Genomic DNA, 141,916 nt, shown 5'->3' on the forward strand with positions numbered 1-141,916 from the left:
AACTGGTGTATTACAACCTGACTTGTTCTGAATGGGTCTCTGAGTGTGTGGTCAAAGAAAAAAACTAGTGCACTAGTGGTTGGTGGCTGTGGCAAAAAGTCAGGTCAGGAGGAAAACCAACCTACAGCGTCATTTTATGTTACATTAGTTGGCTACTTATCTATAATTTCTTCTTCTGAAGTGACCTAGATGGCGAATATTGATCTAACGTGACATAAAAGTCACATTGATTCTGATATGACATGTTGCAAAAAAACAGACCTGAATCTGATTTGGACCACATATGAAAGTGGCCCAAATCAGAAATGAAAAGATCAGTGCTGTTCACACAGTCATAAAAAAATCTGTCACATATTAAGAAAATCAAATTTGGGTCACTTTGGCCTGCAGTCTGAATGCGACCATAGTGTTATTTTTATCCCGCTCTTATTAAAGATGTATTTCCTTTCTCATTATATGTGCAGAAAATAGGGTTAGGGGGGAGAAAGACCAACAGTGGTCTCACCAAAAATAGCATAAACTCAATCAGTCAAACAATGAAAAATGACAAACAGTGAAGCACAATAAGACAAGAAGAACATGTGAGACTTGCTGGAAGCACAGAGAGAAAACACATTAAAAATACTGCAGAAAATATAAAACACACAGAAACCAACTGGATTCAACACTGGACAAACAACTCATAACTACTAGAACTAGAAGCATGTTTATTGGTTTACATCCCTTGTTTAATTAAATATTTAACTAATTACTGAATATAATAACTCCTCACAGTGTGATGCCTCATGATATATATCAATAAGATTAAAATTATAGCAGGAAAAAGTCACAAAATGGACAGTCAGTATAGGACTAGAATAAGTCAATTTTGTATTATTATTATTTTTAATATTCAAATATTTAGAGCAGGTAAGGTTATTAGCTAGATAATATGAGTTATTCTCCCCCAGTCCCAGTCAAGATAGTTTTACATTCGTTTGTATATGTAGATGACTCTCTTGCAGGACGAACAGCGATGCTCTACATCTTGACAGGAATCAATGCAGAACGGGATACAGCAGCAAAGAAAACACCTGTAGGATAAAACAAAGTGGATGGTAACTTTCTAGTTTTGTTCCTGAAGTAATAATAGTTTGTAAAACAACATTTTTTTGTTTCAGATTTTTAGTTTAAAATGATAGAAACTAGATGTGCAGCACGTTTCTAGCTAAAAGGTTGTTTTACCCAAAGAGGGCGAGTCCACCGCAGATGGCCCATGTCATCAGGCCGGCTGTGTGCTGTGTCTGGGTGATCACTGTCTGCTGGCAGTGGGGACACACAGTTTGTCCTGGGACGTCATGTAGTGCAGGTGATACTACTAGGTGAGCCACTGTGGAAGAAAAAACACACACACACATAAATTAAAGGTGTCCAGAGATGTTGGAAGTCATCCATCTTGTTTATATATATTCATATATCATAAAGAATATATGCTTTCATAGCCTATTGATGTGATCAACCTAGTGATGTGATTGTCAGAAATGACAAATAAAAGAAGAGAGGGTTTGGGGCACCCTGGTAGCTCACCTGTAGAGCTAGTGCCCCATGTACCAAGGCTAAGTCCTTGCTGCATGGGTTTGACTCTGACCTGTGGCCCTTTGCTGCATGTCATCTCTACAGCTGTCACTATAGGCAATAAAAGCCTCCAAAAATAGGGGGGTTCTGTGGATATGATCAGTGCAACTGAACTAAATACTCTTTTAATATGCCTTTAATGGAAGTGAAAGTATTTTTGCCAACTTGTGCCTCCTGCTTACCAACACGGCCACATAGTGTCTGTGCAGTACTAGATTTGAGTTACCATGCACACACATAACACCTCATTTGGGTCAGTGCAGGCAAAACACATAGTAATAGACTAGTTGTAACAAAGGTATAAATAGCAAATTAAACTAAGTAAAAGGCTAAAAAAAAAAAAAACAGTTCTGAGAAGGTTCAGTGCACCAACTGCAGGTACCTATTTTTCTCTTTTCACCAATTTTTGTTTGGCCCCATGTTCTATTTCAGACAGAAACATATTTATTTTTAAAGTTATTTTTTTGGCCTTTTCATGCCTTTATTATTAGATAGGTACAGCCAAAGATTCAGATTCCTTCAGAACTGGTCTTTCATTGGTAAGATGCAAATATTTGTACCTTCAAGGGATTAGGATTTTCCTTTTTATGATTATCACTTTTGATTTAGCACTTTTTATTAAAGGATTTCATTGATATGGGCATGTGTGACAACTTAAAGTGAGTGAAGTTATATACTTTCCACTTGGCTGTCATTACCAGATTTGAGGACAAAACATATCAACTGCACTGACTCAACAAGACCAGCAGAGGCTGCCAACAGTACATCAACTATAATCTGATATGGAGAGTCAATTTCTGTCTGTTTATAGTGCCTGTCAGGAAATTTAAGCCACTGAGGCATCTAAACTTAAAGTGTGTTGTTGTTTTTATTGAGTAGTGTGAAAGTCAGACAGACAGTAATGCAAACAATACCTAAAAATGTAAATCAATGTGAATTTGCCTGCAGTGCATTTGAGCTGTATTAGTGTGACATATATTTTTTATATGTGTAGTCCATGTGAAGAAGTAATATACCTGTGATAGAAACCCTGTAAACTCAAAGTGTGACTGTATTCCAGAAGAACAAACAGAGAACAATAGCTTTTTGTTATGCACAGAGGCCACAAATGGGCTATTCTTCAGATCACTTTGGTGGGAGACTGAAGACTTCAACCACTGACTTTGTGACACATTCACAAACTGGAACACAGTACCATCCATTTCACATATGTGTTTACAGTTTTATGTACTCTATGTGTGGGGTCTAAACGTGTATACAAATGGTACAACAATGCGCGTATCTCTGTTGTGTTTTACGCAGGAAAGCATTATTCTGGGACACGTGCATTGCCTTACCTTGTGTGACAGGTGCAGCAGGGGCCTGAGCAAAAGGAGCACCTGGCAGATGAAACACACAGTTTACCAAAGAAGGAAAGGACAAAACTGATATTTCCTTAATTCATCTGTCATAACATAAACGTATTTGCAAAAAATAAATGCAAGAGCATTATAATACTACTTTATTTTTGAAAGGGACCTATAATGCTTTTCCTCTGACATAAATGTAATGTCACAATGTCAGATGTGGATATAAAACGAAACCAAAGTGTCAAATAAAGAGGTAAAAGTATTTAAAAGTAATCCCTGGGAGCAATAAGCACAGAATTCAGACTGCCCTGCAGTGTTTCCAACCTCTTCTTCTTCTTTATGGGATGAGCTGACGCCGTAAGGTTCAAGTTTTTGTATGCAAAAGTGATTTACATATGTTGTGGTTTACGGTTATGTCCAGAGTTTACTGGTGGATATACTAGCCTAACTTGTTGCTGTTAGCTAAACCACTAGCATGAGGCACTGGTCATTACAGTGGTCCATTCATTTGCATGCCAGTATAAGATAAATACGGATGTTTTTGAAAAGGGAATTTGCAAGCTACACTAGTGTAGCCTAAGTCTTTGAATACAGAGCTGTACATGAACATAATAGGTTCCCTTTTTTGTGGATAATTTATGTTATGTGTTTGTATATGGTTATGTTTCTTACATGCCTACCCAAAGCATAATTTAAGAACAAAGGCCTATGTGTTATTTCTTTCACTGAAAAGGTGTGAAATACTGTTGTTAGGCCTCAAAACCCTGGTCAAGGTCACAATGACTAATGACGTCTCCAAAGTAACAGTATCATCTTTTAACCCGGGCAGATACAGACCTCCCTGGTATCCAGCAGGTGGAGGTCCTGCAGGGAAGCCCGGCTGAGGGTACATCCCTGGCTGGGGGTACATGCCTGGCTGAGGGTACATCCCTGGCTGAGGCCCTGGACCCCCGTAGTTCATAGGTGGCCCAGGATATGGTGGAGCTGATTCCTGTGGTGGGTATCCTTTTTCCATTTTCAGAAATCTTAACTGAGAAATGTGTAGGCTATTATTTATCTTTTAATTTCAATCAACTAGTTTTCAAGTTATCACATATGGGTTTACACTTATAAAAATAGATTTGACCTTTACTGGAGTGACACAATCTAATATGTTGTGAATAGGGATGAGCTTCAAAGGCCCTCCAACATCCCCCTTGAAAGCATGATGGCCATTCATCCATCCGTTAGCTTTACAGTGTTTGATGTATTATATATAAATGATTGACTGGTTTTGTTTCCCGTATATTATTTTCATTTCCCCAGTGTAATGTTCCCAATGGTATTGCTGCCACAACAAAGAGTGAACACTTTTTTCTACTATTCTTCAATGAATATTACCTAAAAGTGTTTTAAGAAATTAAGTATCAGATTAGACTGGTTTACTGAGCTTTATTGATTTCATTTATAAACAGTAACAGGCAGAAGTGAAGAATTGTAAAGTTTCACTGTTGATGCCAACAACTTTCACACATTTAGTTTTTACACTCTAACCACACGTTTCACATCCTCTTTGCAGTCCACACATGTGTGAGCATTCATTAGCTATTGCCACATTAATATCACTTAAAAACAATGCTGATAGCAGTGGCTCAGTCTGACCATAAAACAATAAAGCTCCAACGTGGAGGATTCAGTGGCATCGAAACTGCAGATTGCAACCAACTGAATACAGTTCTGCCTTCCAAGCACGTGGGAGAAATACTGCACTAATTTTGTCTGTTTGCTGTTTGGTGCTCGGCAGCTAGAGTACAGGGAGCAAAAATATAACCAAAAACAATGCAATGAGAACAGTGAGAGGGAACCAGCACAGTAAAGTTTCCCACAGCAAACAATGAGCTGAAACTCACTATGAAGCTCGAGGCGATTCAGGTTTCAGATCAAGGTGTGTTCATCACTACGAGCAACAGCTTTCAACTGGATTCACATTTGATACATTGTTATTATAAAAACCTTTATTTTAAAGGCACTTTAAGTAAAAGTAACACTGTAAAAATACTAATACATTCCTAAATTAAATATGCTATGATGATATTTTTTTTTGATTGAATTGTCAAAAAAGTTGTCAGTGGAGCAAAACATACAACATTTGCCACTGAAATGTAGATAAGTATAAAGTAGCAAGTAAATTGCAAGTACCTTAAAACCAAAAGAAGGGTCAAACTGTAGTATTACCACAGTAGCTGCCGGAAGTAGTGAAGGGCAGTTACCGTAAGGGTCGTTAGTTTAAAGGGAAAGGCACTGAGCAACTCAGCGGCGGTTTAGTAGCACTTTGCTTTGATAATGTTGCCCCACACCCTTCCTGATTCCTTACAGCCTCCTTTACTGATGCAATCAATACGTTACTGCAGCTGTGTCACACTTAGTTGGTCATGCAATACATCAGCATCAGCGGACTCGTGCTGTATTTTGCTAAAACAGAAGAATGTAGTGCCACAATGTATGCTGGCCAGTCTGTTGCTCATGAACGTTTTTTGGGACCTATCATAAATCCATCCTAAATCGATTAGAGAGACATGAGCCACATACACCGATGAGGCACTTAAATCCACCACAGTATTGCACTCAGTATTCAGTATTGCACTTGTGCCTCGCCCTGTTTTGTGTGAACATAGTGACTGGCTAAGGAATGGACATTAGAATACGCAGTTCTATGTTCACATTCTTCATTTTTTTTGCATCTGGTCTATACAGTAATGGAATAATAATACCAGCTAAATTAGGTTTATCAACATTAACACTGAAATTTAACACTGAAAACTGATAACTTTACCACAATAACAACAGCAGCTGATCATTATATAACTACAGATGTGTAAAAGAAGATTTACTTACTTGTGACTGTCCATCCAAAAAAGAGAGACAGTTAGGCACCCTCTTTCTGAGCTGATTGGTCCTGAGCGAGGCTGGAAGAAACACAGTAAAAACCAAGTTCAAACGGAAGAAAGATTGTGAGGTCGGAACAGGGCAGGATTAAAAACAACTAAAAAAATGCAAAGCCATAAAGGTAGTATTATTCTGTAGCCTTCTTCCTTTATATCGACATAGTGGAAATGCTGTGCAGTTGTACAAGTTGGGGGAGTGCCCCTCCCCTTTCTCCTCCCATTTTTCTGGCCTGGGTCTGAAGCTTTTTTTATACAGAAAATAAACAGGATAGGCCTACTATTACAGAGTTTGTTCAAATGATAACCAGTATGATAGAGTCACAAATACAGAGCTCAACAAAAAGAGAGGGAGAGTGACGTGGGTTTTCTAAGAACAAAGTGCTCTTTGTCGACTTAACATAATGCCTATCATTACATCCTTTCAGTCCGCAGTCCGGACAAATTCTTTTCTCTTTTTTTTTTGACATTTAAGAATGCATACATGTTTAAAGTAAGTAATTACTGTTACTCAGACCAAACTTTGTGTATAAGTGGGGTTTTCGCTTTCCATTCTCTCTGTTTGTCGACTCCCCCTCTGGTTTCCTGTGCATTCTCTCAGTGTGACTCACTTAATGGGAAACATGTGAGGTTTGTGTTTGAAAAAAAAGAAAACCTCAATGCTTTCCACAACAACTTTAGATAACGTCATATTTTAGCTTCTTTTAAAAGGAGAAGAGTGAGATCTGTATATATATCAAGCTGTGTTGTGTCCACGTCATAACCCACTCTGTTATGATGTTTCCTGATTATTACATTAGTACATTAGCTGTCACCATGTTCTACTTCTATACATACAAGAGAAACATTTATGATAAAATGACATTGCAATAGGTCCAATTAAAGGTTAAGTCCACCTGTCTTTGTAACTCATTAAAGAATCATTCACCCATGATGTGTTACAGCTGTATTAATTTGTGAGTTTTTTCACAAATCATTCAGGCCACTATTAATATAAAAAGATATATCAAAAAAATACAAGTGTATTCCTGTCTGTGTTTGTTGTTTGTCTTACTTCTTTATAATTGACCTTTTATTGTCCTCCTCTACTTGTCTTCACTTGTTTTGTGGTGTGATTTGCAAATCTAGACAGGAAAGATTATTTATAAATGTCTGTACACATTTCACAAACATGAGAACATTCCCGATCAGCCAAAATAAGTTAAATCACCTGTGTGAGTGAACAGCAGAACCTATAAATGTGACCTTTCAAACATTTTAGGAAGTTGTAGTGTTTCACTGCACACACTGTAGTATTTGTTATGCAAATTACATAATTCGGAAATTACAAAAGTACATAACTTTCCAGTAAATCTTTTTTAATTGCTTCCCTTAGCACATTCATGATCTTGCAAAACAGTCAAATTCACGTGAAGATAAATGGCTTCAAGCAAATAGTATTGGAATGAGGAAAACATTCAGACAAATAACAATTCTGTAAAAATAATTATGAATGGTACTGCTCTGCCCAAGCAAGATTCTCTGGAGCTCATTATTTCTCACTATGTCTTGCTCTCTGGTGTGTTTTAAGGATACACACTGTTTCACAATGTGTGTCTGTGCAATCTTGCTTATCCAGACATTCTCTCCCCCACACTAAGTGAATGTGAATGAGCTGAACACATGACTTTGACACATGAAGGCCTGATGACTCTTCAGGATGCGGCGGAGGATACACAGAGGCCACAGGATAATCACAAGAACATTACCCATTGCATCTGGAATTCACTGCATTACAGCTACACTGATAAGGTGGACACTGGAAGTTACTGCTTGGCCTTCAAATCCAAAGATTGTCTATTTTGTTTGCCACTAGAGGTCAGTATAGTTGCAGCATTTCCTTCCTTCCTAGGCAGGGAGAGCAGGATGTGGGGTCAGTTTACATGTTAAGGACCCTTCAGCAGGAAAAATACCAGAACACACACAGAGCGACTCTCACTATGCCAGCCAAGAATTGCCTGACATGAAGAAACCATATTTTCTTCTGAATCTTTCAATGACACATTTTTTGTGAATGCCTGATTATTGATGTATTTGATGCAGTTTTTATACTAAAAGATCTCCTTAAAAAGCTTAAAGATCCCTTTCCAGACATGAATTAAGACATATATACAAATAGTCTGCTTCAAACAATAATGTGTGTCTGATATGTTCTTTCCATAAAAAAGTATAATTTCCACATTGAAGTCCCTAAAAGAAGCATCTACTCCTTCAACCTCATTAAAAATCTTTGAATATTTTCTTGTGATAATCCTGTGACCTCTGTGTATCCTCCGCCACCTGAAGAGTCATCAGGCCTCAAGCAAGATGTTTCCTACTTCACTGGAAAGGCTATTCAGTTTCAGTTTATGTGAACTGGTGGCTTTAAGTTTCTATGTTCACCACTAGACTTTCAAACTGTTACGCTTGTAGGCCCCGCCCCTTAAAATCATGTTTTCAGTGTGCTCACTTTCATCAGATGAATGTGAAGACATCCATCTAGTGTTAAACTCTGCCCATACATCATTCTGCACAGTGAAAATCAAAAATCCAACTGTAGGAACAAGAAAAAAAACATATTTAGGAGTGGAGGGGGACTTTAAGTTTCAGTGTGCAACACTCTCTTATACCAATCAATAGTACACTGCTCTACACTAGGGTGTGTTTGCACTAAGCAGAACCAGTTTAAAAGTACAGGTAATTACTTTTAAACTGGTTCTGCTTAGTTTGAAACAATGTCTTCAAATGTATCCATATTAGTGCGCTAATGACCACAGTCATATTGAAATGCAAGTTTTGATAATGCTTTGGAAATGTAAAATACAATTTAATCAATTTAATCAATGTGCAATATATGACTTTTGCAGTGGTCATATAAGATTTACTCCAATTTTACTATTATCTTAGTGGTGGTAATCAGGAAGTCAAAAGTAAGAAAGAAAGAATCAGTGTTGCAGAACACAGTGGGATAAACTAACATTTCAGGATCAGAGGTCAGTGCTGGTGTGTCATTGTCTCCAGTGATCCACAGCTCCATCCCCATGTTGCCAGTCTTCATGGATCAATTGCTTTGACACTTATTTCATGCTCTGAAGTTTCAGGACAAAAACCTCTTATTTCAAGTTTAGACTTGCATCCTGGTATATTCTCAACCTTATCTCAGGATAAAATATCTAATTCTTTGGTTTAGACTTTTGTTGCATGAGAGACAGACAGAGAGAAAGAGGTGCAGGACAAGATTACAAATGCGTGTGTATATGTAAAGGTCTGCAGATTCACAGTTCACAATGTAGTAGTAGTATGAATTTTGGAATAAAACGTATGAATTACTGTTCTTATACTGTATTTGTGCAATGTTGCACAGGTATGATGACTTTTCTGATGATTCATGATAAAAGGTCAGCTTCCCAGATGTTGTAGGTTGTATGTGTATCAACAGCACCTGTCTGACTACATTTCCTTGTTACTGCCATCTTACCACTTGTCACTGATATAGTATATTATTTTATTCTGAAGGAACAGCCTCATCCTTAGTTTCCAGTTACTTTCTGTGTATTTTATTTTGAAAAAGTTGGTGCATAGCCTTGCCTCTGTGTGTGTGTGTGTGTGTGTGTGTGTGTGTGTGTGTGTGTGTGTGTGTGTGTGTGTGTGTGTGTGTTGGTTGTTAGTTGGTTGGACCTCTTGTCATCCAGGACCAAAAGTTTAAGTTTGTTTGATTCACATGAGTTACATGTGTACACCAGCACAAATCTTCCTATTTGTTTTAATGTACAAATAATGTCTTTAGAGGAAAATGTGTGGGAACGAGAGCAAGTTGAACCTCTCACAATCAAGCCACACGTTTTGATGTATTTTTTGTGTATGTGCAAAGCTACGGGAGTAGATACACGCTTAAAAAAAACATACAGAAGAAGAAAAAGATGAAATAAGTATGGAGATGAACAAGCAGTGTTTTTTGCACATTCAGGCACACTGAATTATTATTTTTTTGTCTTTTTTGCCATTAATGGACAGACACAGCTGAAGAGACACAGGAAACTGGGAGAATAAAATATAATAGAATAAACTTTATTGTCCCTGAGGGGAAATTTGTCTTGGGCAGAGTGCTGCAGTTTGTTGCTTCACAGAAACAAGCATACCTCAACAACAGAAACACATCTAAAAAACATAAAAAGTCAACATAAAAACATCTTAAAACATGGAAGACACTACATTTTTACACAATGTGGCAGCTTAAATTGGAATCAAAACATGGGTCGCTGCAGTAAGGACCTGGTTCACATACACACTACTCTTTCTACCTGGACATCTTTGTTATTCTCACTTAGACAGACAACAAGAAAATGTGAGAATTGCAGCACGCCTAGACCTGCTGCTACTTTCACAACTGGGACGCCCACTGATACAGGAAGCCCTGCTTCAGTCGAATCCCAGACTTTACTGACATACTATCACATGTATTGTTGTTATCACATGTATTGTTATTATCAAATGTATTCCGCCCTCGTCTCAAAACTTCATCTGTAACTGTTGTTTTATGTGGGATATGTATTCAAGAACGGACACACCCAAAAAGAGAGATTTCCTTAGCTACCCTCTCTCTTTCTCTTCAGTGAGCTAAAACCCCTAATCTTTTAATAACAAGTTAAATAATGTGTTTCTTTTCACAGTGTACCTTCCATATGTGTGTTGGTTAAATAACTGGTGTTGTGAGTGTGATAGAAAGGTTGGTAATGACTACAAAGAAGGGACAAAGAAGGTACAGAGGCAGGGAGGAGGGCCGAAAAAATATATGTCATGTTAGCCTTAGTTCTGCTAAAATAAACTGTCAGGTTAATGATTAATGTAAAATAATCTCACCTACAGCTGGCATACTCTTTTTAGGGTAGGCCTATATGAAGGTTGGAGGGGAAGCTGCAGCGAGAGGAAGTGGTTTTTTTTACTTCCAAAAGTGTTACGCTGAGCTGCTGCAGCCAGAGACATAGGTGGTGAGTACAGATTTACTAAAATGCTCTTCATTTCTTTGCATGTATTATTAATTAACTCATGTAGCAGTGTTTGAACCAACTTCAGTCATGGGTTTGCTTTAAATGCATGTTTATTATCCCTTTAACAATGTCGCAGAGGTAGTTATTCCAGGCATATATTTATTTAATGTTTTGCAAAAATGTATATATCTTTTATAAATCTGGGCCCCCTGCCCCTCGAACATCCTATGCACAGTAGCAGTATTTTTTTTTTCTAAATGAAAAATCTGCAGGCTCAAGGTAAAAGGTTGCAAAATGTTTTAAACAACAGCCAGTTTGAATGATGCTGACTATGATTTCACAGTCATTTGCTTATAAGATTCACATCTGTCGACAGAGCAACAACTGAGGTTTTAACGTCAGCCTCTTCATGGGGAGCAAGACAGCAGGGAAAATAGTGTCATACCGATCGCCAGAAGTTGCCAAGTCTAAAGTGCTCCTTGAGCCTTTTAACTTCCCAACTTTTACCCTTAAGTCCTGATTGGATATTTGACTTGCTCCAGTTTTATTTTTATAGATCCATCAAAGTGTGTGGGGGGAAAGTCCACTGCATATTAACAGTACTGCTGTATTACACCACTCTCATTTTAAACATAAAAAGTTCTGTTAATTATGTGAGTAGCCAAACATTTTGCAAACACTGTTAAAAGAGTAGTATAGGATCCAACAAGAACACACTGAAACATGGGCGAGAGGCAATATAATATGCATGTGGGTGTTTCAGTGTGTGTGTATGTGTGTGTGTGTGTGTGTGTGTATGTATGTGTATAAGAGAGAGAGATCACTTCAAGATTTTTTCTGAACAGCTCCTCATCCAGTTGTGCAACCACAACAACTCAATATACAACAGGTACAGAGCCTGTGTGCATTACTGCTGGTATGTGTAAAAACAATATAAACGTAAAATAGCTGTGATCTTTTGAGTGAGTCATGTTTCAGTTGGGAACTCACAATGTGCCATCTCTTCACTGATGGAATAAATTGAATTAATTTGACAGCTAATCTATACTTCTATGGAACCAGTGTCCTTGAAACAAAGGAACATGTGATAAAGCATCATCAACTGATTTTATGCTGCACACAGCATGAGGTACTACATTGTTGGAGTAAGTCTGAGGTCTGAGAACAAGAACTCCATTGCCAGCGACAACAGGCTTAACTGTAATCTCTCTGCATATGACAAATAAATAACTTGTACTAATTAATTTTTGCAATACTTTGTTCTATGTCTTGCAATGGAATCTCACTGTTTTCTGGTTTGAAATCACGATCAGAATTTGTTGTGCAATACTTTTTTCATAGTTTCAGTTTCAGTAAAAACTCCAAAGGCCAGGTTCTGTCTTGAATCTTTATTGGGAGTGTCTTTGGATTGTTGCATAGCTGTACAACCAACAACAACAACTGGTTTAACCAAACACAGCCTCCAAGAAAACTCCTGTGGATCATAACATTAAGCACAAACACACTTTAAGAATTGCCCATGACTGCTTTGCTGCCCTCTGGTGACCTTTCAGTTACAGATTGAGAGTTTCTTAAAATCCCAATTGATTTGGGGAGGCTTTTTTCATTGTGGGAACATTTTGACCTTGTTGTTTGACCCATATGATTGTGCCTCTGTAGCGCTGTTACAGCTGTGGGAACTTTGTGACCCTCAATGATTTGGTGACAGCTACTTAATTGTGGGAATATTGTGACCTTACATGACCAGTGATAGCTCTTGTACATACATCTGTCCTTGATTATGATTTCTAAATCATCATCCGATCAGAGGAAAATAAGTTTTAGACAGAAATCTGCCCACCATCTTAAAAAGTTAAATCTGAGTTTAAAGGTCCAGTGTGTAACATTTAGGAAGATCTATTAGCAGAAAAAGAATATTATATTCATTGATATGGTTTTCATAATCACCTGAAAATAATAAAAGTTGTGTTTTCGCTATCTGTTTTTATCTATAGACGCCGCAGGTCGCCTTTCATGGAGGCCATCATGTTGAACCACCATGTTTCTTCAGTAGCCCAGAAGGACAAACCTAACACTGGCTCTAGATAGGGCCATTTGAATTTTTCACGTATTTTGTGGCCACCCCACCCCCAGGGGTGCAAATAGGGCTTTAGTCAAGTTTATTACTGAAAAACCTTGGCTTTTGATCAAGTCTTATCGACTTGCAGTGAGGTTTCTTGAGACCAAAACCTGTATGGGTCAGGATCAGGTCTCAGTTTCATGGCTCTGATATTATATGTGATATTCATTGCTACTGTGTGTGTGTGTGTGTGTGTGTGTGTGTGTGTGTGTGTGTGTGTGTGTGTGTGTATTATTGAAGGAATGCAGCAATCACTTAATAACAACAATGTAAGTAACTTATCTTTCTCAGTGTGGTTACTGTGCAATGTCTATAAAGCCTCTTTTATCAGTATGATAAGAAATTATCTTAAATATTGTGTTTGCTATTATTTTAAATTTAACAAAAAGGCCTATTAACAAGGCAAGCTGTGTTTGTGCTGTGTTTGTTCACAGTCATTTAGTCACAAAAGCGTCCTGTATTTAGACTAAACAAGTTGATATACAGATACAGTGAGTATTGTAGTGTACAGTGAGTACATAATGGAGAAAAAATTAAACAGCCATAGTCCAGTCACGTTTGGCACAAAAGCGTAGAATACTTGAGTCTTTCAATATCTTTGTCAGCAATTATATTGTAGGACATTTAATCTACATGTTAACATTATATACCCACACTCTGAGATTAGAACCTAATTCAGAATTCCCTTCACGCATTAATTTCACATTTAGAAGTTCAATAGCTCATTCAAAGTTAGACAAGTGGACATTTTTTGTTGACTTCAGAACAGTTGGCAATAGACTGGTTTTAATTTGGAACAGTAATTTATAGCCATCAGTAGATTAGTCCATGTCTTAAAGGTTTTAATGTTAAAACAAAACCTAAATCTTAGCTCTTGTTTCTGTCTCTTTTCTTGCGTCTCACACCTACATTCTCCAGTGAAAGACAAATATTTGCTACCGTACTATGAAGCTCAATTCCTTATACGCCTCTGGTAACACATTTACAGATCTGAACTATTGATGGGCAGGAATGCCAATAAGTTAGCAAACATAATGGATGAGCAATAGAGTGAAGTGAGAGGCCTGACTCCTGTGTCATAAGGTGCAGTTTGTGATAACGAACTCATCACACCCTTGCGCATTGAATATTTGGCCATTGGCCAATCGAGGGAGAAGGTCTGATAGGGCAGAAGCAAGGGAGCGGCCAGAAGGTCCACATTCACCTGACTCTCTGTGTCTGTCATAGACATTCAGGCAGTACTTACGGCATGAGGGACTAGGACTGCCAAAAGCCAAAGAGCTATTGAAAGAAAATACAAAAAAAAACATTAAATCAAAAAGGATAGAGGAGACAAGCTGGCGAAGCGGTGAGAGATTGTCAAATTAAATATCTATCAATATCTGTCTAGACCCACAGTGAACCGACTGCAGGATTACAATCATCATGGTAACACTGGACTTCAGGACACTGACGGTGCCGGTGGGTATTGTGCGGATACTGGAGATGATCTTAACCTGCATTACCTTCAGCCTGGTGGCATCAGTCGGCCGCGGTATTGACTCCTTCTGGACGTGGTGCATGTTCACATGGTGCTTCTGCTTCTGCGTCACCTTCCTCATACTCCTCCTGGAATTCACCAGCCTCAGCTCTAAGTTGCCCATCTCCTGGGATGACTTCACTACCGCTTTTGCCATGTTGGCTACCCTAATGGTGGGTACTTTTTTTATTTTGTTATTTGTCTTTGCCCACAGATATTTCCAGAATCAACTTGTCACAGGTACATTTGTGATTAGCTACTGTTTCTGATTATTACTATCGTTGGGAATATTAAATTCTATATTATAAATGCATTTATGAGTATTTGAGCTTTGATAAAAAATAAGGATTTTTGAGAGAATACATTACACAATGTCATTTTAGTCCCAATTGAATTTACAAACCTAAACAGAGGGGTACCAAAGGTATCCAAATCCACATTACCTCTACAATTTGATGAATAAACTTAAACAGTCCCATATTGGGGCTTTAATTATGGGGGACTTTCATAAAGCCACAGCTGTAACTCCCCAAAACAGTTACTGATTTCACTTGTTTGACTGACTTTGAAATTAGACTTCTGTAAATACTATTTGGTGCTAAAAGATTAGTACAATATGGTTCTGAAATGTTCTCATAAGCCACGCTTGGTTCAACTGTGAGTACTGCACAAGAAAAAACAAACAAGAATATCTCAAAGAAAGCATAATTTCACACTTAATTTTGACCTATCTCTCATACAGATACTGGCAGCGTCCATCATCTATCCCATCTTCTTCGCTTGCTCTAACTGCGGCAAACAAATTGGTGCTACTGTTACTTCCTGTCTGGCCTTCATCCTGTACGCTGTTGAGGTTGGGCTAACCCGGGCTAAACCCGGTGAGCTTAGTGGATTTCTGTCCACAGTCTCAGGCCTCCTCAAGGTTCTGGAGGCCTTTGTGGCCTGCATCATCTTCATCTGCTTGGAGCCCACTCAGTACACTAGGTTTGCAGGGCTCCAGTGGTGTGTCGCTGTCTACTCCATTTGCTTTATTTTTGCCCTCGTTGTCATAATTTTTACCATCTGCCGCCTTCTGTCTCTCTTCCCTGCACCATTTGATAAAATCCTGATAGCCTGCAACGTGTTAGCAGTGTTGATGTACATCACAGCTGTGGTCATCTGGCCGTTGTACAGCTTCAAGAACAACCCAAGGCCGAGCTGGTGTGCGGCCGGGGGTCGGCTCGGGGCTGTTTGTCCATGGAATAAATTAGTGGTTATCTCTTTCATGACATGTTTTAACCTTGTTGCTTACATTGTAGATACGTTTTATTCTTTTAGACTGGTGTTCTTCGTCAGCAGAACATAGGTTGCAGATATGCCTCATATTTCAGCCGTTGCCAATCTTTGAAGTCCGCTGTAACTCAAAGGCTGGACATGAGCAGGATAATTGTATGTACTAAAGCATCCCCAGTACAACTTGTTAAATATGTTTTATTTCAATGTTGGTGGTGACCCAACACTCTTTCCAAACACTGTTTGTCCGAATAAGGGTAACTTTTATTTGTCATGATGACGCACAAATTGGTTTTAACTTCAGGGAAATGTAATCTCTAAAATAATTTCTCCTCTTTCCTTTTTTCTTCCTCCATGATTTTAATCTGATCTTTATTAATTATCTCATATTGTTACAGCATTGATGTGATTGTGTTAGTCTCAGTTGCAAACTCATTTAGTGCATATTCTTTTCAGCATGTGAAATATAAATAAACTGTGTTAAAAGGTCTGTGGTTCTTCTTTCATCCCCATGGGTGTCACTATTATTTGGTTGTTTTAAGTAACAAATAACACTCATGAATTAATGAATAAATCATAAATGAATACCCTGTTTAATGGTTAAATAGGTACAGTGGGGCCCACCCTGTCCTTCACAAAGGATGTTTGCAAAGGTGTGTCGAAGTGTGCATAGGTATAGCTATAGATTCCAAAACTCCACTCCCATATTTCTATAATGAGCAATGAGAGACGGTGGGGGGGGAACTTGTGCACGTTGAAGCTATTCATTGACTAGATGCTTTGACTGAAAATAATCAGCAACTGTTTTAATAATTAATAATTTCAGTAATTTTCGAGTTAAAAAAAAGGCTTTTATTCATCATTTATCACTGTCAATTAAATATCTTTGTTTTTGGGACTTTTGGTCCAATAAATTTGACATTTGAAGACATCATCTTGGGCTCTTGGAATTACTGATTTGACATTTCAAAGAGTACAAAACTAAACGATTAATCAAAAAATATCAGCAGATTCATCTATAATGAAAACAACTGTTAGTTGGACATGGCAAGTAACATTGGCCCCAATTATAATTATTATTTAAATCAGGACAGACAAGTGAATGAATGTTAATTATAACACACGATATTTGATGATTAAATCTAGACAGAAAGTCTTTGCCACTTAGACTCTCAGATTTCTGCCCTGGGCAACAAAAAGATACATTCCCCACATGGAGTCCAGACACTGGCTATGGTGGCTTATGACTCTGCTGAGGCTGACTGGCTGATAAAAAAATGAAGCTGATGAATCTGCAAAGACTGGGCGATGGTGGGGAAGTGACAGGGTGCATATAACAGCAGCATGAATGAGCTGAAGGCAGGAAGAGATTTATATTTAAAAAGACAGCAGCAAGATGCCAAGCTTAAAATGCAGGTGTGTCACTGCGCTTATTGGATAGAAGCTGAAGAAAACAGCTGATATAGAAAGCAAGGAAATTATGGGTGAGCATGCGTGAGAGGAGTGAACGCAGGATAGAAAAAGAAATTAACTACAGGCCTATATGCAAAAGTATAGTGTTCCTGACTGAACATTCACTATAGCTTCAGTTAAACACTGTCACAAAATGCATTCACTCCTCTGTGTTGCCACACTTAATGATGAGACGAAACAATATAGAGGAGAGGTGCTTCACATGTTTGTATGTTTAGCCTTTATCTTACAGTATAACTAAAGCAAGTGAGTAATTGGTCAGGTTTAAAGCCTGTTTTTTCTTCTTCTTTCTCTATCAGCGACAGCCATGAGAAATCTTGAGAGTTAGATAACCTTTGGCCAGTCCAGGAATTACTGCTCTCTGGTCAAAATGGAGACTCAGGACTTGGTGATGATCTTGTAAACACTCATAAAGAGAAAGTGAGAGAGAAAAAGAAGGAAAGAAAGAGAAAAGAGGAGAGACAGGAATAAAATCACATCTATTTTAGTGCTTGTCATTGATGATTAGTTGCTCTTTGGTGCAAAAAGGCTGTTTCATATAGGCAACATAAATTGTGCTTTTGGTTGCAGGCAATGTTAACACTGATGTAAGGAAATATGATCACAACACTAAAGTAAATACACTAAAGCGTCATACTGCAGTTTCTGTTTTGTTTTGTGTGAAGGCAGATTTTAAAAAGAAGCTCTATTAAAAATATAAATCCTCAACATTCAACCTTTTTAGCACCTGATATATCATTTTGATTCCACAAAATCCATAAAAACAGCTAACCCAGCTTCAAGCTCTTGTTATACCAAATAAATAACGACAGGATAAGAGTAATTTTCCTTAGAATGTGACCTACACCCCATCATTGTGTTGGAGATTAGCTTCTGAACAAGGCTTGTGCTGAGGACCAGAGTCCAGTGTGTGTGTTGTGAGGTGATCATGATAACACCCAGCCAGTATCCAATCCGTGGAGTGAAAGAGGGGCCATAAAGTGCGCAGATAAGCCCTGGATGCTCGGTTTGAATATATACACCACCACACTCATTTCAAATACCACACCTGCACGGGCTCTGGCCTACATGGATTTCTTCAACTGGATCTTTGCTGCACTGCAGGACTGACTTTTGAAACAAAAACATACTCATCCTGTCCAACCATGGTCCATGTGGAGTTGCGGTCGGTCACCCAGCCTGTGGGCATCATGCGAATAATGGCGGCCATCCTCACTTGTATGTGTTTTAGCCTGGTGGCATCAGTGGGATATGTGTCATCTCCCTATTGGGCATGGTGCATGTTCACCTGGTGCTTCTGCTTCTTCTTCACCTTCCTCATTGTCGTCCTGGAGTTCACCACTGTCAATACAAAATTACCTTTCGCCTGGGAAGATTTCACCACTGCCTTCGCTATGCTGGCGACCCTCATGTGCTTTGCCGCCTCCATCATCTACCCCACCTTTTTCACCTGCGCGACCTGCCACCGTCAAATAGGTGCCTCTGTGGTGTCCTGGGTGTGTCTCGGGGTGTATGTAGGAGAAGTGGTCTTAACTCGCCTTCTTCCGAGTGGGGAGAACATTGGGTTCCTCTCCACATTGCCCGGCATAATGAAGATGCTGGAGACGTTCCTCGCCTGTCTGATTTTCACGTCCCTGGAGAAAAGCCAGTTCGGCTCCCCAGAACTGCAGTGGTGCGTGGCCGTGTACTCCTTGTGCTTCATCTTTTCCATCGTGATAATCCTTCTCACCCTTGGAAAGCTGACTTCTTATTTTCCATTTTCTTTTGAGAAGCTAGTGATTGTCTATAACATTTTGGCAGCAGTGGTGTATATGACAGCTATGGTGATCTGGCCACTGTATAGTTTCCGCACCAAGAGACCCAGTAACTGCGGTTCCCTATGTCCCTGGGATAAACTGGTGGTGGTCACATTCATGACGATCTTAAACTGTATTGTTTACACCCTGGACACTGTCTACTCTATACGTCTTGTGTTCTGTGTCAGTAACCAGTGAAAATGTGCCTGGGGTTTGAATTAATGATAACAAAAAACTTGGGACAGGGTTTTATACTGTGCCAGAGTTAGAAAGATGTATTATTGTTGTTGCTTTATATATATATATTCTGCTTATTCTGCTGTTGCTCTCAAAGATGAGTGATAACAATAATGAAATGTTGGCTGCCCAATATATGGAAAATAAACAGACTTAGTTAATGATTCAAACTGTAGTTTCACTGTCATAAAAAATAGCGTGGGAGAACTTTGGATCCTGAGACACAAAGGTTAATTAAACAGTGCAGGTAATAATACTGAGCTCTTACATTAGTTTATTACACTGGGTTACAGTCAAATTATGCCGCCTGTAAATTTACATGTGTTTTCACATTCATGTTCGTTATCTCTATATTTGTGGGTTTGCTGAGAAAAAGAACACGTTGACACTTTTGGAAATGTTCTTGTTCAACTTCTTGATTAGTCATAACTCTTGAGAGTTAGACAACTGATGCCGAATATGATACTGATTGAAAATGTCAGGAAATTATCTTCCTGGTCAATAACAGCCCTGCCCTGTAAAACCACAACATGTTGCTTTCCTTAAGGCATGAAAAACACTGTCTAATGCTTATTGTGATAAATTAATTTCCTAGTGTACTGTAGGGCATTGACCACAGATAAATGTAAACTGAGTGTAGGACATGCACACTGACAGGCAAACAGAACAGCCAATGAAAGATGAGATTGGGTGGAAGAAAAGGAACAAGACAACAGGAAGATTGATGAGACAAAGATGGGGGAGAGAGACAGCGAGATATTTGCAGACTTTGGAAGGTTGTGTGGGAAAAGTGGAAAAGAAAATCCTTTAATCAGCAGGCAGCTGCAACATATGGAGCTGGATTTGTTGAAAGGTGTTATCTTTCTTTTTTCTAATTTAGCTTCTTTTCTTCCTCAGCAATGTGGTGGGCAGGGGTTGAAAGATAGAAAGTTTGACGTCAATTAAGTCTTTTCTTTTTTTAACCAATTGGAAACGTCACCGAAATCTCTCTTGTAATCCTACAGCTATTGTGCTACCTAGCACACCAATCTGTGTGAGTGAACTTGGGTCAAATGGAGCAAGTGAAGCATAGAGTTTTTGCTTTTCTTCTCATGTCAGTCTGTCAGAAAGACGGGGCACATTTAGGTCAATAGTCTATATGTCAGGCACAGCCGCAAATGGCAGAAGGGTCTGCTTTGATTTGGATTACACAGGGGACAAAAATGCATTAAACAGTAGACACATTGAACTTCAGGTGAGAAATTCTACAAAAACTAAACCATTTAGTTTTATGTTAAACTTACAGCAACAATTTGAAAAGCGAAATTGTTTTTATTGTTTTGTTTTTTTCCTTTTGCATACAGTACACTATATATGCACACTTTACAAACACATTTTTTTTTTGCATGCATGCATGCATGCATAGTTCCTTAATTCATTAATATTAACTATTAAAAACTAGTGTAACCATTGGCTCATCTTCTGAACGCATAAAGTTTAGAAAGGATCTCTGAGACTAACAATAGGAAGTTGTGTCTGTGGAAAGAGGTACTTTATGGTTAATCAGATCAATGACATTCCTCCAACCTCCTGTCTCTCTGTTATCTGAATGAAGACTAATGCACGCAGTGGGAACACAGGTTGACAGTGACAATCAGTAACTAGTATCAGTAGAGAAATGAAACTAAGTGAAATGAAATTAAGTGTAGTTTAAACTGAATACATAGTGGTTATTAATGTAAAGCAATCATTCCAGAACTTTTATTGGTAACATTGTCCTCTTATTTAGCCTTTATAAGCAGTAAATGGTTTATAACACACTATAATGTAGTTGTACAGCTATAAGGACATTTTAACTATCTATGATTATACAGTATTTGTCAACAATTATAAATTAATTAAAACCTACATTATTACATAACAGTTTTACTATATTGTCATTCATCTGCTTCTACAGCAGCCTCCACTTTTTGGTGGCCATGACGACTTACAGCTGCTTAATATTATAATATGTTATAAACCATTTATTAAATATCTAAATACTGCTTATTAATGCTAAAGTAAAGTCTTGCTCTTTAATTTTCTTTGCCAGACGTAAGACTAAATTATGAGTGTAGTAGTGTGTGTGTGTCTGCAGCTAATCTTGCAAACTACTGAACCAATCAGCCTCCTATATCTTGTGCATATTAATGAGTGTTTTCTGAAGGACCTCTTGTGATTGCAGTGATTAACATGTTTGAAAAACCTTGGAAATAACTATCTTTTGTATTGACTGCTATGTTTTATACCAACTGCTGACTCCTTACTCCTCTTATTTGGCCAGTAGAGGCCGCAAGTGATCAGCTGCTGGGCTAAAAGGCTAGTCTGTTGCAGGCCACATTTTGGCTTCGGCTCACAAACTGACTGAACTAAATATTTGGTCTCATCTTGAACCAGAGCTTTATTTTAATACTTGTTTAATTTTGAACCAATTTTCACGAAATTTGTTTTGTTATAAACATTAGAAATTGAACATGATACTGGTTACTAGTCAGAATTAAATGCAGTTACTGAGGGCGCATCAAATAAGGTCTATGCCAAAACATTAACCTTCTGAACAGTCACAACTTCTATTACAATACTATTACAGTATTCTATGCATGTTGAAGAAGACTATACCATACAAACACACATAAAACTTTGCATATAAGAAACTAAACTATACTATATACAAAAAACTTAAAGGTCCAGTGTGTAACATTTAGGAGCATCTATTAGCAGAAATTGAATAAAATATTCCTAGGTAGTGTATAATCACATGAAAATAAAAACCATTGTGTTTATGTTACCTTAGAATAAGCCGTTAGAAGAAACCTGAATAAATTACTCAACTTAAGTTATCAGCAACAAACATAACACATTGTTTAACATCAGGTCGATTTTCTTAACCTAAATGCTCCCTATTACCAAACAGCCTTTGACTCATTTCAAAAGTCACCTCAGGTTCTGGTATTTAAAAAAAAAAAAAAAAAAAAAAAAGCATTTCATCCTCATCCTCTAAAAATAATGCGGATGCCCTTTGGGACAATCACTGACTAGATGCATCACCCCTCAAGTTCTTGCAAAATTGGGCTGGTGTTGTCTTAATTATGGTCTTAAATCTGACCTTCAGTTATAACAACCCACTAGGCTTATAAGTGTGGGTCTGAATGCAAACCTAATTTTATTTTATATTAAGTTAATTGTGTTAATTAATATTGTAAAAGTAGCTGCAAGATGCAGAGTGAGGCAGTAAGATGTTTTTCCTTTTTTTAAAGATTTATATTAAAAGTTGTCTAAATTATTATTTACAAGTGTGCAACTTCAATTATGCTATATTATACCATATATAATACTACATGTAATTATATATGTATGTGTATGTGGGAAATCTCTAACAGAAACACCCCAGTTTAATGACATACATGGCCCTGAAATCTGAGCAGTCTTTCAACATCCTTGACTCGCCGCATGCTGTGATCCACTGAGGTGGACAACAGATAAGTAAGCGCAACAGTGTATGAGTCATTCGGACACACACCTACTCTTGGTTTCCTTTTTTGGAGTCATTATCTCCTATTAAACTTCTCCTCTGATAAGTGGCATTTGATTCAACTGTGCAGCAATAGGAGGAGGACCTGAAAATGAATCACCACAATTTAGGCATTACTCCAAGATTGTCAGGCTTTCAGTCACACAATAACTCATCTAACATTTTACAGGCAGAATGGTGGCCAGACATAAAAGTGTTTGGAAGTATTTTGAGTGTCCATTTCAGACCCTATTCTTATGTTGTGTTTTTTTATGTTTTTTTGTTGTTGTTTTTTTTGGGGGGGGGCAGTACTCAATAATTGAATGCGGGTACTCAAATGTGGAAATTACTTAAAATGCCCCTCCCTAGTGAACACACTTGTAGTTATTTTATTTGACTATTCTCTCTCCTCTAGTGAATGTGTAATTTCCATAATTATTCAAGAAAAAACGTAATCACCTACAAGTTCTCTTTTAAAATAACAATTCTTTCAAGTAGTCATATATGTGAAAACTTTAGATCACGGATGGGGTTAACCATTAAAAGTGTGGCTATGTCCCAGCTCTGTGTGAATACGTTTGTACAATTTCAGATTTGAGTTAAGGGTTTCCTGCTCTGACAGCAGACCCACATAAATGTCAAACCAGCTTCATGCAACTGAATAGTCTAGGCCCTTATCATGTCAAACCACCAACAATCAAATCAAGCTAACCCAATTATCCATGTACAAAGAACATGACCAAGCTGGTGGATCTAATAATGCTAATAATGTCTGTGTGTGGGGTGGGGTGGAGGGGTGGGGGGTGTGTGTGTGTGTGTGTGGGGGGGGGTGAGCAATGTTAAGATTTGTTACTGCCAATTCTTGTGTGCAGAAACACAGACACAAGAATCTGGTTCTGTACTGTTTTGTTTGGGGTTTTTTTTTTTAACATTACATGGTCTGGTTGTTTTAGAAAACATCCATTCAAGCTAAGCAGTGTTTTTCATGATAGCTGTAAACCTCATGTAACCAATTAGATATGACATAACACAGTGGGCCAAATGGTAGTCATCTCATTTAAGAACAAATCATTCCAAGTAAATCATCTTAAACCTCAACTCACTTTTGCTTTATGAAGTGTTAATGCTTGGGGACGTCATCAACGTATCCTATTAAAGTGTTGGAATGTCTTGTACTAAAAAACACATTTCCAATGGCAATACTTGGCTGATTGATACTGATAATGAGTCAAAACCATTTGTATATAACTAAATATAACCTAGGTTTGAGTATACGTATATGTGTGATATTCACACTGTATTTTAGTTTCCACCTGAACCTGACCAGTGTCAGAGCTCCAATTATTCACTGTCAGTTGAGTTGTTTCATTTTCTCTGTCGTTTTACTGCAAAGAAGACTTTTCACAAAGTCATCTATCCCTCCATAATCCCATTACAATAATCATTTCTATTTTCTTGGAGAAAAAAAAGGACAGTCAGTATGTTTTTGTTTTTTTCTCCAGCTCTGGGGACAATTGTTTGTCTTTTAATATAATAGTGCTATTATACTCTCTCGTACACTCACCTGACTTCTGGAGGGGTTATTTGAGCTCCCTTGATCTGGGACAGAACAGACAGACAGGGTGTTAAATACAGGCTGACACTGTCACTTCTGTAAAAGCCAAACGTTGCCTAAATGCTTATAGCATGTCTTTTTTTAGAAACCCCTTCCCTTATCCACGCAGGACCTATTTTAAAGAATATTGTCCTGACAAGTTATAATTATGATTGTCAAATCGTTTTACTTTGATAATAAAATATAGCCTTTTGGTCTTTCATAATTAACTCCTCTATTTTTTACCTCAGGGCAGAGTACAATTGGGCTTTGTTAGCAGGAATATTAAGTAATACAGTTTATTAGCATAATGAAAAAACTATGTGAACTTAAATGCCTTCAAGTTGTGGAATTCAGCAAATATTTGTATAGCCATTAAAAGAATGGCTTTGATGTTTGTGTGATGCTCAGTTTGGATTTATTTTAATAGTCTCCACATTAGGGGACATGTTTCTAGGAGAATATTTAATCCATACTGTCTTTAAGTTTTTCTTCAAACTGCTCTATCAATTTAATTTATCATGTTGGATTTAATAAGTGAAATCAGAAGGAAAACAACATCAGTACTGCTTTGCGTTCACAATTATTGACCTGGAAATTAGGGCCTAATTAGTAAACTACCATTGGCTGGAACTAAATACACCGTCAGTGTTCATATATTAAAGTATTTACCTTCAGTCTGCAGTCAATGCAAGAAACAGGCCATAAGCTGACAGAGACCGCTCCTGTTATTACAGAAACATTCCTATAAAACTGAGGAATGTATTTTCTCCAAAGCTTCACAACTATAAATTAAAACCTCACCAAAGCCTCTAATAAATCCCAGATAGTTTAATGGGTGCAACTAAAGAGATTGTAATTTATCTGCTTTGCTTAATCTTAGCTTGGACTAAACTTTTTGCAATATATTTTAGCATATGTGTATGTGGATTTTGTGAAAATCAAACTGTAAAAAACACTAAAAGAACTTGGGTAACAAAACGTTGCTCTATTGCTTTATTTTTCCACATTTGAGCTGATGGACTTTCTCTTTCAACAGCCCCACATGTATTTTTGAATTCATTTTAAAGAGCTGAAAAATCCTGTCAAATCATCATCACACAAAAGTTCCTCAGTCTTCCACACATGATTAACGGGGCTCAGTCATAGCACAAGCTAGCCTACGTGACGATACCACAAAAGGAGTATCCATGATTAAGTTACCACTTTATCACCACCAGCGATGTATCAGTGACCACAAATAATAACAGGTAGCCAGTAGCGACAGGAATAACTGTGTATACGGTATATTATAGCCTTCAGACACATAGAGAAAGATTTGAAATCAAATTGCGTCTCCAATGTATTAACCCTTTCTATTATTCCATTCAGATTCTAATTTCAAAAGCTATTTAACTGGGAATACTTACAGCTTCTCTTTAAATTCAAACTGTATCATTATTAGTGTTCAAGTCATTAATAACACTCTTATTTTGACACATTTTAATTAACAATTGGAGCAGAAAGTAAACATCATTAAGTAAATAAGTTGTTAGTTGGCTCCATTGAGACAGCTATTTCCCTGCCCATTAGAAATAAATAAAAATGCCTTAAAGGATATTATATGGATGTACCATGATACAAACTCGTCAAGGCTTTCAAAGCTGACTCACTCATGGGCGCTGTATGTCAACAAGGTTGTCAGCCATCTCACTTCAAATACTGTAGATTGTAGTAGAAGAAGTATTTCATCTTCTGACCTTAACACACAGCGCCAGCCGCAGAGTCGCCAGTTTGGACATCAACTCATTTCTTTATGTCATTTTTTCTTCTTTCTCTCTTTCTTTCTCCTCCAATCAACCCTCCCCTGCACACACAGACACACACCTTTCTGTCTCCTCTTGGAGATCAGAGCTGGAGTATGCATGTGAGCAATGTTAAGATTTGTTACTGCCAATTCTTGTGTGCAGAAACACAGACACAAGAATCTGGTTCTGTACTGTTTTGTTTGGGGTTTTTTTTTTTAACATTACATGGTCTGGTTGTTTTAGAAAACATCCATTCAAGCTAAGCAGTGTTTTTCATGATAGCTGTAAACCTCATGTAACCAATTAGATATGACATAACACAGTGGGCCAAATGGTAGTCATCTCACAGACACACACCTTTCTGTCTCCTCTTGGAGATCAGAGCTGGAGTATTGATTCGGCTTGCTTGAGAGCTCCTGTTGGCCAAAAATACCACACACATAAGTCACACTGTTACCTTTAGAGAGTTCTCCGATCGATTCCTGCATGCTTTTTGTCATCAGCCAGACGAAGTCAGCGACTGACACCACTCCGATATTATCGCAGTGCACATGCCCGCAGGAAGCTTGATAGTAAGGCAGGAGGTGCATGCAAACTGCTCAGAGACAGAGTGACTCATCTGAGCAAGAGAAAGACACCAAGCTCGGAGAAAGAAAAGGACAAAAAGCTGCCGGATTCTCTGACACAGGCCTGAAGTGAACTGAAAGTTTAAAAAAAAACGCTGACAATGTGAAATTAATGCAAAGAAGACAATTTATTTTCCAAATTTTACAATAAAAGGAACGAACCAAGATACAAAGCACTGGGCATGTACTACAGCATTCTTCATGTAGAACAACGGTACATGTGTATTGGTGCTCACTTGAGCAATACAAGTCTCACAGAGTAGAGCAGGACACATTAGCTTATAAGGGGGCAATTTACTGCTCCGTTTATCAGAATTCCCCTCAGATTCAACTGTAAATAGGATATACAGGAATACACACATTTCCGAGTACACACTATTTCCCAGCTTACAGCTAAAAACTGCAGATCTTTTAAAACCACACATCTCCCACAATCCTTTCGGTTAAGGATGTTTGTGCTCCTACAGCAGATGATTACCCAACCACAGCAATATTTGCTGTTTCACATCACTGATGACTTGTGCATACCCGGCCTGAGGTGAACATAGTGGACCAGTTTATTCTTTGGGTTAGTTTGGATGAAACTAATTTATGCGAGGAAATTCGATCACTGCGGCAAATGTTATAAGAATGTAAGCACACTAACAGAATATGAAAGAAGAATAGCATGAGCTGCTGTATCAGCTGTATCTGGCTTTTTAAAAAGGGAACATGGAGTAAATGTAACCGTACTGTCTACACTGCGGATACTGAACATAATACTGACATTTCTAATATTTTGTCTGCCCCACTCAATAAGATAAGACTAACAGCAGGATTTATTGCAGGACTGTTGCATCAGTTTTAGCCAAGTCGACGTAAAATAGTATTCCAAGACTTTTTGTTGACATAGCCGTTGTAACCTTGAAAATGAGAACAGACGTGGAGACTGGAAAAAACACAGTGTAAATGAGCCATATCATGGCATCCTGACTGCCACTGCACACCACTGTCCCCTCAGGGTAAACCTTTACACACAGCTGTGGTGACAGTGTTTACTTATATACTCACCAGTCTCATAAATCTTGCTGTCTGGTCTGCTTGGGACCAGTCAAACAAGGACCGTAAAGAATAAGACGTCATCAACTTCCCATTGTCCTATGTTAACCTCCTTTGATGCTGTAGACTAGTGGAAAATGCAGGGATGGAGTACATACTGTAAACATGCACACACACACAGCCTGGCAGCCTGTTGTTAACTGACCTGGATGACAAGAACATGAAGTTAATGGCCTAAAAGTAGGCAGCTTTCCCAAACAATTACCATCAAATCTCTCCTCCAGTGTCCAATCTCATCCTTCCCTCCACCGTTTTCCATCGCAGCCTAATTTCTCTTTCTCCGTCTCAGGTGCCTCTGGCCACCATCAAGGTGATTTATTCCCCATGCAGGCTGGATCTGGGCATTGCTCCATCCCTCTCTGTGTCTCTCTCTTTGTCTCACACACATAGTAATAAGAAAGTTAGTATCACTTTATCAGTGACTGGATGTTCTAGTTATAAAAGCCCTGCACTGCACAGGAAAAGAAAAGAAAAGAAAAGAAAAGAAAAGAAAAGAAAAGAAAAAGAGGGATACATATAAGCTTTCACACCAACAACTTGTTTTGGCTGTGAGGTGTTTATAACCACCAATGGGTGGGACTTAAACACCCGAAGGCGGGGTGACGTTTTCCACATAAATACTTGTGCATCGAGGCAGAACATGACCCTGTGAGCGACTCCTCATCAGCTTAGGAACGGATTTCCTTCAGAACAGAAAATCCTGGGAAGCCAAGGATGATGTTGGTTTTTGCGGCTCTGACTTTGGCAAGCTGAGCGTGCTGGCATGAAGAAAATGCCACAAGATGAAAAGTCAAGTGTGAGGTGGTTCCTCTTTCAAGTAGCGAGGGAGAAGAGCGAGAGAGTTGACCTGAGAGAAAGTGCACGTTTCCAAAATCGCATGAATACGGCAGCGCGTCACGCCACTGGACAGTGGAGAGGATAAAGCGCACGGGAGCGCACAGGTAGGTCGACTCCCATCTGCTCATCACATTTACAAGTGTGTTTATGAAATTAAATTACAATTCTTGTTGTTTTTTAAGAAAGCTATTGCCGTGAAATATACTTTTAAATGTCATTTATTTCTCAACAAAAAAAAATGGAAGAATGTTATTAGCCTTAAAGTTTTATATATTAAACTCAATGAGAGTCAATGAGCCATGCGTGTGAACGCCTCAAATGTCTCTCGTGACTGTGGGCTATAGCTATTATAGTTTGTTTGGTGGACAAAAATGTCAAGCCCCATGCAGCCTGAAGGGGACAGGGGCTTCAAGTGTTTATGTTCTCAACAACATGCTGCGGGCTGCGCGTCACTCCCGTGTTTAGGAGCGCGGTTCAGTGAATCTTCACGTCAGACCATTATTTGTGCAACACATTTTCACAGCCTCGGGTTGCAACGTCTGACAACTGACGGTTATTAGATTATTATTATGTTAGGTCACCCACAAGGCACAAGTTGAGGACATATAGGTAACTACCGGCCACTCTCAGGGTGGCAGTATTCATAAGGATGAGAGGTGGCCATCATCTCGTTTCAGGCAATAAATAAATATATTGTATTATATATTTATGTGTATTATTATTATTATTATTATTATTATTATTATTATTACGTGCTGTATGGGTTCACAGTGCAGCATGCAAATAGTGACCTATTAATAATGCTTCAATCAAACAATTTTACATAAAATAAAAAATGTCCTTATTAAGACAAAACGTCTTAAAATTTGCTCACATTCTCCAAACACAACAACGAAAACTGGAGTTAAACATTTTTTCATCTTTAGCTAAAATTTGCTGTCATCATAAGGTGAATTACTGCCTAAATACAGAAGAGGAAAGTCACACAGCAGATGTCCATACTGTCAATAATGTCATCCTGCCTCCTGTTGGACCTCAGTGAAACAATTGTGGTTCAGTTTCCAGCTCAACATGCATATCTATGGGGAAACTAAGTATGCATTATCGTTAAACTTCAAAATTGATATGTATTTGTTCACTGGAGGGATCTCAAAAAACTATTTTACAAAATCTATATCTTTTGCTTTATATGTTTGTCCCTCTTGAGCAATGACACTGCTGATATTATCCATATGGGCTCTTTGCCACTTGGCTGCAGGATTTAGTTTCTGTCTGTCCCCCCATTACAGACATCTAATCTAACGACAGTGACAGTATTGAGACCTACTTAACTAATCTTCTTCTAAAGTGCGACCTTCCATTAAAAGAAATGGCATGTTGGCCACATGCCCAGAAAATTCGGTGGAAAGTTTCTCTGCTCGCCTGGTAAATATGGGCATCTTGCCCAGTGAGCCTGTATGGTGCAAAAGGTAGACATAACAGGATTTTTTGGGAAAGGTTATGGGTTGTTGTTAGGTATGCCATAAAATAAAATTTGTGTCTGTCTTTTCTCTTATGAGCTATTTCCTACTGTAATCCAAATGGACACCAGCACTCCCTCCTTCAACATGGATGACTGCAGTTGGTCGATATCCCAGAATGTCAGCATGTCTTCCTCGCCGTACCCCCACAAATCCAATATCTCAGATGTGGCTGCGCTTCCCTTCAATGTGATCACCGCAGTCGTATACACCACTGTCTTCGTTGTGGGTCTTCTGGGTAACATGCTGGTCATCTACGTGGTGGTTCGCTACTCCAAGATGAAGACAGTAACCAACATGTACATCCTCAATTTAGCCTTGGCGGATGAACTCTACATCCTGGGAATTCCCTTCCTGGGCACTAACAGTGTGCTTTCCTACTGGCCATTTGGGAATTTCTTCTGCAAGGTGTGCATGACTGCTGACGCCATGAGCCAGTTCGCCTCCACCTTTTGCCTGACGGTGATGAGCATCGACCGCTACCTGGCAGTGGTTCATCCTATTCGCAGTGCCAAATGGCGGAAACCACGGGTGGCCAAGGTTTCCAATGCCATGGTGTGGATTGTGTCCTTTCTGGTTGTGCTGCCTGTCACGATCTACTCAAATGTACAAGAGGAGTTCAACACCTGCAACATAACCTGGCCTGAGACCCGGGAATTGTGGTCCATTGCCTTCATCCTTTACACATCCATCCTGGGCTTCTTTGCTCCTCTGGTGGTCATTTGCCTCTGCTACCTGCTCATCGTCATCAAGGTAATGTCCTCTGGCTTTTACTGTTCTCTAACAAAAAAAAGCATTTTCATGTGAGGTTATGCCCTCAGAAGCACATAAAACCTTTAAAATCAACCATCTCTCTTTCAGGTAAGGTCAGCAGGTGTGCGCGCAGGCCGGACTAGGCGGCGTAAGTCGGAGCGCAAGGTGACGCGCATGGTGATTATCGTGGTGTTGGTGTTTGTGATCTGTTGGCTGCCCTTCTTCACCACCAACATTGTCAACCTGATTCACATCATCCCTGAGAACAAAACCAACGTCTACTTCTTCTTGGTCATCCTCACCTATGTCAACTCCTGTGCCAACCCAGTCCTCTACGGCTTCCTCTCTGACAAGTTCAATCAGAGCTTCCAGAAGGTGCTCTGCTTCCACAAACCAAATGGTGTTTCCACTACAAACCAGAAGCGAGGTCAACAGAAGGGAAACCACAATCCTATTTTAACACCCAGAAATCACAGACAGAATGGCAATGTGGTGAGCATTCAGGTATCGCAACTGAATTCCTGTGATCCATGTGATTTCTGAAATAAAAATCTTTATTTCCACATTTGCAGCAGGTATACTCAGCCTGTTTCAAATTTCAGCTTCTGATGCATTGAATTTTAAGTTACATAGGCCCAATTTCTGGTCCAAGCCAGTCCAAAAGCCAAAGGGCAATATCAAGAGGTGAGAACTAGAGGGGCGTATGTAACATTTCGAGTGAAAATTAGTTATATATATTAATTAAAAACCAAAAGGCCTAACACTGAACACCCTGAACTATTTGGGCTAAAAAGGCTTAAGTGTACTTAAAAGGTAGGCAAATATTTTTTTCAATAAAGGTCAAAACATTAAGTTCATTAAGTATATTGTAACCCACATGTTTATGAAGTTTTAATATTAAACCTTTGATTTTAATAAACAAAGTCAGGACAAAGTATGTAAGTATGTTAAGGCTCTTCTGTAAAGTTGGTTAAATATCACTTATGTCCCTCTGCTTCTCACCCTTCAATATTTTAATTATGTTAAAACAAAGGGAAACATGATTATTCTGGTTTGAATAGTAACTCAAATATATAATTGTAATCGTATAATTTGAACTTATTCTTAGTAACATAGTTCATAATTATATTTATACACAAACCGAATCTGCTGTGTACGTATGCCCCAGCAGCCCCCACTTTCAGGGTCCTCAGTGTGTTGTCTCCCTAATGTCTTCCTTTATTTACTCCTGGACCTTGTAATAATTCATATAACCCGTCTTTGTTGCTGATCCTCCCTCTCTGACTGGGACATTTGTGGAGAAGGGCTGGAGGAGCAAAATAGTGAAAGAAGACTACATACGGCATCGTTTGTTCTTCATGCGTTTCTACTGTAACCAGGTTGGCTGCATTGTAGGTTTCAAAGCATTTGTTTATGTAATAATGTAAGATCTGTTAAAGCAATAGTTTGACATTTTTGGAAATCCACTTAGCAAATCTGGCACAGAAGTACATGAGAAGATTGATACCACTCTTGTATCTGTCCGTTAAAAAGGCTGTAAGGCTGCAGCCATAGCTTAGCTTAGCATAAAGACTGGAAACAGGGGAAAACACATAGCCTGGTTCTGTTCAAAGGTAACAAAAGCTCACTAATTTCTAAATGACAGACTGGTAATAGCCTTATAATTAGACACAATGCAAGTTCTAATCAGATGTGTTGATTATTTATTATTCATTATTCATTATTCAAGTCATTTTTTAGTATTTTACATCAAAATCCCTCCTTTTCCTAAAAAAAACATAAAAATATGTTTGATTACTTATCTCGAACTTGGGACTGGTAACATAAATTATATCCAATCACATACCTCACATTAAAGATGCTTCTTCTTCCATTTTACTTAATAAGCTTTTTAATTAGCAGACATGTGAGTGGTAGCAGTGTTCTCATCTAACCCACTAGAAAGCAAATACGTTTATTTCCCAAAAAGTGGAACTGATCCTTTAAGAAGAGAAACTCAGAGCAATAGAGCAATGGAATTAGTTCTGTGGAAATGTACATTTACCATGTGAGCCATTATAGTACAGGTAATTTCACCCTCAGTGATGTTTTTCACCATGCCTTTATTGGGTATCAGGTTTATATTCAAAAACTCAGCCATTGTTCTTTCCTTAATTTACAGTATTTAATTTGTACTTCTATAGCTACAGTGAGCGCAGTTCTGTTTGACTTTCATGACAATTATTTTTCTTTCTGCTTGTTAGTCTTTATAGGCTTCTTGTGACATTTTGACTTTGATGTTACGAAGCTGTGAAAAATGCCTTGAAATAGCACAGCCAGGCATTGTCCTCTAGTGGATTTATGTCTTCTCTCTCACATTTCTGAAACAACATCTACTGGAGTGGATGCCACGCATGGTGACTTAAAGGAGCATATCATTTATCCGAAACCATATCATATCTTTAATCAGCATTTAGTTGCCGGATTAAGAGCTCTGACATTTGATGCCGACATTATTTGGAAGTTGCTGGACAACTGTAGCATCTCTCCATAGTTGAAACTTGAGCTGTTGACAGTGTTTATGGTGAGGTCTTTGAAAAACTGCCCAGTAAGACGGACCTGTGGAACCATGGAGACCTTACAGGAGAGAAGGGATTACTTTGTGTTAGAAACACTGTGAATTTTAAGATAATTGGTCATTTTAAATATGGAGTCTTGAGTTCTGTGACATTCCAACCCCATATATTTATATATACAACACAAATACTAACTTAGTGATTCTGTTTAAGAAGCCATCGTGAATATTAATAAACAACCGAGTCTGCTTTGCATGGTCTCCCTGCATTAACACTACACAGTACAATGTAGGGCGGCTGCATGAAACAAAGCGTGCATATGGTGTGCATTTATCCTATTAAGAGATGTTTATTGTCGCTGTGATCGATATTATGGCAGGTTCATGTTTCAGACTGAAGCACTTTATTGTTATTTCCAGTTGAACACAGAAAAGTGGCAGCTTTACACTTAAATGTTAATGTCTCTCCACATGAACCAATTTAGCTTCATTTTTTGATTTTTGTAAATGAAGTTAAAGTAGTTTTATTGCAAAAGCAGAGTGAACAAGAAGAAGTGTCTTTCTTTTTCTCAAGGCAGAAAACAGATTTGGATGTATTTTGATGTACGACTTCAGAACAATGGCTTGCCACAGAATAAAATATTTACATATAAATCTGGAAAACTGTTGTCAGCAAAATGAAGGGGACGATTCAAAGTGTCTTTGTGGGCTGACTTTTTATTTGTTGTTAATGGTGGTGGGGTTTTTTTGTTTTGGGTTTTTTTTTCCCCAGATTAATGATCTAGCAACCCTTTTACTGTTACTTTAATAAATGCAACTATGTCAAAACACAGTGTGGAGTGCAAATTGTTTTAAGGTTAGACAATGTTATATGCACGTTGAAAGAATTATTGGTCACTTTAATATTTACATCATATATCTCCATACTGCCAAACTTTATACTGTCTGGGCCTTCAGATTCAGTAGACAGTATACAAGGTATGAAAATCTTACAGCTGAATGAGTAATTAGACAAAGGAGTACAAAACCAGAGGTACCATATGTGTCTTTAACAACTTCCATCATCTTCTCCCCCTGAAGATTTTTTTTACTGCTGTTTTCTCTCTTTTCTTCTGTTAGTTAAACTTTGTTTTCCTTAATTTTTCTATATACTGTACTTTCTTTCTTAGCCCTTATTGCATATCTGTTTACTGACAACCTGTTTTTGTGGCTGTGTGTGGGGGTAGAAACACTGTGCCTCTGTGCCTTCTGCAGCTTGGGGTTACCCTGGGTGTTTACGGTCATGCTGCTTTTGTTCCATCAACCTCAATGTCAAGCAAAAGAACCAGTATTATTATCAAACAGAGAAAAGAGCACATTAAACTAGAACTGTTTTTGGACTCTCGAGTTATTCTGAGAAAAGGATTAGCCATGAAAGGATAACATTTTTCTAAGGAAAGGAAATAACACTTTAATGTTTTGTTACTGAATGAAATGTAGTACATGCACACACATACACGTTCTACATGTTTCCAAGTTGGCTGCCTTTGTGACTTAGTAAGAAATTGGCCTAATTAACCAACAACCCCCAGAGGAGTTTTTATATCCAGGCAGCAAAAGCATTAATTTGTCCCCCCATTAGTTTGTAATATAATAAATAATTCCACCACAGCACAAATCTGCAATAAATTCTATACTGTACATGCCTGTAGAAACTGTTTGGAGACAACACAGTGGACATATTTTGTCTCACATAATCCCAGAAGAGTGAGTGACTCCAGTTATTTCCTTAATGGGGCTCCTAGACAAACTGCTATGGCAATACAGTTTATAGCTTGATGGATTTAAATGGATTGAACATCTTTGAATGACAACTAAAGACCTGGGACCGAGGGTGAATGCAGTTCTCATGAAAAACCCTTTTTCATTTTATTACTAGTCCTGTCCAAGAACAACTGAAGCCTCCAGATACACTGTAATGTTTTGTTTGTGCATTTTTCAGTGCAACCTGCAAAAGCATTGACTGTATTGTAGCCAGTACAACCCGACATACTGCACTGTCCACGCAGCCCCCCACTCAACGCATAATCAGAAAATCAGTGTCTTCAATCTCCAATCTCTTGTGTGACCTCACATTTCTTCCCCATTTTTTTGTAATGCAGTTAATATTAACCCATTATGTACCTATAATTAACTTTGTAACTGAAGCTGGTGAGGTAATTACTGCACAAACCACATCTGCTTTCCACAATACTCTGCCTTATCAGCAGCCTTTTTACTTGTCTTATTGAATATCTGACCAGACAGGTTGCACACACACACACACACACACACACACACGCACACACACACACACACACACACACACACACACACACACTCATTTGCTGTATTTATCATTAAACACCACAAGATTCCAAAGAAATCATTAAAAATATGATGTATGATGCAGCGCTGACGAGGTTTATTCTCGTGAAAACAAGAGTGTTGAAAGTTCTGGTAGTTAAGGTAGCTAAGCTATCTATTGTGTAAATAGGTAATGGACTTTTTATTACATCTTTTTTATCTCTACTGTGAAACTAGCACATAAATTATCTTCAAAGAGTGCACACAGTGAATAAACAAACCTAACACTCAGGCAGGACAAGGATTATGTTTGCAAAATATTCTCAATTCCTCATTAAATTGCTTTACTTCACCAGATATCTCACAATCATGAGTGTTGATTTAATTGTTATTGGCAGCTTTTATAAGTTGTTAATGTAAACACAGTGCCATGCTAGTGCTTTGGGCTCTATCTGACTTCCAGGAAATCAATCTGAATCATTTGAAGTGGAAAATCATGTTGAGCGTGGGATACGTCTTATCATCAATGTTCTAGTGCTTCTGGGAAGACAAATAAATCGGACACCAGCAAACTGACCACACCCGGCTTTATGGACACACAAGATGTGTCTGTTGACTCTGGGAAGTCATCGAGAGGAGGAGGAGGGTGAGTATTCTGCATCATTAAACTATATGTCAGTCTGTGAAGTGACAATAAAGAGGGAATTGAAGCATTTTTTTTGGCAGAGGTGAAAGAAAAGTTAAGTCGTGAATTTTAAAAGTTGTTTTACTATATTCGTAAGAGTATACTGTAGCGTCCGTCAGGACGTGTTGAAAAGATGACGAAGTGTTATTCAGCAAACCAACATTTATTGCTGGAACAGTACAAGTTACTGTCGGCCGTAACCACACCAAAACAACCAAAACATAAAGTTAGCCGTAACTCTCTAACTGTGTCCTTCGCGCTCATCTCAGGTTCCCTCACACACACACGCACGCGCACTCGCACAGGCCTCATCCCCGTCACACTCGCACCCCGCCCCCCTACCTACTCATTTAATCCCAAACATGTCATTAACTCACATAACATTTGACATTATAACAGAACATTACTGCAGGGTCGCTACACTGTCCCTCACCCCGAGGGATCACATGAAAAGTCTCTGAGGTGGCCCGAGGGCCTTCTCTGTCTCTGAGGCCGCTTTGGAGTGAACACAAGCGGCTGCGCCTGCAGTCTCGAAACAACCTGTTGAGTTTAGGGGTGGGGGAGGATGTGTGGAGTCAGTAGGGGAAACAGTCAGTGAATCTGGGGGTTTGGTTGTCTGGTTTCTCTGGGAATGTGCAGAGGGTCCAGGGCGCTGATGTAGCCGTGCATCGCCTCTGTATGGGGCCAACCTGTCCCTGTGGAGGGCCACCCGTCTCCCCTTAGGTGGCAGCTGGACCCTATACACCACCTCACCCAGCTTCTCCAATACCTCACAGGGGCCCACCCAGTGACAGTCCAATTTAGGGCACCGGCCCTTCTTTCTCCTTGGACTATGCACCCACACCAAGTCCCCCCCCCTCTGGCCCTCAAGTCATAGTTTCTTTTCTGCCTCATGCCAGCTTTCTGCAGCTGGTTGCGGGCAAAGGCGTGAGCTGACTCCATTTGGTCCTGGAGCCTCCTGGCGTATTCCGGTCCAGGTGGAACCGCCGGTGTGTCTGGGGGTCTGCCAAAAGCCATTGCTGATGGCATCCGCAGCTCTCGCCCCAACATGAACAGGGCAGGTGTGCATGAGGTGGAATCCTGCACAGCCGACCTGTAGGCCAATAGGACGAGATGTTCTGCAGTAAGGATGGCAAGTTGTTTCGCCAGGGTTCTGCTGAACCGTTCGACCAGTCCATCACTCTGAGGATGTAAAGGTGTAGTTCGAGTCTTTTGCATGGCCAGACGGTCACACATAGCAGAGAACACACCTGACTCAACGTTTCTTCCCTTGTCTCTGTGTGTGACCTTGGCCTCCCCAAACCTGGCAAACCCCAGTAGAAACTTTGCCGGGGTCGACGAAGGGTTTTTGAGACCCCGAAGTGTCCTGCTCCCATAGCGCCGTTCAGCTTTGTTGAAAGTTTTACTGAAGTATGCCACCACCTTCTCCCCCTCAGGCCCCACCTGGCTCAACACCGCCCCCATCCCCACATCGCTGGCGTCTGTGTCCAGGACGAATGGCAGGTTGTGGTCTGGGGGGGTGAGGATGGGAGACTCTGTCAAGGCCTTCTTCAAAGAGCTGAAGGCCTGCTTGCACTCAGGAGTCCAGGTAAAATCACAGTCTTTCTGCTGCAGGCGGAACAGAGGTGCAGCTATACAAGAGAAGCCGGGCACCAACCGCCTGTAGTAGGACGCCTGTCCAATGAAGCTCTTCAGCTCTCGCAGGCTGGTGGGGGCCAGCCAGTTCTTTTTCCTCCAACGTGCTGATGCCCTCTCCCCCAACTCTGTGTCCCAGAAACTCCAGCTCTTTCCTCATGAAGCAGCACTTGTCAGGGTGGAGCATGAGACCTGGGTAGTTTGGGGTAAATAGTGTTAACAACTCTGATATTCAGCTTCTGATAAATTACATGTACAAATCAGTGTTTCAAACACTCACTGTTTTCTAATCCAACAACGCTAAGTTTTCATTAGGTTTAGGCACAAATTGTATTTTTGGACCAGAAATAGAGCAGGTCAGGGTTGTACTGTTGTCACTTTAGGAGCATAACCCACATATTTGAAATGTTTCCTCACCCCCTGCCAATACCTTACTGTACCCTGCATATTTGGTGGCATATCCTAACTGTGTAATATGTAATATAATAATTACTGGACAGGTTCTGCAGAATATCAGTGTTGACAGGAATGTGTTGACCATATGTACCATTTACAGGTACAAAAATAGTATTTTTTTTTCCTTCTTTCATCTGAAATGCCCAATTTTTTACTCCCTTGTTCCCCACAGGCTTGTTTTCTTCCGCTCTAAAGTACAAGGTACACAAAGTTGCAACGATGTTCTTCTCAAATCCGGTGCTGTCTTGTGAGTGTCAGGTGTTCTATGACACTGTTTTGATGACATGTAATGTACAGTATGTTCCAGGTTTACAGTGATTCAAAAGTTCATTTTTTGTCCCCTAAAAACATCCGACTCTTAAGTCTGAATTCAAAAGTGGAAAATGAGATGATGCTGTTATTATCACTTGATCATTTTATTTTAAAATAAAAAGCTGTTAATTATTTGCAGTTGTCCCAAGTAATATACAGCTGCATCAATGAAGGTGCAACACTTTCACTTTTCATTAAACATTTACTAATGTTTGGTAAAACGTTGCTAATTTCTGTGATAAACAGTTAATGTTATTTCCCCTCCCACAGGCTGTGGCGATCCTCACCCTACTTCCTCAAACACCCTGACGCTCTGAGAAATGTGTATAATAAGTGGACAAAAGCTGAAGCAAAGTTAATTATTGTGAAAGTTGGTGCAGAAGCTTCAGATTCTTCCAGGAATGTTTTTTTATTGAATGTTAAAAACAGATCAAGGACAAATAATAGAACAAAATGTGTGCGTGCATGCCTGCCTGCCTGCCTGCCTGCATGCGTGCTTGCGTGTGTGTATGTTTGCACGTTGATACAGGGAACATTTTGTACAGACAATCATTAGGAGTCATCCTCTGAGGACCATCAGAGGATGAAATGTCGTAACATCTGGCAAATGGATTGCCAAGAGATTTGGTGCAGACATTCAAGTAATAAGTGCTTTTATTGCATTTTATATAAATCTTTAGGACGGTCCTCTCTATAGCAGAGGAGAGTTTGTTAGGTAAAGTGTCTACTTATATCTCATAATACCAGCAACTATAGGGTTACATCTACTAATCAGATTCTTTTGAATAAACTCAGGGTGCACTCAAAGCTTGCGAAACTGCTTTCTCCTTTTATGCACCCTCGGCGTGGAATGAGCTGCAAAATACCATTACCTCAGAAGCAATCCTGTCTTTGAATACCTTTAAAGGTCTTTTACTAACTTTCCCTGAAGGAAACATGTTGCTGTTTTATATAATCCTTGACTAGTTGTCAGGTGTTTGCTGGTATGGCCTGTATGCCTCTTTTATTTTACTATTTCCCTTGTGTTGCTTTTATGTTTTATGTGTTTTAACATTGAAATTGTTTTATATGTGAAACTGGTTGCGCTGCCATCTTGACCAGGACTAACTGAATGATAAGATCTTGTATCTCAATGGGACCTTCCTGACTAAATAAAAGATAAAATAAACAAAAATGTCCCCCTCAGGATGAATTACAAATTATGGTGACAGTCTGACTTTTCTTCTTGTGCTACCATCAGTTTGTCCAGGACTTTGAACTATGACCACATTCCTGCAAAATATCAGCCTCTACATACTTTATGTTTAGAGCTAATTAGCAAATGTAAGCATGCTAACATGCTAAGTTAAGCTGGTGAACATGGTAAACATTGAACCTGTTTAGCATGCCAATGTTAACATTTAGCTTAAAGCACCACTGTATAACTGCATGACTGTATGCTTTTGTTTTGGGGTTTTGGGGGATTATTGTTTTGTTTTTTTTGTTTGTTTTTTGTTTGTTTTTTGTTTTAAGTTGCTAAAGAATGAAAAAGTTTAATAAAAACAAATCTTAATCACACACTTCTGCCTTGAAATCCTCAAGTGCATCCCAACAAACAAATTCACTTAGATGCAGTATTGACAAAGTGATTACAGGAAAGGTATAGAGGATACTAGAATATAGTGCAGTATAGGCACAGAATTTTAATTTAATTTAATATTTAATTTTCTGAGTTCAAATGAAAGTCAAGAACACTTTCCAATGTGTTTCAGTCTCACGGAGAGGAGCAAAGAGCATTGAGGGGATCAGAAGGAAGAGGCAAAGGAGTGTGCCCTGTGTGGCTAATTACAACTGAATGCTGTGCCCTTCTCCACCCCACAGCGCCTTCTCCTCCCTCTGCCTCTGTCTGTTTCAATAATGTATAAGCGATAGTTACTTCAGTAAACCAAAGCCAAGATATATACATGCTGCCACTCAGTATGTCATAACATATAAGATGCCCGGTGATTCTTTGTCATTCAACATCACCTGACCACTCGCTCTGTTCCCATAGCTATTTTTGAAGGTCATTTTAAGATGCCATCTCAAAAACACTGCATGGTTCTACAAGCTAAACTGGGACTGCTAGAGTAAACCAGTGATGATGATGGTTTTAGGACCATTAACTGTCATTCTCCATATTTGTTCACATAGCATGATGCATGCTGGAGACACAGTGGCCTTTTTCTTTGCACAGGTTTCTGTCTAAGCTACGCCCATTTGATATTTTGGTGACTCTCTGTAAATACACTGGACTGGGGAGAGAGGCACAGTGGGGGGGGGGGGGCATCAGTGTGTCAGTAGCAATTAAACCCGGTCAGAAGCATGTGGCAGAAAGCGTGTTTTTGCTTTTACTAAATGATGCACATATAACATAGATTAAAAGCAGTTTGTGGATAATCCATTGGACCGTTTAACTTGAATCTTTTATAAGTTGTATTGTAGAACATTTTTCTGGCTGAATGAATAAACTTCATTGGGGAACAGCTAAATTGAGAGATAGTGAGATATAAAAACTCTGGAGCTTACACATAATATAGGCTGTAGTGTGCGTGTCCTGTGTGTTGGTTGACTCATGGTGCCATTAAGGAGAAGCGGTGACAAAGACTAAACTTGGACTTTTCCCCAGGGATTAACCCCTGATTGCAGCCACTGTCTTATTCCATATCAACAAAGGGCAACTGAGCCAAATACCTAGCTGGTGCTGTTACACAAGCCTTACAATGTGTGTGTAATAAACAACATTGAACATTGAAACTCAAAACAATTAGTTTACAGTCAGTTATCAAAATTGTTGCCAGCTCTTCTGCTGGTGGTTCATTTCGGGACAAATAACCATCCACTGGGCATGTCACATTTTCGGGATGTATTGACACCAATCTCAAAATAAAGTAAACCACCAAGCAGGAACAATAACAACATAACACCCTGTTGCCTTCATTGTCTCACTGTTGAAATTGAATTTACTGAAGTCACCAATGAAATGGATGATCCTTCCTCTCCTGATTGACTGGAAGTTGATGCATTAAATGGAACAGTCATCAAGATTAGCCCATTGCAGCAAGTGGGCGTACGGTGGGAGGATAGGGGGAATAAATAGTGAGCAAGCCAATTCTCCAGAGCACACAGACACTGATTTGCTTGAGTGTGTGTCCCCAGAGAAGCTGATAGAGGAAATGTTGCTCTGAGCCAATGGAGTCACCACTGTGGACAGGGAGATCTGTAGGATAGTACACTGGTAGTAAAGTGAAATTGGCTGTTTGGTTTTCATTGCATTAACGCTGTGATCTTTTATCAGATGTGAACAGAGGTTTACATGTTACAAATTTACCTCACAACATATGATGCTCAACAACAAATTACATTTATTACATTATGATAAAGCTGAAATAATTCTGTAAACATTGAGTTGTAAGTTAAAATACAAATAAGTGACAAACTGAAGCGCTCTGTATTCATTAAGGTAGGATATTTGTGTTAATGTCAGTAATATCTGTATTAATTATATATACTCTAACAACCAATAGCACACCATGTCAAACATTACAATAAAATACTACACGTGTGCCTTTGTCCACCCTCATTTACTTATACTTAAATATGAATTACAATATTATTTTGAAAGGTTTGATCGGAGGCCAAACCTTTTCAAAATAAGACTGCCTTGGATTTAGCAGAGTGGACAGTTGACCTGAGAGTACACGGGCGGCGAGTGTTCGCCGCCCTCCAGTGGTCAGAGTGAGAAACTACACTGTATTTATATAGCTGTTGATGTCATCGTTGGCAATATCAATACATACAACTCATTATTGATTATGACGAACAACAACACCAGTAATCATTTTAATTGAATTTAAGTTGTTTCAGTTGAACAGGTTTTTTGAAGATGTTCATACAAGTGATGCATCCAAAATAAAAAGCTCTCTGGACCAGGACTAATTAACCTTGTAACCCGATTTAAGATTCAAATAATACTTTAATTTTGAAAAATACATTTTGGTTTGGTAGAGAAGATGTATGGACAATTTACATTATGGCATTTCTTTTAGGCCAATATTAGAGTACTATATTTGTTTTTACTTTGAAATACTCTAGTCTCGCTAGTTTGCCCACAAACCACTTAATGCCACCCAGGGGCAGTATTGTACCATTTTAAACCCTCTGGCTCTGTCCTGAATATTTCAGTTTCCCTACAGACACAAACAGGTAGCCGGACTAGAGAGAGGTGGTGCTATTGCGCACAAGGCGCTAACCCTTACGCAAACTACAATATAACTGCATGCATATTCTTCTCTGCCAGTTGTTATGCATAAATGTGGAGGGAGAGGTGAGCGCCGGGGATCTTTTCGACTTTAACACGTCTGCAGTATCTTTAATGATGCTCTGCTGAAGTCTGTGCGCGCTGCGACGGATCAATTTTTGGAGTCGCCAGCAGTGCGCTTCAGCTTGACACAAGATACACGATCTGGAGGACTGGTCGCACCGTTTTCTTAAAGTTTGCTGGCTTTTTTTTTTTTTTTTTTTTACAGTGGGACTTCTTCTTTTTCTTGTGCATTTGGAGCTATTTACATTGTGTTTGGGGTTTTCTCTAATATGGAGGAGAGCATTCGTATCGGGCAGATGTGTTTTCGCTCGGTGGAAGTTTAACCCCGCGCCCCCACTTCTCCCAAACTCTCATCTCTGTATTTTAATTACTATACTTGAACTGAACACTGCAGGACGTTTAAAACGACAGTAGGAAATGACCAGCGAGCGGAAACCACGGCTTTGTCTCATGGCAAAAGCGGAGAACGGGTATGGATTTCACTTGCATGGCGAGAAAGGGAAGAGCGGACAATTCATCCGCAAAGTGGAGCCCGGCTCCCCTGCAGAAGCCGCAGGGTTGCGCGCCGGGGACCGTGTGGTTGCAGTCAATGGGGTTAACGTGGAGAAAGAGACACACCACCAGGCAAGTAAATGTGCATATACATGTTTTTGGTTTGTTTATTATGGAGCACTGGTTGCCTGTGCAGTGGTAATATCAACAGGTCACTCTGGTTGGTGCCTGCATCCTGACACAGTGGGACGGTTTCAGTAACAATTAGGCCATCCGGGCATCCACACCAGCCTCCTCCTGCTGTGCGAGGTATTGCTGTGGGACTCTGGAAACTTTTTGTTCCCGTACTTTTTTTTACCCCTAACATGTTTGCCCACATGAGTCCAGTTGTCACTTCTTTTTATTTAAAGCCTCTCTTTGCCATAGTTGCACGTTTCAATCACATCTTCCATTTCATGTGACTTACCTGCACAGTCCCTTTGTGTGGGAAGACGGTATGCACTGACAAAGGGCTTAAGGCTGAGAAGAGGTTAGGTGACACTGGTGATGTCACATGTTATAGCCTATAAATGCCTAAAACTGTCTAAGATATAAAGCAGGGACTGAAATTACACCATTGACTAACTTTCTCTACCTCTGTTTGCATGTGGTCTTGTTTCACTCTCTGTGTTGGCTGGCGGTCAGATAGAGACAGCAGGCTCAGATAATCATTTTCCCAAGCTCAAAGGAACATCAGCACAAACAACCTCTGTATGCGTGTGAGATTCCTCTGTAACCTTGTTGCAGAGGAGATAAAAACAAACCTGTTGATTGTTGTGTTTGAAGCTCTGAGAACAATTCTGTCGCCCTTCTAGTGCTTTTAATTCTGGTTTACACAAATAATGGTGGGGCATCATTTTCCTGCTCAGCTCTCAGCTTGTGTTATCATAAAGATGTTTGCCTACATCTTAATTGTTAGTGACCCCCTATGGAAAACGCTCTTCCCTGCCCATTATGTGTGGAGATGTTTCTACAGAATTATTTGTGTGTAAATGAATGATGTGAGAGCATGCTGTGGACTTCTGATTATTTTACCGATTAATTGATTAAAAACGCTACCCCAGATCTTGCACCCATCGTTTCATCACGTCTTGTTTTGTCCGACAGTAAGAACCAAAGATATGCAGTTTTTTTTAGACATTTTAAGACAAGGAGAAGCAACTAACTTCCACATTTTAGAGGCTGGAACCGTCAAGTGTTTTGCATATTTGCTTAAAAACTGACTGAAATGATTAATTGCCATCTTGCAGTCACATACAGTCTGATATTTTGGTCATTGTTGGCACCGCACATCCACATGTTGGAGAAAAGTGTGAATGTGTTAAATACTTTGGAAAAATGTTTTAGCACTGACTGTATGCTCCTAAAGAGACTGGTTAACCAGATAATGTTCTTTTTAATGTGATCGGACTATTCTTTTATAGATATACGTTTTATATCTGAAATCTGTAGTTATATCTGTATCTGTTATGGTTCTCTGCAGCTAAGTTGTGGCATTAATTGGTTGTGTTGTTATGTTCTTCCATTGCCTTTTCAAAGGAAATGTCCAGTAAATATCAACCACGTGTTATGCCGTCATATCCCATCCCTCAGGTAGTACAGCGGATCAAATCCATGGAGAATGAGACCAGGTTGCTGGTGGTGGACCATGAGACACATGAAAGTCTGCGCAGCCTGCGCCTCACAGCCACAGAGGAGATGGCCGTCTTCAGTGCCGGTCCTCCTTCCTCCTCCTCTCCACCAGCCTCCCCTTCTCCTCCCCCGTCCTCGGTCCCATCCTCCCCCAGCAAGAAGCGGGAGAATGGCTCGGTGTCGAAGCAGCCAGTTACGCTGAGCAGCCAGGTACAGAAGCCCACCAGGAGGTCACCGTCAAAGGCTGCGAAGAAGGTAAGCTGGCCCTCCACCAACGCACCAAACATGACTTTGTTTGTTTTATTTGACTGTGAGGACTCTTAACTCTCACATTCTTACAAAAAAATGAGTGAACATTGTAAGGTCTCAAAAATGGTTCTGTGTAATCCCTTTGTTCGTTCAGAATTTGGACTTAATGGTGTGTGATTTCTAAGGTGGGTCTATAGGGCGTATTGTGAGATTCCTCCGAAATGTATCTATGTATAGGAATACTTAAACATTTTGGAAAAAATGCTATACATTTTCTTGCCAAGAGTTAGATGACAACATCAGCACCACTCTCATGTCCATAGCAAATTAGCTTAGCATAGCATAAAGACTGGAAACAGGAACAGCTCTGTCCAAAGGTTAAAAAGAACGTTGCATCTCTAAAATAACTAACATGTTATATCTTGTTGTTTAATCAGTGCAAAAAACGAACAGTGAAAAAGACATGTTGGGGTTTGTAGAGGGTTATGTGTAGTAATATTTCTTGGCCAGAGGTGGAGTCGCTTCCTGTAGTCCCCCCTGTAAAATTAGTATTCTCATCGAAGTCTTAGCAAGAAAAAAAGTCTGTGTATTTCCTGAAATGTCGAACTATCCTCTTAAGATATGAGGTGAACTGAAATCGAACACAACAATCAGTCAGTCCCTTTTTTATCAATGTAAACAAGATGTTTAAGACCTCACCAACACTCCTCCTCCTCCTCCTCCTCCTCATCCTCCTCCTCCTCCTTAGCAGACCAACAAATGACCAGCTTTAGCCTGAAAACACAAGTTTTCTCAGACACTCAAACAAAGCATTCTTAGAGATTTGTCATCTCCCAAAACCCAAGAGTTAAAAATACTAAACGCATTAGCAAACAGATTGCAGGTAGTGAGTCAACTCTTTGAACAGACTCGGCTCAGCTCTCAGATGCTTTCACCCCAGACTTGTTTTCTGGCTGCTTTGCCAGTTTCAGATTAGATTAGTGGATGTCATGCAAGTTTCCATCCTGTACTGCTGACTTCCATCATGCATGTGTGTGTGTTTATGAATACGTTTTTGTGTGCGTCCGGAGGGAAGAACATGGCTAGCTGAAAGTGTTCCAGATGTTGTGTTAGAGTTCAAAGAGAGCAAGAGAGGTCAGAGGGTGTGACCCCTCAGAAGTTAGGAATCTGGCAATTGACAACGCAATGACTCTGCAGAACAGGAAATCCACAGAAATTCTAAAAAAATATATGAATAAAGATGACTGGCACGAAGATTTTCTGCATGCCTTTCTAATAGATATTGCATTTATTGTGAAATGATAATAAGAATGTTTTTTTTTACAGGCCAGTGACATCTAATCTTCCTGTGTTTATTTACATATGCTCTTTGTCACAGCTGGTTGCATAATGCTCAAATACTCACTTGATACATTTTATTTTATTTTATTTTTTTCATTCACTGTTTGATTATTCCATGTTGACATGGAAAACAGGATGCGTTTCCGTCCGCTGTGTCTCTCCTGGAACGCAAAGATCTGATCAGCTTTGGTTTCACATGGTCCCTGACAGCGAGACAAGGCTGCTCAACTTCTGCTCTCTGCATTTACACAACATGTGTTTTCACTTAGGTTTGCCCTGCCAATATGTGAGCGGCACTCAGGCACTATTTCTACAAGAGCAGTGACATGGCCAATCAGTTAAAATCTTACTTTTGTGCGTGTTTGTTTGGCTCTGGCTTTTGCGACCTGTGGGGAGAAATCCCAGTGCTTGGTGGGGCCGGATTGGCCCAGCTAAGGCTCAGGAAATGCTTAGAGGTCTCTCGTTTCTCTCTTTCTCTCAGACTTTAATGACTCTAATGAAAGAATGGAAAGAAGGTTTAGCAGGATGAGCCAAAAGGCATTAGCAGTGCAAAAGCAGGAAAATTGGAGGACAATATGAGCTGTTGTGGGAACAATGATTTGACCATAAACTACCTCCCTTTTGAGCTGGAGCACTGAAACCTTCCTCTGTCACTTAGTTAATACCTTGATAGTCTGCAAAGAGTTGGATGTCTCTGTTTCCTGTCCCATCTCAAAGGAAGCTGTTCCACCAGATATATGCAGACTCAGTACTGACAGTGCATGCTGATACAGCATATTATGTCTGGTGTGTAGTAGTCATTCATCCATGTGGCTGGCACGGAGCTTTGGCAATCAGTGCAGTGCAATTACCACGACAAAAGCAGAGGGGAAAACAGATTGATCAGCGATTAAACCATTAATCACCCAGTGAACAATCTTGACTTGGAAGAATAATGATAAAGATTCATTGCCCCTCCTAATTCTTTGTCTGGGTGTTTGCCTTTCACAGCTGGAAGAGTTGACTCAGTTTGCAGTGAGATGTTTCATTTTGCTCAATCCGGTCCGTAGGAGAGCGAGACTGCTGAGAGCAGCACATTTCTTCTCATATTTTTATTTTCAAGAAAAGGCAGGAGAAAAAGAATGAGGGAGGGATGGAGAGACAGAGAGTAGACAGCACTTGGACCGAGGGAACCCAAGACTGAGAGCAGCCAATAACAACCTTGAAGATTTGTTGGAAGGAGTTTCAGGAAGTGGGCCCCCCATCAGTGGGGCAGGAGAGTGGGGAAAGCTAAAGTGGAGTGGACTGACACAGTTTTCTTCAGTATCAAAGTGATCCAATAATAGTTGGATCTGTACATCGGTAGTGCTAATCGCTAATTCGGCATATTTTTAATGGTGCCAACTTTCCAAAATGTAAACAAAGCCCAGCCCACAGCAAGGTCCATGACAAAGTTATACTTCCTGTTTCATTCCTCAAAGCCCCCAAATTAATAGAATTATAGCTCCAAAACCTAGAGCATGATTATCCTCCGAATAAACAAAGCAAATGAATGTCAGCAAAGATTGACAAAGTTTTCTTTATCCTCTCCTCTCTGTCAAAGCAAAAGGACATTTTTTTGGCAGCAACAGATGGCTGAAGCCCTTGAGGACACATAACATAGACTCTACACACACACACATTTACAGGCATGTACATGGTCACAGTAGAAACATGGGTAGACATGAACCTTTTCTGCAGCCATAATCACTTCCACATTTGACCAATAAATTTCCCTACTGTGGGTTTTGTGTGTGTTTATGTTCCCCAGGTTACATGACACTGCCTGTATTTTTCCTCTGTTTTATGGCCACGCATCCCCCAGGTTTCTTTTTTGTTTCCCTCTGTATCTACGTACATCTTTAGGTCTACAAACAATGTGCAGTGTGTGTAGATATATAGTTCGTGCTTTTACCCTCTCCATTCTCCATTACTGCATTTCTAACTCAATATATCAAAAACTATAAACCATGAACCAAAACCAATTTTCTTTATTTCTTCACCAAAGCTCACCAGCACAACAGGATTAACGTTGAGTCATGTTGGGAAATCCAATGTTCAGGCCATAATAGGCCATTACTGTTGACCATGACCGACAGTGAATTACACAACCTTATAAAAGGCTCGTAAGCGTAAGGACGTGTGTATACCCAAAAGCTATTTTGTTGTTGTAGACATTGGAGAGAAATGTTGTTGTCAGTGAGCACATCACTTATTTTCTTGCTACTTTAAACTCACGCTTAGTCAGCCTTTGGTACTCCTAAGTCTGCTCACTAAACCCTGAGTTTAATGTTACATCAAATATTGCCCTGGCTGTCATGGTACCAAAATTAGTATCCATCAGTTGTCTTTTTATGTTTTATATTTTTCAATATTTATTTTGTATTTGTAAATAAATAATTTTATAGTTTATCATAGTTGTGTGTCTGTGGTATATTGAAATTCAAAGCCAAGAAGTGGGTTCTATAAAAGAGACCTGGACTAAACCTCAGAGAAAAATATTGTCTCTCAAGCTATTTAATTAGCTTGAAGGCGCGATGGTAGCCAGCAGACTGCATGGAACATATTTAACAAAAACAACTGATGCTCGGATGTGGCTGGGCCTGTTCCAGGGAGAAAGGAAGAGACGTTTCAAGGACAAGAACATTATGAGTCCGGTATGAGATGTATCGTCTTACCTCAACACACACCTGAGGTGTCAGTGCTCCATCACCGTGCTTGTCTTTCTCCCCTTTGCACATACACACACATACATATGCACTCAAGTGTGTCATGTGGGTGTGTCATTAACACTGAAGCTCAAGATAAAGTGTCAGATGTCACTTTCTCACCAGAACCTTTTTTTAACTCGCTAACAGACAGGCTCATACACATGCACAGAAAATTAATCTGCAAATTTTGATAATCAATGAATAGTTTTTTTTAGTTCCAAGTCTTTGCATGTGAGAATTTGCTGTTTTTCGTGGTCATACATTTTATTATATTAAGTATCTTTGGGTTTTAGACTATTGGTCTACAAGACATATGATTACATCACCTTTAGATACGTCTATTTTAGAGTTTTTATAGACCAAAGGATTAAACCCAAGTATAATTGTTAGTTGTAACCCTACATGCATACATAAACCTACACTTAGAGTCAGGCACTATAAAAACACAGCTACAACATGACTATATATTTCAGCCAAGCAAACAATTGTACCCAAGTTTCCAGCGGAACACATTGTGTGTGTGCTTGTAATCATTCATGTCTGTGCAGGACGTTTTGGTGCTGATTTCCCAACATGTGAGGAATCTAATACAGCAGAAAACTGCACATAAATTAACACAATGCCGGGCAGACAGATGGACAGACAGAGATATACAGTATGCAAAGTCATCATTATATTTATTCTTCCGCCTGTTGCCGCATTTTGTGGGAGATTCTGTATTCGGTGCTCTCCTCTCCCACCTTTTCCTGGCTTGAATTTTCCCTCTCTGTTGGTGGTGAGGCCTCCACCACAAGCACAAACATATTGTGGTCTTTTGTTGTTGCTCTTTCCAGTCCCGCTGCACTCCTGGTTAATATAACAGAGGCTTGTCAGGAAGTACACAGAAAGCCGTTGCTGTGGTAACAGGATAAGTGTGCTGGAAAAATACTCAAAATTTAGTAAAATAAAGGATTTCTGTGCATGAGAAAGGGAAAGAGAGACAAAGAGAAAAGGAAGAAATGTGCATACAGATCTTGGGGCACAAGACTTTGTTTCTCTTTGATATGTCCATTATGAGTTTGACCTTTAATAAGGTTATTTCCAAGAGTTGTGGTGCTTATATGATGTTTTGGCTGAGTCAGACACAAATCAGCATGAAACAGTCGCAGTAGTCCAGATGATCGACCCAGCTGCTAGCATACACACATGTGAACAGCACTTTGTGTTGTAATAAACTTCACTACATCATGTGTAGGATTTGCAGAGGCCTGCTAGAGATCATCTGCTCCCTATATAGAGCACACACACACACACACACACACACACACACACACACACACACATCTGTTAAAACAGTTAGAGAGAGAGGATGGGTGAGTGTTTGTGGATGTGTGTCCATGTGTACCTTTGCATGGTCAGGAATGTAATTCAGCGCTGTTTGACGTATGTGGATTCATAACATACTGTATCTTTGATTCAGTTTGCGTGTGTGCTCACACGAGGGTACACATTTATGTGCAGATTTGTACACAGCTATGGGTCGACACACGTGTGTCACAGGTGGTGAAACCTTAACAAACTCTGATTTCCATCTAAACACCAGCAGAGACTAAACAAGTCAAACATGGAGACAAAGTACTTAAGAGAGTCGCAACAGTTTTCACAAATCCTCCTACAGAGTACTTCTGTAAATACTTAAACATGTGCATCTGTAGGAGTTATGACTGTCGTAATCCAGTGAAAGAGATCTGCGTGAGAAAACCATGGACAGAGAGCACGGCCTTCTAGGGTCAGGGCTTGAGGTCATGGGGTCAGGATTGAATAAACACAAATAGTAACACTCATGGATCTCTGAGCAGAGAAAGAGAGAGAGAGAGAGAGAGAGAGAGAGCACCAGAAGACATCTCTTTGCTGACAATAAACAGACAAGACAAATTTGAGGTATAGCAGTAATTGTCCCTGAGAATGTGCTGCATCAGACACATATACATATAATAGAAACACTGCTCTCTACTTCTACAGTTACTCACGACTCCATTAAAAATCTTTTTCTGACCTCTGTCTCCGTTTTTACTCCATCTCTCTCCAGATGTTGACTGTCAAGACAAAGCAAACTGCCCTCCTTTCTTGTTTGGCATATTATTCTTTAAATGACCCTTTGATTTGTGGTCTTTGGGGCCCTGCTATCAAAACATGATCATCTCTGGCCATTAGCTAATAACAATATAAAATGAGATGATGGCTCAGGTCTCACTCCACTGACTTCCTCCCCTTGTCCTGTTCCCTGACTCAGTTTCTCATTTTGCCCAGGATAATAGGAAAAAGATGTAGCCTCTGTCGTCTCTAATGTAACTGCACACAGCACAGGAGTTGTCTGGAGGTAGTCAGCACTTCAGCCTGTGCGATCATCTGTGCTCCACGTCTGCCTGCCACACAGACATAATGTAAGGGGCGGACGAATCTGAGGTTGTTCCTTGTTGCTTTGGCAATACGAGGTGTTTGAGGTTGTGTGTGATACTTTGAGGGCCGAACAGTAGCAGTACAGTTAACTTTGATGTGTGAGCTGGAAAACAACGTCAAAAAACCCTTCAAGTGTTTCTTTTTGGCAAAGAGGAGACATTTTATTTGTTTAACCTGGCATTTCAACATAAAAAAACATTTAGGCTTTTTCATAGAACATAAGTATCCATGGAAGATATTCGAAATGTGATTTTACGTACATTTTGGTTTTAAGTGACTGTACATTGGTCAGAGTGAATGTGTAATTCTTTTTACTAACATCTGGAGTTAGTGTTCAAGACCTCCTCCCCCCCTCCTTTAAATACCAACTGTGTTACATCAAGATGCAGGGGTCTGTGTGTGTGTGTGTGTGTGTGTGTGTGTGTGTGTGTGTGTGTGTGTGTGTGTGTGTGTGTTGAGAGAGAGATTAAACCAAATTCCTGAAGTAAAAACACAGCCATAGGATGTCGAAGGATCACAAGTGGGGAACGAGGGCGTGTGTGTCGGGGGGAATTAAGAAACAGAAACGATTGAATCAGTAAGGTGGCTAATGTAGGAGAGATGTGAACAACTGAGAGTGTTGTATTAAGTGTATGTGTGTGGGTGTGTGAGAGAGTGAATACAGTTGGGTGTCTCCACTGGTTATCTCCCCATGCAGAACTGATATTCAAATGTTGCCCTTGTTAACCCAGAAGACGTTGACCTGACTGTCTCACTGCAGATGTAGTTTGACTTTAGCGGTAAAAATGATTCTTTGACTTCCACAGAAAATGTCTTTGTCACTGTGTCATGGATTAAATTACAGTGCTTACATAATTAGATGTGAAATAGTAAAGAAATCCTCCTTATCTATGACCTAAAGCACTACAAATGCTCTACTTAAGGTGACTATTATCTTCTCCTGGCTAGTGTTGCTGTTGAAGGTTTGGGCCTAGTTTTATTTTAATTAAACTTTTACATACATACAGTGCATAGAAAGATGATGATATCTTAATTTGTCGTCATTAAGAGACATTGTAGGAGTTGCAGACACTTCTATTGAGTGGTTTAACTCCTACCTCTCAGTTCACTGCCCCTCTGAACTATGGAATACCTCAAGGCTCTGTCCTAGGTCCCCTTCTGTTTTGTATCTACATGCTTCCACTTGGGCAAATCATTAAAAAACAACTAACATTTGTTTTTATTGCACTGCCGATGACATGACACTTAATGTATCTGTAAAATCTGGAACAACCATGAAAGGTCCAGTTTAGGAGGATCTATTGGCAGAAATGTAATATAATATTTATAGGTAGGCTATGTTTTTATTGTAATGTATTGTTTAGTGTATAATCACCCTTGTACAAGGACTATACAGATAATTATCTGGATTATAAACTGCAACATTTCTGTACTGAACTCCTCCTATCCACAAATTGTAACTGTAGCAACTGAGAATCTTAACCCAATTTTTCAGCATTATTTATAGATTGCACTACTTTTGTATGCCCCTTACTGGGTCAGAATATGGGAAACAGGACTGCCAACTCCTGCCAACTTTTAATCATCTGGGACTAACATCTAAAATCCCTTTTTGAAACCATTAATTCTGGTAATTTTTCAGTTCCTAGAAATGTTGTACTTTGGGGTCTATCTATCTATCCCAGCGAATAATGTCTGTTTGGAATACATACTCTCACTCTGCTTCTCTGTCTACATTTTTTAATCTCATTTTTTAACTATGAGTTGTCCGATGTGGGAATATCAGTAGAGCGTAGGTCGCCTGTAGCCAGGCCGAGGATTGATCGATGTGCTGCCCACACAACAGATACGACAGAGAGAGAGAGAGAAAAGAGGACAGATTGTAAGGACAGAGAGCTCAAAAGGCAGGCAGAAAGAAAGTCCTCATTACTATATCCCATTATAGCTGATCAAGAAGGCCTTGCTTTGCACTCGGGTGTTGCCATTGTCGGTCACGTTGCACATAACAATGCACACGTACACTCAACTTCAGCCTCATTGTCACCCCTGTGCTGTTTCACAGGGTTTATCCATAGCTGTACTGGGCTGTTATTCTCACTTCTCCTTACCACTTCACCCGTGCTCAGTCCCTTCACATGTTCATGTGCACTCACAGCTGTGAGCCAGCATACATTCCCACACATCGATCCACGCATGCAGCATTCACACACAAAAAAACGAATGTCCCACTGGTCCTGATGCGTTTTGTTCAGCTCACACACCCGCATCTTGAATCAGTTTAATTGCAGCCAATCCTTTTTTCTGTGGGAGTCAAGTAGAAGTGATGGGAATACTATAGATGCTTGAGTAACTTGACACAGCTAGAGTTTATGTGTGTTTAAGGTGAGGTTAGTGTACATTAAAGTATTAGAGAGGTTGTGTGTGGCATAGCAGCAGACAGAAACCCCCTCTAATTGATTCATTACGCTTAAGAAAGCAGAAAAGATACATTTATATCCACTTGCTTTTGCAGACACACACACACAGAGTAAATCTTCAGCCAGGTGTCGTGAGGCCTCCCCCACAGAGCATGTTTGTGTCTCTATGAGGTTACATATCCAGTATGTGCTCACTGCTCTTAGGCTTAGAAATTTAAATTCACAGCAACTCCAAGAATCAAAGGTGACATCTTAACAATACTGGATTTTTGAAGCAGATATTAATATCTAAGAAGGTTATATTAGCCATTTGTACGCTATGTTTTTACACATAATATAACATAAACAATCAATCATCTTACTGGTCCCTTTGTTGTTGTTGTTTTTGGTTTCTTTTGACAAAATGGACGGAGTGAGTGCAAAAAATTTAAATTACTTATTTATCGGTCGACATACATGCCAATACTGATATATCTGCAATAATATCGTCTAGCTCTACCTCAAAAAGCTTGTTTTGTTCAATCGAACTGTTGAAAACCCAAATATATTCCACTTATCACAGTAGACTAAGCAAATCTGTAAATATTTCCATTTGAGATGCTGAAGTCAGGTCATTTTTAATTACGAAATGAATTCAAGGACTTTTCTATTAACAGTTTCAACTTTACACACGTACCCACTTCATACACATGTTTATTACACCCTAAATAAACTCACAAACAAACCCATCACCTCCTTATTGTACTACTTCAGATTCTCTGCCTCTATCGCACTCCTCTCTTCTCTCTTACATTTACGTCCTAACCAAGAGACGAGGGATATCTGCCGCACACTGATAACAGGGGTGTGGACACACACACACACACACACACACACACATTACATTATCAACGTCAACTGCTGTCCTATCACACAAAAACTGACGAGAGTTTAATAGAAACATATTTATAATTTATAGATTGAACCAACAAGAAGAGAATAAAATAACTGCACTGGACTTCACCTTTAAAATCTCACCCCCTCATCTCGGACGCACACACACACACACACACACACACACACACACACATAGCAACATAACTGCTGAATTTATCAGCATGCCAGCAGCCCACACAATTTAGACTGACATTTAAATGCAAATAGGCAGAAATGGCATATACTGCAGCCACTCCACTACATGTGTTGTAACATGAGGTACTCAAAGATAAGAGAGGGACAGAAAATGAAAGAGGGTGAAAGGGTTAAAGAATTCGGGCAGAAAGAAGACATGAAATACCATGACATGGAGGGTGGACATGTGCTGCGCAAAATAAATAGGAGATTAAGAAAGAATGGAGTGTAGAAAGATAGTGAGAGACAGATGGAGAAAATATATGAGAGGGGTTTAAACCACCTGCTGGTTTGCTGCTTTGCTCTCTCTCTTTTGCTTTTTCTGTCTTTGCATAGTTTCTCTAACCTCCTTGTGATATTCTCTGAGCGTGAAAATGAAACAGACAAAGACGGATAGGTTGAGACACTGTTATTGCACAGGTTGAAATCTGCAACAGCTGATAGACACAATCATTAGGGATCGATGAAGGGAAAAGACACGGTCATCAAGTATTATTTCTGATGGTTTATTTATCCACATCAGTGCTTTAGATCCTTTTCCTTCTGCAGTTTCCACAAGCTATCGTAGCATGAAACAGGTCCAGGAAAATTCTGTCAACTTCATACAGCAGGTTCTCATGGAAACTAAAGCTGTACTCCAAGTTGACATGTATGATTTGTTCACTTGTGTTGCCAAAAAACTCATGGCATCAAGAGTCACAAGAGCCTTATAATGAAAAACTAGCTGAATGTTTCTCCTATTTAGTCTTGGATAGAGTTATCAGGTTTAAAAAAAAAAAAATCTCAATGGCTTAAGCATATTTTTAGGTTTTTTTGCAGTTCTCAAAAGAGAGCAAATAAGAGCGATCACCACATAATTTCATTCTGTGCAGACTGCAGAGCAACGCTTTATTTCTCATGCAAAAGGCCATCACTCACTCAAAACAACAGTATGATAGAAGTTAGCTATGAGGCCTTCAGTTTCTAAAATGTTACAAAAGCCTTATTATGGAAAAAATACCTTTAAAGGCATACTGGGCAGAAGTTCTCTAAAAATAGACTCCCTCTCAATCATCTCTTATGACCCACTAGAAGTGTGTGGTGTTGTCTCTATCTGCAGAGAATCTGCCCTTTTCCTGTATTTTCTTATTTTCTTATTATTCTGCTGTGTTCTGGAGTTTTCTAGGCATCAACCTCAGCGCTCATGATGTGAGGTCAGGACTCTATACAAACATAGCGACCAGATTACATCGCTGTCTCCGTCTCTCTGCTCTCTGTCTGTGTCATGGAAGTATCTCCAGAGAGGACCGCCTGTGCAAGACTATGAATGTACCATAAAGAGCTGCAGGTCTGCGTGTCTGTTTGGCTGACAAATTCTAAGACCATTTAGTCTAAAGTATGGTTGTTTCAGGTTTAAACTCAAGCAGTCAGCTCAGGCTGTAGATTGTCTCTTTGGGGTTTTTTTTGTACAGATAAACACATTTCCGTTTCAAATAGGAACAAAAAATTCACCACAAACATTTGATCTGTACAAAACTGGACTGCTTTTGATACAATATGTTGTGTAGATCCCTAGCAACACTCTCACTAATTCCACACACAGCCTGTTCAGAGGCACAGCTGACCTGGAAACAGCCAGAGCCAAGCAGTGCCAGCAACAACGAGACATATTAGATTGAATTTGATGCAGTTAGCAGTACAGGGGACAGATTCAGTTTTTTTTTTGCAAGTATTTTTCACATTACTGTTTTGCAATGCAGAGCATTAAGTTCATGTTGCTTGTTCCTCCATATTTCATTGCTTTAGCGTAAGAACTATGACACAGCAAGCGTGTGTTTGAGTCAAAATGAAAGAGTTTTGTACTTTTTGTTTTCCTACAGTGATGTTACACTGTTCCAACAAAGGGGTTCAACCTTTAAACCCTCAAGGAACAGATAAGCTTTTACATTATGCAATGTCTGTTGTCACTTGTATCATTTTCTCATAGCACAAAAATGAAATATATTATATTATTGTTGGCATCACCAAAGCTTAGTTTTTAGATCACACATGTTGAGCAAGTCGGAGAAAAGTAATTGTTTGCTTTACAATATAGATTTCTTTAAGGCATGATGTGATACTTTAGAGGCTCGTGGGGGGGCAGACTGTAATTGTGTCATCATAAAAGCTCTTGTTCTGTGCCCATTGTTTATACAGTAAGTCGAGCTGAATGCCTTCAAATCCGTCATGATTTCATCTGTGCTCAGTGACAGTTCAGCCCTGAGCCCTGAGCTGGCGTTTGCAATATGTTTGCACTCAGGGGTTTTGTAGCGAGTTGTAGCTTCAGCCCTGCAGCGTTCAGTCAGTTGAGTTGCAGGCACCATGAAGAGGTGTTAATTAACACCAAACACCAACATCAGTGCCTGCTTCATCAGATATATAGATCAGTATTGCAAAAGTTCCCTCAGCATTACAATGCAATTACAGGCTAATAAATAGGTTGTTGGGGTTTTTTTGCTCTTTTGCCAGCTGTACTCATAGTTTATTGAACCCAAGGAAGTAAATACATTTTCTTCTGTATCCCCGGTAGCATAATTTCATTTTGTGCTATCATTGATTTCTGTTGCCTCTGTCAATTTAAAGTAAACTGACATTCATAAACTTGTTAAAGTTAAAGTGTTAGTAAGTTTATTAGATGAGCTAGAGACCATCTTGTGATGGGATCATACCATCTGTGATGCCTGTCAACACTGACTGAGTATTCAGTAGACATTTCTGCATTATTACATGAATACTGATGGGTCAGACCATAGGTATCTTCAAAGTCTGCCTTCATTTTGATGTCAACACATGTACACACCTGTGAAGTTTAGTAGCTGCATTTTCCACAGTTATGGCACTATTGTATTGACAAAATCTGTCCGAAAGAAAGACATATAAACCACTACCAAAGTACTGATAAACACGTCTGTGGTAGTGCCATCCACACTATCGCAGCTGGTAAATATCCCTGCAGCACATTCCTGTATGAAGGTTGTGGCAGTGAAATAAAGACATGACGTTGGCCTAGCATAAGCATAATAAACAGCACAATGCAGATGTTGGCAACACAACACAGCGACAGACTCTCACTCAGAAGCAGCATTTTGCTTTGGTCGAATTGATCATGAAGACACCATATTCATTAGTGCTGATACAGAATATGAAAATGTGACTCTGAAGTATTATGATAGCACCGCATGTTGAGTCATAAACCGTGACTCGTGAGTGAAGTTCAGCTCTTGACTTTAACTGCAGGTCATTCCTTTACTCTCCCAAGTGCATATTTTTTTTTGTTGTTGTGTGAAAAGGAATAGTTTGACATTTTGAGAAATACACTTTTCCACTTTCTTGTCAAGACTTAGATGACAAGATTGATGCCACTCACATTTCGGTACAATAAATATGTAGCTGGAACTAACTGGCCAACCGGCTGCTGGCTCCAGCTTCATATTTACTGTAAGAACCCTTAGTTTTCTGAGATTTATCAGATGGGGCTAGTTATCGTGAAAAATGTTAAACTATTCTTTAAAGCCACTAAATTTAGGTTATAAATAGCCGGGGTTCAACTTTGCGTCTTGAACGTTTAGTATCCATCAAGCCAGAATTATGCCCAGTAGAGTTCAGTATGACAACTTGATCCATGACTTATACAGTATATCAATTTTCCAATGTGATCATGTTGCTCCTCCTTGGAGTCGGCTCCTTACTTTATCGTCTTTTTTTTCCAGAAGGTGCATTCACTGTTGTTTTTTTTTACACACCTCTCTTACTTTTACTCCCCCCCGAGTTGTGATCTCAGGAAACACTTAAACAGCAGGTAACACACACACACACACACACACACACACACACACACACACACACACACGCACACATTCGCGCACACACACACAAACACACACACACACACACATACACACACACACACACACACACATTGCAGCAGAGCGGGGGACATTGTAAACAGATCTTAGCAGGTCCTGTCCTGGTAGAGCAGCACTGGACACAAAAACACACAAAGCTATCATTCGTATCACAGAGCTGTTACGCAATACATCACAACACCAGTGGGGAAAACTGTTGGTTATCGAGATCTCTGGCCAGTCCTCGTGTTCTCATGTTCTCTCTCCTCTGTCTAACGCTGCCTTTCTTCCTGTCCTCCACATGCTGTGCATCATCTCCTACTCTGTTGGCCCTTTTTCACTTGATGCTTCTCTCTTCCGTTGCTCACTCCTGTTGCTTTGTATCCCCTATCCCCTTTCCTACATTTTCATTTTTACAAGCTCCAAATCCCTCTCTGCTCTTCTCCAGCTGCCTGTCATTTCCTTTCACTCTTGTTCCCTTCCCACTCCTCTCTCTTTCTCGCCCACAGTGAACTGGGTAGATCAGATCTTTTTTCCTCTCTGATTGAGCAACACTTAAAGCAGCTGCATGTGGGCCAGAAAACACCATACGCGCGCGCACACACACACACACACACACACACACACACACATGCACACTAATAGTTTCAGGGCAGAGCTGTCATGGCCAGAAGTTCTGACACACAGCAATTTTCTTAATTTGGTAAAGCCCTTTTTAAATGATCCTCATATGGGCTTTGCTAACACTTTTGAAAAGCTATGAAGCCTGTGCTTCATGCTGTCAAGCAGACACTGAGAAATGTCACTAGACACAGAACTCAATCAAATCAAAAGATTTAAATCTCCATGAAATCTAGAGATAAGATGTTGTCCATGTGTTTCTTTTGAAAACTCAAAAAAGGCTACAGCTCTTCTCTTTGACAGATGAAACTGGCTTTACTGGTTACACTGTCCTCATGGCAACTGGTTGTCAACCATGACATCAGCAAAAGCCCCACGTGCGACTGTTGTTGGCACTTTTCCGGCATCATGCAACGTCAGCAACATTTCCATTCAGTGCATCATGCTTAATTAGATTGTGTAGGTGTCATAGAGGTAACGCAGGCTGTAGGCCAGCAGGCTTCTCTGCTGCTTCCAGGAAATGTCCCTTTGTGGGGATTTCAATCATCTTGTTAGTCTAAATGCACAGATGTAATCTTTTTTTTATTAACATTGCAGTACCGATATGTTTGATGTGCCCCCACAACTTCATTATTCACATATAATATCAACAAAAATGTAACATGGAATAAAACAAGCTAATTGCACTGTAAAAATCAGATGCACACACAGCATTGCTCAAATCAGCAAAGTGACTGTTCATTACTGTCACTGTCAACAGTAACAAAGCAGGGCGGGGCAAAATTCTTGTAATTTTTTAAACAATGGGTCGTTGATTTCACACAAAAGTAAATAAACGCAGACTAGCATGAGCTAATGCTAACACTGAAACTTAAAGGCTCTATCACCTCTTTACTATTATAGTGTTTCTAGCTGATTTGGTTTCCAATTAAAAGTCTAGAATATGTGCTTGAAGGCTATATACGCAAAATGAATTAAATTAAATCAAAGATTGAGGCTAAAGCTTCATGGTCCAGGCAAAAAGTTGACCTTTAGGAGCAGCAATACAGAGTACAGTATATAGTATTATTTGTAAAAATGTAATAAAAAGGTTATTTATTCTAACTTTTGGATCATTACACTACAATGTATCCTCCAACTTTATTGACATTTTATTGCAGCAGATGTCAATGTTTTCTGCAGTTTTGAACACTGTAGGCTTATGGTAATTTCTACATTGCAAGCCCGGCTGGAAACCGGCTGTCAACTCCAGCAGAATTTTTCCAAGCCGAGGAATAACATTAACAAACTGGGATACAGTTTTTAAGTCATGGAAGATCGAGTTATGGAACGTCAGTGGGAGAGTTTTTGCAGTACACACACATTAAACGGAAAAATTGTTCCTAAAAATTGAATTGAATTTCCCTCGGGAAAGGTATCTATCTATCTACCTAATAATATATGCTGGCACTCGAAGTCACATCTGCATTAAGCCAACCAAACTCGGCAGGATAAACTGCATACTTTTGACCGAGGGCTTAAAGGAAACTTGACCTACTGACTTATTAGAATGGGGATATTAAGTTAACGATAATCCCCGATGGGAAGCAAGCAAGTGAAAGCATTGTTGACAAAATGCCTTGCACGCACGCATACACACACACACTGGATTGAAAGTTTCTTTGTAGCAAGCAACTCAAAGACACACACGCAAACACACACATGCCCAAACACACTTCATTGTGTTGTGGGCCAGCAAGCGAGCCAATGATCCTTGGCTGTGAAAGGGTTAACAGCGGTCATGATCCATCCATCGCAGTAGGCCACTGCTCAATTATTCAACAAGCTGCGATCTAGTTTCATCAACTGCCAGCACAACTGCCAGCAGCCGCATGCAGAGAGAACTATGTGTGTGCAAATACGCAAATTAAATGTGTAAACTGGTTTGTTCTCATTCTCAGCGTTCATACACCTACACATCAGACTGGTCCCATTAGGACTCACAGAAACAGTGTCAAACACACTACTGCTACATTTATAATTGAAAAGAAAATGTGTCAAATCAGTTTCAGAAAAAGCAACATTCAAGCTTGTCCTGAACTCTATCATCTCACCATGCCACCTGATTTTCCATTTATGATCCATTAATAAACACACAGTGTTGATTTTCCATCATAAAGACAACATTTGTAAGTAACTGTTGGTTGAACCCCTCTGCTGAGCAGTGATTGTCCAATCAACTGTGACAGTTTATTGAAACGGTATGCATGGGGCTAAAAACAATAGGCTAGTACTTTGTATATAAAGGTTTCCTTTATATATAAAGTACATATATATATATATTTAAGCCGTTTACCAAAAACACGAGGGCAAACGTGTAATGAATGGATTAAACAGAGTGCTTATATACTCGTACTTGTACCTCTCTTGTAACATTAAAAGTGCATAAGTCTGACCCATACCGTCAATGATCTAAACTATTTCTTGTCTAAATATGTAAGCTCAGCAGCACACTTGTGGCCTGGCTTGCGCCTCATTTATGTCGCTTTTGACAAAAGTAAATGTAAACAGGGTTATATTAGATTGAAATAATATCATACTAGGTCTAACTAGCTGTACGCTGCAGTATTCTTGGTGTGCATGTTTTTTATATATAAATCTGTGTGTGTGAAACTACATGTCAACTGTTGTTTAATAGGCCTATGTGCTGTTAAGTCAGACAGTCTGTCAAACACCCAAAGCAAAGCAAATCTACGAGCAATGCTTATTCATTTCCCAAATGAGTCTTCAATGATAGATGCTGCTGACATTTTCCCAGAAACATGCAGATTTTCTGTCTTTATACACATATGTATTGCTACATATGTTAGCCTTACATACCTGCAAAAATCTTCAGACGACAAAATTGACAGCCGCCGGCTAGAAGTGAAAACCCTGCCCCTGTGTACCTTTGTAAATACCATTACCAAAAATTTAAAATGGTAAATCTGCCTCTGTTATCATTTAATCGCTTATGTCCTGTTTGAAAACTGAAAGCTATGGTTGGCATAGCAACAGTAACTAAGGGAGGCGGTGTTTAGTGTATTCAGCTCAAATTTCTATTCATGTTCCAATAGATTTTGTGGGAGAAAAAAAGTAGTCTAATTTCTAATGTAATCATAACTGCATAACCCAACCACAGAGACAAACACAAGTCTTGTGTGTACATGGTTCTCTCCCCCACATGTACTCACAGACTGATAGAAACAAGGGCTGATTGTCACAGGAAACTGAAGGAATTCATGGGATGGCACTTGTCCCTTCAACGGCACATCCTCTCTGTGTGCCACAGTCAGGACGCGGAGGTCAGGACGGGTGTGTGTTGTGTTGTGTTGGGGGAGCAAACTCCATAATGTTCTGCTGTGGGTGTGAAATATTCCATATTGTGTCCCCTTATAGAAAAACACCCTGATTTATTGCTGAACTTTCCATGTCAACTTGTTTTGAGCAGTTACATTCACGCTCGTGGAACAAAACATGGATGCTGTGTTTTCCCAGTAGTTCCTACCACTTCTCCTCCCATTGGAAACAAAAAAATGTCCAATGCTGATAACTAACCGCTTTCCTGATTACAAACTAGTTTGCTGACAAAGGGGGAAAACATTACATCTCATTTTTCTCTCTCTCTCGTCAAAATATTTTTCCCAAAAACCATGAAGTTTTCAACACCCACAGTTCAAACAAACACGGCGACCGCATTTCGCTTGATGGCCTCTCGGCTTGGAGGGGTTGTGTGCTTCAGACCTCTTGTTGCTGACATTTTTCCAACCAGGAGTCTTTGTCCTTTACACTTTCACACACAAGTCAAACATCTGCATCCATCCACCGTTGGTGAACAGCGGGGGACGCACGCAGGGTTGCGTTGTCGAAACTGACTAAAGGCCTGACCAATGTCAAAAGATGTCAAAGATGTTAAGAGATGGCACGGGCCCCCGGGGGGTGATTAGTGGGGTGCAGACACGCATTGAAAGGCAGTCCGAGGCTAGATTGGCAGACACTTGCGTCTCCCCCACATAATGACTCCCAGCTGTGCTACTCTCACTGTTTATGTTAGAGGAGTTTCACTGCAAACTCTTTCCCTCCCCATCGTCGCTCGCTGGAAACTTCTGTCATCTTGATCTTTCTTGTACCCGCCCCGCTCTCCGTGTTTATCTGTTTATCTCTGCTCAACTTGTTTCTTTTCTTGAACTCTCTTTCTCAACCCTCTCCCTGCATCTCATTTTCTATCCCTCCCACGCGCTCGCTCCCTCTAATGCTTGTTCCCTTTCTCCTCTCCCTCTTTCTGCCGTTTTTCTTCTTACGCCCAGATCCCAGGATGCTAATATATTTGATTTCAGATGTATTTTGCTCTCCTTTGTAAGATCTGCGCTCGCTGCTCGGCCCAGGCACTTCCTCTCCAGCCAGGAAAAGGAGGTTTTCATGAGAGTTGTTGTTACTCTCTCTAACCTTCTCTTTCTGTCTCTCTCTCCTTCTCATGGCAAGCTGCCTAGATCCCTGCTATCCTAAAGAATTCAGTGCCTGAAATAAAATTATACATTGCCATCTGTGTTATTTTACAGTCGAGGGGTAGAAAGGAGGCACTGTTGTGGTGATGAATCCTAAGATGCATTTTAATAAGTTTTCTTTTAAAAATCTTTAAAAAAAGCCATCCTCTTTCTTTCTGTCAGAATAAATCAGCAACCATCTTTTCCTCTCTACACACCACAGTACCTTTGTCTCTCTTTTTTGCTCTCTCTCACCCTTCCCACATACTCCATATGTATTTTTAGCAGGAACAAGCTGGACCATGATGGAAGCTTCACATATGCAGTGGAAACATTAGACTTCTCATGCTTGCGTAATGTGATTGCGGGTCTGTCCCATGCACAAAACATGGGTAATGTATGTAGATGCATATTTGGTCACCAAACATCAACTCTACCTGTCTGTTACCTCTAATATCTAATACCAGCTGAGGTTACAGAGCCGGCCACAGTGCTATCATCCCTCTCGCTGCACATTCTTTGCCCGCTGTGTAGGTGGTAAATCAGTGTGATCACACTGTAGAGCTCAAGGCACAATTATACAGGTTCTATAAATGTCTTCATCCAGGCTGTTAGAAGTGTCAGTGATGCGTTGAAAATGGACAGCTTCACTCCAGAGTGAAATACCCTCTGTAATAAAGCGTGGCATCTATTTCACAATGTAATGACAGCACAAAATGAAAACATTAAAAAGGAGGGTACATCTGTAACCAACAAAGAGATTGTTTCCATGTAACTATTATTTTATCGCATTCACTCACTCAATATAATACACTGAATGTGGTAAAATTGCATTCCTTTACAATATAATAATTATTAGTGCCTTGAATTGACACTCCACCCACAGTTTTTTGTATAAAACATTCACCCTACAGGCTTGAAAGGTGGTTGTTCTAAATGACTCAGCTGTGTGTTTTCAGTCACCTGCTGTGTTCACACAACTCTGCAGAGAGCAGAATGAATCTCTCACCGCTCCAATCTTTCTATGTATGCTGCACCATTTTATGGGCTTTTAAATAATGTAAATACCAATATTGTTGTGTGAATTTTCCTGGTTGAGAATGTCTCCATCTTTCCTTGGAGCTCCTGTGGTTTCTTCATATGTTTGCCATCATGAACTTATAGATAGATAGATAGATAGATAGATAGATAGATAGATAGATAGATAGATAGATAGATAGATAGATAGATAGATAGATAGATAGAATACTTTATTTATCCCCGAAGGGAAATTATAGTGTTACAGCAGCTGATTCAGAGTCAATTATTATTAGAAAGTCTTATTGCAGAGGGGAGGAACGATTTTCTATATCGTTCCTTAGAGCAGCGGGGATGAATGAGTCTGTTGCTGAAGCTGCTCTTTAGCTTTTCCAGTGTTGTGTGGAGGGGGTGGGAGGGATTGTTCATGATTGCCAGCAGTTCTGCCAGCATCCTCTCCTCCACCACCTCCTCCAGGGTGACAAGCTTCAAGCCAACAACAGACTCTGCCTTTTTAATGAGTTTGTTCAGTCTTTTGGCGTCCTTTGCCTTGATGCCTGCACCCCAGGACACCGCAGCAAAGAAGATGATGCTCACCACAACAGACTGATAGAACATCTGCAACATCCTGTTGCAGACATTGAAAGACCTGAGCCTCCTCAGGAAGTAAAGCCAGCTCAGGCCCTTCTTGTAGATGGCCTCTGAGTTTGTGGACCAGTCCAGTTTGTTGTCTATTGTGACACCCAAGTACTTATATGCCGACACCAAGTCGGCATATAAGTACTGTAATGTCGGTCATTATGGATGAACGTCTGCATTTATAGTTTTAAATTTTACCTATATTCTCATTGTGTGACTCTACTCATTTTATTTCTATCATTACTATTATTATAATGTATTTATATATATATATATATATATTTGTCCTCTTGACCTTGCATTGCAAGACCTTGTTTTGTTGTCTTTAAAACTAATGTTTCACATTAATAAATATTTGAAACAGTAGTTCATAAAAGGTCTGACTTTTATAAGGGGTAATGTTGTGCAATGTTTCTGAGCACACTGCTTCATTTGAGTCATACAAGTGACATTTGTGTTTCTCCAAATCCAGCCATCAAGAGTGTTGAAAATACTGTATGTGGAGCAGTTTGTTGACACATTGCGATATCACACACTTCTCTCATCTCTTCCAGGAGGCTCTTGCCCAGGCTGAAGCCCAAACCCAGGCCCAGTCCCAGTTACGGCCCCAGGTAGACCCGTCCGAGCTCGTTCCACGTCTGTGCCACCTGGCACGATCAGACATGGGCTACGGCTTCAATCTCCACAGTGATCGATCCCGACCCGGACAGTACATCCGCTCCCTAGACCCAGGATCACCCGCAGATCGTGCTGGGCTGCGGCCACAAGACAGGCTGGTTGAGGTAGTTCAGATTTTGTTGACATTGTGAAATGGATTAAAATATTACTTGAATAGAAAATAATTTACCACCGGATGATTCCAGGAATTCTTGTGTAGGTCTGAAATCATACACTGATACAGATATTTGTGTGACCTAATCAGATGTGTGTGACAGTGTGTGAGTAGTAAAACATCAGGCACCAAAAAGTGAGCGAGTAGAGCTCGGCAGAGGAGTGAGGAGGCTATGAACAATGTGCACAAGCTAATGAGGTGATTATTGATAAATTATTCTGGGTTAGTCTGGTACACGTCAGATATGATTTACTGGGTGTGAGGAAATCCCTCCAGAGGCCTCTTGTGAGCCTTCATCTTGCCACTTTGGAGAAGAATTTTCTGTATCTTTGTAGGTGTGTTCGTACATGAGTGTTCTTGTGTGCCTACACTCACTGATTATGTGCCCACATTTCTGTACAACCTTTCAATTTATCACCTCCAGATAAATCTATATGCTTAGATGTTCTTCTCTTTGGAGCATTTACTCCATGATACACCAACACAAAGCACTGCTTACCCTTTTTCCAGGGAAAGTAACTATTGGCTGAAGCCAGTTTATTTAATAATAATAATAATAATAATAATAATAATGCATTTTATTTGTAAGCACATTTCTGAATACTCAAAGACACTTTACATAAAATCATAAAAGCAACGAAAACAGCATCAAATAGTAAAAACACTGAAAACACATCGGACTAAGCTAAACATTAAAAGCAAGAAACACTTAAAACACAAAAAAGGGACATTTTTACATTGGTCTAAAACAAAAAAGTAGCTAGACTTATCAGTAGTTGTAGTTTGTTGCTATTTTAGAACAAAGCTGTTAAGAGAGTCTACAAATGTATGTTTAAAGCTCCATTTCGTGCACTTTCCCACACCTAATCGAATGCAGATGTGACCCCATCTACACACACTGTCACAGCTGTAATTAAAATGGCAGGAGTCACACTTGTCTATTGTCAGGCCCCTATTTCTAACAATAACAGTACCTGAAGCCTGGACTCAATCTTAACTGTGTGTCAGGCTGGAGAGAGGGAAGAGGCCAGTCATAGGGGAGAAGAGAGGTAGTTTTAAATCAGTCTGATCGCAGGGGCTGACAGGGGGAGAGACGTGGTGGGGGAGGGAGAGGGAGTGTGTGTCTCTACTTATAAAACAGAGAAATGGAGGCAGAGAGTAAAGATGGAAGGACAGAAAGGAAGAGACCACATACTTTTGAGTGACAGTCACATAAAAGTTAATGGTCATTTATTGAAATCTCCAAAAGTAGTGAGGAAATGGGTGAAAGAGAGCATGGGTGTTCAGTCAACTCTCCCCTTGTTAAAAAAAAAACACATGCTGGCAGTAACGTCATAATTTTCATTATAAGCAGTTTTTCATTTGAGTGTACACGCACAACATTCACCCTGCATTCCCATGACCTTTGCCCTCGCTGGCTGTACATCAGGGTCCAGGCCTAACCGGATTCTGATTGTAAGGTTAAACAGAGTTCAATCAGGACCCCCCCAAGTATAAAGGAACGCACTCATGTTTTAGACTATTTTTCCATCTGGGTTTTGACTCACTTCTTACCTTCCAGACAGGTATTCGTTATATTTTGGTAGCAGTTCATGACAAAATATCCTAAAATGCATGCAGTAATCCTTTATATAGTTTTTTTTCCAAAAGGTGAATTGTGTAAGGGCTTCCCGGTGCTTTCAAGGACTCACAATGACCAACAGACATTAAAATATGGCAGACTTCATAATATTTTGTCGAAAAATCAAACACAGAAGGAATTAACACAACAGTTGAACATTTTGGAAAACAGGCATATTTCCTTTCTTGCCAAGAGTCAGATGAGAAGATCAATACTCGATTAATACCCACTCTCTTGCACTCACTGTCAGCTGGAGCTAGCGGCCAGTCAGCATAGCTCAGCATAAAGACTGGAAACAGGAGCAAACAGTTAGCCTGGCTATGTACAAAGGTAACAAAAACTCAATTAACATGTTATATTTGTTTCCTGAAGCCAGGCTAGCTATTTCCCCATTTCCAGTCTTTATACTAAGCTAAGCTCACCAGCTGCTACATATTTACCATACCAGATATGAAAGTGGTATCAATCTTCTCATTTAAGTCTCAACAAGCTCTCAACAACAGCCAGTAACAACATGTCAAAATATTACTTTAAAGATGTTGCAGGGACAACTGTGATGAAATGTTCACTGTACCTACGGTATCAAAAACAATTTTATGTCATTGCAATTTGATTTTCAACCCACTGAGTGGGTGTGTGTAAAGTAGGAGAGCTGCAGTTGTTTGTCAGAAAGTCTAAAAGAGGCAAAATGTTGTTGATTACACTTCAGCGACAGTCCTGGCATCAGAAGATGCTGATGTACTGACGCTCCTCTGGAACATTAGATGGCTGGTGAGAGTGTGTGGGAACATCCTGCAGAGGGTCACTGATGACAGTAACAGTACGCCACATCCCAACATCCCTCCATGGAGACATGAACTGAGGATCACATTTACATGCACACACACAAATGAAGTTGGAAGGTACTCAACACAGTGTCAAGGCAAAACTCAGTTCAGTTAACTGAGTTTTATTTGCATGTTCTACATGTGCACACATTGCCAAAGCAAAGATCTGAATATAGATTGTATGGAAATAGAAAAAGATGTCTGATAACGTCTTCTTAGTTTAGAGCTGAAACAGTAGATTGACAGAAAATTAACTATTTAGATCATTTTTTCATCGTTTTAAGTCACACATTTCCTAATCGCAGCTTCTCCAATGTGAGGATTTGCTGCTTTTTTAGTTTGGTTTATTGAGAAGTAATGGTCCAGATTCATCTATAATGAAAATAACAGTTAGTTGCAGGCCTTGTCTAGTTGTTCCTAACAAAAAGTAGGAGATTTTAAAATATATTTAAACTATGAGCACTACTTTGTATTATTTATGTATGAGTTCTACTCAAATATTTTTATTGTTTACTGTTTGTACAAAGCTTTGGACTGTTTTTGTTTTGCAGTTATTTTAAATTTCCTCCAGGATGCTGGAAGGTAAACATTATGAGACTCTGAATGTTCTGGTAAATATGTGATTTCACGCAAGCTTAATAACTTTATCTCAGTGTTTTAGTTTTGTTCGGGTAGAAAAATCTGAGCCTCTGTTGAGTTAGTTGGCTGTGTGTGTGTGTGTGTGTGTGTGTGTGTGTGTGTGTGTGTGTGTGTGTGTGTGTGTGCGTGCGTACATGCTGATAATTGGAACCATCTCTGACCATGCGTCAAGACAGCGCTGTGTTATCTGTCAGCAGCTTGTTTAGAGAGGTGAACAACCATGACAGGTCTATCTCTCTCTCTCTCTCTCTCTCTCTCTCTCTCTCTCTCTCTCTCTCTCTCTCTCTCGCTGTCTTTTTCTCTCACCACGCCCCATTACACTGGAGGTGCATCAGCAGCTGGCGTTGTAAAGGCTATGGTGAGAGCTCGGCTGTCTGCCGATGTTTTGGCAGACACCAGTGAATGCCTCATCAGTCTCTCTATTCTGCCTGTGCTCAACAGTGCGTACGCTGGACCTCTCACAAACCTGTGGGTGACATCAAAGAAAATAAAGTGCACCACACACACTTTTCCAATAGTTCAGTCCAGACTGAAACATCTCAATAACTATTGGATGGAGTGTCATGAAATGTTTACAGATTATACAGACATTCGTGTTCCCCAGAGGAGGAATCCTGTTGACTTTGCTGATCCAGTATCCAGTATAATATCTCAGTATCTACTTGATGGACAGGCATGGTATCTTGTACAAACAATCCTAATGTTTTTGGTGATCTCAAACACCCACTCAATGAATTATAGTTACTGGATGATCCCTTAACTTTCCTCTTGAGGCATTATCAAAATTTCAGTTTATCTAATACTTTGATTGATGACCAAATACCTGCAAAAATAAATTACATTTCCCATCAGCCTCAGCTGTACTTGTGTGTATAGTGAATTAGCTAATGTTAGCATGCTAACACACTAAACCAAAGGTGATGATGGTAGACATTTTATCTGCTTAGCATCAGCAAGTTAGCTTTGTTACTGTGAGCGTGTTACTGTGTCACCACAGCTGTGCCTAGATATAGCCTCACAGAGCAGCTAACATGCCTTTAGACTTTTAATTCGCAGGCATGGATAAACAGGCATTTAATTTAGGGACAATAACTCAAAATCCAAATTATTTTGCAACACCTATATCCATCATTTCAACAAAGAAATGGTGTCAATTGCTGAGACATCACCATGACAGTTTTTTCTACACTTGATTTGCCGAATGTGCCACTCACTCTTTCCACTGGAAAAACATGACAGCTTTTCTGGGAACATAACATTTCCACAAATGTATCCACCAAAATCAGTTTCTGAATAAATGTGTGGCAACAAATTAAGGCTGCAGTTGCTGAATCAGGCATTACATATAACGGCTTATTTAACGATGTCCTGGAGTTTAAATTGGCTTTAGTTCATGTCCACATCAAAATCACATCTAAGTTTTTCCTCAGCTAAACTAGAGACCGAAGAGTAAAAAGTCACACGTGTCATATTCACAGATGTGCAGAAGCTTTTGAAACTGGTTTGATCAATCCAGGTTTAGTGACACACACACACACACACACACACACATCATCAAAAATGTGCCAGTGAACTTCAGCTGGGTGGACCCTCCATGACTTTGATGAGACACGAACACACACACACACACACACACACACACACACCAGTATCAAGAGGTTCCCTAAGGAATAGTCCCATGAGAAATAAGCTTCTGTACTGTTCCTACAGCATGTATTAATTAGCCCAGCGGGCAGAGAGCATAGTGTATTGTCTTGCGTGGGATGGACTGTTAATGAAGGGCTGTGAAACATGACACAACACCTGTTGTTTGGCTGAATACAAAGATGGTTGTTCTCTCTGTATCAAACTGTCAGTCTGTGTCCCTGGCTGACTGATGTCTGTTTTTTATGTCTGCCTGCCTGTCTGTCTTATCTGCATGATTCCTGGGAGGAAACTATACATTTGTGATTTTTGATATAAGAGAAGAGTAGGAGCTGTTCTTATTTTCCATCTGTTGAATCCACCTCGACCAACTCATTCACACTGTTGTGTTCTTTCCACTTTCTCTCTCTCTCTCGCTCTCTCTCTCTCTCTCTCTCTCTCTCTCTCGTCCTTTCTTTCCTAAAAGACCCATAAAGTCTGTCTCATTGCATCTACTTGCTTAAAGTCCTATTTTCCACATTTATTTCACCCCGTTCTCTTCTCCCTAAAATGACAGTTTACACGTTGCTCTCTCTTCCTCTGCTTTACCATGTTCCATCCTGTCATAAGCGGTGAATTTTAAACAGATTCCGCCTCAGGACGCTGACACCTGAAACCAGCACTATAGCCGGAGCCTGGGAGAGCCATAAATAATTGATTGTGTACCAACACTAACTTGGCGTGGTGCGAAGCTACCTGCCTCAAGAGAAGCCAAGGTCTAGACAAAGCTGTTGAAACGCAGGCCTCCAAATGCACGTAGCATCTAGATAAGAGCAATAACAGAGTAGGCAGGTGTAGAGGGAAGGGCAACATTGTCACACAGATGGTCAGTCACATGCACACATATTCATTATGTACCTCTGTTCAGCTGTTCGTGGCTCTGATGTTTTCTGATTGTTGTAGACCATATTTACAGTCGCTTTTATAATAAGGTATAAGACTCCTACAGCTGCATGAACATCTGTGAAGGATGAAGAATTTGTGGTTTATGACAAGAGTTTTAGTAACATTGTGTAGAGTGGTGCAGGCTCTGGTAGAGTCATGTGGAGCAGTGTATAATCAAAACATTGTTCCACGGCTCCACCTGCTGGATGCATGAGGTAGCACAGGGACAGACTCTATTGTATGCAGTATGTCAACAGTGAGTGATGGGAAGCAGGTTCATCCAGGTGCTCTGTTCAAAATAAAAGTGAATGTAACTTTACCAATCCGCTGACATGGACTGTTTGTAACTCCCAGGCAGAAATAGTAGTGGTCAACCATGCCTGCATGTTTTGGTATTGTTCATGTATTCATCCTTTTGTGGGATGTTAAAGTATACTGAGTCTTAATATTGAATATTGAATTTGTATTTTGGAGATATAGCTTTGTGAAAATGTGATATTCACCTCTTGAAGACCTTCATGGCTGTAACCTCTGCAATGGACACAGACACTGCCAGCTATCCACGCTTAATGGAAAAGACATTTTATAACAGGATTCTTCCTCTCATGAAGATTTCTTCTCTTTTTGGTTTATTTCTTTTTTTTGTTTTCAATCGGAGTGAATTGCCTAAATCCCTGTAAAAGGAACTCCACTTGTGTTGTATACATGCTTACACACTCTAATGAAAATCATAACAGTGTCCTAAAAATGAGAAATTGCTATTTGGCCAGATATTATGATTACAAGCTGGTATTCTGAGAATGCAGGTCAGTGAAGTAATCCGTTCACATGGCCAAGTCGATAGCTTTTCAGTCAGTTGTTGTGAGTCATGTTTACCAAGATCTGTGTGCATGCACTATGGCTGATAGAAAGCATATAAAATTACCTAAAAGCCATGTTAATCACAGTGTGTAGTGTACGGAGCACAAAAGTTCTAACAGTTAACTCACAGAAACTTCAAAACTCTTCTGTTTTTGTCCGTGTTTTCCAGGTAAATGGCGTCAACATCGAGGGCATGCGGCATGCAGAGGTGGTGGCCTTCATAAAGAAAGGGGGAGACGAGACCTGGCTGTTGGTGGTGGACCCAGACACAGATGAGCATTTCAAGAGGAGGGGGATTGTCCCCACAGTCAGCCATCTCAGAGGTAGGACTGCTGCTATTTTAGCTATTTTCCAAGTTATTTGTGTTGAGCCTATAAGCAATTTTTGATTTCCTAATGAATGTCCTGGGAAGAACAGATATAATAAAACTTATTTATTCATCATTTATTTATTCTGCACAAATTTCCTCTTTTTGCATGTTCAGTTGTCCCGTTGTGACTAAAATATTAGAGAGTACATAAACAATTGGAAGTAATTGGCCTCAATTTTCCCGATGATGACAATGATGATAAATTCTTTCTGGGAAGCACACTAGGAAATTATTTAAAATGTATTGGGAAATTACGGACCTAAAGGCTCAGTGTGAAAAGATCATTCTCAACTCTCCACTGATTCCTGAATTAAAAGGAGATAAAACATCACGCCTACATTACAGCAAACCTTAAAAGGCTTCTTTTTGCTGGCTGTGATCCTATTCATTTGAATATGAATTATGTATAAAGATTATGAAAACTACTGTTGTGTAAAACAATCTATGGGCTTCTGTGTGTAGACTATGATGGTCCCTCCATATCCAACGGCTCCCCCAACCCTCAGATCAACGGCAGCTCCACCACGCAATCCTTCAGGTCCACACACTCCGACCTCAGCAGCCAGGGCAACAGCACACAGGTGGGTGTGAGCATTCGTGTATGGTGCTATGTTTGTTTCTTTAGTCGTTCACATGAATGCCAGTACCCTCAACCCTTCTGTCTGTTTGTCTGTCTGTCTGTCTTCAATAACATCTCCCGTCTAGCTGGCGGATGATGAGGGCGGGCGACTGCTGGACCCGTTCGCTGAGATGGGCCTGAGCGCTACGGCAGCAGAAGAGAAGATGAAGGTCCATGCCAAAGAAAAGAAGAAGGCGCCGCAGATGGACTGGATGAAGAAATACGAGCTGTTCAGCAACTTCTGAGGCGACACTTCACACACCAAAGGACAGAGATATGAGCTCTCCGTGTGGACAAGTTTGTGTTGGGCGAGAACGTCCCTCTTAATACACAGGTCATGTTTTTTTTCTTAGAGAAAGAACCAAGATCCCCCACACAGCATAATATTTTGTTCCTGGACTCAAATGTGACAAAAAAGGAAAAAGTTGTACAATGGATTTTACATTTTAAGCCACTTCAGAGAATCTTTATCAGCTACTTTTCTGAGTGACTGCAAAAAAACTGTGTATACTTTGTTCTGAAGGAGGAGCATCTTAAAACGCTTCCCATACACGTGCTTCTTTCAGATGGGAGTATCGCAAACAGGTTTCCACATATTTGCCTAAATCTTTTTCTCTACTTTGAACATCCCACTCCTTGACACACGTTTCAAACAAATGTGGGAGACAGCTATTTTTGTATAAAAAAAAAAAGTATAAACAGCTTTTAAAAAACAGTATCCCAAAGGGTTTTATGGACACTGTGACATTAATGATTGTGGACATTGTGGGAGTTTTGGCCTATCAGTCGGAGGAAGCCAAAAGTTGGCAGACGATCACTGTGAAAGAGTTGAGACCCTCCACCTCCAGCCCACGCAGATCCTTGATAATAACCACAGACCAAGAGAAGGATGGCTGCGTGAACTGGTTGTGTATAATGTATCCTACATGTATTTGTACTTTTACATAGAGTTAACGAACTGACCGTCAGATTAGCCCTGCTTTATTCAAAAAGAGTTCATGTTACTTGTCATTTAGCTCTTGACCGTAATAAGTGTATCACCACTAACCTTTTTTCCCCAAGGTGCTCCAGTGCACGTGTGCATGGAAGAAGGGAAGCACCACTAACATTACACGTATTGATACAGCGAATAATGGAAACTGGAACGTGGAAGAAGAAAGGAAGATATCTCAGGGGCAAATCGCGTGATGAATGAGTTTATCATTGGTGAGGGCTTGATGCGTACAGCAGAGGGCAAACTTACACCACAAATAGAGGCCCCTTATGGCAGTAAACCCAGTAGATGTTTATCCAGGATGTTATGTGCGGGTTATGTCGGAATATTTCTTACTTAGGAGCAGTAACTTCCTGCGGTCTCCACCGGTTGCCTGGCAACAGCTCAGGGCCAAGAAACAGTCCAGCACAGAAAACAGCAAATTGTCTTTTTTTTTTTGTAGAGATTAAACAAACCAGATATAAGGTGTTAATCAGTGAGCTTTAGAGGTTGCTGGAAGGTGGATTAGTTACCTATTAGACAGAGCCAGGCTAGAAGTTTCTGCTTTAAGCTAAGCTGACTGGCTGTTTGTGGTAACTTTCCACCAGAAAGCGAAAAAAAAGGGTATTTTCCAAAATGTCGTGCTATCCCTTTAATTAAATAAGAAAGGAAAGGGAGTCAAAGGGCTCAGAAGTGTAGCTAGCACGTTTGAGACTGTGGTCGGAAGTGAAGGGACGTGCTCGGCCACATCAGGAGCAGAGTGTTAGCAGGTTGCGGGGCGGAGAGAGTGCAGGAGGAGCACTCAGTGAGGTCAGAGATGCTCTGGAGGATCTAGTGAAAGAGACTGTGGGAGCCATGGAGCTTACTGAGGATTATTACACACACAGAGACAGCTGTCGCACATACGCTACACACATTTGGAGCACAATGTGTGTGTGTGTGTGTGTGTGTGTGTGTGTATGTGCAGAGAAGGTATACAATGCCGTAGTCCATCGTATGCCTCCAGCGTGTTAATGTAATGCATTGCAATAAGAGGGACTGCAAGTTGGAGAACATATGTCATCTTGTCTTCTTTGTACCCATTCACACCCTTACATGTACTTCACACACTAACAGAAGTGTCTTGATTCATCTTTGTCTGGCAGTCGCAGCAAAAGGAACTCTGTTACCATGGCTGATGTATACAGTAAAAAGCATACAGTATATATGGCAGGTTGCATTTTTTTTTCAATAAAGTGTGACAATGGCGTTTTTTTGAATATATGAACTTGTTGTCATCGTCTCTCATGCCCTCTCTGTTCTGTCCTCTTTCTCTTGACTCAACAATTTGTTTTCCATCACTCTCATCTGCTCCACAAGCTCATATTTGCTTATTTACTTTCTCTCTCCCCTACTACAATATCTCTCATTTGCTCCTGTTTCCTCTCCTTTTTCCTTCTTAGCCCCTGCTCTCTTGCGCTCTCTCTCTCTCTCTCTCTCTCGCGCTCTCTCTGTCTCTCTTGCTGAGGATTATGCCAGCGTTCAGTTTCAGCCTGTTCTCAGAATTCTCCACCAGCCAGCTGCTGCTGTGAGCTCTCGGCCACACAAAGGTCAAACAGAGGTCAAAAGTGTATTTGTATGCACATGTGCGTGTGACGGAGACAAGTGTGTGTCTGTACTTTTATGTGTATCTCCATTGTCTTTGTTGAGATCATCGACATATAGTATGTGTTTGTGGGGGTTCTTTTTGTCTGCATCTTCATCCAGTCTGTGTGCATTTATTCAGATAGACAATGGTTACTTACGTAAAACAACTGATACAACAATGTAATAATACTCCATTACAAGTCAAAATCTCTAATTTAAAATACTCAGCAACATGTACTTAAGGTTTCAAAAGTACTGGTTGGGCAGAAAATTTGCCCCTTTAATGATGTATTATTCATGACATTATTTGGATTTTTAATTCTTATGTATTGATGTGCAAGTATAATTTTACTGCTGTAGCAGGTTGAGTTGGAGCTGGTTTTAACAGTTGGAAAGTTTAACCCAGTGGTTCCTAATCCAGAGGCAGGACCCCTCCAAAGTCTGACTTGATAAATCTAAGGGGTCCTGAAAATATTAACGGGGTAGAAAACAAGAAAAAACACAGTTCTCTGGGCCTCGAAGAGTGATGACATGAAACCATTTGAGAAGTTTAAGGGGAAATGTCTCTTTGGTGAAACAACTTATAGACTTCTGAAATGTGTCTATGATCAGTAGGTCAGTCAGAGTCATACACAGTAGTTCATGTGGCGCCAAGTACACTAATTGCCGTTGTAAAAATGGACATGCACAATATACCTGCTTGACCACCAGGTGGTGCACCACCAGCATTTAGCATCCAGGAAGTAAGACAAACCTGGTAGCGTGAGGCTGAGGGTACATCCAGTGCCCTACCTGATCTTTGTCGAAATGTAATGCCACACGTGTGCACATTATCAAGCTCCCTGGAGGTTATGGCAAGGCCGAGCAGTGACGCCAGCACATCAAAGGACGGGCCCAGTTCAAAGCAGTCTGCAATTTCAGAGCAGTAAAAGCAGGAGAACAGAAGCAGAGAATAGAGCCACAGGTGGGCATTTTCTGTTTAGCCTGTCTCAGCCAATGCAGGCATTTCTACTTACTATTGATGATAGATGATTGCTTGTCTTACATCCTAGGTTTCTGTCCTCCTGCAAACTCCTGGACTTCAATTTAAGTTTTCTGTACAAACAATTTTTTCACCTGTGCCTTCTCAGCCTTAATTTTATTCAGTTTTTTTGTGTGTCTCTGAATCTTTCCTCTGCCCTCCAGTTCCATTCAGTAGCCCACCTCGCCACCACCATCCCACCCAAGTTAGAGTGCCACCCATGTATCTGTGCCAGGGCTGCCTGGGATGCAGCGGTGCCCGCAAGGAGAGAGAAACCAGAGACTGACAGAGAGTGAGCGAGAGAGATGGGGGGGGGGGGCGTCCCCATGGCAACTGTGTGTTTTTGTTAGCGCTCGTGAGTCAGACAAGCAGTGACTCACAGTCAGGAGGAAACACACACACACACACATACACAGTCACATTCATACTCACACTCCCACTCACTCAAAGGGAAGCCAAATAAGGACAGCTACACCAACATGCACAGAGAGGGAGAGAGCGAGAGGGCAGGAAAACGAAAAAGAGAGGGGAACGAGTTGGATAATTTGTGCTATCCCAGAAAAAATCAAGAAAGAAACAAACAAAAGGAAAGAGCTGCCAGTGAGAAAGATGAAAGCAGCACAAGACAGAGAGCTGGGATCGGAGAGTTCATGTGGCAAAATGGAGGGAAGCCGAAGAGCCAGAGGGCACGAGTGTGGGCACATACCCTCTCCCAAGAGCACCCTTCACATGGGTGGGGGTAGCGGAAACACACACAGACACACCCAATTTGTGCACACCTTGGCTTAACTCGCTAAACCACCCATTTATTGTCTGACGCCTACACATTTAGGAAGGCCACCTGGTTTTGCACAACAAACTCTTCATGTATTTAATTTTGTAAATCAGTTTTGGGGGGACAAACTGGGAAAAAGTTTACCAAAGCTGAGGTGTGAGGTTGGTTTTTTTGTGTGTGTTTTTGACTACAGAGTTGGTCACGTAATGTTTTTGCATTGTGAAAATTTGTAGTTTGTTTATTCTTGCGTTCGTCATCTCTGTCCCCTCAGGCTGAGGGGTTTATTTTCCCACGGCTTGTTGTTTCAGTGGGGGAGACCTTTGGGAAGATGACTAACTGTATTTACAGTGAGGAGTGATTTACATACAGTTATAGACCGTTGCTCATCAGACACTAAATGTCTGTTTTGGCTACCGTTGACCCTTATAGTGGCTCTTTCTGTGGGTGAGAGTTCCCCACATATTTGGATAGCAGCAGAAGCTAGACCACCATGCAGACCCCTCATTCTGCAAAGATGTATCTGTGTGTTGTTACAGTATCATAAAATTTTATACACTGCAGGGTCTCACCACTCCACCTCACAAAGCTGACAACTAACCTCCAGTCAGTGGGTTTATGACTCTCTCTGTCTCTCCCCATTGTTTTCTTTGCACTCCTCATTCAGTTCAAGTCATTGCACTTCAGTGACATGTATTGTCAAAGCCAGATAATGACCCAGTTTAGTCATACTTGAAATGTAATATACAGTAGCATGTAATCACCAATATCTAAAAGTGAAACAATATACATTTAAAACAAATCTAATAGGTCTCTCTGTCTCTCACTTTCTTTGTGTGTAACTTTCCCCTACTTTCAGTATCTCTCTGTACCTCTTCAATGGCTGAAGTTCAGATCAAAACAGCCAATCAGGGCCGGTGTTGATGATCCTTCTTGTCAGTTTTATCTCCGCAGAGATAACATACTAGAAATATCACCTGTCCTCCAACGGCCGAGGAGTTGTTCCACGTGTTTTTTTATCCTCATTTACTTTTCTTTCTTTTTTTGGGGAGTTTCACAAAACCGGTGCAGGAAAGCCAAAGCACACACTTTCAACTTTGAACAAAGCTCCAGTTAAAAACAAAATGCCTTCCTCGATAAAAATCACTCTGGCTTTTCTTTCCAGGCATGTTAAAATACAGATCCTCCTTCATCTGGATTCATCCCTCCATCCCTGCTCCCCCCTACCCACCCACCCACCCACTACCAGCAGGTGAGCAGCAGGTGAGCAGCAGGTGGAGAAAGCAAGGCGTGGAGGTTTTTATGGGGGAGAAGGAGGAGGGTCAAAGGTCACTGCTAAGTGGGAAGGCCAGCTGGGAAAGAGCGTTAGGGGCTGATGTCGGAGCCAGGAAGCTAACGAGGGAGGGCGGAATGTGGTGCAGAGCTGTAAAGGGTACAGGAATTGGGGAGAGTGTGTGCGCCTGTTAGCACACAAGTGATTAATGAGACGGAGGAAGTCACCCGGCCGTGTGTCACTCCAGATGATGTCAGCGGTTGAACGGAGGAACAGAAACACCATGTGGCCACAGATAGGCTTCCTCTCTCGTTGTCCACCACAAACAAACACAGAAAATTACTGTCTTACACATACAGTACACTACTTTTAATCAGTTCCTCAAACAGAAGAAGACAAATATATCCAAAGGCCAGTTGCACAGCTATATTTTATATAAGTGTTCCTGATGATTCACTTCTGTTTCTTCTTCCTCCTTTTAACAGCCACAGTGCCATTAACAACATTACTACCAGCATCTGATTCATAATAAACTATTACTGCAATTGTGTTCATTGATTTAAACCTGTTTCAGTCATTATGTCTTCCAACTGACTATTTATATGGCACCAAATCATAACAGAGGCTTTCTCAGGACACTACGAGGATAGAGCAGGACTAAACCGTAGGCTACTCCTATAATGATTTACAGAGAACCAACAATTCCCACCATGAGCAAGCACTTGGTGACAGCGGCAAGGAAACACAGGTATAATGCTTTGGTATTTTGTTTTTAATCTTTCCTTTTCTCTCTTGCTCCCGTCCTATGAGCTCACTTCAAGAAAATCCACTTCTGTTTTTTTGTGTTTGTGTGTCTTGAGAGCTCATCTGTTCACCGGGTTTCACCACCAGCCAGACACAGATTGCTGGACCGGTCTTCATCTGGCTGGCTGGGTGGTCATCAGCTGGTTTGTCAACAGACTGGTCGGCTGGATGTCTGATTGGCTGCCTGGATGGAAGGATGGAGGGATGACTGGCTGTCTATTTCAGCAGAAATGCCAAGAGGCCGTGGGGGGATTTGAAGGAGGTGCCGCTATCAGAAAGGCGAGCGACGGAGGGAGAAGGTGAGAGCAGAAAAAGGGAGTTAAAGGAGTAGAAAAAGCAAAAGAAAGGAGTAACTTCACATAAAAAAGTTAGTTGTGTGACATAATGAACCGGCGTCGAGTGCAAGACGTAAACATGTGGGGCAGCAGACGAGCCAATGAAGGGAGTGAGGACAGAAAGAAAAGTGAGTGGGGGGGGGGGGGATGTAAAGGTGGTCTTGGCTGGATATTTTTAGCATGTGGAGTGGGAGAGGGCGGTATCTTCTCAAGGGGTTTTTCCAGAGGAGTATATTTAGAGTCAGGGTGTGTAAAAAAGACAGAGGGACAACAGGAGGGATGTGCACTGTACACTAACGCCAGTCTGATGTAAGAGTCTGCAATAGGACCACACACATTCCTTTTATTCTCTCTGTGACACTGCCCTCGCTATAGCTGCCTCTTACTCACTCACTTGATCATATACAAAGTACACACACACTATCCCTGGATAGTCTGTATTCTGTTGAACGACTACAAATTCACCCCCACACTCACAGGCCTCTCGAAAACTCCAAAAAACGTACAGTACGCACACATTCTTGACCCAGTTTTGAAACAGGGGAGTAGCTTCTCGGCAGTGAACGCCCTGTAGACAGGTCGAACATTTTAAAACGCTCACTGCCCAGCAGCTTTTCAGCACATCGACTAGCACCAGGCATTTCCAGACACCGCAAATCAGACAGAGATTTTCCAAATACTAAAGCAGCTAATGTGGTATGAAGTTGAAAAGAGAGAGACACAGCTGAAAAAGCAATACTAATAATAATGAGAGAAATGAGAGAACAGAGAGAGAGAGAGAGAGCAGGGAGTAGTGTGGTCTCCATATAGCTTGCTAAGGATAATAGCATGCATGCTGGCTGGGGCAGACAGAGAAAGAGAGAGAGAGAGAGAGAGAGCAGAGCGAGCGCAGAGCCGCAGTGACGCCATTGTGGTTCCGCAGCACTTCCTGTCTACCGCCACAGTGTTTGTGTGTCTTGTCTCCATGGCAACTGCCAACACATAAATACCAGAGAGGTAGGAGAGGGGGGGGGGAGAGAGAGAGACAGAGAGAGAGAGAGAGCACAGGAAAGAGAAAATAAGGACAGACCAGTCAAAGTCAAGTGGATCCATTCGGAGCCTCATAGCTGGCTGGTTTGAGCTCGGTTAAGATGTGCTGGTCTTTGGGTGGACTTTATGACGTTGTTCTGGACTGGATTCCAGTGACATGGTCCAGCGTGGATGAGGTGGTGTAGAAATGTTATGACCTCAAATGTCCCAGGACTGAGTCTGGGGCAGATGGGGGAAAAAAAGGCTGGGAATTGGGGAGAGGGGCAGAGGAGCAGGGCGTGGGGTGCCCAATGCGGCTTTTTCAGGGTGGAGCTGAGGAGGAGGAGGAGGAGAGGGATAACGGATTGACAGGTTAATTCAGAGGAAGGGGGGCCACCGACTAGCTGAGGCTCCAGCGGCACTGCTAACAGGGCCAACACCCCTACTCAAGGCATACTGTTTATATACAGTACAGTACATTACAGAGAGCAAGAGTAAAACTGGAACTGGCCAAACTCAAAAATGCATCAGATGTTTTACATAACAGGTGTAAAATAAGTGTTAAAATTATTATTATTAATTGTTATCTATTATATTGGAAATATTGAGTTCTTCTATAGAGAGCCAAAGTGAAACTAGAATTGAAACTGGAAAAGATCCCAATGGCATTTTTATAAAGCAAAAACCTAAAAATGCAGCCATGGAACAGAGTCTAATGTGTATGATAATTCTTAAAATAAACAATCTAATATTGTTTACTCAGTATTTCAGTTTTAAGCTCTCTTTAAATGAACACCATTGCCCATAAGCCCAATGCCATTGCAGGTTAATAAAGCACACAAGCTCATGCTAGTTCAGACATGTCTGTAATGACAACAGAAGACTAAACGGTGGAGACATTTTTAGACAGAAGAGTACAAGTGAAAGATTTGGTAAATATCTATAGAAAAGAGCGCTAGAGAATATTGTAGATATGGGGGAAAAAAACAATTTATAATAAATAAGCTTCTATTGATTTTTTTAGAAAGACAAATGAGAGAAAGGCTGAACTAGAGCTTGGAACAGAGGCTAACCTGAGGGTGATGTTTTATTTCTATGGACCAGCCTATTCAATTGAGTTGTATGAAAAATGCAATAAATTATAAAAAGACAATAAAGGAATCCATCAGAAAATTATATAAAAGATCAAAGGAATACCTGCTAAGAAGCACTGAAGGGTCAACAATCTTTGTCCTACGAGCAGAAACTTGTAGTTTCCTATATTCTTTTGATAGCTATAGGTTCAGAAGGCAGGTCAGTATTTGGATTATTATCTGCATGTGGTGTGAGGTGCACTGGATTGTTTTGTGCAGTGTTTCAGATCCCTGGACTGCTTGTGAAAATGCAGGGACAGAAGACACGACCATGTACCACTCTCCTTTTACTAGAAGAACTTTTTGTTAAAGAGCCCTTAGGCGAGGCAATGACGGGGCTTCACCGAGAGCAGAAGAAGACAGTGAAACATTTTACATGTGAGTGCAGTTCTTCCTCTGCTTACAGAAACTCTTATTAGCCAACGTGTCTGGTTAAATAAGGGTAACGCAGATACCTCACAGATCAGCTGGCACCAATAGTCACTCTTTCTCTCGTTCTCCCGCATTTCTTTCTCTCTCCAAAACCATTTTCCACTGCTTGTTGCATAATTGGTTCTGACTCACCATGGCAACCAAATGGAAGTTGATTTTTGTATTATTTTTTTTTACTCCCAGACCCTGTGGCCCTGATTAGAGTCACTTACTGTTGTCTGACTCACTGTCTAAAGATGGTCACTCAGACGAATGTGTGACCAGTTGACACACACAAATCTACAAAGGCACACTAACATGCAGTACACACGTTAAGACACATCTTTGCGTGACTAATTTACCGGTATGCACTGAAATACATGCACAAAGAAGCATGTACAGTGTTAGATCAAACAGAAAAACATGTTTTGAAATACGCATTCATATATACAGACAGACACACACGCACACACACACACACACACACACACACACACACTGTACTCTGACCAGGAGGTAAAGACATACTATGGAGCATATTTCTCAATGAACTATTAACCAAAGATGACACATGACTTCACAAATTCACCTGCTGCAGCTCGTGATCTGTTGTCCTTAGAGGTCAATGAATGACTTCCTTAACATACACATGCACACACACACACACACACACACACACACACAACACTGTATACAAAACTGTATATTCACACTCACTGCTATGGGTGAATCTGTCACTGTTGAAAAATGGACTGGAAACACAGACATGCACACACACACACACACACACACACACACCCACACACACACACACACACACACACACACACACACACACACACAGGGAACATTTACAACCATGCTTACATATCATTACACTTTACATAGAGTTGATAATGTTTTACAGAACCATAAAGAAAAGAGTATGGCCTTAGAGGAAAGAAGAAGCACAGAACTCTCTTGCAGCACTATTTTCCAAATTCTGTTACCCTCACTGCCAGCAGGAATGATTGCAGAACATTGCGCACCACAGTTTGCTTTCAATAAATTGGCATCGGTGGAAAAGTTGCAAGATATGGCCTCCTTTTTACAGTTTCATACCAAGTTTATTTGGATCATATTTCACCCAGCTGAAAGAACTGGTACTGGTCTGAAGTGAAAGTCTCAAGTTTTCTTGTGATGAGTAGCTTTTAAGAGCTTAGTTGTATCATTTCAGTCATTACATTACTGGTGTTGCGTGTGGCTAGGCTAATTGTCAACTCTGTGAGGAGTGTGCAAGACATGCATTGAGGTTTAGACCACAGAATGAAGATGGAAACCTTGGGTTTTTACCAGAGATAAGTTTATCACATATATGACCCAGTTCTGTCTTATGACAATTCAGCTCATCTGACTATTAATGCTTACATAGACCTTTTTACATGATATGAACAGATATACACATAAAGAGAGAGAGACGACAAGGAGACAAGGAAAAGAGAAATTTATGAAGCTCTACGCCACTCTATAATAACCAAGTTCACTCACACCACAAGTAATCTTTGCTAACTAGCAATCAAAAAGTTAAGGTATTCATTACACTTCATTCAAATCTGGCTGCTATGCAAAGTTGTAAATCCCCATCGAAGACAACATAGAAACTGAGGTCCATAAACAAAACATTATCCCATCTGAAGATAAACGATGTGTCGCGGGTCATGTGTATTACTGGCATAGTCATTTCACTAAGCTTGGAGTGTATGTGTTGCTAAGAGACGCACAAGTGTGTATGTGTGTGTGTGTGCGTGTGTGGAATGTGTGACGTCCGCTCTCTCTCACAGGGGCGAGGTTGTCTGTGCGGGACTTTGCCGCTCACACACACACACAAACACACGCACACACCCAAAGGCTTCAGGGGAAGAAAGGGAAGTCATAAAGCCTCTAATAGCCCTTCTGTGAAGCTCGTGTTACTGTCTCTCTGTGTGTTGTGAGGGGGGGGCCGGGTTGGGGTGGGGTAGGGGGGTACATGGGGTCCCATGTTTGACAGGTGCAGATCAAACCAAGCTTAGACACATACACACACACACACACACACACACACACACACACACACAAAGTTGTAAATAGTATGATGTGCATAAGTTTCTGGTGTTTTCTTCCTTTGAAGAGTCATGAAACCACCATTACCACTGGGCAGTTTGAATCATTATTGATGATTCCTTAAACTACAGAAACGATAATGATAATGCATTTTATAATCTACATGTAATTATGAAATATACATAATTCGTATGTACTATGATTTTGTTTTTTATATGTCTGTCAGTCCTGGGAGAGTTTTATTATTTCTCTGTTAAAAGTGCTTTTGGGGGAGTTTTAAGGGAGGATCCGAGGATGTCGTTGTACAGGTTGTAAAGCCCCCTGAGGTAAATTGTGATTTGTGTTGTTGGGCTATATACGGTAACCAAGATCTGACAAGAGTTGTTATGGTATTAGTGTCATGTTGTCATGTCACACAAACTGTGATTCAAATGTATAATTTTATGCACATCAGTTGACTCATACCCGTAGATGTCTCTCACTCTGAGAATTATTTCCATATTGAAACAGAGTCTAGCTTTAAGTGATCTGGAAAAATCAGCCGGGCTTTGTCTCTTTTTGCTTAGATTACTGTAACCCTGCACTCCTGCCCCAGTTAAAGTCCCTCTCTCAGCATAAAAGGGCAGCTTGAGGTTTCACCAAAACAAGAGACAAGACCACTTTACACCAATATTACCACACTAACTTTAACACTCTCGAATTAATAAGGGTTACAACTTTAACAAACACTGTTTCGACATGGATGCACACGTTTCCTATTGACTACACACACATTTTGATTCAAAGCCAGATCCACAGTGTTTATTTGACTTTAGCTAAACCTATGCCATCTTTCAAATCACTAATGTTATCACTAAGTTAATGTTCAATTTAGATTTACTTGCTTTTATGTAACAACACTGTATTATTGTTTCTGGCCTCATTAATATGACTTCTACCCTGGTTATGTATTTAATGTGTGCCTGATGATCATTTTCTCAGTTAATTTCTTTGGAAAGTGCTTTGTGCTATGCAAATAATAGCAAAATAACAAACGTCTCAAAACCAGTTTGCAAAGCATGTCTTGACATCTAAACAACTGCTATTAGAAGGGTGTCTTAAGGCTAAACGTGCTCACTCTGATCACTGTCAGACAAAGAGAGAAATTATCACTATCTGCTGGGAGGGATGATTAAAAACATGCATGAAACTTTTTACGGCTCTCTATGGAACATCTTCAATATAGTGTAACAAACTATCTCAGTATGTTTGTCCACCGAAACACTACACATTTAGTTGCTCTTCCTGCCTGATATTGACTCAAACAGCCTCTGCTCATTTATTAGCAGCTGTGCGGCCAATTATCTCCCTGCCCCCTTTCCTGTGTTCTAGCTGCAGCCTCAGTCCTCCTCTCCCTTGTATGGGAGAGGAGGGAGGGAGGGAGGGAGGCAGAGAGACTAGGAAGGGGAGGGCCTCCTCTCCTCTGACATCGTCATAAAGGAATCCCCTGCACTGAGCTGGGCCCGCCCACTCTCTTACTCTCCCCGTCTGGCTCCCAGACACACTCCCGTCGACACACACTGCTGTCTGCATAGTCGAAGGAAGGAGGAACAGACCCACGAGAGAGACGAAAGAGTAGGAGACACTGAAAAACACTGAGGGAGAGAGGAGAGAGAGAGAGCGAGTGAGGGAGGGGGGGTACAACAACTGTGAAGTTCAACTTCAAGTGTGACACTGGAGAGCGTGAGGAAAGAGAAATGGAGACAGAGGAAAGGAGTAAAAGCTGTTGTCTCAGGTAGGTGCAGCATCGCGTCTGCCTCTTCTACAGAAGTTGATTGTTGGCTTTTTACTGCTTTATGACTTTATGACCCAGCAAACCTGTACTTTTCTGACTGACTTTTTTTTTTGTTGTCTTGAACCACTGGTCCTTCCACAGAGAGGCACTTCACACTCACTTCACAGCAACCTGTTGATCAGGACAGAAATTCACACAGAGCGACAGTAATGTGTGTGTTCAAATGTACTGTATTGGCACTGGAATATTGCCCTGATCTGAGGTCTGCCACTGTGGACCGGCTCCATTACAAAGGTCAGACGTAAATAGTTCCTTTGAATGGGATGGTTTAATTTCTGTCTGTCTTTCTGCCTGTCTGTCTATGCAGTACGTCTGTTTGATTTAGGGATTATATCTCCACCCGTCTGAATGACTTGAGTGAATAATTGCTTTGCCTCTACCTGTTTCCCTGCCTTCCTTCGCAACTGTCTGCTTACAGTATGTATGTCATCCAACTACCCATGTGTTTCATCTGTCTGTCTACACGTCCATCAGTCTGTGTGCCTCTCTGTGGGGTGTTTCTGGCAGCACAGAGTGGGAACTGAGGTCATAAAAAGTTTTAGAAAAGCAGCTGAGAGACGTAATGGTAGTGGTTGAAGCGAGGCCGGAGCCGCTCAAACATTCCTCTCATTGTTCAGAGGCCCTGTAAGTCTGCGAGCTCCCAAACCTCCATGAAAGGAAGGGAATCCAGCAGCTACTGTAGCTAACCCAGTTTGAGCTACAGTTCAGAGCCGACTGTCTCTGTCTCCTGTCCGACGTCCTGTCTGGTTCCCCTCTGGGAGTGTTGGTATAGACCAAAATTGGGCAGTGGAAGGCAAAAATAAATCTGGAGGAGATTAACATAACGCTGAAGCACAAGAGGAAAGACAAGATAAGAATGAGTTGATTTAGCCCAACAGGGGGTGTCTGTTGCTTTGCTCTCTATGCGACTGACTGTGACTTTAGATGTTAAGAGACATGGGAAAGAGGAGAAAGAGGTCTACGATAAAGAATCATTAGATTGGAAAACCTAAGGCCAAATGGATGAATGGATGGAGGAAAGAGGGAATAGAAGGAGGAGAAAAGGTGGGGACGCTGGACTCAAGAATTGGCTTTGGTGGGGTAGGTGGTGGGTGGGAGGGTGGGTGTGCCCGGCAGCAATCTGTAGGAATGGGCCTGGGCTCAGGAAACCGTGGCGTAGTGGAATAAAAGTGTGTGTGTGTGTGTGTGTGTGTGTGTGTGTGTGTGTGTGTGTGTGTGTGTGTGTGTGTGTGTGTGTGTGTGTGTGTGTGTGTGTGTGTGTGTGTGTGTGTGTGTGTAATTTCTGCATCCATTTGTGCATGTGTGGTTCAGTGGCAGCAGGGCGGCTGTACACTAAGTACAGGGCTGGTGGTGGTAAGGGTGTTTGGCAAAGAAACAGGCTGAGGATAGGGTTACACGCATTGGGCTACAGGGAGCGGACCACGGGCTTGGGCTGGGCTCTTCACTGCTGAGGCTAGCTTTACAGCCCGAAAAGACTTTGAGCTTTTTTTCTTCTTTTTTTTTTTTTTTTTTTTAAATCTGGAGCTGGAAATACTTTTTATTCTCAGACTAATGTCCCACATGTGGTGGTGCGTTCCATTGATTCCAGGCCAACCAATGAACGTTCCCCTTTGATTTAGGAAAACTGCAACAGAGAGGGCCCATAGTAGAGCGCGAGTCCTTGTTTGAATGTCACTGAATGTCACGGCCTCAGCAATAATTACACCCTCACACGAAACAAATACAATCTCACATGCACGTACATACCCAGACACAAAGTCTGGTTGAAAGAAAGTCAGGGTGTGGTTCTACACATGTAAGGTGTGTGGGTTCAAAGTGTTCAGCATTTTCACTGCAGTTTCTTTTTGACAGTTTTGCAGATCTTCTTGTTGGTGTTGAATTGGCATCCATCCAACAGATCTTAGAGGGCTAGGCTATTGAAAGTTAGCTTGTTCTGCTACTCGGTTATTACGTTGCTTAGAAATTTAAGGGCTGAAAAGTAAGTTGCAGAGGAAATGCAGTTTCTGCTGGGTCAGGCATCTTTCCTCACCACACTCTTCTCTTCACCTTTTTGGAGCCATGTTGTAGTTAATACAGTTCTTTTCCACGTTTTCCTCCTCTGTGAGACACAATATGCACCTATCAGGGCGAGGTGTAATGGATACGAGCGCAATTATGAAAAGCAAATGTGGCATATTTACACTTTAAGAAGGGAATTCAGATGTTATTGTAACTCTTGTGCTCCAGTGTTGACATAATGTCTTGAACCATTAAACTCAGATATATCGATTTCACATGAAGCTGTGGCTGGAGACAGACTGCCCTCTGTAAAATTCTCTCATGCAATGGAAAGATACCAAAATGGCATATGCTTCAGTTTGATACATAATTATTGATGAAGTGCACAAAAGCAGCATGCAGCCAGTCTGTGGGTTGACCCCCACTCACTGTTTGCTCTGTGAAGCGGTTCACAGCCTGGAGGTGTGAATGATGTCAGATTGGTATGTATTTGTACTATTCCTGGTTTATGAGACAGGGTGAGAACCCAGCTAACGCACATGCCATGTTTGCCCGGCAGCCCACTGACACAACTGTGTTTGTTTATTGATAGCGAGCATATTATGTGCGGAGAGGCAGATTGCGTCTGGCCTGTGAGCATGTGTGCATTTCTTAGTGCATCTGAGTGTGTGCGCACACGCAAAGGACATAGGGAGAGAGAAGATATGTGTTGAAACAACAAGGGGTTGAGATCCAGCTGTCTCAACAGAGGCTTTTCCACTTAACTGTGTGCCCTTGTGTAAACGGCAATGTCAATTCTGAACTCTGGCTGAAGGGGAGAGACGGTCTGAGAAAACAGCCAGTGGCCACGTCTACACTTGGACCACCATACGTTGTCTGCATGAATATAAACTTAGTAGAACACACACATAGCATAAACTGTACACCCTAAAACCATCAAAGCACCCACACACAACGCCGTAAGCCATGAAGACACTCTGAAAACATTTTGATTTTACTAGGGTACATCTGCTGGCGGTCGTCACTCAGTGATACCAATTTTCCTATTCTACGCCTCCGTCAGGATGCAACGCGTTGGCACAATTATGAGCTGCCAATAAGTTGCAGCCCACATGGCAGAACCTTATGATTATTCTTAACCATAATAAACATCCAATTTGAGAAGAGTGTAACAACAGGATTGCCTGGCTCCACTGTAGGATTAAAAAATAAAAAACCAAGACAGGCCAAATGCAAAAGTGAGACATGTTGAGATCCTCGCAGCGAGCGTTTGAGGTGAGGTGTTGGACAGTGTGCGTCAACCAGAATGCCGTCATTACGGGGAAGGGAAGGAATGAGCTCATAGACATTAACGGCTGCGGGTTCGACGGGGGGAACGCAAAAGGGGAAGAGAGAAACCCATGGAAAAGATGAAAAGGCAGAGAAAATAACAACCATTGCCAGATGAAAGGATGGCGGGATAGAGGGTTTTAGGTTGATGGAGGAGAGGAGTTAAAGAGGAGTTAGCACGCTGTCTTTGAAGGGTGCTGGGACCTCAAACGACCTTCTTTCTTGAGACAATCTTATTTGACCAAGCGCAGAGCGCCCGATCACGGGATATAATGCACGTCACATAAAACAAAACTGAACTGAAGGAGCTGCTAACAACTAAAAATCCAACACAAAATGTGTAAAGACTCACTTTCATGTAGATAGTTTTAGATTTCAAATAACTGAGTGATAACAAAAATGGTGAAAATGAAACCTCTAATAGTCTGGCCCTAAAGTTACACTAATTTAGCTGGGGCCTCAAAATTGTCTCTCGTACTGTAATCTGTAAGAGCGTAAAAAAGAGAGACGTTCAAGTACAAAGAGAGATCAGACAAAGAGAGAAACAATGCTTTTCCAGTTTCTTCCCGGTAGCACCAAAATCACAGTGTGTTCTAAGCGGTTATAATCTGCTGTTATTGGTTGATCGGACCACAGACTGAGAGAAAGAACATTGGCCTGGAGGAAACTAGAAAGTGTCTGCGTCTGAAAGCTGAAACAGGGTTGTTGTTTTTTTTGTATTAGATTTGCTGCTTAAAGACTGGAGTTGCTACGTTGAGAAGTTTTTAAAATATTTAACTTCCTTAAAGATACGGCATAGAAAAAGGAGTAGGTTTTGTGCTATTTTGGGAAGCTCTTTCCGAAACTCTCAGACCTGGCTGCAGCAGATTTGTGACAACAATGATACAGCGTTAGAGAGAGTTCACTGTGTCCCTGGCACAGCTCTCAGGCAGGCCCACACTGACAACAGACAGCCGGCTAAAACTTATTTAGAGTCTGGAGTTCCCCAAAAGTGTCCCACTGACTCATACCTTGTACATGGTGGAATATTCATGCTGCTGAGAATAAAGAGACTTGCAGAGGATGAGAACTTCCATGTGGATCTGAGGCTTGGAATGACATTCGGTTATCTAAATATGTCCTGTCAGGGCAAGTAGAAAAAAAAAAAAGGAATTCAGAGTAATAGGTTCTGCTCCGGGGGTGATGAGAGTATGTGCTTGTGCTTATTGAAAGAGTAGAACGTTATCGAATATCATTTGACAGAGAGAAACTGGAAGCAATAACATATAAATACAGTGTCAGTTTCTTTACACCACATGAAAATTCCTGATAATTTCTTGCGAGATTTAGCAGTAGCTTAGCAGCAGAGGAAACATAGCCCAGAGCTCTCCGGCCTTTTTTTTTTTTTTTTCACACAAGGGGCACAGATAAAGGGGCAGAAGTAGAACAGAGCAGGGCAAACGTCTTTAAAGGGAGTGCCACTTGACTGGCCACTTCCTTCTAACCTAATTCTCCATTCTGTCATTGAAAAGCTATTTTTATAGGAGGCCACGGGAAGTCTGGGAGTTGACGAGAACTATGCACATACAGCACACACAAGGATGAGAAAGCGCAATGACTATGACCTGTGAATGACAAAGATGTAGCACATCGGAATATGGTGATAATTCACTCTTTCTCCCCGAGGTAGGGATGTGGGATAGACGTAATCTAGCAAGGACAAGATGGCAATATTAAGTGTTAAAGGGTGAAAAGATGCGGGAGGTCTATCATGGTATTTAGTATTTGTTTTTTTGCATACTTTGACATCTTCCTCTCACCACAAACTGTCTAGTTGTCTCTGTTGGCCAGGGGAATTCCTGGCAGAGTGATTTTTGAGACTACAGGACTGAATCACATTGCCAGGGATTTCCAATGGCTGACATGAAGAAAACAAGCTTTTTCTCACAAACGCCACAAACACACTAATTCGTTTACTAACACACAGTTGCACCCTTGTTTCTAATTTGCATACTCTCAACACTGCAAACACACCCATATCGGTCTCTGTCACGAACAGATGCTCAGACAACCTGGCTGTGCGGCAGCAGGACTTAACCCACATGTGAACAGTGAGTTTCTGCCATGTTCACAGTGGTTAAGTTCTGCCGCCACAGGGCTGCAGCCTGCAGGGGGAGAGTAAAGGTCAGGGAGGGGCCGTACTGCATCAAACCACTGCTCCACACATCAACACCAGAATTCAGATGAGCATGACAGCATCTACAGCACAGGGCTGCTCATAATAGTTGAACCGGACCCATTTTATATCCTCAAAAGACCCCGAAAAATGAAACTCAAAGGGTTTCCACCTGTTTTTCCAAAATATATGTTTGTTGTTCGACATCAGTCATTTATGGTTTGACTTGCACTTTTTTAACTACGTCATATCTTTGCAACGTATTTTTCTCAACCTGTTGTCAGGTGCCATCAGGTTGATGGCACCTGACAGGAGAATTAGCACCGCCAACTGTTTATCTCAATTGGTCCAAATCCTAGTATTTGCATAACAGTAAGGGATGGAAACGTGCACACATTTGCATTTTCTTCTTACGATTTCGCTAAACGTGTATGGAAACTTGACTGTTGTGTAGCTCAGTGCCAGTTAAAACAGCTTTCATTAAGAAACAAAAGACATGTTGCCTCTCATTCGCTACATTGCCCAGTACATGTGTGGTTACAAATGACTCACTTTTGTGTTGTGAAAGCGGGAGGGTGGGGCACTGTGGCCGAGAGCAGGTATCCCTGTCTATAAAACGTCTGGTTACAACTGGTAATCGGTTGAATTAGCTGAAGCTGTGCGGCTTCAGTGTGCCCCGTGCCTGCTAAATGTCAGCTGTCTCATTAGTGCCGAGGACTGCTCCTGTTCCTGTAGGGCGAGCAATATGTCATTGCATGTCGTCATTTGTATCACCGGCTGCCAGGGTTTCTCAGGGGCAGCATGTGTGTCAGTGTGTGTAACTTTGTGTTTGCATCCATATTCTTTTTCATGCTTCCACTTGTTGATTTCTGCATGAGCATCAGTGTCTGTTTGTTTGACTTGTGTGTGTGCGTTTGGCTGACTTTCCTGTGTGTGTGTGTGTGTGTGTGTCTGTCTGTCTGTCTGTCTGTCCCCCCCCAACCCCTCACCCATCGCCCCCTGCTGGGTCGGTCTCCTGTGCCTGCTGTGCTGATAATCAGTGTGTGACGTCGGCTGGCTCAGTTCAGCAGGAACAGGGGACTGGTCTCCGTTCCACACACACACACACACACACACACACACACACACACACACACACACACACACACACACACACACACACACACACACACAATAATGACTGTAGCCTGTTATATCGTCTTAAAGTCTGTATGTGTACGTGCATGTTTAAATACATGCATTTGGAAATGATTGACAATAATATTTCAGTCTATGTGGCTGTTACACTGTATGTCTAGCTGCAACATTTTTCTCAGATGTACACACACATCACACATTCTGTAATGAAACACTTTACTTGGATTTATGCCTGCTTTCTTATTGCATTTACAGAGCACTAAAAGATAAATTTTTCATGAAACCATAAAAGCTATTATAATCAAAAATGTATGTGAATAATTAGACTTTGAAATGCATACCTTGCTTGTAATAAAATATTTTTAATAAGTTGTGCTGCAATATTTGCTTCAGTGTTTTTGTATGTGTTGCTTTTATTTTATTGTTCATTGTCTTGTCTAAAATATATATATATACAAGAGGGAGAGGGTGTTGCAGTTTCTTCATGTGTGCCTTTGTTTTTCAAAACTAAAATGTATAAAATAAATATGATCACTATGTGGTCAACATTAAAGTTGAATTTCTTTTTAAAAAAGCAGTTCATGTGTCTTTTGTGGTTTTTTTCCCATCATGTCTTCAATTATAGAATAAATCTCACGTCACAAACACAGTATTAAAAATAATTCAATGATTACACCTTGAGATTCCACTGACAAAGAGTCGTCCTGTCATCAGCATACACTGACTTTTAGTCTCTTTTTACTCTGACATACTCACAGAGCACCTGATTGCCTGTTGGTGGAAAAAGTTCACGATGAGTTGCTTTACTTAGATCGCAGTACAGTTATGCAACATTAACTTTTGACCTCTTATGAAGTCTGCATAGTCTGACATTTCACACATCTGCCTATAGCTGAAAGTCCTCCTGAGACGTTGACTACAAAGGGGGAAAAATGAAGAAAAAATAAGTGAGACAATGATCAAGTTTCATATTACCATGTTACTGTCAATTAAAAACAGAGGAAAATACGTTTAATATTAATATATTATATATATATATATATTCAGAACATACAAATCTATATAATAATATGTCAATTTAATGTTACAGGTAAAATGAAGAATGCAAAACAATTCAGATTCTTATATTTTTCTATTTTGTATTTTTTGCTTCAGTTGTGATATTTATTAAATACATTTATAGTGACTTGAAGTTGAAATAAATACATTGGAGTATGCAGAGTGTCCACGTTGTCACAATTCTTACCTCATTCCCTGAAATCTACATCTCATAACGTCAGGAAATATTAAGACATATTTGTATAGCGACACGTAGGCCTATTGAGCAAACACAGCACTTCCTTTAAAGGGGACCTATAAGAGACATGCAAACGTTGCTGCCGTTTCTTTACCTCTTCTGACATTTGCCACACCTTTTGGCTGCACTAGCATTATGCAACTTTATGTAAATTGGAGTGTGTAAACCCTCTGGAGTCCAGGTTGATTTGGGCTATTATTTACTTTGTTTAGCACCATTTCAACTGTCCTTAACTAACATGCATTGTATCTATAAATGCAGCTATAAGTCTGACTTCTCATTTTGGAAATTTTGGAAATAAAGCCTACCTTATTTCCAAACTAAAGCTGCATGGAACCTAAATTACATGAAAAATGACACAGATGCATATGCAACTTTTCAGTGTTTAGTCATAAGGAAAAAAAAATATATTATTATACAACAGTTCTAGGTTGTGATTTCACTATTTGTACAGCATGGATCTATAATACATTATATTTACATGCAAACTGATTTTATTCTAACTCGTTTTCATGCCTTTTTCATTTAAAAGTCTATGTATGCACAGAAAATATCAATAATTCAGCTTTTGACTGCAGAGGTCAGACAGCTGAAAGGGAAACCTGTCGCCGTACATCCTCTTAATTTCCTCTCCGGTCACCATGGTAACCAGTGATAATGCACAGTGGTTAAGCCACGATACAAACTTGATGAAAAATGGTGACATGGCAGTAAGCAGTAATCCGGATGTTTGTCCTTGCTGAGTGGTTCCCATAGCAACAGTGACACATGGCCGTCATCGGCCTCAGCCGGCTGCGTCAGGGGAGGAGACGGCGGTTGAACTGACGACTTCCTGTTTCTGAGAAAGCCGCGTGAGGTGAAAGGCTGCCGACCCCTCCTTTTAACTTCCCTCCTCCATTTATCAACGTCTTTACCCGCCTTCTATACATTTATTGCTCCATTGTTTTCCCTTCTATATCTGAATGTTTATCTTTCGGTGTCAGTCGGCCCCTCCTCGCTCTGCAAACGTCCTCCCTTCCTCCCTAGTTACGCCCACGCACCTGCACTCCCTCACCTGCCGCTACCTCCGCGGGTTGGCCAATGGGCGTCCGAGGAGGGAGTTACTACGGCAACATAACAGGTAAACAGAGGTGGAGATAAGGAGCCGGGACGATGCAACAGGACAGAGTATACTCGCACATACATACATACAAGGGCGTAGGTGAGGTTTCAGAGGTGGGGGGGGGACTATGGAGTTAGAAATAAATAATAATAGGTTTAAAATTTTAAATAAATAAAACTTTAGAGAGAGAAATTCTATGTAAACAAGTATTCTTGTTGCACTAACACATTTATTTGTTTCCTCTTTATGCCTTCACTCCTGAATAGTTCAAATTGATTTTACCACAAAAAACTAATTGGCCGATGTTAACTTTGAGCATCTTTTAACTGTAAATAGAAATATAGATTACTTACTTTTTCTTACCCAATAAGCCCTGAGTGGTGTATTCTTTCAGCCCTAACAACTTAAATCACCCCTTTGTTCACTCTCCCTGTACAATAGTTAATAATTGTCACCTTGTTTTATCTGTAGAGACGCACAACTGTAATTTTCCCATCTGTGAAATGCCGAGCATTGCATTGTGGGATTCGTACCAGAAGTTAGTGTGTACATGCCATGGCTTTTTGTTCCATTGTGGAATTTTTTGAGGGGACTATATAGTGAATAAATATACGCGGTCAGAAATCTGATGCTTAGAGAAAATGGTGGACAGTAAAAGTAGTGCACAATATAGTAAATAGGGAGTGATTTTGGACGCAGCCCTTCAACAATAAGGTAGAGCCGACTGCATGCAGCCTGAGAGGCAAAACCAAGGGCAACCCAACATGTTTATCAGCACTTCTCTGGAATATGGTGGCTGGGCTTTATGAGGGCACACAGTTCAGACAGACTTTAGTGAGAAACAATAAAAGTGAGTCAGGAAAAAAACAGGATTTTGATATAAATATGCAAATGTGACAAATCTATCCACTTTTTTTTCCCCACAGGTCCACCCCACCCTGCAGCTGTGCAGCAGGTCAGCTATCCCTCTTGTCTTTTCCTTCTTCTTTCTCCCTCCCTGTCTGTCTGGCTGGCTCTTTGGTTCTCGCCAATCTGTCCAGGAGAAGACATAATTGCCATTATGACTGCTGCGGCCCTGCACATCACACACAGTGTGCTGATTGTTCTGCAGAGGAGGAGGGGGCAAACACTGTCTGCTCTGTGCAGACGCCACACAATATTATCATTGCGTGACTACAGTACATATATATATATATATATACACACACACACACACACACATTCTCTTTTCAGCCCTCTTGTAATCTTTCCATTAAGCACAGAACAAACATAAGTCTCTATAGGGCTGAAAATCCATACACCACTGCCTTTAAAAAAAATCTTTTAACTGTCAAGCCCTGGGTAAACACACACTCAAACAGTGCCACCGCCAATAGGAAATGATAGAAGGACTGAATGGAAAAGCAGTTTGTACAAAGACAGGAACGCCCAACTCTGTGTGTGTGTGTGTGTGTGTGTGTGTGTGTGTGTGTGTGTGTGTGTGTGTGTGTGTGTGTGTGTGTGTGTGTGTGACACATGGGGCTGAGGTTTTGGGAAAGCTGACCTTATCCCAGTTCCAACTCCACTTCTCCATCTCTGTTTCCAAAAAAGAAAAGGTCACCATTCCCACTAAAAAAAAAAAAAGGACTCCGACACTTTTAACAACTTTTGGGGACAACAACCAGGCTTCAGTGAATATACTACACACACATTTGATACAAGTACTACCCACATTTCCACTGCAAAGTCTGCTAATATCACCGAGTTGTGAAAGTAACAGTGACCATGTGTAAAGGATATGGGAGCAGCAATTAGCCAGAGGAAATATCCACTCCCACAATAGCAGGCTGATGTATTAGGATGGGAAATGTCTTTATCAGTGTTACTAGATTATGTGGTTGATTCTGCTGACACCATGAAGGGAAGGAGCCGAGAGTCCTACCCACTGAGCAAACACTGTCCACACATGAGTAAGTGGTGATGCTTCGTATGGCGCCGTACAGCTCTCAAACAGCATCGAGGTGACTCTCAGCAAACTCACCCACATAATCTAGTAACAATGATAAAGACATCTCCCATCTCAGTACATCAGTCTGCTATGTCAGTCCTGTAATATTTTTATGTGTGTTAATGGGAGGAAACAAATTAGAAACACCTCTTAATATAATGCAGTCTAGTCATATTTCCTACAATGTCACCAAAAATAGACTGAAGTGAAAACGTTATGTTTGAAGTGCAATAGACCGTACAGATACCTAATCAAGTGTAGCAGAGTATCTCAACAGCAACACTTTCTGTTCCTAAACACATTTAAAATGCAACAGAGGAGTTTCAAACTTTATTTAATATTGTAAATATTGTTTTTCAGCAATATTGTCTTCTGTGTCCTGTAACGCAACAGTTTATTTTTTTTATACCCTTAAATACAATAAAGATTACAAACATAGTCATGTGAAATTAAGTGTCACAAAGTGGACTCCTTGTGGCCTTCTGCTCAAAGACTATAAGACTGTAATCGTCCACTAAAACCCCATTTACACAGGAATAAATGATTCACTTATAATTTATTAAGATATACAGGCACATATTTCATCCTGTAACATTGACAGTAAGGTAAAGGCTTGGATAAAATAAAAACGATGTGTCTTGCCACAACTAAACTGAAATAAATCTCTCGGCTAAAAATAAAAAATAAAAAATGCCTCATGAGTGTATATATATTCTCTCTCTCTCTCTCACACATACATATACTCACTGCCACACCTAAAACCTGACACATTCTACACAATCTCTTTGGTACATGCAATAGCTTGCTACCCATGCTATTCCAGCTAACAGGGGGAAAAAAAAAAACCCGTACTTGTTTTCCCAAGTAAATATTGTTATGGAAAGCATTAAGACAGGAAACCCTCACCACTGACTCCCATAAAAAATTAGGTTTTCAATTACAGCATTGTATGAAATGCTGCCTCTTAAAGTTGCCAAACCATAAGCATGTACTTTCAACAGAAATGTTTAGAAGATCAAACTTATATCTGCAATATGTCAAACAAGGGAAGCGCCAGAGGAACAAAGCGGGTTGTTTGTTTCTAACAGAAGGAGGCAATAATTTAATCCGTCTTCTTTCCAGCAGTCAGCTTGTCGGCGTGGAGAGCGAAGGTCTCAGCCACAATCAGAGGGAAGACTAGAGAGGCGTCTGCATACACCTGGGAGCACAGGAACAGAGCAGTGCATCACTTTTCTGGTATGTTACGCACTGACCACACTTTACTGAGTCCTTGCGTTTCATGTTTATGTTTTGCCGTTTTTGTGCCACACTGCACCCTCAGACCAAACACTGTGCACACACCGCCACCTTGAGGCCGAAGCGGAGGACACAGCCTCCTGGTGAACACTGATTTCTTTTCCAAACAGTGGACAATGAAAAGCAAAAAATAAATGCAGGAAATCGATGATAACCTTTTCTTTCTGGACCACATTTTTTGTTTAATGGAATAGTCTTATAATCTGTCACACTGGCATAATGCTGTCTCTGAGTCACTGCATGTTTAATGAGATTGGATACAAGTTTTCAACTAAAACATCAACAGTTAATGCTGCCTGATACCATAAAAGAGCAAAGAAAAATCCACATCTGAAAACACTCGAGGTGTATTATCTATGGGCTGTAAAAGGCATCTGGAAAATATGTGAAATAACTTAGTGAAGTCTCAAAATATCTCCTTATAAAAAGGGAATCTGAGCATATAATTGTAATAAATAGAACATAATGTTGACATTAGTCTTGGTCTGGTCATGGCTAATATTGCTGGGATACATATTGGTACCTTAACGGGTTTAGCATCTGTTCTGATCTTGCCCCAGGATATGGCCTCATCAGGTCTGGCTCCAGAGTCGGAGCCATCGAACTCCTGACCCGTGTTCACAAACACTGCGTAGTCAGCTCCATTCCTCTGGAGAGTGACAGAGAGAGAGACAGTACATGTTTTGTTGTTGTTGTTGTTGTTGTTGTTGTTGTTGTTGTTTGAGCCATTACAATAAAGGCTTTTTAATATATTTCTTTCTCATTGCCTCGATTGCTTTTTTATTCATACATTTATTTTCCCTGTTTCCAGGAGCATCTATTCTGATACCTTAGTACACAGGTGTAACATTATCAATATTGAAAGCGATCATAATTCAGAAAAACATCCCATGTGACTATTATATGCATTAATTATATTAAGGAAGCATCAATGTGTAAGTAGACTTTTACTGTTACAGTGGAAAAGGGACTATTTTAACTATTTTAGCTACTTGTAGTTGAATCTATGAATCTTATTTTATAAACTCATCATATTACATCACCGTAAAAGTGAATCTGTAAAGTAACTAAAGTTTTCAATTCTGAATTGCTGTGGAATATGAGTGTGAAGTAACATGACATGGAAATAAATATCTCACAACCGCACCATTCAGGAGTAAGTACGTTACATTCTACCACTGATGGCCAACTTCATTTTTCAAAACTTTGCAGAATTGTATACAAAACCTGACGTGAAGTCAAGTAATAGAAAGTAGGAAATAACCATAAGATGATAAGATAAGTTACCATAAGATTAGCATTGGCTATATGATGTTTGACCAGCCCTCCTCCCAGGATGATCATCCCCGTCCTTTTGGCAAACACTGCCTGGCTGTTCACCCTGCGAATATCTGAAATAAAGCTCACAGTCATGATATGATAAACAGATAACGTTGAGACAGCTGTGGTGACCTTGTTCTGTGGCAGTAATGTTGCTTTTACCTTCCACTATGTCCAAAACCAAGCCGGGGTTCTTGTAAGAGTGAAAGTAGATCATGTCGCCCAGAGAGCCGTCTGTCAGAGCAGGACTGAACACTGGAATGTTATTCTGATACAGAAGATAAACAACAATTTAAAAAGTTCATTCATAATATTATTTCAGAATTTTTAAAATGAAGAATTGTATTATGGTTGCAAATAAACTGACTTTAGACCCAATTTCTTCAATCTTAACTGACACAAACTCACTGATTAAGACTTAAATCATTTTTGTTGCAACTTGTCTCTACTGACTTTTAAGCAATTAAATGGTTTAGGTTTACTGGTATTTTTTGTTTCTTTATAATGTAATAGATTACCTATATCAACCAGGACTCACCTTGTACGCCCAATAGTAGACAGACTCAGTATTATTGATCTCTTTGCCAAGTCGGTGGATCATTTTTGAGGGAGTCCAACGGGTGCCCTGAAGGAAAGAAAGTAAAAGAAAAATGTGTATGATGTAGACGATATTATAGGCCATCTTGACTACACAACTGTGTGGAATACACCAGATTAACAAGTACTGGTATTTCACCTGTTGCTAGGTGCAATAAACAAACTATATCACCCAGAGAGACCCACCTCTGTGTTCTGCTCCAACAACATCTGGTCCAGGATGGGCATCAGCCAGTCTTCAAACTTACAGTAGTTGTCATTGGGCACCAACAGATTCCCAATCCTACATCCAGCAAGGACAGAGGAAACAGACATGTTTTACATACATACAGTCATCTGAAAAGGACACCCCATTAAGTATTCAGTTATACATTAAGAATAATGATGTTCACATATCGATGTCTAATCTTGTTTTTATTTATCTCTGGAAAAGAAAGTGATCTAATTGCAGGTAAACAGCGAAAAATAAATGTTTTACTCATTAAACAAAAGACAACATAAATGCATATTCTAACTGAGGAAAAAGTTAGGACACCCTACCCCCTAATACCTAATGTTACCACCTTTGACTGAAATAACTTCAGTGAGACACTTCTTGTAATCCTCTACCAGTCTCTGACATCGGTCTGAGGAAAGTTTGCCCCACTCCTCAATGCAGAATGCTTTAACCTGTGTGATGTTTGAGGGGTTTCTTGCATGTACAACCCGTATTAAATCACCCCACAGCATCTCAATGGGATTAAGATCTGGGCTTTGACTGGGCCATTCCAGGACTCTCCATTTCTTAGTTTTCAGCCAGTCCTTGGTGGATTTACTGGTATGTTTAGGGTCATTGTGATGTTGCAGGGTCCAGTTCCGCTTCAGCTTTAATTTTCTTACAGATGATCTCACATGTTTCTCAAGCACCCTCTGATACACTGTAGAATTCATGATGGATTCTGTGACAGTGAGCTGGCCAGGTCCTGCTGCAGCAAAGCAACCCTCCAAACCATGACACTTCCACCTCCATGCTTCACAGTTGGTATGAGGTTATTTTCCTGGAATGCTGTATTTGGTGTGCGCCAAACATGTCCTCTGTTCTGGTGTCCAAATAATTCAATTTTAGACTAATCTGTCCAAAGAACATTATTCCAGAAGTCCTGTTCTTTGTCTACGTTCTCTCTGGCAAACTTCAGTCTGGCCTTAATGTTTCTCTTGGAGAGTAAAGGTTTCCTCCTTGCACACCTCCCGTGAAAATTAAACTTGTACAGTCTCTTTCTGGTTGTAGAGGCATGCACTTTCACATCAACAGTCGCCAGAGCCTGCTGTAGGTCCTGTGATGACATTTTAGGGGTTTTGGAGACTTCTTTTAGCATCTTGCGGTCTGCTCTCGGGGTGATCTTGCTTGGACAGCCAGACCTGGGCATGTTGGCAGTTGTTTTGAATGTCCTCCACTTGTACACTATTTTCCGGACAGTGGAATGGCTGATTTCAAACTCTTTTGAATCCCTTACCAGACTCATAAGCTGCAACAATCTTCTTTCTGAAGGCCTCAGACAGGTCTTTCGATCTCACCATGGTGTTCACTCTCACGTCAACAGTCAGGAGCACACCAAACTGAATGTCTGAGGTTTAAATAGGGCAAGCCTCCTTCAAAATGATGAGTAACAATTTTCTAATCATGTGCACCTGATGTGATACACCTGTGTGTGATTTCAGCCATTTTAAGTGGAAAAAAATGTGGGGGTGTCCGAAGTTATTCCTCACCAGAAACTGCATGTTTATTTTATTACATTTTACAGAAAGTTTTAAAAAGTATTTTCTTCAGTTTTACTTGTTTAGTTATATTACTTGAATCTCTCAGTATTGTTAAAATTGATATTAAATATCCATATGTCTAAATATGTAAAAAAAAAACATGTTTTCATAGGGTGTCCTAATTTTTTCACATGACTGTACATACATATATATGTGTGCATCCCAAAGAGTCAAACATGAGGTGTACTGCATCAGTAGTTTCCAACCTGTTGATGCCCCTCTGGCGGAGCTCCTTGCCAGGCAGGTTGAAGTCTCCCAAGTACGTGTGAGCCAGACACTTGATTAAATCCTCCTCTATGCCTCCAGCTGTGGTTACAATCACATCCACCTGACACACAGTAACAGGACAGATTCTGATAAACTCCCTGTCAAATTTGGTTGATCATTTTAGACGTTATCTGTGATTAAACTACGACCTGGATAATTGTAACGAGTGTATAAATGTGTACCATTTTGTGCTCTGCCAGGTAGCGGATGCTCTCTCTGACCCCGGAGCTAATTAAATTGGAGGTGTAACCCAGGAAGATGGTGCAGCCCAACTTGCGGGAGGCTTCACCGGACTCTTTACATTCATTTCCTTCGTCCGCCTCCACCGGCTCAAGACGCTTCTCTATCTGTGGGAGAGGAGTCATTAGATGATAATGATAACTTAACAAATGATCATAAACAGACTGATAAAAAGCTACTAAATCTGTATGATTTGGGTCGGTTCGCCCCAAATAACCTCCCTTTAGCCATGCAGATAGTTTTTGCTTCATGTGCCCTAGTTTTAAAATATCCGTTTCTGGGATTTCCGTGCAACACAGCCATCCCTCGTACCATTTGGTTGATCTCCTGGATGGCTAAGCCCAACCTGCTGGCCTGGAAGCCCGTGGTGAGGTAGGACTTCAGCACTGCCTGGAGATCTACCCCCTGGTTGAAGTCATAGCCTTTGATCTTTGGCATGTCCTCTGGGAGGTCGCAACTGGGCTTAAGGACAGCCTCCATGGCAACAGAGGGGGCGTGGTCTGCCATCTTTTCTGCAAAAACACAGAGAACGTGTTAGGGGTGTGGTTGGGAGACTGTGGTGCCCAGTGCTCTTACTGACACGTGCAGAAAAACCACGACTGAGCTTCATAGCTGCTGATGTGTGAACAGCTGGAAAACATTGTCCGGGGTCCAGACCTTTGAACGCCCCCCCACCCATCCACCAGTGATTCTATAACTACAATAGTCAGCTACACAGAAGTCCCTTATATAGATTTTCCAACCCAGATGAAACCATGCACACTTCCATATGAAAGAAAGCCTCAACGGCAGCTACAGTAGCTTGGAGAACAGTATCCTGATTGGCCAGATTATTTTGCTCTGTAATGGTGTTGTGATTTTGCCTCAGTAATACAGGGTGTATCTGCTGGTTTAGAAAGCTAAAAGAATGCCTTTTTTGCTGTAGGCTGTTTGAGGGTGTGTCTGTGTGTCTGTGTGTTTGTGTGTCTGTATGCCAGCACGCCCTGAGTGTTTGTGCTGGGAGGCAAAAGTGTCCCAAAATGTCAATTTGTGCCACAGTAGGCACATTTCTCTGTGCCAGTAAAGTTAACAAACAATTGTGCTCCTCTCCTCTCACATGTAGAGCTGATCTTTATAAGAACCTAATGAATTATGTGTTTGTGGATAATAAGCTTTTTGTTTTGTTTGCATACACTGTCTTCTTCCAGTGGTTTAGGAACATTGTTTGAACCCCTTCACTTTAGCTCAGTGTTTAATAAAGATTTCATTTAAAATTAATTACTTTGTTCCTTCCTGCAGGTTATTTAGTGTCTTTAAATGACTTCTTAAACTTTAACAGTGGCCTTTGATGGTCTTCTACCTGACCCAGACGACTCTTGCCCCGTTTTTAAGTGTCTACCTGGACGGCCAGCTGTACGATGATGATGATAATAATAGCTGGAAACTTTCTGGCTGTCTTGCACAGCTAAAGCTAACAACAACAACAACAACAACACAATTTTAAACGTATAAAAAGAAACCAAACACAAACGTTTACGTCCAGGTTTCTAGGTGAATAAAAGTGTCATTGATCGGACAGGATGAGTTGAATGAAGCACATACTGTCAGTGGCGGAATCAATGTGGTCTGATGTCAGCTAGCAGACGAGCTAACAGTGAGCTGTATGTCTCCATCGACTGCTTTTAAACAGGATTAAACATCAGAGCACAGAGAGGAAACTCACCTGTTGGTGGAGAGGAGTTAGTTAGCTGATGAAGATGGTTCAGTTGGCATCAATTCCCACCACGATAAATTAGCATCTCTGTAAACAACACATGGGTCGCCTGCAGAAGACGCTCTTACTACGGAAAGCGCGGAGGGACAAACCCCTAAAGCCCTGAAACTCACAAGTGGGTATTTAATTACAGTGTGTGTGTGTGTGTGTGTGTGTGTGTGTGTGTGTGTGTGTGTGTGTGTGTGGACTTCATAGGTGTTTGTTCACACTGTGTCAAACAGATGTTGGACTGTCATTGGTGTGTCTAATGTTTGAACTATAATCTCTACTGTAGGCTGCATACAACTTTATATTATTATACTCTTAAAATGTTTTATTTACATATTTTTACCTTATTCAGCTTTTTTAAATGATTAAACATTCAGATAAGGGTAGGTTAATCAGGTGGATGCAGTACTCAATTTAATAATAATAATACATGTATTTATTCAATGTTTTGCTTTTGAATTTATGTAAAAAGTGGTATAAATATAATTAATTATATGGGTAAAATTGTACTTGCCACACACACACACACACACACACACATATATATATATATAATGTAAAATTATTCATTTGATTTCTATCACAGCTTTATATTATTGTTGCATTTGAACAGTGAGATGTTCAAAGCTAAATGTAGAAGTAAAAATGACTATTTCTATCCAGAATAATGATAATGATCATTTAAATTTAATAAAATGATTAATAAGCACTTTTCAAGCTTAAGAACAAACTGTTTTCCAGATTAAAAGATATACAATGGGAATAGTCAAGCACAATAATAACTGGCACATTCTTGTGTCTTCACCATAGTGTCACTTCCCCTTTTGCGGTCCCTCGTCTGAACTGATTTAATAAAAATAAAAATATATGCCTTACACATTTTGACAACCTAACTAAAACACAGTTAATCAAATTAATAAATACTTCCAATCTCCAATCTCTCTATTATTGCATAAACAGATGTTTTTGACCATACCTTTTGTAAAAAATTGCACACACATTGTGTAGCTGAAAGGCAGAAGGTATACCTGGAGCACAGCATAATGCCTTAGTCAATAATCTTTTCATCAGTGGTGACTGTGAAGTGATGTGTGATGTTTGTGACATTTCCAACACTGTGTTGTATGACCTTTTATATCACAGAGCCTTTGAACTGCCCCCAGCGGTGAATAAAAAGGGGGATACAGGTGAGGAAGGAAACTCAGGAGCTTCTCTGACTAGACTCTCCTGCACAACCTGAGTGGTCTCGTACGATCAGGTAAAACAAACAATTTCTCTTTTTGGAGTGGAAGAGTAAAACTGAGTCCTGATAGTAGGCTTTTTTTTCTGAGTCATTAGACTGAAGGTTATGTCAGGAATGATGTGCAGCAGCAACAGTGTTGTTCAGGCACAAAAACTGGTGGATCAACTTCGGTTGGAGGCAAACATGGAGAGAATCAAGGTATGTGAGAATCTGAAAAATCACATATGCCATCACATCATCATATATTCAAAACTGCATCACTTGAGATCAGGTAGTTCTGATTTATTCATTTTAAGAATAGCATTGTTTTATTTTTCATATCTACTCACATGCTCCATGTCTCTAATATTAACATACAATGTCCAGTGTTTATTTATTCTTGCAGTATTACAATGTCTTAATTCCTGTGACATGCCATCCTATCCACCTTCATCCCAGCAGATCTCACTGACAGCCGCAGACTTGGTCCGGTACTGCCAGGACCACAGGCGCAGTGACCCTCTGCTCACTGGCATCGCTGCCTCATCCAATCCTTTCAAAGATAAGAAGACCTGTGTGCTGCTTTGACAGTCCTGAGTCGAGATGACCGACACACGACAGGCTGCCACGTGGACAACTGCTATCGACGACTGATTCTTTACTGTATGGCAATCAATGGTTCATTCTTGTTAACACTTCATTACAATTGAACAACTCCAACCAATACTTCAGACACTAGTTTTTCAAGTAATTTAACAGTCTTTCAATGTGTTTTAATGGATGCATCTGTCAAGTATTGTGCAAATGATTTATAGTTAGATTTATCCGAACAATTAAATGGTTACACATTGTTAAAACTAGCATACACACACACATACACACACAGAATGGATATACAGACATATTGACAAAAAGGATCATATTGTTTAGCACTGTTGAATGTGTTTAAATAAATAGCTTTACAAATACAATCAGTGTGTCACAGAGGGCTTGGATAATTCAAATATTTCACTGTACATGTAACTAAAGCTTTTGGTACAATGTCAGTTACTGTAATGGATTCAGTCAATTCATAAGCATGTAAATACCATAAGCTTGTTTCACACTGTTGAATAAACAACTGAAAGCGAGATTCACTTTTTCCAACGTAGTGTCTTTGAAAGCTTTGAGTACTGGCACAAAATGGCAATTAAGTGTATGGAACAAACATTTAGCAATAAACACATTTCATGTGTTCATATATGTGTTTTTGTTTGTAAAAAAATCTCTTAACGGGATCAAACAAGGAAATCAAATGTTTCAATGTTGTGTGTATACTGAAAGATCAGTATAGCGTTGATAGTCTTCAGGGGACTTGTCCCCATCTGCTTTCAAGTTTTACCACATAGTTTGCAGGCCTTGCTCTTTCATTTTCTGGGCCTCCAGACTTCCATGCAGACATCCCCTGAGGCGACAGCAAGGACTCCAGCCTCCACACTCAGCTGAGAGTTAAAGACAGAGACAGGAGGAGTGTTATCAGTGAGAGAGTGAGACATGGAGTACAAACATTTTCAAAAATGAGAATGAGCAGATTGATTACTTACAAATATCTTACAAATCAAAGAAACACCACACAGACAGCAAATACTGTATAGATGATGACTTTTTACATAATTAAAGTTTTAACATAATCTTTAAATGTAAACAATTTGACACTTTAATTCTCTTTATGTGGTACTAACCCCATTGACTCCAGCTTGGTGATGCAGTGTGCATAATGTCCTTGGAGGTGAACAGGGGATATGTACCTGCAATACAGACAAGAAATTACAACTTAAGACCATTTAGTAGCAGAGTTAGTTAAATAAGCAAAGTAACAAGGAATCTGCCTCATCCTACCTTGACAGTACGATCAGATGAACAGGTGTAGAGGCTTCCGGGGGACCTGTGGATGCCAGTGACTAGAGCTGTGTGTCCCACATCAAACTGGGACAGGGGTTTTAAGGTCCCAGCCTGCATGGAAAAGGAGTGGAGCATGCCACTGTTGTCTCCTGCCCATACCTCACAGCCACTGTAGCTCATGGACAGCAGGTAAGAGCTCAGCTAGAAATGGAGGGGTTGTTTGGAGTTAGTCTCGAGTTCTGATGCACATCTGAACACATATGTGCTCAAACGCAAACTTAAGAAACTTTGTGTGTGTGTTTGCATCTACCCGGAGTCTCTTTAAGCCCTTGCCTGCCCTGCGGTCATAGACGGCCACAGTGCAGTCTTTACTCCCAGAGATGATGTACTTGTCATCTGCAGCGAGGCACATTACAGCGTTACCATGAAGACGGAGGCTTTTCACCAGGGGTTCAGCAGCTGTGGAGAAAATTATGATATAATCAACCTCAGAAACCAAGTGGTTTGTCTAAGTGTGTAAGAAGGATTTTATGTCGTGTTTCAACTGAAAAGTATGCGTATGCTAAGCCCCCTCACCTCTGGTGTCATACATGCTGATCCTCTTGTCAAATGTACCAGCCAGCAATACATCTGTCTGACAGGAGAGGCAGAGGACAGCAGCCCCGGCCCGTATCAGGCCCCTCTCTGCACCACCTGCCTGTAGGTCCCACAACCTCACTGTGCTGTCGAAGCCCCCTGAGGCCAGCAGAGGTCCCTGAGATGCCAGGCACCAGACCCAGCCCCGGTGGGTGCTGAAGTCACCCTGACCTCCCAATGTGTGCAGCAGGGTGCCACCAGTGCCTGCCTGGAGATCCCACAGCTTAACGTTCCAGTCTCTGGAACCTGTGGCACAAACGGCCCCCTCTCCCCCCACGAGGAGGACTGAGTTGACCTGGGCAATGTGGCCTGAAGGTAGGCTGATGCACTCCAGTGCTGGGGGTGGGCTAGGACTTCTGGGGGTTTGATGTTGGTCGATTTCTCCCTGTCTGCCATTACCCAGATTCCTGGGGTCTGCCAGTGCCTCTTGGTGATTAAGAGCGCCATCTTGCCCTTCATCAGCATTAAAGGCGATCCTGTGGTCCCTTTCTTCCTCCATTAGTGCTGCTGCATCATCCTCCAGTCTCTCTTCCAACGCCTCTCTCAGTCTTTCCAGTCGCTCCACGGCTACCATGGGCTGCATTTCACCATCCTCACCTTCCATTGCCACCTCCATTCCTTCATCAACACCATACGCAACCTCCTGCGCAACCACTCCCACCCCTTCTTCCTCATCCCCTCTACCATCTTCCTGTCCTTCTGCAACTGGTTCCCTATCCTGCCCTGCCCTTTGCTGCTGCCCCACTTGTTCCCTTTCCTCCTCATCCTCTTGGGTCTGTCTGGCCACAAGATGCCCTTGGCCCGTCCAGCAGGTTATCAGCTGCTCCATCTCCAGGCAAGCAGAAGCCCAGTCAAAGTCCTCCCTTGGTCCGACTGGAAAGCCAGCTCGGGATCCTATTAGTCTGCGTGCCCGGAGCTGCCAAGCGGTGCTGTCCTTACCCACATTACCCAACGCATGACAGACCTAAAAAGAGGAGTGTGTGAGGGATTCAACAACATTTCCAATATTTGCAAGACTGATAAAGTTTTCAAGGTTCCCTGTGGAGTTTCTGGCCCTCTAGCACTGCTATAGAGCCCTGTTTGTTTGCCTGGGGCACAAATACGGACATGCAAGCACACATGTACGAAATGGGACACATTCCTGCCAATGGCTTCACATTATTTCACTGATCTACAGATGCTTGTAATGTGCCAAGAAAGGCTTTTTGCTTTCTGCTAATAAACATAAATTTAAACAAAGTAGGATACAAAACGCTTTAAAAATTGTCTTTGAAACGAATGAATGAAGTGCATTCAACATGTTTTCTCTCAAAGATACACACAATGCCTTTGAAGTAACACCCCGTCCCGGGAGTATACAGTGAAAGTGTATTAAAAGGTATGTTATGGAAGTGGCTGGCCAAAAGATCTTTAAAAAAAAACAAAAAAAACGAACCTTTGGCAGCACAGTGATGACACACTGAGCAGGAAGGTGCGAGGCAATGTGGGTAACCATCTCCCATGGTAATGACAACAGGCCGGTTGTCTCAGCTGAAGGTGAGGGGCTAACATCAGCTGAGGTCGGGCGACCAGCAGGGAGACTGGAAGGGATAGGACGGCTTATTAATCTCATATCCTTGTGAAATGCCACGGAAGGCCATTGATTGAGGGTGACAGACAGTCTTACCCTTGCAGGTCAGAGCTGGCAGCTTCGCCACTCGGAGATTTCACGGGGTCCGGGGATGGTCCGTCCGGTGGTCCGTCCGGAGAAGGTCCGTCCGGGTCACCTTGTGTCCCTGCCCCCGGTTCATTACAGTTACCCCTGACCTCAGACATCCCCTCTTCTCCTCTTAGCAAAAGACCGATAACTCATGTAAGTTACTGTAAACAAACATCACTGAAACTGCATCTGTGTTATAAGTTACCGTCGTTGGCTGTATGTGTGTTCAAACACAAACAAGCTCAAATATTAGCAGTTAAACTGTCGTTACATTACTAACGTTAGCTTTAGAGATGTTGATTAAATAAAGCTTTGGCTACACCTGAATACAAATGGTGCCTATTTGGTTAGCTAACTATAATCTGCAACATACGTCTATTAAATGGTAACATTTAAAACTCTACCCGACTAACACAAGTAAGGTTACAGGTGTAAGACAGCGGGTTGACGTTAGCTTCGAGCCCTGCTAGGCTAACAGTGCTAGCTACAGTGTATGTTTACTGGAAACCAGCCGTTGGTCAACAGCCGTCGTCCGAGCCAGTGAGCCAAAATGGCGGCCACTGTCGCCGTATGAACGACCGACTGAATGCAGACTCTTCTCTGTTTCAGGGATATGAACAGAAAAGTTGTGTTGAGGCGAAGTTTACTTGAAACACCACTTCCGACGAGGGAAGATGTCGTCATAAAACTGCGTCCCTCGACTACATGACTTATTTATTTATTATGGATATTTTATTTTATATTTAATGTCTAACAGCACAGAACACTAAAGAGTGAGCACGGTAACTGCAGGAAGATTGTGTGAAAGGATTTCATGGTGGTGAATTTTAATTTTGAACAAATTCTTTCCTGTTAATATTGATCAGAGAGTTTTACTGATATTTATTATACTTTTTATACAGTTCTCTGTCTGTATATATATATATATATATATATAATAGTCATACACACTTAATATGCTTCTTTCAGACAAATTCAGTGTTTTGTTCTCGTTGTACTATTTACTCTTTTACTGCTGTTTTCTAATGCAGGACGAGGCTGCTTATGGGAGAGTAAAGGCTCTGAGAATATAGCTTTTGTTCAGGTATTCACAGATTAGATCCGAAATAATAATCTAAACTTTAAAAATAACAATTCCATTTAGTTTTCTTCACAGAAATGAACAAAATGCTTCCCCGTGAAGCTTTGGCGACCCCTAATGGGGGTCCCTGACCTCAGATTGGGAACCACTGTTCTGAACCATCTCTGCCTTATCGTGACCCTTTTGTTCACCTCTCGTTAAGACTTCTGTACAATAAATTAAAACATTCGGTGAAGGATGCCTGTATTTATACATTTGCTGTTTTGATGCATCTACTCCCAAACACAGAAAAAGTTGAGTCGTAATCCATCAATTCAAATTTTTTTATTGACATCTATAGTTCAGGTTTTGTTGTTTTTTTCAGTAAATATTATTTGAACATTTGAATAAGCACCTTCCAACACGTATGCACCAGTAAAAACCGCCACCTTTTTCAAAACAAAATTTGATTCAAGATTTTAGAAGAGTTTTAGCACATTATACATGTAACACTGGGACATTGTAACCACCCCCAAACTCCACAACCAGTTAATGAGAGGGAGCCCATCTGATGACTCTTCCACTCACACAGCTTTATTTTGAAACCAGATCAGGTCAAGGGAAATGATTCCTGTGTGAAGGTAGACTGGAAGGACCAGAGCAGTCTTAATTGGTGGCTATTTGTAAGACTAGTGCTACCAGACATACAGGACTGAACAACTGAGGAGGCCATGGCATTCAGTTGAACCTGCCTCTCTAAAATCTTCTCTTATAAGTAATAATTCAGAAGATGAGAACCATGAGAACGGTCTATTAAACATTTCTGAAAAACCCATAGCCTGAAGCAAAGAGAGAGAGAGAGAATGAAACATAGTAATAATAATAAAAGATTGGAGGAGGCCTTGATTTCATTCATTTTTCTTGCCAGTAGTCGCCTTAGCATGAACTGCGAAGGTTTCTGCCACTAATAAGGGGAAGATTATGGTAGCATCTCCAAACACCTGGAAAGACACAATGACAAGATGTGTATTAAAACCTCAGAGAACAATATCAATCCATCTTAACAGCTTGATCTAGTCTTTAGGACTAGTAAATTACCTTGACTTTAATGTATTGGATAGATAGACAATAGAAAAAAATACTTAGGTAGAAAAGATAAAAAAGATAAATAGGTAGATAAGGTGCAAAAAAGTTGTAGTTGCAAGATGGTGGTAATAGTACTGATGATATGATGGTAATAATACCCAATATTAGTATAAAAGATACCTTCACAGGTTTAGCATCTGCTGTGATCTTGCCCCAGGACACTGCCTCATCAGGTCTGGCCCCTGAGTCACAGCCATCAAACTCCTGGGCCGTGTTCACGTACACCGCGTAGTCAGCTCCATCCCTCTGGAAGAAGACACAGCAGTGTGTTAAAGGACCAGTGTGTAGGGTTTAGTTTCATGTAGGAAAAACTACGGTGTGGATGAAACTCGCAAAAATGTGAAAGGCCCCATCTAGAGCCAGTGTTTGATTTGTCAGTTCTGGGCTACAGTAGAAACATGGCTCACTATACACTAATGAAAACAAGTGTGTCCGTGTGTGCAAAATGCTAAATACATACCCATGCATTGGCATTGCATATGTGGTGTTTGGCCAGACCTCCTCCCAGGATGATCATCCCTGTGCTGTTGGCAGCCACTGCAATGTTGTTCACCTTTGATACATCTGAAATCAAATGCATTGTGATAAACAAACTAACATCCTGAAGACAAACGAAGTAAGCAGAGATGAAGACTCTTTCACCTTCAATTATGTCCAATATCAAGCCAGGGTTTTTAGCTGAGAAGAGGTAGAACATGTCTCCGATAGCGCCGTCAGTCAGTCCAGGGCTGAACACCGGGATGTTATTCTGAAACAGACACCTCATCACTTCTCAGTAACTGTATAAAATAAGATATAATTTCAGCAGTTGCAGCTGTTCCCAGATCACCAGATCACTCACCTTGTAGGCCCAGTAGCAAACAGATTCAGGGTTGTTGATCTCCTTGCCCAGTCGATGGATCATCTTAGATGGAGTCCAGCGAACGCCCTGAGTGAAGAAACATCTCAGAAAAATCAAACTATTGTGTGAGCTGAAGGCAAAAACAGGGACCAGGACACCTCAAGTGCCACAATGAAAAGAATAGCATTAGAAATTCCTCCTTCATAATGTTGTTAAATGGTTTGAATTTTTACACTGTATAAACGAGATTGTAGGAAAACAGAGATGTTCAAAACACAGTCCCCACACCTGAGTGTTCTGCTCCACCAGCATCTGCTTTAAGATCGGCATCATCCAGTCATCAAATTTACTGTAGTTTTCTTCAGGCATCAGAGTGTTTCCAGTCCTGCAGCCAAAAGGAAATGCAAGACAAATTAATACTCCTCAATAATGCTGGCAGTGTAAGTGAGCCATGTTAACATTAGTGTGTTATACTCTAATACATTAATCTGAAATACTCTCTGACCTGTTAAGGCCTTTTTGATACAGATCCTTTCCGGACATTGTAAAGTCTCCAATGTACACTGGGCCCAAACACTTGATCAGATCCTCCTCTATACCTCCAGCTGTGGTCACTAAGACATCCACCTACACAGAGACAGAAATATATTATATCAAGCAACATAAGTAATGTGCTGTTCTTATACTGTATTTTTTAAAATTCTGATTCTACTGTCCATTACTTTCATTCAAATGTTTCCGGTGAGGTTGTTTTAATAAGTGCAGTTTAACAATTACAGTTCTAACAATACCACCACAAGTGGCAAAAGAGAGGAATTATATTCATTTGTTATATTCAAGCGTTGCCTCCACCATGCATGCAATTTACATAGCATAAACTTTCATATATTTCTATTATCTTATGTATTTGAGGAGGTTTGTACCATTTTGTGCTCTGCAAGGTAGCGAATACTCTCCCTGACACCACAGCTGATGAGGTTTGAGGTGTAACTAAGGAAGATGGTGCAGCTCATGAGGCAGGGACAGCTTGATGGATCTTCCTTAACAAATGCACTCCCTGCCTTCACAGGTTGCTGACGCCTCTCGATCTGTGGATGTGTAGTGGATTGCAAACAAGTTATGCACAAAAAACTGATAAAATGGTAGATCGTAGATCAATTATAACATTTAGAGGCAAACAGCATGCATTCACACACACACACAACAAATTAAAAGATAAACTAAACAAATATGTATTGAGTAAATACTGAAAAAACTATCGTATAGGCACGAAACTCAAAATTGAAAAATGAATTTACAGCAACGTTTTGATTGAACTCTCTAAATTTGGAGAAGAAGGCTGTCCTGTGACCTGAGGACCTTGATATAAGTACAGTATGTCAGGTAATATATATCATGGGGCCAGACCATTAAGTGATTTAAAGACCAGGAGCAACATCTTAACGCCATTTCTGTAAGGAAGTAAGCAGTGGAGATGTTTGAGAATCAGGGGAAGACCAGTAAACTTGGCATTGCAGTCATCTGGTTTGCTGATTATAAACGCATGGACAAGTGTTTCAGAATAAAAAACATCAAATATTTTAGATATTCCTAAAATGATTGGAGGCTAGCTTGATGATGCTACTTATGTACGAATACAAATTCAGATCAGTGTCAATTAGAACTCCTGTCTTTTGCACCTAACACTATGGTTTCAGTTTTCATTCTGTTCAGCTGCAGAAAGTTTCAAAACATCCAGTGATAGATACAGTTCAAACTAAACAGTGAATAAGTGCTCATGTTTTCAGGAGATACTAAAATGTAAAGTTGAATATCATCTGCATAGCTGTGATAACTGATCATGTGCTTGCAGATCATAGAGCCAAGCAGCAGCATAACGATTAAACAGAAGAGGTCCAAGAATGGACCGTTGCCGCATTCAACCCATAGTCATGTGGTTAGGGTTAACAATCGATCGTTCAGTTCTTTAAACACATATGTAGTGTTGCTAGTAAACAAAGCGCAACAATGCCTGTACAGCGGCTGCTACTGGCAGCGTCTAAATTTTGGACCGGTTAATTTGCCACGTTCTCCTGGTGTAGCACCCATCTCACCATGTTGTTGATCTCCTGGACAGCCAAGCCAAACCTGGTAGCCTGAAAGCCTGTGTTAAGGTAGGATTGCAGCAGAGCTCGATGGTCCACTCCCTGGTTGAAGTCATAGCCCCGGACCTTTGGTGTATCCTCTGATATGGGGTCAGTTTGTCTGTAGATATCCCCAGATATTTGGTGGATATGGTGTGCCATATTGTCTGAAAGAACAATAACACACACCTGGAAGTAGTAGCAGTATTTTAATGGAAATGAGCTTCATCACAGCACAGCACAGCACAGCACAGCACATGAATGAGGCAAAGAGATAAATGCAACTCAGAAAGCCAGTAGCCAAATGGGGGGCTGCCAAGAATGGCCAGTGCCACCCCTGATAACTGATAGTCCACCCCAAATTTCTGTAACATCACTGTCTGACTGGAAGTTCCACTCAGTCACAGTAACTTCACATGAAGTGTTAGCAGCAGGGTTAGCAGTTGTGTTTTGGCATTGAGGCTCCAGTAAATATTGAGTTAATTCCTTCATATTGATATCATTAGGTTATCACCTTCAATACATTAGTCCTGAATTTAAAATTTTAAAGAAAACACTAGCCCCAGAAAACAAAAAATATGTACATCATCGTCAGTAGTCTATGCCTAAAGCCATTCATGTAATCAATCAAATTCTGTGGTGGCTCAGACTATTGGTAACCACTTTGCAAAACTGCCAATGTTTCACGTACCAAGTGCCCAAAAACAAAGTCATTTGGACTTAATCCAGTGCACACTTTAACCTCTTTCACAGCCAGAATCAATCAAGGCAGACAATCTTCCCAGTCATGATTAAGTTCTGTGTAGTAGGCACTGTTAGAGATGAGAGTCAATGTGCTGACTTCTGTGTATTGTTGAATGCCACACCTTGAAAAACCTGTCCATTTGAATGGCAACGTCAGTCTGTATGTCTGCAGTCTGAAGTTTGAAGAAGGTGCCTGCACTACTCATGGAAAATAAACCAATTTGGTCACATGGGAGCAAGTAGTTTCATAACAACAATACTTTATTTATATATAATTTATCAAAAACAAAGTTACAACATACATAAAACAACAAATTAGCCTGCCAGATCTGCTTTGGGTCCTGTGTTTACAGAGGATGTAACACATTAACACACTGTGATTCTCCGAGGGGCTCTAACAGAAAAAAGTCACTTTTAGTTTTGAGCTGCGACTCTGGGACGGATAATTGAGTTACTGTTGTGTCCTCAGGGGCTGACGTTTAAACTGTACCTGTGTTTAACTCTAAACTCAGCTGCTGTGTCTTGTACCGTGGTCGTAACTCAGTTAATGCAAGTACGCAACTTGAGTATTTCCATTTGAAACTATATGCTTCTACTTCATACATACATCTACATTACAGAGGCAAATATAGTACTTTTTACTCCATTACATTTGTCTGATCGCTTTTTTCCCCCATACCCATCCTATCCAGTGTAACCATCTCTAAATTTGGTGATTTGAATTTTACATTTTTGATGAACTGAAGAAGTGTTCCTTTATGGGTTGAGGAACACTTACTTCTTAAACTACAGAAACTATTTAAAATCCCATTTAAAATCCCTCTTGGATTATCTTGAAAATGAATTGTCACAAAGTTGAAAATAGAAGATACATAATTCTCACAGGACAGTGATGCTATAAATATGATCTTATAGAATATGATGCATTGCTATAGACTAAACCCAACAATATACAAAGTAGTTAAAATTAGTGCAGCATACACAATAATGCAGCAGTAATATTAATCCAAAAACTTGATATAATAGTAAAATTCTGACAGGAAGCATTTTACTGCGTAAAGAGTACTTTGTGATACTTTAAAGTAAATTTTTTTGATAATAATTCACATACTTTTTCTTTAAGCTTGTAGTAGAGTATTTTCAGTGTGGTGTTTGTACTTTAACTAGCCCACTTGTTTAAATTCTGTTGGTTTAAAGCTTTCAAATACCCTTGTAATTCTTATGTTAGCTAGAAGAAAATTGTAGAGGCAAAATATTCTACAGTATGATCTACATCTGTTACAAATATACTTAAATTGTTGTGATAACAAGCAGTTATCTATAAAGGTTGAGTTGTTCAAAGTGCTGGATATATAAATATATACAACTAATATTCTTTCATCCTTAAGTAATAGAAACTGTTAAGTTAAAAGGTTGTGTAAATACTTAAATCAAAATGTTTTTTTATAGTGGCCATCAGACATTTACTTAACTCTACATTGTCAACTTGAATGAGCTTCCCATTGGTCTAAATTGGACCTCAGACAGCTTTTTTTTAGTCTGAACTCCATGTCGGAGTTATACTCAAATGTCACTTTATTTGCCAAATGAGGGTGGTAACATGCGTAGAGATTACGTGGTTTCTAGTCTGACCCACACAGATAAAGTTTCAGTCACACAAGACAAATTTTCCAGTCGACACAAAGCTTAATAGAAAAAAAATTTATTTTCCCCTATTCACAAAAAATTAAATAAAAAGGGATACATCAGATAACATCCCACCTGCACCACAGTTGAGCAAAAAAGAAAAGGTACTACATCAAATTCAATTGCCAGCCTTGATATCAGATTGAAACAAAGTTATGAATTAGTTTTCCACATTCTTCCCTACAGGTATGCACCAAGCACCGACTCTCCTTCAGTCCAACCACATCAAATTTGACATAATCAAATGGTCCGCTATAAAACAACGAAAACAAATTATTCTTTAAACAAAAAGAATAAAAAAAAAAGAAAAAAAAACTTTTAAAGTCCAAAACAATTTGTGCCACTGGAGCACAAAAAAATAAAAACAAAATAAAACAAATCAAAAACAAAAAATAAATAAAAACAAACCAAAAAAAAGACTGTCACATGAGCATCAAAATAAAAAATTAAAAAAAATAACCTGTGGACAACTTGCATTTAAATTTACCTTACTGTATATAGCTTAGTGTATCGCAACATAGCGAGGAGTGGTAAAGTCTCAACTTTTTTTTTTACCGATTCTTTGTGGCACAGGAGCTGCATCCTTCTCAAACATTCTGGTAATTAATGCTTCACCAGCTGCTGCTCCGTGAACATCTGTCCAGCCTGTGATCAATGAGTGGCCACTTCATATCTCAATACTTGCACACATTGGTAACACTTGTGCTACAAAAAGAAAACTCCATGTCACGATGGTTTGAGGAAAAAAAAAAAAAAAAAACACATCAAATCTTATTCTATAAAATTCATAATCTATTGATGTGAGCAGATATTCACGAAAACGTTATTCTCAGAAAGGGAAAGATTTTGGTGTTTCCCCCCAAATTAGTGACAGTTTTCATCTTCAGGCAAATGTTGATACTCCCCAGTGGCCACGTCGTCTCAGGCGTGACTCAAACTATGCCCTGGACATAACTTTATTTGTAGGGCTGGTGCAAAGTTACATCTAAGCGGTACTCGCGTATACACCTTTATAGTTAAACACCAACAGGCAAACAGCCATACACACTTCCATTACAACCGTCCACTATGGACAATGACTAAAAGATAAAGCTGGATAAAGACCACTCTCATAAACTAACCAGTGTCATGGGGAGAACTATTAGGACTCGGAGTCAGTGTATTCCCAGGCATATCCTACACAGTATTGACGGGTGAATATATGGCAACAATCACTAGTTTGATCAGAAGCTGGAGAAGTACCTTATTAATCCAGCAGCGAGTTGCATTTTCCATTGACAAAGCTCTTATAAGGTAGATCCCTCCAAACGGACCTGTTATAAAATGACTAAAAAAAAGGAGCAAGACTCGTTGAAAAGCATGCAATGTTCATGACAAGGAGAAGCCTTGATGGCTCAAGCAGCCATCGTTTAACAAAAAGCTTTGATGAAAGAGACATCCTCGAAACACATATGGATTGACAGGTGCACTGGGACATGGATCCAAAATACTGTCATTAAGATGTCTCCCCCCCTCTTAAATCCTTTTCAATCCATTTTTAAAAAAGGAGCTACATTATAAAACTAACTATGTTAAGAGGCCTCAAGTCTTACCCTAGTCATTTTACCATTGCTTAACATTATCATCATTATGCTTACTTTAGCAAGCCATTAACAGTCCTAAAATCACTTATCAAAAAAAAAAAAAAAACTATCTCAAGATCAGTATATTATTACTGTACGTCTTACATTTGAAATTCTAAATTTCTTACAAAAGAAAAAAAGTGCATTTATATCAGTAAGAACCAATTCATTCTTGGTGATGTCTTATCGCTCTCATTAAGTCCGTTTCGTAAATACTCTAAAAACGAAGCAGCAGCAGCAAAAAGGATTCTCAACAGTATTTGAACTCTTGTTGCAATGAGTGATTTCTCTAAACAATAGGACATGAGTCGATTCCTGTATTAAATCTACCTATAGTTGGTCTTCACACACAGTCTCCATTTAACTATAGGGACATTGATTAGACAATATGGATGAATGGGAGGACAAAAGAACCAAGCACGGACATATTCAAATTATGGCAGCCTCCCCATACTGACAATTAATGTAATAAATCAAGTGGGCAACAAGACAGACATACACTCAAACATGCGTCACTTAAGAGGTGATCATATGCCATGCAATAACTTGGTACTGCGGTGGTAAAACCTTAGAGAACAGACCTAATGCATCTTTTTTTTTGGCCTCAAATGAGGGGAAACAAAGAAACCTATGATTCAAGAGGAATTCAGCAACCACAGGAAGAGGAAGGAACTTAAACTCTGCTAAATGTACATGTGAAAAGAGAATAAAGACCCATGTATATGCACCCCAAATTGTTTTTGCAATTTCGCCATAAAAGGTGCAAAACATTTGTGCACATTTCCTGCAGTTACATAGTTAAAGCGTCTCATGTTTTTTTTGTGTGTGTATAGCCTCTGGCAAGAGCCTGTTTAAACTCATCTACATGTTTTATTATTTTATTTATTTGACAGGGACAGTGCACAGCTTTTTAGCTGTACCAGAGTTAGCTATAGGCTCATTTACATCTGTAGTCCCTGGGCAGGAAACAGAGAATGGCATCTCTGTTTAGTAAATAACGAGTCATGTGCAAGTCATTCTCGGACTACGTGCAGTGTGGTATTTGGGACTGTGGCACCATATGCTGGTTCAGATAATTCCGTTTTATGTACCTATCTGACAACCCCCGCCCCCCCCCTCCCCTCCCAGCTGTCACCTATCTTAACAGAATAATCGAATCGAGGAGGGGAGGTCAAAGCCAGCCCCTATTTTTGTCCTCATCTACCTAGGATCCCTGCGGTGCTGTTGGCGAAAGTCACTTTTGAGTGTGTTGGATTTAGTGAGGCGTTTCATCCGAGAGGTATATGTATATCCCCAGTTTACCCTCCCACACCCACCACCCTCCTCCCACCCTCCCTTACAGAGACACACAGGGCGCGGGGGGAAAGGGGGCCATCCGCTGAGTGGAGGATCAAGGCCAGTCACATCCCTCCAGCTCTTGTTTCTCCCCCACAATCTGGGCAGTGCAATGAGTTCCCCAGTAACCCTCCCCTACATTAACCTAAAAGACAAACAGAGGAACGGAGAAAATAGATTAAAAAAAAAATCACATTACATGAACAACTAGTAAACGTAGAGCTGGTGTGAATGGTTCATGGGATAAAAGGATGAAGCGGTGTGAGTGAAAAGTGTGATTCTGGATCAGAAAATATATTTTGGGAACAAAATGTATCACTGCTTATCAATGAGCTGGGATTTTCATCACTTCCAGAAAGGGGGTCTGGGGGGTAAGGTTGCTGAGAAGTTTGCAGAACATACCTAACAGGTTGGTGTCCTGTGTGGACCAGGGGGTGGTTGGTTAGACACCGTAGCAGGCCGACAGGCGCTCCTTCAACAGAGGAGGAAACTGCTCAGAGAACTGCTGCCAGTTCTCTTCCCCAACCTGGTCCTTGAAGCCATGCAAGATCTTGGAAATGAAAACAGAAAACAGCCATGGAGGCCGAGTGAATATCGAAAATAGTAGGTTAAAGGATGAATTTGAGGTGTAGTTTCTATGAGTGGACAATCAACGTTCAGGGGTGGGGTTCAAACATCCATCCAACAAACAGTGGATGTTTGTCATTTACCAACACCCACTGGACACAGTTGATCACCTCAGCTACTAAAAACAAAACTTATTTATATTATATATAATTCCTGCCAATAGACCCTCCTAAATGTTTTATACTGGACCTTTAAGTAATAACTGCTCTGCCTCCCCAAACAGCAAGATCTACCCGCACGTCTCAGATTTAAAAATCATCCACACCTTGTAATCAGATTTCGAATGTCTGATAAGTGATCATCACAGAGTGTGGGTGAGCAAGAGCTACACTTGGGGAGGGATCATTTCAATTAAAACACCAGGTCATCTAAAATAATAGAATCCATCCATCAAGCTCAATGTGTCTGACAAGATGGGAGCAGGGATATGGTATTCCTTTTCATGAGGCACTCACCTTATAAAACATGTCCCTCAGGTCATCCTTGGGGTTGACCCAGGAGGCCACAGCGTCACAGAAGAAAATGAAGTCCTGGACAGGAAGAACGTGTTAGTTCATTACACAGTGAGGCTTATCTATCTAACCTCTGTAGCTCCAACAGCTTTTAAAGCCCCTCGTCTCACCTGCACCACCCCTGCAGGGTTGACGCCGATCATCACACAGATTCCCCGGAAGGCCGAATCCTTCTCCTCGTTATCTCTGATGTTCCTCAATGATGTGCACCTGAGAAGAGATAAACCAAAGTGGAAAGTATTAAATTAAATCACTCCTCTGCTATGGGACTTTAAATTACTCAAGTTTCCTGCAAATGTAAGTTCTTTCTAAGTTCTTTGGATTTGGCCTAGAAAAGAAATTAATATATTTATTCTAAATCATTAAGCTGGGTATTTCATGACATTCAGATACTGTTCACACATGTGACTCACCATGGTCTAATGAATTGCTGCAGCTGTGGCGCCACTTCCTGGGGACAGACGTAACCCAGCCTGCCGATCGTAATGGCTGCACAAAAGAAAAAACAATTCACTTTAACTCTTAAAATGTGACCATCAGATGCTTTACAATGTTTGAAACAAATCTCCGACTGATTCAGTGCATGTAGGTCCATGTGTGTACCTGTGTTTTCCAGCAGAGTCTTGGGTGTGTTGGGTCTATTGATGATTTCCACAAGGTGAGGCAGAACCATGCCCACATAAGGCTGCATCTCTGCACCTGAAGACACACAGTAAAGAGCAAGCACGCCATCAAACGTGTGAACAAACAGTCAAAATGTTACACTTAACTTTGATGCCCATCAGGCTTGAGACACTGATCGCCACCCACCGGTAAGAGGAGCACAGAGAAAAACAAAGGAAACTCTCGTGAAATAAGCAAACCTGTTTAACTATGGTAGATCACCAACTCCATTAGTAAGAAACTGACTGAGAAGCTTTAATGGCCTTTAAAAGTCAAACCAACCATCAAGGACACAGGTAGGTTCAAATATATTAAAAACACAGGCGGATGACTTGATCACTAATAAAAAGTGGTCTGAACAGTAATGGTTGGACAGAGTGCTTTATCCATTGAATGCTGCTGCAGAGTGACCAATATTCTGTACTATATCTCCTTTTGTTACAGGATAAATTCAACCCGTACAACAGCTGCCATCGTTGTGTTAAGGTGTCCGCAAATTCAATTGCCTCAACAAAGGCAAATGTGGCCCGAGCTAAACTAAAATAACTGTACAGTCTTTGGGTGATTTTTTAGCAGATAGTTTAAAAAAAAAAAAAAAAAAGGGGGGGGGCAAGTATCAACATCTGTAAAAGAAGAAGCTCATTTGATTTTGCAGTCTTTGGTCTGAAAGACCTGCTCACCAGGACAATCCCTTGTTTGCTGCTTGATACTTGTGCCTGTAAGGAGATCACAGTGTGTCACTGGGCTGACTGAATCATGTGCAATGGCTTGCAAGGCATGCATCCACGCACACACATGCTCACACAATGTGCAAGCAAGATAAGGCTGTTTTTTTTTTCTCAGTGCTGTACCATTTGATGGCACAAGTGTTAAGACAGACCAAAGAGGAACAGCACACTGCATGACCCACTTTCACAAATCAGGCAAGGTACGCCAAAATCCTAATTGCATATAATGGACTAAAGAGGATTTGTACATGGAGCGCTTTGGTAGCTGAATGGTTACAGAGAATGCCACATGGCCACACGGTTGCTACAGTCTTTGGTTTGTTTCCAGCTGGCAACCTTTGTTGCATGTCATAACCCTCTATCTCCCCGTTTCCTTTCTGATTCTTCCCCTGTCCAATGAAGGCAAGAATTAGCAATAAATAATCTTGTACAGCTACAGTCTACAGCTACAGACAACTGTTCTGCCAGGAGTGAACTGCAGAAAACTGCAAAACTAATCTGTCACCTAGAGAAACATGAGGATGCATGAGGTGTGCGATATCTGGATCAGAAAATAATAGGAACAAAATGTATCATTGTGTTTCAATGAGCTGGGTGTTTCATCATTTCCAGATACTGGGCACTTGTTTTCAGTGAATGCAACAATTTGTAAAAGCAAAAAACAAAGCAAAAAACTAAAAACTCACCCATTTGCATGGAGATCTCTCCAATGGCCCAGGTGGCATTGTTACACACAGAGATAAACTCTGGATTCAGGTTGAGCCCCAGGATGGGCATGAACTCAGCTGATAGGAGGACATGGACACAAAGTGGTTACAATACAAGCAATATACAGAGAGTAAAGGAACGGTGAAGTAATTCAATCTACTCGTGGACCGAATTACTCAGCGCTTTGATGAAGCACACTCACCAATGCAGGGCTTAACATGGAGGAAACACGCCTTGGTTAGATCACCAAGCAGAGCGAAGGAGCTTTGCCTCACCTCAGGCATAGTATCCTGCAACACGAACCAGACACTGTAGTGTTATACATGTACAATAAATATATGGAAATAAACTGCAAAACACACTCCCTCATACCTGCATGCACTGGAAAAGCAGAGTCATGATGTTTGAGCGGGCCACTAGCTGCTCCACATGACCCCCCAAACCTTCAGCCAGTCCGCTCAGCAGGTCCAAGGCCACAATCATAAAATCCTTGTCAGGAGCCTCATACTGGTCTGGATGCTGGTTGTACATCTGTACAGACAGAACATACATTTCTTGTAAAATTTAAGCATTTTTCAAGTACTTTCAAAACCAAACATTTCCAGACTCTCAAGAGCCTTTATCATCACATCATTACCAAAAAGGCAACTGAGAAAAAGAAAGCTTACAGAATACTTTTAGCTAGCTATTTTAAGCTATGAATAAGTGAACACGCCAGGAGACAACAAATAGACGAGATTGTGTAATTTCAAATATTAAAACGATTTTTGGTTTACATGATACACATGATTTTGTAAATGAAACACCAGATTATGTCGAAAATCAAGCATTTTTCAAGGAGCATATTCAAATTCAAGCATAATCCTACCCTTGAAGACAAAGTTTAAAATTAAGTACTTTCATGACTTTGTATGAACCCTGTAAATTTTATGTATGCATGCATGTGTTTCCACTCACCATTGCCTGAGCTAGTGTCTTCTGGACTAGTGTGACACAGCGCTGATAGACAGGTTCACAGTAAGGCAGGAACCCACTCTGCAGGGCGGTGGCTACTGACGACAGACACTGGAAGAAACACAAAGATGACTTGTAGAAACACAGACGTACAGTTTGTTGCCTGCACAATAAATTACCTAAAAAGTAGTCAAAACCTTTATTAATGTAATTGTTTTTGGCAGGAGAGACTCCTTAAAGCAAATGATTTCTTTTGTGTTGTTTCCGTGTTAAAGAACAGTTTGAAATAGATTTGTACACGACTACAGCGATAAGACAACTGTTCTACCAGGCGTTAACTGTAGTGTTCTGCCAAGTTCCAAGAACCACAATCAAAATGACACAGGAAAGACAAAGCCAGTGTGGTTTACACAGCCCTGCAGACCAGTTTGCATACAAGCACAATGTAAACCTGAATGCACTCAGCACGAGGTGTGCGACATCTGGATCAGAAAATATTAGGAACAAAATGTATCATTTTGTGTCAATGAGCTGGGTGTTTCATCATATCCAGGTACTGCGCACTGGTTTTTAGTAGACGGTGTGAACTAAAGTGTGAAAGAGCAATTACAATGTAAAAAGAGTCTGTTTTCAGAAAAATGTGCCTGAATAAAAACATCTTGTGGTGCAAGTATTGCCTTAAAAATAAACTTCTCACCTCTAGTAGTGGGAAGAGATCTTTGTCTTCATCCTTCAGCTCGTTCCACTTGGCAATAAGTGGGGGCATCAACTTCTGAATGTACTCCTGAGAAACAATATAAACACCAAGTTTTAGTTTTCCTCATTTTTTGCTGAGTTGGATGAGAAGATTGTTCTTGCACATGGTGAAACATGCATAGCGCAGGTCTAAATTAATTTCACAGGCACTTACAGGCTGATTAAGGTGGTGACCCACTGAGTCTGCCAGAGTTCCTATGGCATCGTAAAGAATAAGGAGATTCTTGTGCTGGTACTTCCCAAACGCAAACACCAGCGTGTCCAGGATAAAGCTCAGGTATGGCACCAGCTCTGTGCATGCTTCCTCCTCCAGGGTGGCAAACGCACTAAGAAAGGCAAGATGAAGGAAAAGGGGGGCATATCAATATTAGAAACATAAAAATGCAGTCCTATATACATGTATTTCAGTTTAAGAATGATAATATAGGATGTGGATCAGAAAATTATAGGAACAAAGTGTATCATTGTTGATCAATGAGCTGGGTGTTTCATCATATCCACACACAAAAGACAGGAGGCGTGTGAAGCTGCTTACCTGCAGGCAGCCTCCTGCACCCTCTTGTTGCCGTCCAGGATACGTTTAAGAAGCTCTGTCATAAGCGGTTTGAGGTAGGAGTCGGGCGGCTGGGAGACCACCCAATGTGCATAGCGACTCAGGGTCCAACAGGCAATGGAGCGCACAAGGGCCTTTTTGTCGCAAAGACACTGGATGAGGTGGGGGATCAGTTCCGGCAGGTAGGGCACCATGCCCTGCATGCAACCTGAGGGTTGGAGAGGAGCGAATAACAAAAGGAGAGTAACATATATTAGTCTCTCTACTATAATACGCAGATGTACTTTGTTTATGTTAACTTGCTGCACTGTGCCTTAATTCTGATCTCAGTGCTGATAGGTACATAGTTGCACATGAGCCTTCTATATCTTGAATTGCAATAAAGAGCCTAAGTGCCACATTCTCATCAGGGTCCTGGGTCTCTGCAGCATGTACAACAGGAGATGAGAAAAGTTCACACAGAGTAGGGGAGAAAACGCAGCGCAGCACATTGGCATATCTGGATCAGAAAATATAGGAACTTTGGGTATCATTGTAAATCAATGAGCTGGGTTTTTCATCATTTCCAGATGCAAAAATTGTTCTCCCACACCTAACTACATGGACATATAACAACTCCAAAGCTGTTGAACAACATTCAAATACATTTCTGTGCCTGTAAACAAGCAATTACACAAGACACTTAAAATAACAAGGATTAGAGACAACAATCTGTCAGATCTGATAAGAAATCTCTTGTTTTGGTGACAACTTACCCTCAGCTATAGCCCCCAACACCAGGATGCCAGACTCCTTGATGACCCAGTCGGGGTGGAAGAGCAGGCCTTTCAGGAGAGGCAGGAGGTGGGGCAGCAGCTCGTCGCGGAACACGTTAGCCAGCACGTCCAGTGCTGCAGCTGAACACTTTCCTACATCAAAAAAGAAAAACCCAATTACAATCTCCCTTAAATCCTCAACCTGCTGGTTTTTGTTTTATTAATCAGGTGACCTGACAGCAGGTGTTTTAGTTTTCTTAAAATTAAATATACTTGACACCTGAGCTATTCAAACAAGGTTCTCTCTCCAGTGTTTTTCTAACATTCTACTTTTATTAAAATGAATGTGCAACCTGCAGAGAGAGACATGAAAGACTAGAGAAGATACGCCAAGGACACGAGGTGGATTCAGACCTAAAGCCTGACAAAATGTAAAACAGCCTGCAAAGTCACCAGAAAGCCTCTTTCCATATTTTGGCAAATCACTGTAACAGCATTTCTCAATCACTTACGCAGGTTCCAGTCAGACAGCGTGTCGTCATCATCGTCATCATCTTCTTCAATGTCCTCACCCTCCTCGCCCTCCCCTCCTTCGTGCTGCAAGGTGACTGTGCGCGACTTGTGGAAACGGGGCTTTATGTCCTGATCACTATCTGGAACTGCCTCGTCCTCCTCCACATCTCCCTGGACAGACACAAATTTCACTTCAGCTATGCATCATATAAAAGCATATTTCTAAACGTGTAGGTCCTGTAAAACAGTACAAGAGGAAAGAGAGCTTACCTTTAATAGTATGATGTCTATCTCTGAATACTTCATCCCATTTACCAAGATAGGTGTCAGTCTATAAGGAGGAGAGAAGGAGGAGACTTGCTTGGTGAAACAGCCAACAAACCTCATGTACAAATTGATATGGGGTTGATTCAGTACTACATCTGAGACCTGGGCGTTTAGAGAAGCTATAGCAAAAGTTCAACTTTTATTGTGACTAGGGACATCACGAGAACTGAAATTCTTTGGGCCTGACCACATATACGCCTACAAATATTCTAGTCTGCCATTAAATACCACAGGAAGAAGAATAACATGTACAAGAGGGCAATTAAGTGCAACATATATCATATTATTAATATAGTAGATCTAAAAAACACTATGGAACAGCTTGGTTGTAGGGAAATGAGACATTTTGACCATGGTATCAACTTAGTATCAAGAATTGTGGAATTTCACTGGTATTGGTATCGACTACTAAATTTCTAGTATCGTGACATCTAAATCTTTAAGTGTAAAAGAATAGATCACACTAGCACAGAATATACTTTTGTTATCTTGCATAATCAGAACAAACAATACAGTAACAGTAGTTAATATGCTACTCACTGCACCAGGTGTCCAGACAGCATCTCCTTACAGATAGGTTGCTCTGCCAAAGTCAGCCAAAATTCACAGGCCTCCAGAGCCACGTTCTCATCGGGGTCCTGGGTTCTCTGCAGCATGTACTGCAGGAGATGAGGGGGGGGAAAACGTGTGAGCTGACACAATATCAAAAAATAAAGCGGTGATTGAAAGAAAACCACAACTGTTATGCAATCGAGTAGCACACAGCCGAATCTGGATCAGAAAATATAGGAACTTTGGGTATCATTGTAAATCAATGAGCTGGGTGTGTCATCATTTCCAGATGCAAGACAGACTTCCACATCTATGTATACAAACGTACAACAGGCCTACAGTTGATCGGGAGGTTTTCTAACACTTACCTGGATGATGCTGTGCATGTGGGGGATGAGGCGGTCAATGCGGACCTCCAGCAACATGACCAGGGCTCGGCAAACATTCTTTCGAACCTCAGAGTCCTCATCTGCTGCCAGCGCAAACAGGCTCTAATAGGGCAGATGAGGGGAAAAAATAATTTAAAAAAACTCAAGAAAATGGGTGGACACAGACAGGAAGTCCTGGTTTAATTACACAGCTCTGCTATACATACACACAGCTTACCTCTATGAAGGTGTCAATATGGTCCATTAGAGCCTGGGCTCTGCCAATGATGAACTGGTTCACACAGGCTATGGCATGGGACCTATAGGGAGAGGAGGAACATTAACAGTTGAGTCAACCTGAGAGGTGGATTATTGTTAAATAAATGGGATTTGTGTTTATACTGGGGGAAATTAGTGGACTATGCTTACAGGGTACCCTCTAAGAGTTGTCTTGAGAGTTCTAATTTAATCCTATTAGCAATTAATGTCACTAACTAATTCACCAATGTGAGGGGTTAAGTGAAAATCTGGATCAGACAGTATGAATACAAACACCTTCACAGTCAGTCAGATGTTATTATGCATCACACCCAGACGCTAATGACAGAATCAGAAACCAGTCGCTTTTGTTCCTGTACCTAATCTTGGGGCTGCAGTGCTTGAAGAACTGAAGGAATTTGGGAATCATAATGTTGAGGGGTCTGTTCAGAGCGTCACTATCCAGCAGCTCCGACGAGTCCTCGCAGATCTTCTGCAGTGCTCCAAACGAGCCCTAAAACACGGACGTACACAGAGAGGCTGTCAAATCAAAACGCAAACAAACAGGACACAGAGGAGAGAACGAGGTTGCATCAGAAAATACAACCGCAGTACCGAACCAATGTGCAGACTCAGCTAAATGTTTAAAGAAATGATTTTAGTCATTTATGCAGAACCTCTCTCAGTTAATAGATCTTTCTCACAATGGATATTTTTCATATGTCAAACAATAGCTCATGTATTGGATTATGTACTTTGTGTGCACGAGTAGCAATAATTAATAACCGGTGCGTTCCCTATTGTAAATCAAAAATTTGATAAAAATGAGCACATCACTGTCAAGAGGCTGAAGAGGTGAAATGCTGTTCTGTTTAAGTCTCACTTGACAAATGATTCAAAATTTTGGACGTTATAAAAAAAAAAAATCCTAGTCTTTCTTGTTTTGTTTCTTATTTATAGAGCTCTGTACACCCACACAGGTGTTTTCACTTATTTTGACCAATTAGATCTATTCTCAGGAGAAATGTACAAACTATAATTATTTGCCATCTCGCCCTGTTAGCTTTGTGGTATCTACTGGGGTGAGTTAGTCTGTTGCTACATGTTTAGTCATTTCTAATATAGATATACACACTGATTAACCCGGTCAGAGGTAACATTTGTGTGGGTGTGTAGGTCTAGAAAACTAACCACTGTACTTTTTATAGCACAAAAATATAAAAGGGGAAGTGCAGACCTCGCAGGTGTTGTAGTCTTCTGAGTTGAGCAAGTTGCAGAGCTGGGGAAGAAGCTCTGGCCATGTTTGTAGCTCTCCCTTGGAGGCAATAGTAGTGATCAGGATGCCTAGAAGGACCAAGAGAGGAACAGAAGATGATGGTCTTCAGATCATGATTTATAAATTAGAAATGACCAGTTGCCTCTGCAGCAGCTCTGGATCAGACAGTATGAATACAAATACCTTCACTGACACTCAGGTGATTTTATGCATCATGTCCAGAGGGTAAGGAGGAAGGCGGGGGAGGAGTAGGTGTATTGGGTGTGTGTGAATGGAAGCTAGCCCACCAAAGTAACTGATGACTGAGAACGGCATTCAACCCTCATGCTGATACAATGTCCACTAAACACACAAACTCACCAATGGTGGCACGAATGAGCGGCGAAGGGTCGCCAATGTTGTTGAGACATTCCTGCTTGATGAAGTCTGCAACTGCTGGGGGGAAGTTCTGGTAGTGGGCCTTAACATTGTTCTTCAGAATCAGACCGCTCAGAGAGCGAGTCGGCTCATCTGAGGAGAAAGGAGGAAAGAACAATGAGCGACAAACCACCAAAGGGTAATTAACTCAACTTCATGCCAGTGTGTATTTGAAACACAGCTATTATGATACTGGACAGAGGTTAACAAAGTCCTGATTGTTAGTGAGGACTATTCAGATGTAGCCTGATAACCAGAGAGTAAAATCCAACCTTTTTTCTGTCCAGATATCAGTTCTGACTTATAACTAAACTCGTAGTATTGGACAATACAAAAAAAAACGATCTAACACATAGCAGTGCTTTTATTTGTATTTCGTGTGGAACTGATTGGGACTTTTCTTAGATAGAGCAGTGTCAGCCTGAATATATATATTTCTCGCTTTAATTAAACTTTAATTGTTGTGGATCAATGTTCTGGGTGTGTTATATATGGCTGAGAGAGGAATGGCACACATCTCGCTCCTTACCTTCAGTTTTGAGTCGTGTGAGAACAAAGATGAGATAGTTGTTGAAGTCAGGGAACTGGTTGAGTTGTTCAAGTTTCTAGCAGGGCGGTTAAGGTCCATTTCACTTGCCGAGTAATGTATCTGACAATTTAATGACATGTTCCTCTACATGGAATCACCAATGGGTCACATATACATTATAGCTGGGAGACCCAACTACAGAAAAATCCCTGATTTCAAGCCCTTGATAATATGGCAGTAGTAACAATAAAGACACAGACAGAAATTCTTTGCACTAACATAAAATCACTTATGCCATTAGAGAAGCACATTGTACTAAAATATAATTTCCTAGCTTTACTAGGCACACCCTCCGATTACACTGTTGTAGGATACTTGTTGGACAGCTCTCTGTGTGACTGTGTTGGGCGACTGTGAGTCTTTGAGGAGTTGGAGGACCTGCTGAAGTCCCTGCTCATCTGGCTGCCACTCCATCCTGAAAAACACACATAAATTAATATTAATACACAGTAAACAAAACTCCCCATGACTGCTAGGTCAAAGACTATGCAGTTAAAAAAAAATGTAAAAAAATATAACCACCTGTGTGCAATGGTTAATTATAAAAATTAAAGCATATTCAGATCCATACATTTTCCAGTGCAATCTTATAATTTACTCATATTACCGACTAGTTGTAAAGGTAACAAATATGTAAGCATGTGGTCTCTGGATCAGACAGTATGAATACAAACACCATCACTGGGAGTCAGATGTTTTTTTTTTAATGCATCATATCCAAAGTCCACATGCGTACGTAAAGTTAGGAGAGGACACAGTTTATTTACAGAGTACAATATGAAGATTGATTGTGTGCGAGTAAACCCTACTACACTATAAAAGATTCCTAATGCAAAACTTCTCAACTCATTTGCATAACTTATATATTAGCAGAAGTAGTGCATTTAACCACGCCTTGTATCACTGGATGTTACGTAGATGTCTCTGTAAAAGGTAATTTTATGGTCCTACACAAGCAGTCATTGTAATATACTAATAAAAAGCCCCTCCTGCTTAATCTGAAACGTTATCCAAACACCTGCAGACGCCATGTACTCTTATTTTTCCAATCTAATCAATCCATTTACTAAAATAGTCCGAGGGAGAAAAGAAATAAGCCACAGAGTACATGCAGGAAGCTGTAGGTGCACATGGTTTAGGTTCAAGGTGGACGGAGGGGGCCATAGAGTTGGGCCTCGGGAGTCCCAGCACACCAACACCTAAAATTGTAATTGGAAATCGGCTTGCAGCACCAAAAACGAGGACATTGGACAAACAACCAGCTAAAATCTCTGTGACCCGGCTTAACCGCTCCAAGTTAATCCCACCCCCACCCCCACGCCACCCGGTCCCGTTGGTGTAACTTACAGAAAATGCTTTGTAGTCTTAATCTTTCTAGTTCAAATTTCAAACACCGCACTGTGCAGCACATGGGACCCCCCACCCCCCTCCTCGAGACTCGAGGGGTCGTATTCAGCTGTGGTTGGTCGGACGGAGGATGAGAAAAGTTGTCAGGGAACAAGTTAGCTATGTAGCTATGTAGCAGGGCCGCCTTTCCTGGTTCCGAGCTAGCAGCCCGAGTGCTTCACCAAAAGCAGCCACACCGGACTGCATTGGTTGGTTTTACTCCCATAAATTACATAAACTACCGTTTAACGTACCCGGTTGGTTAGGCACTAATTCAAATGTCTATTTACAGACGACCTGATGCTACTAAAAGTTGCCCTTCTTGCTCAGGCCTGGTCGACAGGGCAGTTCCCGGCTGGGTGGTCACAATGTGCCCGGCGTTAAAAAAAAAAAAAAAAAAAAAGGAAACAGGCAATTACCGCCATCCGCTATCTAAATAAAACCCCCTTGTATCAACTCATCCTTTTAAAGACAAACATCGAACATCTGAATGGAGACGTATGCCGTCGCGGTTCACACAACGCCTGGCAGCCAATATTAGGCACAAACTTGGTGAACACGTTTTGGTAGCTGGCGTTAGCCGCTAATCCGTCCGCATAGCCGTACACTGACGATGCTAACGCTAGCAGCCCGAGCTAACGCTACGTAACGGACAGTTCGATATTGGCTGATCAGCTTACCCGATGAGGAGCTCGGATCGATGCAACGTGTCTACAGCGGCTGTCAAAGTGCAAGCGTAACAATACTATACGTACAATATTGACTTGAAAAGTTGAATTATGAGTACTAGGCCGCTCTTCTTCCGCGCTTCGTAGCGGTTCTTCTTGTTCAAATGAGCACGCCGACTGAAATTGACCTATGGCGGCTTCCGTTCAGTACACATTTCGCTAACTTCGCGAGATTTACCGGAATCCCATTACTTTTTTTTTTTTTTTTTTTTTAAGTCATGTTTAAAAAAATAATGGTTAATTAAGTTTAAAATAAACATCCAACAAAAGAAAGTGAGCCTACTAACAAAATAAAAAATAAATTATAATTGATTTAATAATGTTACAGCGTATGTGCACATTGATAGAAACAGACATACAGTGCGTGGGTGGGGTTTTGTTTGCACCAGAATATATTTATATAATAAATGCCTTAAATAAATGTTTTAATCAAAGATCAAATTAAACGTGTATCTAGCATTTTATATTTCTAAAATTGCAATTAAAAAACTAAAATGTACATATAGACATTAGCTTAGAAGATATATATATATATATATATATATATATATATATATATATATATATATATAATAATCCTGTCATTTCCATTACAGGGTTAGGATATACAGTTGATCTTCTGTCAGTGTGTATCTTGATGATTTATATGTAAATGAGTCATGTACTGCAGCTTTATGTGTTGTATTAGGTGTAATACTTTAGTGATGATTGTACAGGAGCTGTGCTGATACATGTTGTACCGTATTGGTCCGTGTATGTTTTGGTCATTGGATTTTCCTTTCAGAAACGGGTATTAAAAAACTGAAAACGAGTGGTTATTTGATTTTCGTTTTAAAATACAAAAAATTCAAATTGAAATACAAGGCGATTTTCTTTTTCATGGTCAAAAAGGGATGAGCGAAATTAAAAAAATTATTCGGTTTTCATTTTCTATTTCATATAACAAAAAATAAAATCACTAGAAAACAGAAACGGAAAAAAGGCCTGTTGTTTCATATTCTGAGACCGGATGTTGTCATTTACAGGAAGGCGCTGTATCTTTACTGCACCAGTGTGGAGAAATGCCAAAATAAAAGTCTCATATTTATGCCTCTAGAGATTGCATATTTGAGCTACTGTAAAAACACTTTGCTCAATAATTCCTGGCTATGGATGGTATATTTGACTTCTGCACATCTAAGACTACAAGTATACTTAATATCAAGCATTTTTACTGTACCAATCTGGAGAAATTGAAGAATAAAAGTCCCATATTTATACTTCCAGATTCCATATTTTCTTATATTTGAGCTACTGTAAAAACATATTGCTCAATATTTCCTGGCTATGGGTGAAGCATTTTCATTATACTTTAATAATGCTGCAGTAATCATGACAAAATTTCACACAAATGTTTAATAACATCTTGATAATATAAACACTAAACACAAAATCCTACACAATTCTAATTTGTTTACTTTTCACACAAAATGCAATGCCAGTCCACATTCTTCTTATTTTGCTGCTCTGCTGTGTCCATTTGTAGGTAAAAGGGAAAAATAATTAATTTTAACTTCAAAACACCATTGTACCTACTGTCTCTTCCTCACATATTATTTTTTATATTATTCAGTGTGACAGCTGTTGCAGGTGGTTCCACATACATTTTTACAGTAGCTCAAATATAAGAAAATATGGAATCTGGAAGTATAAATATGGGACTTTTATTCTTCAATTTCTCCAGATTGGTACAGTAAAAATGCTTGATATTAAGTATACTTGTAGTCTTAGATGTGCAGAAGTCAAATATACCATCCATAGCCAGGAATTATTGAGCAAAGTGTTTTTACAGTAGCTCAAATATGCAATCTCTGGAGGCATAAATATGAGACTTTTATTTTGGCATTTCTCCACACTGGCGCAGTAAAGATACTTGATATAAAGTTTTTTTTTTATTCATTAGGGGCGCATGAAACACTTTAATGTAACATATTTTAATTATAGCTTACGGCTCTAAATACCTTTATTTTGAAAACCGAAAGTAAATACGCTGTTTCTCCGCATTTACCATAATGCTGAGAATACTTGTACACTCTAAATTTAAGTGCGGCTGATTTGACCACGGAGATCGGACTCACGGCTGGATTGACCTCAGTCTACTAGCCTACTGTTTCTTCTCCACAGCACGGTCCTGTAAATGACAACATCCGGTCTCAGAATATGAAAAAACAGGCCTTTTTTCCCTTTCTGTTTTCTAGTGATTTTATTTTTTGTTATATGAAATAGAAAATGAAAATCGAATAATTTTTAAAATTTCGCTCATCCCTTTTTGACCATGAAAAAGAAAAACGCCTTGTATTTCAATTTGAATTTTTGTATTTTAAAACGAAAATCAAATAACCACTCGTTTTCAGTTTTTTAATACTCGTTTCTGAAAGGAAAATCCAATGACCAAAACATACACGGACCCGTATTCCACCAGCATGGCTGTGTTGCTGATTAAGTGAAGTGAATTTAATTTAAAGTTAAAAGCCAGACCCTTATTAAAATAGTTTATTTAACCACGTGCAACATTTGTACACATGACAAATGTTCATTTTGCTCATTAAAAAGTCTAAGGTGCAACATTGTAAACAAAAAAAAATACAGGTGAGGATCATTTTCCTAAATGGTGAAATAACATAGCACCTGAGATTTCTTATAGCTTTGTAGTTTTTAAATCAATTTACAGGTTATCGGGACATTGCTGAAACATTTAAGCTCATCTGGGAGTAAATACTGACTACTACTGTGCTTCTAACATTCCTCACAGACTTAAGTATTTTGTATTGTGCTTATAAATATGATGATGTATATGAGAGGGTTCTATCACTATCAGTGACAAATAATTCCTAGCTCTGCATACATCTGCATATTGGGGCTCTAGTCTGGCTCAATGTGTGGATTAAAAACAAAATCTCTTAAAATACTACTCTTACTACTCTACAGGCTTAACATAAGAGGGTGGATGAAGCTGAAATAGGAAAAGTGAACACTATCTGGTGAAACAAACACTCATCAAATACCAAAATAAACTAATGCAAAAGGTGGAAGCCAGCGTAGAGAGAGGGACTGGCTATCATTAGTTTAAGCTGACAAATCTCTCCAATGACCTGAGTCTGATCTCCTGCAGAGAGAGGCTGTCCAGGTCATTCTGAAACATTTCTGCACATTTCAAGTATTAAAACACACATCCAAGATTGTCCACGAGTCAACACGGAGACATCATGAAACTTCCAGTATTTCCAAAACAGTGGGCATGAAGTGCTTCTCGTAACCTGATCGACAGGGTTCATCGTCTGATGAGCTCCAACAATCCTCCTCCTCCTTGTCCCTCTCCTCATCGGAGTCAACCATTTTGCTGTACGCCTCTCTTCCATATTTGTGGTCAGTCCTGTGACACTCCTCTATGACAGCTTTCTCCCTCTGATCATCTTGGAAGTCCATCTGGGAGCTCCCATCTCCAACCAATGGCCTAGTTAATCTCTCAGTTTCTGAGGTTTCCTCCAGGGAGCTCGTCGAAGCCCCCGGCGAAGTTTCCAAAACCTCCAACAGAGAGATCTTGGGATGTTGCTCCTGAATGGCGATGCAGCTACAAGTCATGGGGTCATTAATCTACAGGGAGATCGCACATGTTATTGTGATACACAGTAACAAACTAGGACTTACTGACTACATTAGTGAGAGAGTAGTTGTAAACAGGATAAGCAGTTACCAGTGGAATAGCAAAACAATCATGCCATTACTCAAAAATCGGTGTAAACTATTAGACATTAGACAACAGCTCACAGAAGACAAAGAAGTCCTGTTGTGTCATTTGGTCTCTCACCTGGTGTTTCATATCTCTGAAAATGTAGCTATTACGAGGATCTGGCACTTTATCACAGTAACACGGAGGCCCCAGTGAACACCCTTTGTTTACTCCTCGACAAGTACTGGCAGACGAAAAACAGGGGAAAAAAACCATCACAGATATAAGATCAATAAAAAAACAAACATGTACATTCATATATTCTTAGCTTCAATGTCCACATCAACATTTTATGAGACAACAACACACTGATGTGCATTTTAATTTAATATCCTTTTCATCTTCACTCTGTGCACACAGTTTTAGCTCCCCAGTACCGAATAATATTTATTTGCTTGTAAAACTATTTCCGGTGTTATTAAAGATTATTTGAGAATGGATAACAGCTGAAAACTGTTCTGCTGTACCTCTCTTATAGATCAGACAGAGATAGGAGATGAGAGAAATGCCACATAAGAGTCAAAGACAAGATGATCATCTCACCAGACTGAAACAAGAATAATGCATATTCCAACCAGAGACAAAACTGTCAGCAGGACAGGAAGGTACGCTGTAAGAGAGAGAGAGAGAAATGGGATAAGAGAGACACACCAGTAACCAATTCACTTATTATGTTGTAAAGACAAATCAAATTACACCTCTTGAAAACTCAACCAGAGCTCATCCCAATAAACAAAAAAAGGTAAGATGCAATACCGTAAGATTCGACTGTTTTGAACCTCGCAGTGGCATTTTCTCCAGGTCCAGCTGAAGTCACAGCTCGTATCCACACCTCGTACTCCTGTCCTGGACTGAGACCCAGCAACTTATATGTCCTATTTGTACCCACATTGTACACTAGGAGAGACAAATTGTATGAAATGAGGTTAAGTTATCAGAGAATAACTGATAAAGACACAGCAAGCTAACAGTAGCATCCCTTTTATTTGATAATTACTACTTTTCTATATTCTTTATTATTTTACACATGCACAGTTATTTCTTAAAATATAATTGGATGATTAGCACTAAATGTAAAGTACAGCTGAGGCTGATGGGAATGCCATTAGTTCTTTCAGTTTATTAGTCATAAACCAAAAAAACATAAAAACCATTTTAAAATGTGATGGTGCTAGATGAACTGTTTTTTTTACTAATGTTAAGAGTCAGAACTCATTCATTCTGATGGGGTGATGAATGTATACTATGTACCAAATTTCACGGGAAGTCCATCCAATAGTTGTTGAGACATTTCCCTGGGAGCCACAAATGTAAACCTAGCGGTGCATCACCAAAGTAATTAGGATACATCCTCTGGGAACTATGAGTGTCGGTAAAACATTTCATCTGATAGTTGATGAGATATGTCAGTGTGACTGAAATCTAATGACCAATATATCTGATCAATTGTTACGACACAATCTTGGCAAAAATATTTATTTTCCTATGTTTCCTTTAATATTTACTACAAGTGTATTATATATTGTTGTATTTGTACCTTTTTCTCTGTCTACTCCTACTTGGTAGTAAAGGATCACCCCATTCTGCTCGTCGAGGGGAACGGGCTCCCAAATCAGAGTCACATCAGTGGTGTCAATGGAAAACACTTTAAATGATGGCACTTTGGAGGGGGCTGAAAAGGGACATAAGGATTACAAGTCTATCTTTAGAGGTCAAAATTAGCTAAAATAAGTAGAACAATGCATAAATACTTACTTCGTTCAAGAGAATATCCAATATCTGTGAAAAGGTGGTGGACTTCCTTGCTGTTGAATACTGTGAACACTGATATTTGGTAGGGTGTGTATTTTTTAAATTGACCTGTAGGTGGAGACAAACATCAATAAAACAGCCATTTTGAAAATAGTCAAATCCAACTGCAAAGTAAAAGACAAGCATTGTTGTTGTATAGGTAATATCTTCTGGCATTGCAATCAAAGTATCAACAAAAAAAACAGACCTTTAAAAATTGCAGTTCTTTGGCTTTTGTTCACTTTGACCCAATCAAACCCTTGGCCTGGTGGACATCCTGCTTGTTTGTATTCCACCACATATTCTTTCAAGTCTTTCAGAGAAATGGAGGGCAGATCCCAGGACACAGTGACGTTTTCTTCATTTATCTTGAGGTGAACATCTTGTTTATTTATATTAATACCTTAGCAAGAGAGAACATGTGTTGTTAGTTCTACTGAGCCACAGGAAAAAGGAGAAATACAAATATTCCTTATAAGAGAATTAAATCATACAAATAGATAATAACTGCAGAGCAATTTTCCAGCATGACCAGTCACTTTAAAACAGTGACCATAACCTTAATTATAACACATAGCTCTCTATACCGTTATGAGAATTGATACCTGGTATTGCCAAAGTGAGTTTAGAAGGCTCCGTAGCACCAAGAGCATTGTAGGCTGATACATTGACTGAGGTTGCATCCTTTAGAGAGGAATTCAGGTGGCATCGCGTTTCATCACACACTAACTGGCCCCTTGGCTCAGCTATGGACACATTCACTAACACTGTGGTACCATTAGGGTAAAACAGTTTGACTTCATACCCCAGAATGAGATCACAAGCCTGAGACATAGGAAGTGTCTGAGTGGGATGAAGAAAGGGAGAGAACAGTGAGTGGTGACTTTGCAAAGAGTAGTTGATTGTTCAAACCAGAGAATAATAAATTTGGGTAATTTTTTGGACATACCTTCCATATCAAAACACAGTCGAAGCTTGCAGGGGTCACCCCACAGTCCCTCCAAACATCCAGCTTTCCAACAGGATCTGAACAAGGAAAGAAAAAGGTCACCAAGAAGGAGAGAAAACCAGAAAGAGGCAAAATCAGAACCCAGAGCAGGTTTGTGTAACTCAGTAGTTCATAGTTTTAGCAGAGAAAACTGTTATTTTGTTTAGTAGGGTGCATTAGATTAGACTGGGTTAAAGTTATACGCTTTTATTGCTGAGATATAGATGAGAAGATCAGTATCACTCTCATGTCTGTATGCTAAGCTAAGCCAGTTAGCTTAGTTTAGCATACAGACTGAAAAGAGACCTAAACAGCTGTGGTTCAATCCAAAGGTAACAATATCCGTCCATCAGCACCTCTATAGCTCACTTCTTATCTTACAGTA

At 40.4% G+C, this 141,916-nt stretch overlaps 11 protein-coding genes and 1 long non-coding RNA gene across 16 annotated transcripts in view; 5 read left to right on the forward strand and 7 right to left on the reverse strand.

The window, feature by feature from the left end:
• Nucleotides 1–687: 687 nt before the first annotated feature.
• LOC127356463 (cell death-inducing p53-target protein 1 homolog) lies at nt 688–6,078 on the reverse strand. Of its 2 annotated transcripts, none has more exons than XM_051388233.1 (5): nt 5,838–6,078; nt 3,801–3,993; nt 2,952–2,993; nt 1,225–1,369; nt 688–1,073 (listed from the first exon to the last, which is right to left on the reverse strand). In XM_051388233.1, the coding sequence occupies exons 2-5, from the start codon at nt 3,976–3,978 to the stop codon at nt 968–970; spliced, it is 471 nt and encodes a 156-aa protein (XP_051244193.1). In that variant the 5' UTR covers nt 3,979–3,993; nt 5,838–6,078; the 3' UTR covers nt 688–967. The 2 variants fall into 2 exon arrangements, with proteins under 2 accessions (XP_051244193.1, XP_051244194.1); XM_051388234.1 differs by lacking the exon at nt 5,838–6,078 and adding an exon at nt 5,142–5,297.
• Nucleotides 6,079–10,754: 4,676 nt separating this feature from the next.
• On the forward strand, nt 10,755–16,290 carry LOC127356866 (myeloid-associated differentiation marker homolog). Its single transcript, XM_051388920.1, has 3 exons — nt 10,755–10,890; nt 14,400–14,701; nt 15,271–16,290. Exons 2-3 carry the CDS (start codon nt 14,435–14,437, stop codon nt 15,871–15,873), a joined length of 870 nt encoding a protein of 289 aa, XP_051244880.1. The 5' UTR covers nt 10,755–10,890; nt 14,400–14,434; the 3' UTR covers nt 15,874–16,290.
• Nucleotides 16,291–18,308: 2,018 nt separating this feature from the next.
• Nucleotides 18,309–19,476, forward strand: LOC127356928 (myeloid-associated differentiation marker homolog). Its single transcript, XM_051389009.1, has one exon. It carries the CDS (start codon nt 18,419–18,421, stop codon nt 19,265–19,267), a length of 849 nt encoding a protein of 282 aa, XP_051244969.1. The 5' UTR covers nt 18,309–18,418; the 3' UTR covers nt 19,268–19,476.
• Nucleotides 19,477–28,547: 9,071 nt separating this feature from the next.
• On the forward strand, nt 28,548–34,432 carry LOC127356716 (somatostatin receptor type 5). Its single transcript, XM_051388699.1, has 3 exons — nt 28,548–28,881; nt 30,337–31,050; nt 31,159–34,432. The coding sequence occupies exons 2-3, from the start codon at nt 30,358–30,360 to the stop codon at nt 31,591–31,593; spliced, it is 1,128 nt and encodes a 375-aa protein (XP_051244659.1). The 5' UTR covers nt 28,548–28,881; nt 30,337–30,357; the 3' UTR covers nt 31,594–34,432.
• Nucleotides 34,433–43,236: 8,804 nt separating this feature from the next.
• Nucleotides 43,237–77,026, forward strand: LOC127356479 (Na(+)/H(+) exchange regulatory cofactor NHE-RF2). The gene is made up of 6 exons (XM_051388251.1): nt 43,237–43,987; nt 45,488–45,777; nt 67,004–67,231; nt 73,967–74,120; nt 74,630–74,748; nt 74,873–77,026. The coding sequence occupies exons 1-6, from the start codon at nt 43,777–43,779 to the stop codon at nt 75,029–75,031; spliced, it is 1,161 nt and encodes a 386-aa protein (XP_051244211.1). The 5' UTR covers nt 43,237–43,776; the 3' UTR covers nt 75,032–77,026.
• LOC127356480 (uncharacterized) lies at nt 50,502–63,249 on the reverse strand. The gene is made up of 2 exons (XR_007881994.1): nt 63,151–63,249; nt 50,502–50,687 (listed from the first exon to the last, which is right to left on the reverse strand). It is a non-coding gene; the product is annotated as an uncharacterized LOC127356480 (long non-coding RNA).
• Nucleotides 77,027–99,377: 22,351 nt separating the features above from the next.
• Nucleotides 99,378–106,433, reverse strand: dhps (deoxyhypusine synthase). The gene is made up of 10 exons (XM_051388766.1): nt 106,280–106,433; nt 104,890–105,089; nt 104,520–104,684; nt 104,277–104,398; nt 102,460–102,556; nt 102,215–102,301; nt 101,839–101,944; nt 101,644–101,747; nt 100,880–101,005; nt 99,378–100,258 (listed from the first exon to the last, which is right to left on the reverse strand). The coding sequence occupies exons 2-10, from the start codon at nt 105,082–105,084 to the stop codon at nt 100,163–100,165; spliced, it is 1,098 nt and encodes a 365-aa protein (XP_051244726.1). The 5' UTR covers nt 105,085–105,089; nt 106,280–106,433; the 3' UTR covers nt 99,378–100,162.
• Nucleotides 106,434–107,666: 1,233 nt separating this feature from the next.
• LOC127356142 (guanine nucleotide-binding protein G(I)/G(S)/G(O) subunit gamma-12-like) lies at nt 107,667–108,511 on the forward strand. The gene is made up of 2 exons (XM_051387666.1): nt 107,667–107,759; nt 108,003–108,511. Exons 1-2 carry the CDS (start codon nt 107,667–107,669, stop codon nt 108,126–108,128), a joined length of 219 nt encoding a protein of 72 aa, XP_051243626.1. The 3' UTR covers nt 108,129–108,511.
• Nucleotides 108,280–112,445, reverse strand: fbxw9 (F-box and WD repeat domain containing 9). Of its 2 annotated transcripts, XM_051387663.1 has the most exons (8): nt 112,258–112,445; nt 111,724–111,885; nt 111,493–111,637; nt 109,998–111,021; nt 109,732–109,880; nt 109,419–109,622; nt 109,262–109,327; nt 108,280–109,021 (listed from the first exon to the last, which is right to left on the reverse strand). In XM_051387663.1, exons 2-8 carry the CDS (start codon nt 111,870–111,872, stop codon nt 108,947–108,949), a joined length of 1,812 nt encoding a protein of 603 aa, XP_051243623.1. In that variant the 5' UTR covers nt 111,873–111,885; nt 112,258–112,445; the 3' UTR covers nt 108,280–108,946. The 2 variants fall into 2 exon arrangements, with proteins under 2 accessions (XP_051243623.1, XP_051243622.1); XM_051387662.1 differs by having other exon boundaries at nt 111,724–112,445.
• Nucleotides 112,446–113,146: 701 nt separating this feature from the next.
• Nucleotides 113,147–117,199, reverse strand: LOC127356141 (deoxyhypusine synthase-like). Its single transcript, XM_051387664.1, has 9 exons — nt 116,897–117,199; nt 115,727–115,891; nt 115,309–115,430; nt 115,092–115,188; nt 114,804–114,890; nt 114,605–114,710; nt 114,423–114,526; nt 114,083–114,208; nt 113,147–113,817 (listed from the first exon to the last, which is right to left on the reverse strand). Exons 1-9 carry the CDS (start codon nt 117,086–117,088, stop codon nt 113,725–113,727), a joined length of 1,092 nt encoding a protein of 363 aa, XP_051243624.1. The 5' UTR covers nt 117,089–117,199; the 3' UTR covers nt 113,147–113,724.
• A 2,157-nt stretch (nt 117,200–119,356) lies between these two features.
• Nucleotides 119,357–135,128, reverse strand: LOC127356137 (transportin-2). Of its 3 annotated transcripts, none has more exons than XM_051387660.1 (25): nt 135,011–135,128; nt 133,185–133,284; nt 132,810–132,885; nt 132,224–132,373; nt 131,825–131,931; nt 130,968–131,101; nt 130,568–130,649; nt 130,330–130,452; nt 129,950–130,068; nt 129,353–129,413; nt 129,082–129,253; nt 128,570–128,722; nt 127,797–128,022; nt 127,416–127,587; nt 127,203–127,289; nt 126,509–126,616; nt 125,924–126,082; nt 125,754–125,841; nt 125,530–125,628; nt 124,056–124,151; nt 123,866–123,941; nt 123,563–123,662; nt 123,396–123,470; nt 122,716–122,863; nt 119,357–122,458 (listed from the first exon to the last, which is right to left on the reverse strand). In XM_051387660.1, the coding sequence occupies exons 2-24, from the start codon at nt 133,281–133,283 to the stop codon at nt 122,756–122,758; spliced, it is 2,670 nt and encodes an 889-aa protein (XP_051243620.1). In that variant the 5' UTR covers nt 133,284; nt 135,011–135,128; the 3' UTR covers nt 119,357–122,458; nt 122,716–122,755. The 3 variants fall into 3 exon arrangements, with proteins under 3 accessions (XP_051243620.1, XP_051243619.1, XP_051243621.1); XM_051387659.1 differs by having other exon boundaries at nt 134,936–135,116; XM_051387661.1 differs by lacking the exons at nt 132,224–132,373; nt 132,810–132,885; nt 133,185–133,284; nt 135,011–135,128 and having other exon boundaries at nt 130,968–131,127.
• A 2,372-nt stretch (nt 135,129–137,500) lies between these two features.
• il12rb2l (interleukin 12 receptor, beta 2a, like) overlaps nt 137,501–141,916 on the reverse strand; it is a 7,819-nt gene continuing 3,403 nt past the window's right edge. The window contains exons 7-15 of the mRNA XM_051388262.1: nt 141,493–141,569; nt 141,149–141,386; nt 140,752–140,946; nt 140,508–140,612; nt 140,290–140,424; nt 139,509–139,649; nt 139,296–139,362; nt 138,831–138,936; nt 137,501–138,616 (exon numbers count right to left, since the gene is read on the reverse strand). Of these exons, the coding sequence (XP_051244222.1) occupies nt 138,227–138,616; nt 138,831–138,936; nt 139,296–139,362; nt 139,509–139,649; nt 140,290–140,424; nt 140,508–140,612; nt 140,752–140,946; nt 141,149–141,386; nt 141,493–141,569 (1,454 nt within the window). The 3' untranslated portion in view covers nt 137,501–138,226. The remainder of the gene's footprint in view (nt 138,617–138,830; nt 138,937–139,295; nt 139,363–139,508; nt 139,650–140,289; nt 140,425–140,507; nt 140,613–140,751; nt 140,947–141,148; nt 141,387–141,492; nt 141,570–141,916) is intronic.

Source organism: Dicentrarchus labrax, unplaced genomic scaffold (assembly GCF_905237075.1).
Source record: "Dicentrarchus labrax unplaced genomic scaffold, dlabrax2021, whole genome shotgun sequence".
In the NCBI taxonomy this organism is placed as follows: domain Eukaryota; kingdom Metazoa; phylum Chordata; class Actinopteri; family Moronidae; genus Dicentrarchus; species Dicentrarchus labrax.

What these genes read in the sequence shown, in the direction of transcription:
- LOC127356479 (XM_051388251.1), top strand. Translation starts at nt 43,777, where the DNA reads ATGACCAGCGAGCGGAAACCACGGCTTTGTCTCATGGCAAAAGCGGAG. An exon ending in AGAGACACACCACCAGGCAA is followed by an intron (nt 43,988 to 45,487) that starts GTAAATGTGCAT and finishes TCCCTCAGGTAG; the next exon opens with TACAGCGGATCAAATCCATG. An exon ending in CGTCAAAGGCTGCGAAGAAG is followed by an intron (nt 45,778 to 67,003) that starts GTAAGCTGGCCC and finishes CATCTCTTCCAG; the next exon opens with GAGGCTCTTGCCCAGGCTGA.
- LOC127356716 (XM_051388699.1), top strand. Translation starts at nt 30,358, where the DNA reads ATGGACACCAGCACTCCCTCCTTCAACATGGATGACTGCAGTTGGTCG. An exon ending in ACCTGCTCATCGTCATCAAG is followed by an intron (nt 31,051 to 31,158) that starts GTAATGTCCTCT and finishes TCTCTCTTTCAG; the next exon opens with GTAAGGTCAGCAGGTGTGCG.
- LOC127356928 (XM_051389009.1), top strand. Translation starts at nt 18,419, where the DNA reads ATGGTCCATGTGGAGTTGCGGTCGGTCACCCAGCCTGTGGGCATCATG.
- LOC127356137 (XM_051387660.1), bottom strand. Translation starts at nt 133,283, where the DNA reads ATGGAGTGGCAGCCAGATGAGCAGGGACTTCAGCAGGTCCTCCAACTC. An exon ending in ACATGCACAGCATCATCCAG is followed by an intron (nt 130,069 to 130,329) that starts GTAAGTGTTAGA and finishes CATCTCCTGCAG; the next exon opens with TACATGCTGCAGAGAACCCA. An exon ending in ATCTCTTCCCACTACTAGAG is followed by an intron (nt 126,617 to 127,202) that starts GTGAGAAGTTTA and finishes TGTTTCTTCCAG; the next exon opens with TGTCTGTCGTCAGTAGCCAC.
- LOC127356141 (XM_051387664.1), bottom strand. Translation starts at nt 117,088, where the DNA reads ATGGCACACCATATCCACCAAATATCTGGGGATATCTACAGACAAACT. An exon ending in TGGTGGAGCAGAACACTCAG is followed by an intron (nt 114,891 to 115,091) that starts GTGTGGGGACTG and finishes TTCTTCACTCAG; the next exon opens with GGCGTTCGCTGGACTCCATC. An exon ending in TTTGCTACTGGGCCTACAAG is followed by an intron (nt 114,711 to 114,803) that starts GTGAGTGATCTG and finishes TGTCTGTTTCAG; the next exon opens with AATAACATCCCGGTGTTCAG.
- LOC127356142 (XM_051387666.1), top strand. Translation starts at nt 107,667, where the DNA reads ATGTCAGGAATGATGTGCAGCAGCAACAGTGTTGTTCAGGCACAAAAA. An exon ending in CAAACATGGAGAGAATCAAG is followed by an intron (nt 107,760 to 108,002) that starts GTATGTGAGAAT and finishes TCATCCCAGCAG; the next exon opens with ATCTCACTGACAGCCGCAGA.
- LOC127356463 (XM_051388233.1), bottom strand. Translation starts at nt 3,978, where the DNA reads ATGGAAAAAGGATACCCACCACAGGAATCAGCTCCACCATATCCTGGG. An exon ending in TGCTGCACCTGTCACACAAG is followed by an intron (nt 1,370 to 2,951) that starts GTAAGGCAATGC and finishes TTTCTTCCACAG; the next exon opens with TGGCTCACCTAGTAGTATCA. An exon ending in GGTGGACTCGCCCTCTTTGG is followed by an intron (nt 1,074 to 1,224) that starts GTAAAACAACCT and finishes TTTATCCTACAG; the next exon opens with GTGTTTTCTTTGCTGCTGTA.
- fbxw9 (XM_051387663.1), bottom strand. Translation starts at nt 111,872, where the DNA reads ATGTCTGAGGTCAGGGGTAACTGTAATGAACCGGGGGCAGGGACACAA. An exon ending in GCCAGCTCTGACCTGCAAGG is followed by an intron (nt 111,638 to 111,723) that starts GTAAGACTGTCT and finishes TATCCCTTCCAG; the next exon opens with TCTCCCTGCTGGTCGCCCGA. An exon ending in AGGGCTTAAAGAGACTCCGG is followed by an intron (nt 109,623 to 109,731) that starts GTAGATGCAAAC and finishes CTCCATTTCTAG; the next exon opens with CTGAGCTCTTACCTGCTGTC.
- dhps (XM_051388766.1), bottom strand. Translation starts at nt 105,084, where the DNA reads ATGGCAGACCACGCCCCCTCTGTTGCCATGGAGGCTGTCCTTAAGCCC. An exon ending in CGCCAGAGGGGCATCAACAG is followed by an intron (nt 102,557 to 104,276) that starts GTTGGAAACTAC and finishes TGCTGGATGTAG; the next exon opens with GATTGGGAATCTGTTGGTGC. An exon ending in GGTTTTGGACATAGTGGAAG is followed by an intron (nt 101,748 to 101,838) that starts GTAAAAGCAACA and finishes GCTTTATTTCAG; the next exon opens with ATATTCGCAGGGTGAACAGC.
- LOC127356866 (XM_051388920.1), top strand. Translation starts at nt 14,435, where the DNA reads ATGGTAACACTGGACTTCAGGACACTGACGGTGCCGGTGGGTATTGTG. An exon ending in CCATGTTGGCTACCCTAATG is followed by an intron (nt 14,702 to 15,270) that starts GTGGGTACTTTT and finishes TCTCTCATACAG; the next exon opens with ATACTGGCAGCGTCCATCAT.